Below are 144,179 nucleotides of genomic sequence, written 5' to 3'. Positions count from 1 at the left end.
TTGGGATTATAGGCATGAACCAATGTGCCTGGCCAGGAAACTCCATCTTTAAGATAAATAAATAAAAGCAAAAAGATAAAAATAATCAATTTATGTTCAATGAAATGGAATTATTATTATTATTATTATTATTTTTTTTTTTTTGAGACGGAGTCTTTCTCTGTTCCCCAGGCTGGAGTGCAGTGGCACGATCTCGGCTCACCGCAACCTCCACCTCCTGGGTTCACGCCATTCTCCTGCCTCAGCCTCCCGAGTAGCTGGGAATACAGGCGCCTGCCAACACGCCTGGCTAATTTTTTGTGTTTTTAGTAGAGACAGGGTTTCACCGTGTTAGCCAGGATGGTCTCGATCTCCTGACCTTGTGATCCGCCGGCCTCAGCCTCCCAAAGTGCTGGGATTACAGGCTTGAGCCACCGCGCCCGGCTTATTATTTTTTTTTTTTAGATGGAGTCTCACGCTGTCACACAGGCTGGAGTGCAGTAGTGCGATCTCAACTCACTGCAACCTTTGCCACCTGGGTTCAAGCGATTTTCATGCTTCAGCCTCCCAAGTAGCTGGGATTACAGGGTTGTGCCACTATCCCCAGCTAATTTTTTCTATTTTTAATAGAGACAGGGTTTTACCATGTTGGTCAGGCTGTTCTCGAACTCCTAATTTCAAGTGAACTACCCACCTTGGCCTCCCAAACTGCTGAGATTACAGTCATGAGCCACCGCACGCAGCCTATTTTTTTTTTTTTTTTTTGAGACAGAGTCTTGCTCTGTCGCCCAGGCTGGAGTGCAGTGGTGCAATCTCAGCTCACTGCAAGCTCCGCCTCCTGGGTTCACACCATTCTCCTGCCTCAGCCTCTCCAAGTAGCTGGGACTACAGGCGCCCACCACCACACCCAGCTAATTTTTTGTATTTTTAGTAGAGACGGGGTTTCACTGTGGTCTCAATCTCCTGACCTCGTGATCCGCCCGCCTCAGCCTCCCAAAGTGCTGGGATTACAAGCATGAGCCACCGCGTCCGGCCGCCTATTGTTATTTTTAAATGAATTAATACGTATTTAAAAATCTTTTCACTTAAAATTTGCAGTGTGGTCATTGACAGATATAACCCATATTAACAAAAGCTCTTTGGGGTCTTCAATAATTTTTAAGAGAATAAAGAATTCTGAGCTGGTCGCAGTGGCTCACGCCTGTAATCCCAGCTCTTGGGAGGCTGAGGTGGGCGGATTACAAGGTTAAGAGATCGAGACCATCCTGGCCAACATGGTGAAACCCCGTCTCTACTAAAAATACAAAAATTAGCTGGGTGCGGTGGCGCATGCCTGTAATCCCAGCTACTTAGGAGGCTAAGGCAGGAGAATCACTTGAACCTGGGAGGTGGAAGTTGCAGTGAGGCTCTGTCTCAAAAAAAAAAATTCTGGAGACTCCAAAATTTGAGAACCACTGCCCTGTAGCAGTGTGTCACTGTCTTTTAAATTGATTTTTTTTAATTGAAATATAATTTAGTCTGGGCACGGTGGCTCAGGTCTGTAATCCCAGCACTTTGGGAAGCCAATGTGAGTGGTTCACTTGATATTAGACATTTGAGACCTGCCTGGCCAACATGGCAAAACCCCGTCTATACTTAAAAAATACAAAAAATTAGCCAGGCATGGTGGTGGACTCCTGTAATCCCAGGTACTCAGGAGGTTGAGGCGGGAGAATCACTTGAACCTGGGAGGCAGAGGTTGCAGTGAGCCAAGATCACTCCACTGCACTCCAGCCTGGGCTACAGAGCGAGACTCTGTCTCAAAAAAAAATTATATATTTTACCTGAGTAAGGTGCTCAGACCTTATGGTGTAAAGTTCAGTGAGTTTTTATAAACAGATACTTACATCTCTGTAACCAACACTCCATCCAATCTATAGAACGTGTCCATCACCAGAAGAAGTTCCCTTTTGCACTTTTCCAGTCAATCCTCCACTTCCTTGTCTTGAGAAAAACACTTGTGTTTTCTACCACCATAGCTTAATTTTGCCCATTTTAGTTTTCATATAGATGGAACCACACAGTTTAGATTTTTTTTTTTTTTTTTTTTGAGACGGAGTCTGGCTGTCACCCAGGCTGGAGTGCAGTGGCGCGATCTCGGCTCACTGCAAGCTCCGCCTCCCAGATTCACGCCATTCTCCTGCCTCAGCCTCCCGAGTAGCTGGGACTACAGGCGCCTGCCACCGCGCCCGGCTAATTTTTTTTGTATTTTTAGTAGAGACGGGGTTTCACCGTGGTCTCGATCTCCTGACCTCGTGATCCGCCCGCCTCGGCCTCCCAAAGTGCTGGGATTACAAGCGTGAGCCACCGCGCCCGGCCCAGATTCTTTTATGTCTGGCTTCTTCACTCGTGTGTCAAAGGTAAATACAACTGGACATTACTCAGAGCAGTGAAAACAGGTTTTATTTAGTAACTACTGAGGGAAAAGAGCTGAGCTCCATTCTGATTTGTGTGGAGATAACTGGGCATTTTAAAGGGAGAGGAGTGAGGGGGGCTTAGTAGAGTCAGAGAAGTGAAAAAGTACAAAGAGTTGATCAGCGTAAATGTGATTAGTCTAGCTGTGTCTGATAGCTGACAGTATGGAAATGAGGATTCTTTCCTCCCACAGAGGCTGGGAGACAAAGGCCCCATCCTTCCCGTTGATTGCATTTCAAAGGAATGGCTCTTGGGTTTTTGAGAAAGACACTTCTAAGTAGTAAGAGATAGATATTCACATTTGTAAGCTCTTTTTAGTACCTGCTCTAAGAAAGGAAATTTAGGGGCCTACATAAGGTGTTTGCTAGAACAAACATATTCTCCTGGCCATGATGCTGTTTCTCAGGCAGGCATTTCAATGATGGACAGTGGGTTAGGGTCATCCTAGGGACCTGACCCTCTCCTCCCCCCCGCCCCCTTTTTTTTTGAGTTTTTTGAGTTTTGCTCTTGTTGCCCAGGCTGGAATGCAGTGGCGCGATCTTGGCTCACTGCAACCTCCGCCTCCCGGGTTCAAGCAGTTCTTCTGCCTCAGCCTCCTGAGTAGATGGGTTTACAGGTGCGCGCCACCACGCCCAGCTAATTTTTTGTGTTTTTAGTAGAGACAAGCTTTCATCATGTTGGCCAGGATGGTCTCTATCTCCTGACCTTGTGATCCACCCGCCTCGGCCTCCCGAAGTGCTGGGATTACAGGCGTGAGCAACTGCGCCCAGCCTCAAGTTTTTTCTTATAAGTGTAACTGCCCAGTGGGTTAACTTTGCCTGCTGCCCAGACAAAGCCGATTCATCAAGATGGGGGAATTGCAGTGGAGAAAGAGTAATTTACACAGAGCTGGTTGTGCATGAGACCAGAGTTTTATTACTCAAATCAGTCTCCCTGAGCATTTGGGGATCAGAGTTTTTAAAGACAATTTGGCTGGTAGGGGCTTGGGAAGTGGATACTACTGATTGGTCAGGTTGGAGATGGAATCACAGGGGATTGAAGTGAGTTTTTCTTGCTGTCTTCTCTTCCTGGGTGGGATGGCAAAACGGGTTGAGCCAGATAACCAGTCTGGGTGGTGTCAGCTGAGTGCAGGGTCTGCAAAATATCTCAAGTACTGATCTTAGGTTTTACAATAGTGATGTTATCCACGGGAGCAATTTGGGGAGGTTCAGACTCTTAGAGCTAGAGGCTACATGACCCTTAAACTCTAATTTTTTTTTTTTTTTTTTTTTTTTTTGAGACGGAGTCTTGCTCTGTCGCCCAGGCTGGAGTGCAGTGGCGCAATCTCGGCTCACTGCAAGCTCTGCCTCCCGGGTTCACGCCATTCTCCTGCCTCAGCCTCTCCAGGTAGCTGGGACTACAGGCGCCCGCCACCACGCCCGGCTAATTTTTTGTATTTTTAGTAGAGACGGGGTTTCACCGTGGTCTCGATCTCCTGACCTCGTGATCCGCCCGCCTCGGCCTCCCAAAGTGCTGGGATTACAAGCGTGAGCCACCGCGCCCGGCTTAAACTCTAATTTCTAATCTTGTAGCTAATTTTTTTAGTCCTGGAAAGGCAGACTGGTTGGTCCCCAGGCAAGAAGGGGGTCTTTTCAGGAAAGGGCTGTTATTAATCTTGTTTCAGAGTCTAACCATGAACTGAATTCCTTCCCAAAGTTAGTTGGGCCCACCAGAAATGAACAAGGACAGCTTACAGATTAGAAGTAAGATGGAGTCAGTTAGGTCTGATTTCTTTCACTGTCATAATTTCCTCAGTTATAATTTCGCAAAGGCAGTTCCAAGTGAAGGAATCATACTCATGATCTCCAAGAATTCCTTCCAGCCCTAATATTCTATGATCCTAAGTGGGAAGAACTGATGAAAGTCATGTTGTGGGCGGGGCGCAGTGGCTCACGCCTGTGATCCCAGCACTTTGGGAGGCCTAGGTGGGTGGATCACCTGAGGTCAAGAGTTCAAGAGCAGCGGCCGGGCGCGGTGGCTCACGCTTGTAATCCCAGCACTTTGGGAGGCCGAGGCGGGCGGATCACGAGGTCAGGAGATCGAGACCACGATGAAACTCCGTCTCTACTAAAAATACAAAAAATTAGCCGGGCGTGGTGGCAGGCGCCTGTAGTCCCAGCTACTCGGAGAGGCTGAGGCAGGAGAATGGTGTGAACCCGGGAGGCGGAGCTTGCAGTGAGCTGAGATTGCGCCACTGCACTCCAGCCTGGGCGACAGAGTGAGACTCCGTCTCAAAAAAAAAAAAAAAAAAAGAGTTCAAGAGCAGCCTGGCCAACATGGTGAAAGCCCATCTCTACTAAAAATACAAAAATTAGCCGGGTGTGGTGGCGCTCGCCTGTAATCCCAGCTACTCAGGAGGCTGAGGCAGGAGAATCACTTGAACCCTGGAGGCAGAGGCTGCCGTGAGCCAAGATCGCACCACTGCACTCCAGCCTGGGTGACAGAGCGAGACTCCATCTTAAAAAAAAAAAAAAAAAGAGTCATGATCTGGATGAAGAATGTTGGGAGATCCAGTGGGAGTGGCTGTAGTACCATTTGTTACTTTCTGGTTTTCCTGTGGGAATATCAGGAAAAAGCTCATATATTGTGGAGTTTATTTTCTAAATTGATTTTATCTAGGATTAGGTTCACTGTAAAAGAAAAGGTGAGACAGAAACCTGGAATTTTATTTATTTATTTATTTATTTATTTATTTATTTATTTTTATTTTTTTTTTATTTTTTGAGACGGAGTCTTGCTCTATTGCCCAGGCTGGAGTGCTGGCGCGATCTCGGCTCTCTGTCCCCCTCCCCCCCCAAAAAAAAAGATTCAAACAAAGCAAAGCAATTAGCTTTGTTGAGTAAATACATAGCAAAAGGTGTTGATGGACTGGCCCACGTTTTCTTGCTCCTTAAAGATGATATTCCTAATAATAACGGACTAGAGTTATTTTGTGTGTGTGATTTGAGAGTCAAGTTTAGTGTCTTACAAGTGTTTTTCCCTCTCTCCCTCAGATTTGGATCATACAGCAGATGTCCAGTGAGTATAGCAGGAGTTCTTTCTTTTGAAACCACGTCAATAGGAAGACTGAATGTTTCGATCTTGGTATCCCTATCTTTAATTTTTCTCCTCTCATTTTGGTTCCTTCACAATATGAAAATGATGGTTTAAAAGCACTCAGTTTTGCAGGGTTCAGTGGCTCAGTGAGCCAAGATTGCACCACTGTACTCCAGCCTGGGTGACAGAGAGAGACCCCATCTCAAAAAATAAAAAATAAAAATAAAAATAAGGCTGGGTGCGGTGGCTCACGCCTGTAATCCCAGCGCTTTGGGAGGCTGAGGTGGACGGATCATGAGGTCAGGAGTTCGAGACCAGTCTGACCAACATGGTAAAACCCTGTCTCTACTAAAAATACAAAAATTAGCCAGGCCTGGTGGTGCCCGCCTGTAATCCCAGCTACTTGTGAGGCTGAGGCAGGAGAATTGCTTGAACCCAGGAGGCGGAGGTTGCAGTGACCCGAGATTGCACCACTGCACTCCAGCTTGGGCAACAGAGTGAGACTCAGTCTAAAAAACATAAATAAATAATAAAAATAAAAGCACCTGGTTTCAGTGCCATTACATTGATTGAGGCCTTAAAATTTGTATTTATCATACTGAATTTATTTTGACTTTGCTTGCTATCAAGTTTTCTTTCTCGCAGTGGATTGTATTACACAGAGCATGAATATACTTCTTTAGGTTACACGCATGGGGAGATACTCTGGAGGAAGCATTCGAGCAGTGTGCAATGGCCATGTTTGGTTACATGACAGATACTGGGACAGTGGAGCCCCTCCAAACAGTAGAAGTAGAAACTCAAGGTAAATGATTTATTCACAAGGAAGAAATTGTTATACAGTACTGTATAGAATTGTGCAGTATTCTACATAATCTGAGTATATTTTCACAAAAAGAACCAGAAAATTAAGGATGAGTCTTTTCTTTCTCTTTAAACTGACCTAAGACATTTATTGCACTTTTAAATTCAAGTATGTTTTTAGAGACCAGAATTGTTAAATATACTATTTGATCTTGTGTAGGAGATGACTTACAGTCTCTTCTGTTTCACTTTTTGGATGAATGGCTTTATAAGTTCAGTGCTGATGAATTCTTCATACCCCGGGTAAGCAAACTTTTTTCTTTTTTACTGAGCAAATGGATTCTTAGTTCATATTTTAATATGAGCTAAGATGATTTAAAATAGGACATGTGAAACAAAACCAGTCCATACAAATAAGACGATACTGATTTGCAGAGATTATAATGACCACGGGCACTTCCTGGTTAACCTGCATTTGCCTATGTGTGAACATTTCGTATTTAGATCTCATGTATTTGTCACTAATCAGGATTGTGTGATAAAAATGTACCTACAGTTTTCAGCCACATTTTTTTCTGTTTTTGTTTTTGATAGAGACAGGGTGTTGCTATGTTGTCAAGGCTGGCTTGAACTCCTGGCTTCCGGCAATCCTCCTGCCTCAATTTTGCAAAGTGCTGGGATTACAGGTGTGGGCATTGCATGCAGCCTCATCCACACTTTTTATGTTTCCCAAGTTTGAGCTATATTTATGTCCATCCATTGTTCCTTTTGTTCCATTTGAAATTTAGTAGCCCTGTCACATTGGCCTAAGTTAAACAACTGCAGCTTTTAGTTTTCCTTAACATGAAAAAAGGAAAAGCCAAATGGAGATTGCTTGCTGCTGTCATCCTTTAGAAGGGAACACATCTGCAATGTCATTGTTATTTAACAGAGATGGCACTCTCTGCTTTTATAATTCCTCCATTCTCTGCTTTACCACCTTCACTACTTATACTCATTCTATCAACTGAGTCACTCACCCTACAGAGTTCAAGTGCCTACCAGTATTTTATTAGGCTCAGAGTGATTGAAATCCTATGTCCTCCTCCTCCACCATATATCTGTTTTCCCCCAGCATTAAACAACAGCTTGTATCGAAGTGGCAGTGTACAGCAGCGGCAGAGGTACTGCCCCTGTGTGCCCAGAGTAGTTCTCTACCATGTATCTTGCAGAGAAATTCTTTTGACTCATATTTTTAGATCTTGCATTTTTCTAGAATACCTCCCTTGAATATGTAAGAAAAAACTTATTTCCTTGAAATATATTTAATACATAGCTTGGGCAACATGGCAAAACTCCCTCTCTCAAAAAAAACAAAAAAACAATAATTATCTGGGCGCGGTGGTACATGCCTGTGGTCTCAGCTACTCCAGAGGCTGAGGTGGGAGGATTGCTTGAGCTCGGGAGGTGAAGGTTGCAGTGAGCCAAGATCATGCCATGGCACTCCAGCCTGGACAACAGAGCGAAACCTTGTCTCAAAAAAGAAAAAACTGTATACATAGATATCTCATTTGTTGTCCTATTTTAGCTAACATTTTAATTTTCTTTGCTTCACAGAAGTTGTGTGCTATTGTTTTCTAGAAAAGGTTGTAAAGGCCAGGCGCGGTGGCTCACGCCTGTAATCCCAGCACTTTGGGAAGCTGAGGCAGGTGGATCACCTGAGGTCAAGAGTTCGAGACCAGTCTGACCAATAAGGTGAAACCCCATCTCTACTAAAAATACAAAAAAAATTGATTGGCCGGGCATGGTGGCAGGCGCCTGTAGTCCCAGCTGCGCAGCAGGTTGAGACAGGAAAATTGCTTGAACCTGGGAGGCAGAGGTTGCAGTGAGCTGAGATCACGCCACTGTCCTCCAGCCTGGGCAACGGAGTAAGACTCCATCTCAAAAAAAAAAGGTTTTATGGATTTTTAGTAGATGGTCCAAAAAAACAAAACAAAACAAAAAGATTTTTAGTAGATAGTCTCTTATGAAGTTTTTTTAATTAAAAAATTTTTTTTCCTTTCTAGGAAGTGAAAGTACTTAGCATTGATCAAAGAAATTTCAAATTACGATCAATTGGGTAAGTTTTGAAAGTCTTTTAAATACCGAGTTAAAGTTATATTCTTCCTTGAATTCAATGAGCAGGGAAACAGATGGAAACATAAATCCGAGGGCCACTTGCAGATTGAGTTTTGCGGGATGCCTAAGGGCTTGGAAGGACCAGAAACTTATCAAAATAAAGTTGATTTTAATTGTTAAATCTGATTCCCAATTTGTTGATTTTTTAGGGAGCGAATACATGTAATTGCTAAATGGCACAGCATAAAGCCCAGCTTAGTGGATGGGAAACACTGACACTTTTTTTTCTCATCTGTTCTCACTTCTAGACCTATTTAAATCAATTCCTTCTATTAACAAATTGTACTTTTCTTTTCCTTCCAGAGTTTGCAAACACTTGATTAGGTCACTTTGATTGAACTTGTTTCTCAAGTTTCTTTAGTCACTTAATTATATTTTTTAGGTTTTTTAATTTTTTTTTTTTGAGACAGGGTCTTGTTCTGTCTCCCAGGCCTGGAGTACAGTGGTGTGGTCATGGCTCACTGTAGCTTCAGCCTCCTGGGCTCAAGGGACCCTCCCACCTCAACCTCCTGAATAGCTGGGACCACCAAGTGCGCCACTACACCTGGCTGACTTTTTTGTTTTCTGAAGAGATGGGGTCTCCCCATGTTGCCCAGGCTGGTCTCAAACTCCTGGGCTCAAGCAGTATTCTGGCCTTGGCCTCCCAAAGTGCTGAGGTAATAGGCATGAGCCACTGTGCCTGGCCCTCCTAGGTTGCTTTTACATATAGCTTTTTAATTTTATTTTCATTTATTATTTATTTACTTATTTATTTATTTTTGAGACAGAGTCTCGCTCTGTTGCTCAGGCTGGAGTGTGTGATCTCAGCTCACTGCAACCTCCACCTCCTGGGTTCAAACGATTCTTCTGCCTCAGCCTCCCGAGTAGCTGAGATTATAGGTGTCTGCCACCAGGCCTGGCTAATTTTTTGTATTTTTAGTATAGACGGGGTTTCACTGTGTTGGCCAGGCTGGTCTCAAGCTCCTGACTTCAGGTGATCTGCCCGCATCGGCCCTCCCAAAGTGTTTAGATTACAGGCTTGAGCCACTGTGCCTGGCCTCATTTATTTTTTTAGAAATGGGTTCTCATTCACTATGTTGCCCAGGCATCCTCAAACTCCTGGGCTCAAGCGATCCTCCTGCCTTGGCCTCCTGAGTAGCTGGGACAACAGGTGCATACCACCACTCCCAGCTCCATTTAATTTAATTTATTGATTTATTTGAGACAGGGTCTTGCCTTGTCCCCCAGGCTGGAGTGCAGTGGTGTAATCATGGCTCACTGCAGCTTTGAACTCCTGGGCTCAAGTGATCCCCCTTCCTCAGCCTCCCAAGTAGCTGGGACTACAGGTGCGCACTACCATGCCCAGCTAATTTGTTGTTGTTGTTGAGACAGAGTCTTGCTCTGTTGCCCAGGCTGGAGGGCAGTGGTGCAATCTTGGCTCACTGCAACCTCTGCCTCCAGAGTTCAAGTGATTCTCCTGCCTCAGCCTCCTGAGTAGCTGGGATTACAGGCGCCTGCCACCATGCCTGGCTAATCTCAGCTAATTTTTAATTTTTTTATAGAGATGGGGTCTTGCTGTGTTGCTAGGCTGGTCTCTAACTCCTGTGGCCCCATTTTATATTGAATTTCATTCACTTCTTTTTGTAAAGTGAGATCTTTTATTATCTTCTCTGTGTTTTTGTTTTGTTTTGTTTTTTGTTGTTTTTTAATGAGTAAAGAAACAGGCTTGCTGGGTGCAGTGGCTCACGCCTGTAATCCCAGCACTTTGGGAGGTGAGGCAGGCGGATCACGAGGTCAAGAGAGATTGAGACCATCCTAGCCAACATGGTGGAACCCCATCCCTACTAAAAATACAAAAATTAGCTGGGTGTGGTGGTGGGCACCTGTCATCCAAACTACTCAGGAGGCTGAGGCAGGAGAATCGCTTGAACCCAGGAGGCAGAGGTTGCAGTGAGCCAAGATTGTGCCACTGCACTCCAGCCTGGCAACAGAGTGAGACTCCGGGTCAAAAAAAAAAAAAAAAAAAAGAAACAAGCATGTCCAAAAGTACTAGCTAATATGTGTTTGAACAGAATTTTAAAACTTTGCTCTTTCTACTACACCACGTTGTGATCTTCACTCACATTAGTGTCAAAGACAGAGAGGAGACTGATCCCAAGTTCTAGATTACTTTTCTAGGGCCTTCTATATACAGATCTTGGATATTTTTGGAAAAGTTGTAAAGTGTAAACCAAGTTCGGACTGTATTATAGAGTCCAGTATTTTGCCTTTGTGGTACTCAGACTTGCTTTCTCCGATGGGAGGTATTATTTAGTTTTTTTTTTCTTTTTTGTTTCGTTTTTGTTGTTTTTGTTTTGAGAGAGGGTTTTGCTTTGTCTCTCAGCCTGGAGTGCAGTGGCATGATCATGGCTCACTGCAGCCGTGACCTTTTGGGCTCAAGCAATCCTTCTATCTCAACCTCCCACATAGCTAGGACAGCAGACATATGCCACGATGCCTGGCTAATTTTATTTTATTTTTTAGTCTTTTCTAGAGATAGAGTCTCACTACATTGCTCAGGCTGGTCTCGAACTCCTGAGCTCAAGCTATCATCCTGCCTCAGTCTCCCAAAGTGCTGAGATGACAGGTGTGAGCCACCGCACCCAGCCTACTTAACTAGTTTCATAACTCTGAGGATAGTAAAAATTTTGAATATGTTACTACTCTGTTTTGAAACAATATTTACTAAACAATGTTTATTGAGATTCCACCATAGGTACACTATATTGGGGCACATTTATTTTGAGATCAACTATCAACCTTTTTTAAAGTTTCTAAAATTAATTTTTTTGTTTGTTTGTTTTTTAGACAGTCTCACTCTGTTGACCAGGCTGGGAGTGCAATGGCGTGATCTTGGTTCGCTGCAACGTCCGCCTCCCAGATTCAAACCTTTCTTGTGCCTCAGCCTCCCGAGTAGGTGGGACCACAGGTGCATGCCACCATGCCTGCCTAATTTTTGTATTTTTAGTAGAGACGAGTTCTCACCATGTTCGCCAGGCTGGTCTTGAACTCCTGGATTCACCTACTTCTGCCTCCCAAAGTGCTGGGATTACAGGTGGGAGCCACCGTGCCTGGCCACTAGAATTAATTTTTTTTTTTTTTTTTTTTTTTTGAGACAGAGTCTTGCTCTGTCACCCAGGCTGGAGTGGAGTGGCATGATCTCAGCTAACTGCAATCTCCGCCTCCTGGTTTAAGCAATTCTTCTGCCTCAGCCTCCTGAGTCGTTCAGATTACAGGTGCCCACCACCACGCCTGGCTATTTTTGTATTTTTAGTAGAGACAGAGTTTCACCATGTTGGCCAGGCTGGTCTTGAACTCCTGACCTCAGGTGATCCGCCCACCTTGGCCTCCCAAAGTGCTGGGATTACAGGCATGAGCCACTGCGCCTGACCTTTTTCATTTTGCTCTGTTGCCTAGGCTGGAGTGCAGTGGCGTGATCTCGGCTCACTGCAACCTCCACCTCCTGGGTTCAAGCGATTCTCCTGCCTCTGCCTCCCAAGTAGCTGGGATTACAGACATGCGCCACCACGCCCGGCTAATTTTGTATTTTTAGTAGATACAGGGTTTTTCCATGTTGGTCAGGCTGGTCTCGAACTGCCAACCTTAACTGCTGACCTCAGGTGATCCACCTGCTTCGGCCTCCCAAAGTGCTGGGATTACAGGCATGAGCCACCGTGCCTGGCCTATAATTAAAAATTTTTTTGAAACGGAGTCTTGCCCTGACACCCAGGCTAGAGTGCTGTGGTGCAGTCACAGCTCACTGCAGCCTTGACTTCTGGGCTCAAGCAATCTTCTTGCCCCCTCCTCTTGAGTGGCTAGGACCACAGGCATGTGCCACCACACCCAGCTAATTTTTTTTTTTTTTATTTTGTGTACAGATGAGGTCTCCCTATGTTGCTCAGGCTGTTCTCAAACTCCTGGGCTCAGGCAATCCTCCCTTTGGCCTCCCAAAGTGCCAGGATTATAGGTATGAGCCACCGCACCTGGCCTTAACTGTCAACCTTGAGAGCAGACGATGACACTGCACACACGTCCCTCAACAGCTGTATCTTTTGACAAATGAAAATGAAACTTAACAGCTCCCTGACCCCTCCTGTCTCTTTTGGCTTTCTAGCATGTTAACCACATTTACAAGGCTTATTTTAAAACATATGAAGAGAGAACAAATCTTAATCATGTTTTAATTTGTATTCTCAGGTGGGGAGAAGAATTTTCATTGTCCAAGCACCCTCAGGTATGTTTTAAAATCCAGCCATTAAGAACATGAAAAATTTCCTTACCATAAAGTTCATATATGTGACAATCAACTTCAGTTAGTTCTAACTGGTGTAAAGTGATGTTTTTCTCAAGCTTCTCTGGCCTGTCTGGATATATTTTGTTAAAATACTGTGATTATACACACCTGATTTAGTGGATGAGGCGTCAGCATTGGGTTCTAGGGTCAAGTTTGTTCAGATTATTGTGGAATTTGAAATTCTCTTTGCCTTTTTGACCTTTATTCTCCTATAATAAAGATGTTGGACTTGATGTTCTCTATTGTACCTTCTACTTTCTGTGTGTCTCTAGATTCTGTATTTGCCAACCTGTATGGCCTCACTGTATGGTAGGAAAATCTATTGGAACAGGAGTTGGCAGTTTTTTTCTATAAAATGGACAGATAATAAATGTTTTAAGATTTGTGGGCCAAGAATGACAGAAGAGCAGCTACTCAGTGCTTCTGTTGTAGCACCAAAGTAGCCATAGATAATACTTAAATGAATGAGTTCACTTGTATTCTAGTAAAACTTATTTATGCCCTTTGAAATTTGAATTTCTTATCATTTTCAAATGTAACAAAATATCATTGTTTTGATTTTTTTCCCCAACCATTTAAAAATGTAAAAATCAGGCCAGGCATGGTGGCTCAGACCTGTAATCCCAGCACTTTGGGAGGCCAAGGCAGGCAGATCGCTTTAGGTCAGGAGTTTGAGACCAGCCTGGCCAATATAGCGAAACCTAGCCTCTACTAAAAATACAAAAATTAGCTGGGTGTGGTGGCAGGCGCCTGTAATCCCAGCTACTTGGGAGGCTGAGGCAGGAGAATCGCTTGAACCTGGGAGGCAGAGGTTGCAGTGAGCGGAGATCATGCCATTGCACTCCAGCCTGGGCGACAAGAGCAAAACTCCATCTCAAGAAAAAAAAAAAAAAAGAAACAGTATTATAATCTTCTCAGACCACCATCATATATGCAAAAAAAAAAATAAGAAACAGTATTATAATCTTCTCAGACCACCATCATATATGCAGTTAATCATTGACCAAAATGTTGTTATGCGGCACATAACTGTATTCTAAATTCATATTTGCCATTGGAAGTATTCAGAATGGATTGTGGGCAAATTAATTTCATTTATTCCTAAGAGTTTTTGTTTATATGAGACAGTGCCTTGCTCTGTTGCCCAGGCTGATTCGAAACTCCTAGGCTCAAGCAATCCCCCCACCTCAGTCTCCTGAGTAGCTGAGCTTACAGGTGCACACCACCAATTCCAGCTTGGTACTCCTAACAGTTTTTTGGGGTTTTTTTTGTTTTTTTTTGAGACGGAGTCTCATGCTGTTGCCCAGGCTGGAGTGCAGTGGCACGATCTCAGCTCGCTGCAACCTCTGCCTCCCAGGTTCAAGCAATTCTCCTGCCTCAGCCTCCCAAGTAGCTGTGATTACAGGCACATGACACCATATCTGGCTAATTTTTTGTATTTTTAGTAGAGATGGGGTTTCACCATGTTGGGCAGGCTGATCTCGAACTCCTGACCTCAGGTGATTCACCTACCTCAGCCTCCCAAAGGAGGCGTGAGCCATCGCACCCAGCCAACAGTTTTTATTATTATTATTATTCTTTCTTTTTTTTTGAAACAGTCTCACCCTGTCACCCAGGCTGGAGTGCAGTGACGCGACCTCTGCTCACTGCAACCTTCCCCTCCTGGGTTCAAGCGATTCTCGTGTCTCAGCCTCCTGAGTAGCTGGGATTACAGGCGCATGCAACCACGCCAGGCTAATTTTTGTATTTTAGTAGAGACGTGGTTTCATCACGTTGGCCAGGCTGGTTTCGAACTCCCGACCTCAGGTGATCCACCCACCTTGGCCCCCCAAAGTGCTGGGATTATAGGTGTGAGCCACTGCGCCAGCTACTTCTTATTTTTTGAATGAATGATCAAATAACTCTTTTTTTTTTTTTTTTTGAGATGGAGTCTCACTCTGTTGCCCAGGCTGGAGTGCCGTGGCGTAATCTCACCTCACTGCAACCTCCGCCTCCCAGGTTCAAGCGATTCTCCTGTCTCAGCTTCCTGAGTAGCTGGGATTATAGGTGTATGCCACCACGGCCGGCTAATTTTTGTATTTTTAGTAGAGGTGGGGTTTCACCATGTTGGTCAGGCTGGTCTCAAACTCCTGACTTCAAGTGATCCGCCTGCCTCGGCCTCCCGAAGTTCTGGGATTACAGGCATGAGCCACTGCGCCCAGCCAATCAAACAACTTTTCAAAGCAAAAAGGAATGTTTTACAAATAGCTTATTAAAACATCTGGTTCCTGGAATATTTCTTGGTTTAAAAATACCTTCCTGGTTTTAATATTGTCTTTACTTTCTCTCCATGAATCCATATGCCATCCATCCATGAATTTATGCATGCATTCAGCAAATACTTATCAAGTGCCTCTAGTGTTTCAGACTTTTTTTTATGCACTCGAGGTAGAAATGTAACAGGATAAGCGAAGTCTCTGCCCTTACTGAGTTTAAAATGTAGTGGGAGAAGTGAGCCAGACAAACATGTAAACACATAATTTCAGATAGTGAACAGTGCCATCAGGATGAGGTAAGAGTGGTTGAAGGAGGGGAGGGGTAGTCAGAAAATATATGTTTATTAACCCATTCTCACGCTGCTGATAAAGACATACCCGAGACTGGGTAATTTATAAAGGAAAGGGGCTTAATTGACACAGTTCAGCATGGCTGGGGAGACCTCAGGAAACTTACAATCATGGTGGAAGGGGAAGCAAACTCTTCCTTCTTCACATTGTGGCAGGAAGAGAAGTGAGTGCTGAGCGAAGGGGGAAGCCCCTTAGAAAACCATCAGCTCTCCTGAAAACTCATGCACTTGTCACTAGAACAGCATGGTGGAAACCATCCCCGTGATTCAATGATCTCCACCTGCTCCCTCCCACAACACGTGGGGATAATGAGCACTACAGTTCAAGATGAGATTTGGGTGGGGACACAGCCAAAATATATCAGTATGTTTGAGAAAGTGATATTTGAGCAGAGGCAAGAGAGATGAGAAGTGAGCAGAAATATGGACGAACTCTCCAGGCGAAGAAACAGGTGTAAAGGCCCTGAAATGAGATAAGTTCAGGGAACAGCAAGCTGGAGCTGAGAGTGAAGGTGTAATAGTAGGAAATAAGGTTGTAGAGATAGGGCCACAGCCTCTTTGGTAAAATTTGGTAAGGGGGGTATAGGATCAAGTACGCACGTATAGGAGTTGGCCTTCTGATGGGAGCCAGGGACAAGCCATTCATTGCAATCAGAGAGGCTAAGGTGAGTACAGATACAGCATGATGGTAGATTTGGTGGTAGGAAGATGAGTCAGTTCTTACTGAGTTGCTCTTACTTTTTCTAGGAAGCACAGTTGATTGAGAGAGAGGATGAGGGAGGAATGATCACTAGAGGAGAAGAGAAAGAATTTTCTCAGAGAGTGAAAAAGGGAATTTATTGGTAATTGTAAGATTTTACTGAGAGTACTGAATTCCTGTTTGAGATGTGTGGACATACACTCGGGGTGATACCAGTTAGCATGGTGTGTGCTGCCATAAGCAGACAGTTGAACTTGAATTAGGTTGTGGTTTTGCCAGGTGATTGTGGCAGAGGAGAAAAAGCAGCTGCAGTGCCACTTACATCCTTCTGTGAAATCTTCCTTTTTTTGTGTGGTGTAGAGCTGGCAAATGCCATTTACCTATTGCCTGATACATTTTATGGTGCACAGAATTATTGTAGATTCCTTTTGGAGCTGGAAAGAACCTAAGAGAACATCTAATTCTGTGGTTTTAAACTGGGGCAGGGTTGGGCAGTGTCCTGTATCAGAGACGTGTGGAGAGCTTTTGACCTGGGAAACTATATCTTACTCTTCAGCTAGACTTGGAAAGAGAAGAGTCCCAAGAGGTGAAGTGAGTGTTGTCAACTGAGGAAAAGAGGGTAAGTTGAATTCCTAGGGCCTAGGTCAGAGTATAAGGAGGTGGTTTGGATTTCAGAAGGAGCCCTGAGCCAAATAGTAGAAAAGCTTGTGTTCTGTGATTCAACCCATTTTCTTTTTTTTAATCATCCTCAAAAGTTTTTTACTTTTTTTTCTTTCCAACTTTTATTTTTAGGTTCATGGGGTACCCATACAGGTTTGTTACATGGGTAAATTGCGTGTTGTGGGGGTTTACTGTACAGATAATTTTGTCACTCAGGTAATCAGCATAATACCTGATAGGCAGTTTTTCAATCCTCACCCTCCCCCAACTCTCAGGTAGACCCGGTGTCTCATTTCCCTCTTTGTGTTCATGTGTACTCAATGTTTATATCCCACTTAAATGTATGGAAACATGGTATTTGGTTTTCTGTTCCTGCATGAATTCACTTAGGATAATGGCCTCCAGCTCCATCCACATTGTTGCAAAGGACATGATCTCATTCTTTTTTATGGCTGTGTAGTATTCTATGGTGTATATGTATCACATTTTCTTTATCCATTCTACCATTGATGGGCATGTGGATTGATTCTGTCTTTGCTATTGTGAATAGTGCTGCAGTGAACATACCCATGGATGGGTCTTTATGTGATTTAACCCATTTTATAAACGAAGAACTGATGTCCAGACAGGCCAGACAATTTCTAGACCCAGGTGGAAACAAAGCCAGGACTAGAGTTCCATGTCCCAGCTCCACTGTGCATATGTTGCCTCTCATTTTTCTTGGATCCCTGTGTATTCTCCTAATTTGATAACTAATTGTTTCATGTGAGTTTTTCATTTTCAAAATACTAGAATTTTTACTTTCTGCTGATTGTTGCTAGAGTTAATGATTATTATTTCAACATCCTATTTTCCTTTTTTTTTTCTCTAACCCCAACTTTAGGGAACAGAAGTCAAAGCAATAACATACTCAGCCATGCAGGTCTATAATGAAGAGAAGCCGGAAGTTTTTGTGATCATTGACATTTAAGACACCAAAAAAGAAAAGACTTCTATGAAGAACTGTTTTTTTTCCTCTTCCTTTTGAGAACACGCTATGAATTAAATTCTACAGCATCTTTTGATATATGGAAATTTGTAGAACAGAAATGTTTTAGTTAAAGTGTGACTTTCAGAAAGGGAAAATCAGGGCACAGCCTTGGTCTGTGTTCCCCAAATATTCAGACTTTAAAGAATTCTTCAACCCCCAAGGGCCAGTTATGGTCCTTTGATTCTCTGCTGTGGCAGTAGGTGCCTCATGCCCTTCCAGTGCAATGCAAGCCCTCCAGCCTCACCCCAGCGAGGAGCACTGATGTCAGCAGCAACCTGAGGCTGAATCCAGATTGAAAAAAGAATAACTTGAAAAAATATATTTCCACACACAGAATTTTGTTTTTCTTCCAAGTTGGTTAAGACATATATTTTCTTTCTTTTCTTTTCTTTTTTTTTTTTTTTTTGAGACGGAGTCTCGCTGTGTAGCCCAGGCTGAAGCGCAGTGGTGTGAGCTCGGCTCACTGCAAGCTCTGCCTCCCAGGTTCACACCATTCTCCTGCCTCAGCCTCCCGAGTAGCTGGGACTACAGGCGCCCGCCACCATGCCCAGCTAATTTTTGTATTTTTAGTAGAGATGGGGTTTCACCATGTTAGCTAGGATGGTCTTGATCTCCTGACCTTGTGATCTGCCCACCTTGGCCTCCCAAAGTACTGAGATTACAGGCATGAGCTACCATGCCTGGCTACAAGACATAGATTTTCTATATGTACATCAAGGGAGGTTGTGTTTTAGGTTGCTATAGGACAGAGCTATCCTGTATTCCAGTTGGTTTTTGTAGAGAAACAATTAGACTTCTCTAGATAGAGCCCTGATTTTTCTCTCATGCTTTCACTTTTTTAAAAGCACTGATGGTATTTCCTGTTTTCTCATAAGAAAAAGTCAATACTATGCCTTACAAAGAGACCTTTCCTTCTAATATAGAATTTTATTTGAAAGTGAGTATATGTTTATAACTAGAGAATAAAAGGAGAATTTTTGAAAAATGTCTTTATTGTTGTTGTTGTTTAACTACCTAAGCTATTTGTCCCTTTTTTCGAGACAGGATCTTGCTCTGTCCCCTAGGCTGGAATGCAGTGGTGGAATCATAGCTTACCGTGGCCTCGAACTCCTGGGCTCGAGCAGTCCTTCCAACTCAACCTCCCAAATAGCTGGAACTACAGGAATGCACCACCATACCTGGCTAATTTTTAAATTTTTTTGTAGAGACGAGGTCTCGTTATGTTGTCTTGAACTGGTCTTGAAATCCCAGGCTCAAGTGATCCACCTTGGCCTCCCAAAGTACTGGGATTACAGGTGTGAACCACTGCACCAGGCCTAGTTATTTGTCTTTAAGGAGACAGGAGGCCAGTAAAACAACTTAAAATGATCTGAACTCTTAAAGTACATGACTTTTTAAAAATGAAATTTAGTTTGATTTGCAACTTTTTTCTTGTTTCTATTGATTGAGGTATTCTCTTTTGGGATCAAGAGTTTGCAAAGTTGCTATTTATTCCCAAGAACATAAGAAAAAAATTGCCACTGGGTGGTGCTAAATATCATCATAGTATGGCGAACTTGAACTAAAAGGAACGGATAAGCAATTATTTTTCTATGGGTATTTAACAGAAAATAGGGTTAATGAAAGCCAGGCACAGTGGCTCACACCTGTAATCCCAACACTTTGGGAGGCTGAGGCAGGCGGATCACCTGAGGTCAGGAGTTCAAGCCCAGCCTGGCCAACATAGTGAAACCCTATCTCTACTAAAAATACAAAATATTAGCCTGGCTTGGTGGCAGGCACCCGTAATCCCAGCTACTTGAAAGCCTGAGGCAATGAGAATCGCTTGAACCCAGGAGGTGGAGGTTGCAGTGAGCTGAGATTGTGCCCCTGAACTGCAGCCTAGGTGACAGAGTGAGACTCCGACTCAAAAGAGAAAAAGAAAATAGGATTAATGAATAGGCCAAGAGCCTGTGGTTTGAAAAGCAGCTCTTCAAATGAATATATAGCAGGAACACTGGGTAGTGCTTTTTAACCTTCTTTGTACTCAGGCATGTTTTACAAACTTGAATTGTTACTCTCCAAGCCAAACACATCCCTCAGAATCCTTTTACCTTTTATTAGGATTGATTGCCAGGCTGAGATGGGGCTCTTTTTTTCACAGAACCTTTGCATATCATGGGCTAACTAGGGCTTAATTGTGAAAATAAACAATGGAAGACCATGAAGGCAATGAAGGCCAAATCTAAAGTAAGAAGAGGGTGAGAGTTGGAATATATTAAAACCAAATAGAGCTGGGCACAGTGGCTCATGCCTGTAATCCTAACACTTTGGGAGGCCGAGGTGGGTGGATCACTTGAGCCCAGGAGTTTGAGACCAGCCTGGGCAACATGGTGAAACCCTGTTTCCACAAAAAATATAAAAATTAGCCACATGTGGTGGCATGCAGCGGTAGTCCCAGCTACTTGGGAGGCTGAGGCAGGAGAATCTCTTGAACCCCGGAGGCGGAGGTTGCAGTGAGCCGAGATCGCGCCACTGCACTCCAGCCTGGGCAACAGGAGTAAAACCTTGTCTCCAACAAAACAAAAACTAAGTGAGGCACAGACCTGCCTAGGACAAAAAGCATGTGAGGCAACCATATTGTTACCGGTGAAAGGTCTTGACTATGAGTTGACAGGTTCTTAGCGTTTTGAACAAGTAATTGGACAAAATGCACAAACAAAGCAAAAAAATGAAGCAATGAAAACACACATTTATTGAAACAAAAAGTACACTCCACAGAGTGTGAGCAGGCTCAAGCAAGGGGCTCAAGAGCGCTGGTTACAGGATTTTCTGGGGTTTAAATACCCTCTAGCGGTTTCCCATTGGTTACTTGGTTATACTGTATGTAAATTAAGGAGTGGTACACGACCAGTCTGATTGGTTGTAGGAGGTGACCAATCAGAGGCTGAAGTAAAGTTCTGAATGAAGACTGGGGAGCCAAAGGGAGTACAGTCTGATCCTCTTGATTCAGTTCTAGGAAGTCAGCACAAATCTGCCTTAGGTTCCCTGCCCCAGACCCTATTCTGCCTCAATATTGCTTACTACCAGCACTACATAATGGAGTTAAGTAAAAACAAGTGAGATGTAATTATGCAATACACATTATATTTATAATTTATGATAAACTTATAATCGATTATATTTTAATGTCGATTTCAAATTTTAATATGTGGTTTTGGCCGGGCACAGTGGCTCATGCCTCTAATCCTAGCACTTTGGGAGGCTGAGGTGGGCGGATCACCTCAGGTCGGGAGTTCCAGACCAGCCTGACCAACATGGAGAAACCCCGTCTCTACTAAGAAATACAGAATTAGCCAGACATGGTGACACATGCCTGTAGTCCCAGCTACTTGGGAGGCTGAGGCAGGGGAATCGCTTGAACCTGGGAGGCAGAGGTTGCAGTGAGCAGAGATCACGCTATTGCACTCCAGCCTGGGCAACAAGAGCAAAACTCCGTCTCAAAAAAAAAAAAAGAAAGAAAGAAAAATGTGTGTTAGTTTTTAAATATGCCAAAATGTAATGAATAGAAGGAAATTGAGTATGTCACCCTTTATATAGAAAATTGGCATCTTTAGTCCATCAGCAGCAATGCACAGTTTATTTTTGGTTTATTTATTGAAATGGTTGCACTGGCTGTCACCAGATTCTTCTGCTAATTTCAAATAGGTGTTTTGGCCTAGGGAGCAGATTCTCCCCCACTGCAGAGCTAACTGATTTAAATGGGGGACTGAACCTTATCCTTACATGAAAACTCTGTTCTAGTTATAAATGTCTCAACATTATCTCTCACCTCATGACATACTCACTCATCTTCACTTCTCTGTCCAATTCTCCTTTCTGGGCTGCCTTTATCCTTCCTCCTAAAGTAAGGGAAGCAAACCCACTGCCTAAGGAGCCAGGTGGGTAATGGGATTGGCTATTTGTTGAGCCCAGGGCTTATTGTGTCTGAGAGGTCAGCTGCCTCAGTGATAGCCCTTGTCGGTAGTGGGAATACAAGCTGAGTGTTGTAGTTTCTCATGACACCTCAAAAATTGGGATTTTGATGTCAAAGCTCCCAATCGTTTGGAAAAAACAAAACAAAACACGATGGTCATCACAATGAGGGGCAAACATCCTGCAAGTTCTGCTTTAAAGTCCACATCAGGCCGAGCGCGGTGGCTCACGTCCGTAATCCCAAAACTTTGGGAGGCTGAGGCAGGTGGATCACGAGGTCAGGAGTTCAAGACCAGCCTGGCCAAGATGGTGAAACCTGTCTCTACTAAAAATACAAAAATTAGCCGTGCGTGGTGTTGGGCGCCTGTAATTCCAACTACTCGGGAAGCTGAGGCAGAGAATTGCTTGAACCCGGGAGACAGAGGTTGTAGTCAGCCAAGATTGTGCCACTGCACTCCAGCCTGGGTGACAGAGCGAGGCTCTGTCTCAAAATAAATAAATAAATAAATAAATAAATAAATAAATAAATAAAGTCCACATCAAAGCCTGTCACCAAGAAACCTTGCCAACCATTTCAGCCATCAGTGGTCTTCTCTGAATTGCACCTGTCTAGTTAGTTTTAAAGATTTGCCAGCTTAGTCAATTTTATAATTGTCGAATGTTTGCTAGTTTTGTCTCTGAATAGAAAGCAAGTCCCCATATCACATGATAGATGGTCATTGACTACTTAATGATCAATGGATTAAGCGTTTTAGGGCTACTTAAATCTCTTAGGCAGAGACTGCAGGTCAGCTTCTTGCACAAATCTCAAGAGTTTAAGAATCTCAAGTCAGGCTTGGGAGGCCAACACAGGTGGATCACTTGAGCTTAGGAATTTGAGACCAGCCTGGGCAACATGCTGAAACCCCACCTCTACTAAAAATACAGAAAAATAATCAGGGATGGTAGCACAGGCCTGTAGTCCCAACTTGGGCAGCTGAGGTGGGAGAATCACCTGAGGCCAGGAAGTCTAGGCTGCAGTGAGCCATGATGACGCCACTGCACTCCAGCCTGGGTGAGAGTGAGACCTTGCCTCCAAAAAAAAAAAAAAAAAGGAATCTTAAGTCACAAGTCTTGATTCCTAATCCTTGCTCTACTGATGACCTTGGTCCTTATCTATGTATTATGGGTAACAATAGCAGTATGATTTTTTTTTTTTTGAGATGGAATCTCGCTCTGTCGCCCAGTGTGGAGTGCAGTGGCGTGATCTCGGCTCACTGCAAGCTCCGCCTCCTGGGTTCACGCCATTCTCCTGCCTCAGCCTCCCTTGTAGCTTGGACTACAAGCACCTGCCACCACGCCCGGCTAATTTTTTTTTTTTTTGTATTTTTAGTAGAGACGGGGTTTCACCATGTTAGCCAGAATGGTCTCGATCTCCTGACCGCGTGATCCGCCCACCTTGGCCTCCCAAAGTGGTGGGATTACAGGCATGAGCCATCGCTGTTAGGTAACATGGGGTACCTTAAAATGGTGCCATACCTTAAGATGGGGCCAGTTCCGGGTTCTTCTCCCCTCCTTGACCGGGCACTGTCTGAACCTGCCAAAGGAGAGCCAATCAGAAAGAAGCATCTCCCACCTTCCCTTGGGCCCGCCCCAGCCCAATCCACGTAGGCCCAAGAGATATAAAACCCAGCACACCAGCAGCCCTCTCTCTCTTCTCTTCCTTTCCCTTGCGTGGTGCCGCTCGATACCTCCAATAAAGATCTCTTGGCTGCGACCAGTGTAGTTTGGTCTCCACCCGGCCCCTTTCATTGGTGCCATGACTCGGATTGGGACTCCCCACCCCCCTTGGTGGGACCCTGATCCCTTTCGGGCTCAGTCCAGACCCTGGCCAGTCTTCGCTCATTCTCCTGTTCGCCAAGCTGTTTGCCCAACACTGGCCTTGTCTCGGTAAGTCTTCCCCTCTGGGGTCTACCTCTCTAGGCAGGCAAGAGACCCCTCGCCTCGCCTCAAGCCCCTAAGGCCACGGTAGACCCCAAATAGCAAAACTGGCCCACATATCCCCTAGACAACCAAAGCAAATGGCCCACTTATGGGTCTCTCGATCCTAACATTCTCCAGGATCTCTGCAATTATTGCGAGCGAACAGGAAACTGGGTAGAGATCCCATATATCCATGGCTTCTTTCTCCTACGGAATAGACCTAACCTTTGTCTCCCTTGCAAACCGCAGCAGCTCCTTGCCGCTCTTAAACCGCCAACCTCTCCCTCTGCCCCTGACTTCGACCCATCCGACGAACCCCCCCCCCCCATACCACCACCTTCCGCCGCACCCTCTGGCCGCCACCCAACCAGAAGTCGCCCAGCCTCCCGCTGCCCCCCACCACGCCCTCAACTGCCTATCCCGTCAGCCCCGACCTTCAGCCCCCCCACTCGCTCAAAGTCACACCCCCCCCTTGCCCCCCTTAGAGAGGTGGTAGGAGCTGAAGGTATCGTCTGAGTCCACGTCCCCTTTTCTATGGCCGACTTATCACAAATAGAAAAACGCCTAGGCTCCTACACTTCCAATTCTTTTTTTTTTTTTTTTTTTTTTAGACGGCTGGAGTGCAGTGGCGCAATCTCGGCTCACTGCAAGCTCCGCCTCCCGGGTTCATGCCATTCTCCTGCCTCAGCCTCTCCGTGTAGCTGGGACTACAGGCGCCCGCCACCACGCCCGGCTAATTTTTTGTATTTTTAGTAGAGACGGGGTTTCACCATGGTCTCGATCTCCTGACCTCGTGATCCACCCGCCTCGGCCTCCCAAAGTGCTGGGATTACAAGCGTGAGCCACTGCGCCCGGCCTCCTACACTTCCAATTCTGCTTTATATATCAAAGAATTCCAATACCTCATCCAAGCTTATAGCCTTACCTTTCATGCCAACAATACACCAACATAGATCCCGAAACCCCAGACGGTAGGCAACTCCTCATGTCCCATTTTTTGCTTAGAGTTTTCCTGATATCAAAGGTAAACTAAAAAAACTGGACAAAGGCCCCCTCACCCCTCAAACCAAGATCTTAGCGACGGCATTTAAGGTGTGTCACAATTGAGATGAGAAGGCGAAGAGGCAAAAGTACCAGTTACTGGCACAAGCCCTTCAAGCCTCCCCTCGATCACATGGCCATAAGTTGTCGTCTGCCCATCCATCCCAACGTCAGCCCCCAGGGCCCTGTTTCAAATGTGGAAAGGAAGGGCACTGGGTCCGAGAGTGCCCAAATCCCAGGCCCCCCAACCGGCCATGTCCTAAATGCCACCAATCTGGCCATTGGGGCGTAGACTGCCCTGGCTCCCGAAGGGGGACCAGGCCGGCCACCATCCCAACTCCTGATCTTCTAGGATTGGCCATTCAAGACTGATGGGGCCTTGGGACTTCCTTCCTGACACAAATCATCACCACACAGGAGCCCAGGGTCTCTTTAACAGTGGATGGACGTCCCATCACCTTTCTCCTAGACACCAGAGCTACTTTTCGGTTTTAAGGGAATTTTGGGGTGCCACTTCCCTCTTTGGATCTCCCATAGTCGAGGTCGGAGGCCAAACCATATGTCCAAGAGCCACTCCTCCCCTCTCCTGCACTTTCTCTGGCCACATCTTTTCCCATCGATTCCTAGTCATGCCACAATGCCAACTCCCTTTGTTAAGAAGAGACATTCTCTCTAAATTTAAAACCTCCATCACCTTCGACCCAATCACCCTCCCACAATCTACCTCACTCATTGCCTTGGTGGTGAGTTCCATAGATCAAACTCCTGCTCCTACTCTGCCTTCGCTCCCAGCCAGCATCAACCCCATAGCGTGGGACACCACCACCCCCTCATTAGCACTCTGTCCTCTCATACAAATATTCCTTAAAAACCCACACCACTTCCCCAGCCAACCCCAATATCTTCTCCCCATCTCCAGCCTGAAAGGATTACAACCAATTATTTTAGACCTCTTAAGAAAAGGGTTCCTCAGGCCAACCCACTCTCCATTTAACACCCCTATTCTAGCAGTAAAAAAACCCAATGGTATGTTCCGCCTCATCCAAGACCTCAGCTCTTATCCTCTATTCCTCCTAGTGCCACACATTTCTCAGTTATAGATCTTAAAGATGCCTTTTTCACCATTCCCCTCTCCCCTCAGTCACAAGACCTGTTCGCCTTCACTTGGACTGACCCAGACACTAAACAGTCACAACAGCTCACGTGGACAGTGCTTCCCCAAGGATAGCCCCCATATCTTTGGTCAAATTCTTGCCTCAGACCTACAAAAATTACACTTTCCCCAGTCCACCCTCCTACAATGCGTTAATGACCTCCTCCTATGCAGTCCCTCTCTAACTGTCTCACAAACTGACACCACCTCTCTTCTCAACTTCCTTGCTGACCAAGGCTACCGAGTATCCCCCCAAAAGGTCCAGCTCTCCCTCACTCAAGTCACCTATCTAGGAGTCCTCCTTGCCCATGACTCAAAGGCCATCACCCTAGACCGAAAGTGCTTCATTAGAAGTCTTCCCATCCCAAAAACCAAACAAGAGATACTCTCCTTCTTAGGACTAGCAGGCTACTTTAGAACTTGGATCCCCAAGCACTCTTTATTAGCAAAGCCCCTATATGATCTCTCCCGAGGTACCCCATCCGAGCCTGTAGAGGCCGCAGTCAAGCAGCCCTTCCTGTCACTCCAACAGGCACTACTCAAAGCCCCAGCCCTACATCTTCCAGACTTACAACAACCTTTCATTCTATATGTACATGAGCACAATGGCTTGGCTCTTGGAGTCCTAGGTCAGATGCACGGACCCACCTTTGCGGCAGTTGCATACCTATCCAAACAATTCTGAGAGCGAACTTGGCCCGCAGGGAACTGAGTTTTCTCCTTTCCCTCCTCACTCATCTGGCCTGGGTTTCCTCCCTTCTCTCGCTCAAAAAATCCTGGTACCAGGTAACCCACGGCCCTCGGCCTTACAGAGGTCCATCAGTTCTGTCGTTTCGGTGACGACCGGCTCAAAAGTTCTGACTCGCAACACGGCCATCGGCTAATAGGGGACGCCCTGTTCAGCCAGCCACCGTATGCATATACCCCTTCCTCTCTCACCATGGGAGGCTCTGCATCCCTGCCGGCCGACTAGACCCCACTGTGCGAGGGTGGGCCCCCTGCCTTCGGGCCCTGGCTGCAGCCTACCTACTACTTCAAGAGTCAAAGAAATTAACGTTTAGGGCAGCTGTTGTCATTACCTCCCCCCATCAACTCAAGGAACTCCTGCTACAAACCCTTCCCTCTTGCCGTGTACTCTCTCCTAGTTTCCTTCCTGCACGATTCCTCTGTAACTTTCCAAACATGTGCACCCCTCAATCCCGCCACCCTCCTGCCTGTCTCTCCTTAAACATGAACCCACAAACCCCTCTAAAGCCAGGCACACCTGTACCCCACAACCCTCTCAAAGTTCGCATTTCTAAAACGCCCTCCCTTCCTACTATTCCTAAGGCATAAGCTGCCGCCCTCATGCCTCCTCCGAGCCCGCTCTTCTGGCTCTCCGCCTCTTACATCTTCTTCTACGGACCCTCCTCTGCCAACAGGCCCCCTTCACAACCCTACTACCTGTTCACCCTCAAAGAAACCTACAACGCTAACCGGAGGTCACACACCAATGTCATCAGTTACACCTGATGCTCCATCGACGCATCCTCAGTAAACTTTCCCCTCCCTAAACTCACCATAATAAATAGCAGTTAGGACCCTTATTTCCACAGGTTCCACTTTGCCATTTGCTTTCCATACCAACAATCCCGCAGCGCCTGTAAAACTGAATGGCCCCAAAACTATGGGTGTCCCTGGACCAGCTGTGTTATGAATTAAATCACCAAAAAAAAAACAAACAGACAGACCCCATTCATATATTATGTCACCAAAACAATGCCTCATCTCGAGCAATTCACATCACTGACCCAGCCAATGCAATCTGGGGCCAGGCAGCCACAGGGGGAACATACCCAAGCACTTACCCAGCACAAACTATAACCATCGCCCGTACCCTAAAAACTGACTCCCAACAGGCTCTAGCCAAAATTAACACACATATTTCTCAAGGAGAGACTGAACTACAATCCCAGCTACACCCACAGGCCAACACAACCTCCATACAGGCTTCCTGGCTTCTGTTCCTCAATCAAGGATTACTACTATTAAACACCTCTCAGGTCCCTACTTCCGATTGTTTCTTTGCAAACACCAACAAACCCCCTCTTGCTGCGGTTCCACTCTCTAGCTCCATAAACACAAGCAACTCCTCCCCGCTGACCACCAGCAACTCACCTTGCTCTCCTTCTCTGAAGGCCTTCAAGCCTATCAGTTTAATCACCGTAAACCCAACTCTCCCGAGGACCGTCAGGAAAAAAAGCAATCTTCCTACCTATCATGCTTGGAATCTCTCTAACAACCTCTCTCATAGGTATACGGCGTATCCCAATTTTCAGACGGCCATTGAGGAAATGGCTCAGTCTCTAGCCGCCCTCCAACGACAAATCACATCTCTAACTGGTGTCACCCTTCAAAACCGCCGCGCCATCGACCTACTCACAGCCGAAAAAGGCGGTACTTGCATCTTCTTACAGGAGAACTGTTGTTATTCCCAAGTAATCGAAACTAGCATTAAAACCTACATCAGATAAAACGTAAACTAATGAATGCTAGCACTACTCCCTCCCTTTGGGAAACCCTCAAAACCCCCCTCTTAGCTTGGCTCCTTCCCTTTTTAGGCCCCCTAATGGGTATCCTCGCCTTCTGCGCACTACTCCCCTGCCTCATTAAGTTTCTCTTCCATATCTAACCAAACATTTAACCAGCTTCTCCTCAGAAACTACCAACTTTTAGCCACCAGCGAGGACGGGACAGATTCCACAGACGGGCTCACAACCTGCTACCCCAAGCCAGTCATGACAACCGCCAACCGATTCCACAAATTTCTCAACAATCTCCGTGCCGACAGCTGGCTCATCGCCAACCCATCCCTGCCCCTCAACTGGCTCACGGCACTGGAGGATCTATACCTACAAGGAACATTACCCCATGCACAGCCCTGACAGTTCTCCCTGTGCCCCCTCCCCACAGCGCCCCCACTCAGCAGGAAGCAGCCAGATGAACCACGACGCCCATTTTCCCCCATTTAAGAAAACAAAAAGGGAGGAATGTTAGGTAACATGGGGTACCTTAAAATGGTGCCGTACCTTAAGATGGGGCTGGTTCCGGGTTCTTCTCCCCTCCTTGACCAGGCACTGTCTGAACCCGCCAAAGGAGGGCCAATCAGAAAGAAGCATCTCCCGCCTTCCCTTGGGCCTGCCCCTAGCCCAATCCACGCAGGCCCAAGGGATATAAAACCCAGCACACCAGCAGCCCTCTCTCTCTTCTCTTCCTTCTCCTTGCGTGGTGCCGCTCGATACCTCCAATAAAGATCTCTTGACCGCGACCGGTGTAGTTTGGTCTCCGCCCGGCCCCTTTCAATCACGCCCGGCTGATGATCTTTTTAAACATTTTTATTTTAGAGATGGGATCTTACTATGTTGCCCAGGCTGATCTTGAACTCCTGGGATCAAGAGATCCTCTTGCCATGGCCTTCTAAAGTGCTAGGATAACAGGTGTGAGCCACCACACCAGCTGATCTCTTAACACTGCTACCTCCCATCTAAGATGGCTAAGTGGTTGTATTCACAGCCTCTTTTGCCAGTTCTTTCCAGTTTGGAAGAGAATGTTCAAGGAGAACCATTCATACCCTTCTCAAGATAGGAGAAGTGCCATCATGAACTACTGGGGCTACTCCCTCACCCAATCTGACCTGCAGAAGGCTTGGGGATTACCAGATTCTGCCCAGCAAGAAGCCCTGAATGATCTCAACGACGCTAGCTTTGCAGCAGAGAAACTATGAGACTGAGTGGCTGGGCGCGGTGGCTCACGCCTGTAATCCCAGCACTTTGGGAGGCCGAGGCGGGCGGATCACGAGGTCAGGAGATCGAGACCATCCTGGCTAACATAGTGAAACCCCACCTCTACTAAAAATACAAAAAATTAGCCAGGCGAGATGGCGGGCGCCTGTAGTCCCAGCTACTCGGGAGGCTGAGGCAGGAGAATGGCGTGAACCCTGGGGGGCGGAGCCTGCAGTGAGCTGAGATCGCGCCACTGCACTCCAGCCTGGGCGACAGCAAGACTCTGTCTCAAAAAAAAAAAAAAAAAAAGAAACTATGAGACTGAGAATTTAGTTTCCTCACTTCAGAAACGAGGACATTGGAAAAGATATCCTCCAAAAGCTCTTCCAGAGCAAACTGTCAGAATTTAGTGACTGTATTACTTTATCAGTATGATTTCCTAATGTGCTATGCACATTTTTTTTGTTTAATTACCTATAAGTGGCCTGGCGCGATAGCTCATGCCCGAGACAAGCCTGGCCAATGTGGTGAAACCCCAACTGTACTAAAAATACAAAAATTAGCTGGGCACGGTGGCAGGCACCTGTCATCTCAGCTACTCTGGAGGCTGAGGCAGGAGAATTGCTTGAACCTGGGAGGCGGAGGTTGCAGTGAGCCAAAATCACACCATTGCACTCCAGCCTGGGCAACAAGAGCGAAAATCCTTTTCAAAAAAAAAAAAATTTACCTATAAGTAATTGCTTAATTACTTATAGGTAATTAAATTCTGGACATGCAAGAGTGTGCTTTTAGAATGAACCAACATTATGGCCAGCGGCAGTGGCTCATGCCTGTAATCCCAACACTTTGGGAGGCCGAGGCAGGCGGATCACCTGAGGTCGGGAATTTGAGACTAGCCTGACCAACCTGGAGAAACCCCGTTTCTACTAGAAGTACAAAATTAGCCAGGTGTGGTGGCACATGCCTGTAATCCCAGCTACTAGGGAGGCCAAGGTAGGAGAATCGCTTGAACCTGGGAGGCAGAGGTTGCGGTGAGCTGAGATCTCACCATTGCACTCCAGCCTGGGCAACAAGAGCGAAACTGCATCTCAAAAAAAGAATGAACCAATATTTATTTTGTCATAAACGCATATCCAGGTCTCCACTGTACGAAACATTTTTCTAGGTGCTTCCATCTGGAAAATGTTACCCATTTGTCATACCAGCAATTTTACATGTAGTACATTTATTCTACTTTTTATTAATGAGGAAATTAGTGACAGCTAAGACTATCTGGCTATAAGAGGCAGACTTGGGACTTCAGACTCTAGTCAATGTATTTACCAAGATTCTTTTTTTTTTTTTTTTTTGAGACAGAGTCTCACTGTCGCCAGGCTGGAGTACAGTGGCGCGATCTTGGCTCACTGCAACCTCTGCCTCCTGGGTTTAAGTGATTCCCCTGCCTCAGCCTCCCAAGTAGGTGGGACTACAGGCACCAACCACCATGCCTGGCTAATTTTTTGTATTTTTAGTAGAGATGGGGTTTCACCATGTTGGCCAGGATGGTCTCAATCTCCTGACCTTGTGATCCATCTGCCTTGGACTCCCAAACGGGCATGGTGGCGCACGCCTGTAATCCCAGCTACTGGGGAGGCTGAGGCAGGAGAATCGCTGGAACCCAGGAGGCAGAGGTTGCAGTGAGCGAAGATTGCGCCACTGCCCTCCAGCCTGGGCAACAGAGCGAGACTCCGTCTCAAAAATAAAATAATAAAATAAAATAAAATAAAAAAGTAAAATAAATAAAATAAAAAAATAGGCCGGGCGCGGTGGCTCACGCTTGTAATCCCAGCACTTTGGGAGGCCGAGGCGGGCGGATCACGAGGTCAGGAGACCGAGACCACGGTGAAACCCCGTCTCTACTAAAAATACAAAAAAAAAATTAGCCGGGCGTAGTGGCGGGCGCCTGTAATCCCAGCTACTCGGAGAGGCTGAGGCAGGAGAATGGCGTGAACCCGGGAGGCGGAGCTTGCAGTGAGCCGAGATTGCGCCACTGCACTCCAGCCTGGGTGACAGAGCGAGACTCCGTCTCAAAAAAATAAAAAATAAAAAAAAAATAAATAAATAAATAAAAATAAATAAATAAATAAATAAATAAATAAATAAATAAACTACCTCCCAGTATAAACACTAAAGACATTATAGTCATGGGCTCTGAGGACTAAGCTCTGATTTTTTTTCTTGCCCAAATTCCTATCTAAGAGGTCTGGGGAATCATGCCCTACAAACCATAAATTTTCATCAGATGAGTTTTATTTAACCCTATATATCATGACTTACTTTCCAATCTGACTCTAGCATAACATTTTTTTTTTTTTTGAGACAGTCTTAGTCTGTCACCCAGGCTGGAGTACAGTGGTGCGATCTCGGCTCACTGCAGCCTCCACCTCCTGGGTTTAAATGATTCTCCCACCTCACCTCCCAAGTAGCTGGGACTATGGGCATGCGCCATCGCACCTGGCTAATTTTTGTATTTTTAGTAGAGAGGGGGTTTTGCCATGTTGGCCAGGCTGGTCTGGAACTCCTGGCCTCAGGTGATCCGCCCACCTCGGCCTCCCAAAGTGCTGGAATTACAGGCGTGAGCCACCGTGCCTAGCCTTCTTTTTAGAAAGAAGATCTGGCTCTGTTGCTCAGAGTACAGTGGCATGATCGTAGCCCACTGCAGCCTTAAACTCCTGGGCTCAGGTGATCATCCCGCCTCAGCCTCCTGAGTGGCTGGGACTACAGGCATGTGTCACTATGCCTGACTGCTATTTTTTTTAGGAGACAGTGTAACTACCCAGTGGGTTCACCTTACCTGCTGCCTAGACAGAGGCGATTTATGAAGACAGGGGATTGCAATAGGGAAAGAGTAATTCACGCAGAGCTGGCTCTGCGGGAGACCATTATATTATTACTCAATTAAGTTTGCCCAGCATTTGGGGATGAGAGTTTTTAAGGACAACTCGGTGGGTGGGGGGAAACCAGTGAGCCGGGAGTGCTAATTGGTCAGGTCAGAGATGAAATCATAGGGAGTGGAAGCTGTCTTCTTGCGCTGAGTCAGTTCCTGGGTTGGGGGGGCGGTCACAAGATCAGATGAGCCAGTTTATCGATCTGGATGGTCCCAGCTGATCCATCAAGTGCAGGGTCTGCAAAATATCTCAAGCACTGATCTGAGGAGCAGTTTAGGGAGGGTCAAGATTTTATAATCTCCAGCTGCATGACTCCTAAACCATAATTTCTAATCTTGTGGCTAATTTCTTAGTCCTACAAAGGCAGCCTAGTCCCCAGGCAAGGAGGTTTGTTTTGGGAAAGGGCTGTTATCATCTTTGTTTTAAACTATAAACTATAAGTTTCTCCCGAAGTTAGTTCAGCCTCCGCCCAGGAATGAACAAGGACAGCTTGGAGGTTAGAAGCAAGATGGCGTCGGGTTAGATCTCTTTCCACTGTCTCAGTCATAATTTTGCAAAGCAATATGTTGCCCAGGCTGGTCTCAAACTCCTGGCCTCAAGCGACCCTCCCACTTCCTCCTCCCAACGTGCTGGTATTACAGGCGTCAGCAACTGTGTCCAGCCCCCTCTTTAATTCTAAAAAAGGTCCACAGTGCTTGGTGAAGGGCTGTCATCATTCTAGAGACAACCCTGGGAGGCCGTGCCATCTGCACAAGTGACATGGTAGCTAGAATCTTAGTTTATTAAGCTGGGCAAGCTGAGTCACTCGTTTCTACTTTTCCCTCTCCTTTCTCTTCTCTAGACTTATTTCTCTTCTGCTACTTACCTACTGTGGCTTTTTCCTGTGCTAATCTAGCTTGCTTTCTCCCATATCTTAGTTGAGCATCTATATTCAAAAGCCTGCACTTCAGGCCAGGCGCGGTGGCTCAAGCTTGTAATCCCAGCACTTTGGGAGGCGAGGTGGGTGGATCACATGAGGCCAGGAGTTCAAGACGAGTCTGGCCAACATGGTGAAACCCCGTCTCTAATAAAAATACAAAAAATTAGCCGGGCATGTCGCGCACGCCCGTAATCTCAGATACTGGGGAGGCCGAGGCAGAAGAATCGCTTCGACCCGGGAGGCAGAGGTCACAGTGAGCTGAGATCGAGCCACTGCACCCCAGCCTGGGCGACAGGACGTCAGTGAGATGCCTCTGGCCAAATCCCACGGGAGTGGTTCCCCGGCATGGCGCGTCCAGGCTCCGCCCCGGTCCTTCCCGCGTCTCCCATTGGCTCGGCCGCGGGCTCCTGGGGCGCCGACGCCTCCTACTGGCCGCCGCGGCGAGGTCCGAGAGCAGGGCACTGGCCAGTCCCAGCCGAGTTGAGGGGTGTCGGGGACGCAAGTGACTTCACAGAGCACAATGTCACAACCTTAAGTAACACCACACAACTTTTCCTGAAGTGGGGATGAGATAGGCTCTCTCTCTAGGCTGCAGGCCTTAAGCACCTGCCGCGGCATCTGATCGCGCGGATTCGAGTCCCCGCCGCCCCTGAGTCGTGGCGTGGCTTCCAGGTTAGTCATTCCAGTGCACAACCTCCCAAGTCCAACTGTTTTAAATGAGGACAGTGCTGCATCTAGTCGGTGCCTGGCAAACGTGGGCTTTTTATTTTTATTCTTAAATTTATTTTTATATATTTTTTTCTGAGATGGAGTTTCACTCTTTTTGCCCAGGCTGGAGTGCAATGGCATGATCTCGGCTCACTGCAACCTCTGCCTCCCGGGTTCAAGTGATTCTTCTGCTTCAGCCTCCGGAGTAGCTGGGATTACAGGCACCCACCACCACGCTCGGCTAATTTTGTATTTTTAGTAGGGACGGGGTTTCACGATGTTGGCCAGACTGACCTGATCTCAGGTGATCCGCCAGCCTCGGCCTCCCAAAGTGCTGGGATTACAGGCGTGAGCCACCGCGCCGGGCCAAATGTGGGTTTTTTATAAGGCGTCCACTACATACGACAGAAAAATGTCTATTTCCCCCTACCGCCCCCAGAGTCTAGCTAATCTAGCTTTAGGAGTGTCTGGTAAATCCCAGGCCTCTCTGACGGGGGCGGTTGGGGGAGGGGGGGTCTAGCTGTTAGACTGAATAACTTTCCAGGAAAAGTAGTTGTGAGGAAAAACAGAACTGAAAAGGAAAAGTTTCTACCCCTTAATCTTGCTCACTGGCATAGTCATCCCTGAAAATAATATATAAAGTCATGGTTTATAGAGGGGTCACGTGCTTGAAGGTGATACCCATTGTTTAGGGAGAAGAAATCCAGGCTTTCTTTTTTATTTATTTGTTACTTTTTTAATAGACAGGGTCTCACAATGTGGCCCAGGCTGGAGTGCAGTAGCGCAATCATAGCCCACTGCAGTTTTGAATTCCTGGGCTCAAGCGATCCTCCTGCCCCAGCTTCGCTTCCCAAATAGCTGAGACTACAGGCCTGTGCCACCATGCCAGCCTAATTTTAATTTTTTGGGTTTTTTTGGTGGAGGTAGAATGTCACTGATGCCCAGGCTGGCCTCGAACTCCTGGCCTCAAGTGATTCTCCCACCTCAGCCTCCTAAAGTGCTGGTATTACAGGAGTGAACCAATGTGGCCGTATCTCAAGGCTTTCATTTTTTAACATGTGGTGCTAATACTTTTAGGTGGGGTTTTCAACTCCTGGGTTTTTTGTGGACTTTTTCCTCAGTATACAGAAAAAGTTTAAAATCAATTCAGATAGGCAACAAAAGGCACAGTATCTTTTCTTTTGTTTTTTGAGAAGAAGTTTCACTCTTGTTGCCCAGGCTGGAGTGCAGTGGCACAATCTCAGCTCACTGCAACCTCCGCTTCCTGGGTTCAAGCTGTTCTCCTGCCTCAGCCTCCTGAGTAGCTGGGATCACAGGTGTGCACCAACACGCCAGGCTAATTTTTGTATTTTTGGTAGAGATGGGGTTTCACCATGTTGGCCAGGCTGGTCTTGAACTCCTGACCTCAAGTGATCCCCCTGCCTCGGCTTTCCAAAGTGCTGGAATTACAGGTGTGAGCACCGTGCCTGGACTCAGCATGTAACCTTTTAAAATTATGCAAGAAAATAAAAAGAAAAAAAATTATGGGCCAGTCGTGGTGGCTCACGCCTGTAATCCTAGCACTTTGGGAGGCCGAGGCTGGCGGATCATCTGAGGTCAGGAGTTTGAGACCAGCCCGGCCAATATGGCGAAACCCCGGCTCTACCAAAAATACAAAAATTAGCCGGGTATGGTGGCCCATGCCTATAATCCCAGCTACTTTGAGGCTGAGGCAGGAGAATTGCTTGAACCTGGGAAGCGGAGGTGTGAGCCAATATCACGCCACTGCACTCCAGCCTGGGCGGCAGAGCAAGACTCCGTCTCAAAAAAAAAAAAAGAAAGTACCATTTGGTCATTGGAAGAAATTCTTTTTTTGTTGGAGACTGAAGAGATATACTTGTCATGAATGGATTGCAAACATAACCTTCAAGGCGGGAATGAAAATGGTACTCTATCTAAAAGTTGTGTTTTAAGTTATTTTTAAAAGCTTTTTTTTTAAATGGTAATTCTTGAAGAAATAACGTAAAAGAGAAATTTGCTTTGTTTCCAAATTCGTCTGAAGTCTTCTTTAAATAATACAGTAGTATTTTCCTGCCTCTCTAGTATTCCATTTAACTGGAACTATTAAGAATGACTTAATTCAATTATTTTATGGAATTCTAATGTGTAGCAATTGAGCTTTTACAGAGCTTGGAGTGTTCTGGTTCCTTTCTTTAAAAAGAAAATATTAGCCGGGCGCGGTGGCTCAAGCCTGTAATCCCAGCACTTTGGGAGGCTGAGGCGGGCGGATCACGAGGTCAGGAGATCGAGACCATCCTGGCTAACACGGTGAAACCCCGTCTCTACTAAAAACACAAAAAATTAGCCGGGTGTGTTGGCGGGCGCCTGTATTCCCAGCTACTCGGGAGGCTGAGGCAGGAGAATGGCGTGAACCCAGGAGGTGGAGGTTGCGGTGAGGCGAGATCGCGCCACTGCACTCCAGCCTGGGGGACAGAGAAAGACTCCGTCTCAAAAAAAAAAAAAAAAAAGAAAAGAAAATATTAAAGCTTGTAAAATTTCAGTATGTAGTATTTCAGTCACGTATTCATTACATAGTTCTTTTATTGGTTTGAAATACTGTGTGAATTCCCAGAATGCAATACCCATAATCAAATAAAATGCAAATGCATCCCAAAATAAAAATGGGGTATTTTAAGACTACTCATTATTTTATTAGAGTGTCGATATTACTTGTCTCTATTAAAAACCTTAGATAATGGAACATGCAGTGTGTCTTGAAATTTTACAAAAATAAATATTTTCCTGGACTGGACACCTCTATTTTTAAAATTTTCCTTAATGATACGGTTGAAAACCAGTGGACTGTAAGGTCGAATAGTCCTACTGCGTCTCCTTGGCATCTATATGGGGAGGGCAGAGGGAAACCTTGAATGGGCTCTATTTTGCATGTCACAAACATTGGGAAGCTTTTATTTATTTATTTTTATTTTTAGAGCCAAGATCTTGCTGTATCGTCCAGGCTGAGGTGCACTGGCACCATCATAGCTCACTGCATCCTTCACTCAGTGATCACTCAAGTGATCCTCTCACCTGAGCCTCCTGAGTAGCTGAGACTACAGGCATGTGCCACCACGCCCACCTAATTTCTAAATTTTTGGTAGAGACTGCATCTTGTTATGTTGCCCAGGCTGGTCTCAAACTCCTAGGCTCAAGCAATCCTCCTACCTCAGTCTCCCAAAGTGTTGGGATTACAGGCATGAGCCACTGTATCCAGCCTAGCTTTTTTTTTTTCAGACGGAGTCTTGTTCTGTCGCCAGGCTGGAGTGCAATGGTGCAATCTCAGCTCACTGCAGCCTCCGCCTCCCAGGTTCGAGTGATTCTCCTGCCTCAGCCTCCTGAGTAGCTGGGACTACAGGTGTGCACCACCACACCCAGCTAATTTTTGTATTTTTAGTAGAGATGGGGTTTCACCATGTTGGCCGGGATGGTCTCCATCTCTTGACATCCTGATCCACCCGCCTTGGCCTCCCAACGTGCTGGGATTACAGGCGTCAGCCACCGCGCCCGGCCAGCCTAGCTTGCAGTCACCCAGGCTGGAGTGCAATGGCGCAGTCTCGGCTCACTGCAAGCTCCGCCTCCTGGGTTCACGCCATTCTCCTGCCTCAGCCTCTCCGAGTAGCTGGGACTACAGGCGCCCGCCAACACACCCGGCTAATTTTTTGTATTTTTAGTAGAGACGGGGTTTCACCATGGTCTCGATCTCCTGACCTCCTGATCCACCCGCCTCGGCCTCCCGAAGTGCTGGGATTACAGGTTTGAGCCCCCGCGCCCAGCCAGCCCAGCTTGCAAAAATACTGACACCCAAGCCCCACCTGCCTGAGATTCGGATTTGCCCGGCGGCATCTGTACTTTAAAAGCTCCACAGGTGATTCTAATGTGCGACCAAAGTTGAGGATCTCTGGTCTAGGCAGAAATATTGTTCCCTTTTTCCCCTTATGGGCTGAATAAAAATAAGTTTCTCGGCCGGGCGCGGTGGCTCACGCTTGTAATCCCAGCACTTTGGGAGGCCGAGGCGGGCGGATCACGAGGTCAGAAGATCGAGACCACGGTGAAACCCCATCTCTACTAAAAATACAAAAAAAAAAAAAAAAAATTAGCCGGGCGTGGTGGCGGGCGCCTGTAGTCCCAGCTACTCGGAGAGGCTGAGGCAGGAGAATGGCGTGAACCCGGGAGGCGGAGCTTGCAGTGAGCCGAGATCGCACCACTGCACTCCAGCCTGGGCGACAGAGCGAGACTCCGTCTCAAAAAAAAAAAAAAAAAAGTTTCTCTTTAATAAAGAAAACAAGTAGTTGTAAGTAATATCAACAAGGAAATAAATGATTTTCCCAATGGGAAAATCAAGAAACTATATAATGGAATTGTGTATCTGGAAATCTGAAAGAGCAAGGCAGGCAAAGTATAAAATTCTGCTTGCAAATGATCTAGCTAAGCGCAAAGGTAAAGGTAAAGGGTATTTCCCTGGTCTCTGGTTTCCTTTTTTCTTTTTGAGACAGTCTTGCTCTGTCACCCAGGCTGGAGTGCAGTAGCGTGATCTCAGCTCACTGCAACCTCCATCTCCTAGGTTCAAGCAATTATTGTGCCTCAGCCTCCTGAGTAGCTGGGATTAGGCATGCGGCACCACGCCAGGCTAATTTTTGTATTTTTTATAGAGACGGGGTTTTACCATGTTGGCCAGGCTGGTCTTGAACTCCTGGCCTCAAATGATCCGACCACCTCGGCCTCCCAAAGTTCTGGGATTACAGGTGTGAGCCACCATACCCAGCCTCTGGTTTCCTATTTAAAGGTGAAAAAGTATGCAATGGATTTTGATGGTCTGAAAAAAAAAAAAAAAAAGAGTAGGGAAAAGTGTTATACTATTTCAGTAACTGCAAAATATTTTGACTTCAAGATATTTTGACTTCAACAGTCCCTTTGCTTCTCTTGCTGGGTGTGGTTTATTACTTGTTAACATTATATTTAAATATTTTACTTTTTTGGTGGCATTAATACAGTTCTGTGGGGAGAAGGCTGACGAGAAAATGAAGTTTATAGATTCTCAGTGGATTTCATTTTTCTGGCCTATTCATGGGTCCATTAGCAGGAATAGTTAAGAAACTCCTGTATCAAAATTATATGTTACTTATACTTCACAATATATAAAACAGTTGGCTATATACTACCATTTCTGTGATAACCTGAATTTTATCATTAAAACTCTTGTAACTAAGGGCATCAGTGGCCCGTCTGTAACAGCCGCTGCTGCGATGCCAGCTGCAGTGGGGGAAACGCAGCTGAGGCTCACGGCTCCACGGAGCCCACAGGGGCTGGCTACAGGCAGGAGCCCTGCCCCTACTGAGTTGGCAGGGCTGGAGTCTCACGCTCCTGGGCACAGCTGCAGCCGCCCAGCTGTGGCTCCAGACCTGGGCATCCCTGCACTCTTCAGGGCTTGGGAAGCTCCCAGCGCCCACAGGCTCGGAAGTGCCTGCTCCCATTCCCTGGCCTCTTTCTGCTCCTGGCACCTGCTCTGTTGCACAGCAAAGTTGGGCCAAACCTAGGTGTTGTCGTGACCTGGCCAAGTTGAGCATGCTAGAGGTGGCACTGACACGCCAGCCCCCTGCCACCTCAGCCCCCTCTAAACTTTGGGCACCCATGTGCGTGGGAGGGAGGCCAGTCAGGCGGTTGATGAGGGTGGCTCGGTTCAGGCCTGCAGGCGCCCCTTGGCACAAACAGCCTGGGCATCATGGAGGGCATGTTGATGGCAGGAGGCAGACAGGTTCCTGGGTAGAAAAGGGTGGGTTCCCAGTGAAATCCCACCTTCAAGCCAGGGAATGCCTGAAGCCTGGGGGTTGGTCTGGCAGTTCCTGGTGGAGTCCAGGGCTGGAGTAAGAACTTGTGGTGTTTTCTGGGTTGCCCATGGACACCCATGGACCAAGCAGCATGCACTTCCTCCCTTCTGTGCCCATAAAAACCCCTGGACTCAGCAGACTCAGCCGGCTGTCAGGACTACCAGCTGTGGGAAGGAGCTACCCGCTTTGAGTCTCCTTAAAAGGACCTGCCTGCAGGTCTCCTCTTGGGTGAGAGCTGGTCATCCGGACACTCACCAGGTCGACCTGCCTGCAGGTCTCCTCTTGGGTGAGAGCTGGTCATCCGGACACTCATCAGGTCGACCTGCCTTTGGAAAGGAGCTACCTGCTTCAGGTCTCCTGAGAGCTGTTCTGCTGCTCAGTGAAGCTCCTCTCTGCCTTGCTCACCCTCCAGTTGTCTGCGTACCTCATTCTTCTAGGATGCAGGAAAAGAACTCGGGACCCACCAAATGGTGGAATGAAAGAGCTGTAACATAATCAGGGCTGAAACACGCCCCCTGCTCACCACGTTGGGGGCGACGAGAAGGAGAGAAGAGCCGCAGCCCTTCTGGCAGCCCAGACCTCGGGGCTCCCTGAGCCAGGGCTGTGACATTGTTAACACCCTCTTTGGGGCTCTGCAGTTCCTGGCATCCCTGAGATTTCGGGCGCCACTGCATTCCCCTTGTCCAGATGCTGGTGCCCGCAGCGGAAGCCGCTTTCGGTATGTCTGGTCCCGCTGCAGCCTCGCATGAAGCTGGTGCCTGTGCCAGCGCCTAGAGCTGTCCACCCCGCTGCAGCCAGTGCGCCTGGTTGTATGCAGTGGCCGGACCCCACGCTCGCTTACTCACACACCTGTCACTCCGTGCCTGGCTCACCCTTGGCAGGCATGAGATCCAGGCCGGCACCACCAGTGGAGCACAGCCTGCCAGGCCACATGGGTGGAATGAGCCCAGCAGGCACAAGCAAAACCCAAGCAGAGGAGCCACCGGCCAAGAGGTTTCTGGCTGGTGGCAAAGCAACACCCTAAGGATCCTGTGACATAACTAAAGTCACATCCTTTATGTAACATTTATTCTATATAGAATGTATCCACATACAATGACGTCAGCTTTAAAACAATCCACTGTTACTTGTATAAAATCATCTATAAAATAGAGTGATACACAATACACCTCAGTGAATTAGGCTGATGGTCTAGGATTCAGAAAATGTGATCATTCTATTTCCTATTTTTTGCTACCATTTAACTGGGTTGTCTTAGGTTCTTTTTTTTTTGAGATGAGTCTCGCTCTGTCACCCAGCCTGGAGTGCAGTAGCGTGATCTTGGCTCACTGCAACCTCCGCCTCCTGCAAGCAATTCTCCTGTCTCAGCCCCCTGAGTAGCTGGTATTACAGGTGCCCACCACCATGCTTGGCTAATTTTTGTATTTTTAGTAGAGAAGGGGTTTCACTATATTGCCCAGGCTGGTCTCCAACTCTTGACCTAAAGTGATCCACCCACCTTGGCCTCCCAAAGTGCTGGGATTACAGGTGTGAGCCACCATGCCTGACCCTTAGTTTTTTTACTGTTCCATGCCTCTATTTACCTTTCATGTGGGATAACTGTCCTATCACGCTGGGCGCGGTGGCTCACGCTTGTAATCCCAGCACTTTGGGAGGCCGAGGTGGGCGGATCACGAGGTCAGGAGATCGAGACCACGGTGAAACCCCGTCTCTACTAAAAATACAAAAAAATTAGCCGGGCGTGGTGGCGGGCGCCTGTAGTCCCAGCTACTCAGAGAGGCTGAGGCAGGAGGATGGCGTGAACCCGGGAGGCGGAGCTTGCAGTAAGCCGAGATTGCGCCACTGCACTCCAGCCTGGGCGACAGAAAAAAAAAAAAAAAAAAAAAAAAGTCCTATTCATAATAAAAAAAAATAAAAATTATTAAACACTTTGCAAATATAAAATGCTATATAAATGATACATAGTAATACTGATACACTCATGTAAAATAACATAAAACTTTCTGTTTATAATCTAAAGTTTGGTCCTCCTGTACCTATTATTCTATTATTATCACCCTTCCCAGTTAAACACATTTTTTTTTTTTTTTTTTTTGATGGATCTTCTCTGTCACCCAGTGGATGGCCGAGTCGGCCACTTCAGGCAATTCTCCCGCCTCAGCCTCCCGAGTAGCTGGGATTACAGGCACCCACCATCATGCCCAGCTATTTTTTTGTATTTTTACTAGAGATGGGGTTTCACCCTGTTGGCCAGGATGGTCTCGAACTCCAGGCCTTAAGTGATCCACCCGCCTCGGCCTCCCAAAGTGCTGGGATTACAGGCATGAGCCACCGTGCCCGGCCAGTTAAACACATCTTATCCTACACTGCTTTTAGTGATTTTCCATACTTAATAATTTTAGGACTAAAAAAAAGTTTTAAAAACTAATATGAGTGGAAATTTCAATATACCTTGGCATGACTTGGCAAAATAACTTTAATGAATTGAGTTCTGAGCTCATAAATAATTGAAGCACCAAACTTCTTTCATCCATTAGGCAGTATTTAGCCGTACAGAAAACAGTAACTATGCTTATTTTGATTGCATTACTGAAAATATAATATTGAAAAATTTGTTCCTAAATTTTAAAAAGTCTTAAGATCTGATACCCATAGAAGGAACATCATGTGCTAAGGATGTGATTTGCTTCACTAAGAGACCGTATGGTTACCTACTTATAAGCACGGTGAGTAACAGGAGTAATGAGATGAGGCTGCAAGGCTCAAAGGGAATTCAGGAAGTTGTCTAATTCCATGGTTTTCAACATTGTGCACCTGAGTTCTGCAGAGGTGTCTGGGGAAAGGTTTGTTGGAGGCTTTAACCACAGCAGCTCTGATCTTAGAGTTTATCCCTTAAATTTGAGCATCTTTAGGAAACCATTTGAAGAGTTTCTCAGGTTACAAAATTATTTTAAACTGCACATCTAGTCCATTTTGTTTCTTCCAGACACTAGGCATGACTGCAGTGGTGCTTTCTTTTTGTAATGCTTCATCCTATACCCAGACACTCTTGAGGGTAATGGAGTTAGAAGGGCATTCAGAAGCTGATAAATGGCATTCCTGCAAGAGCAAACTTTGGTCTAACCAAGTCTCGATATTAAAAAAAAATCCTTGGCATAAATAAAGCTTATTTAAACAGATTATACCCCTATGTAACATTTGCCCACATGTAAAAACCAAAGAATTCAATTTTCTCAAATCATCAATAGACAGTTTCACTCTAGAAAAGAACTGGTCTCTAACGTCTTAGATATATGTGCTCTAACTGGAGTCATTATTTACAACTTACAAACATGGCTTAAATGTTCTTCTATGATATTAAAATGATACAACAGATTCTCTGTCTAGTTTGGTGAACTTGATCGTTGTTTTGTGGGGATAGTTTGATGCTTGTTATAAACAATTATGAGAAAGCACTATTTCTGAAAAGGCAATTACAAGTGCTGGTGGCACTGCGTTCAGTGAATGTTGGATATTCATGCTGATGTATGTAAAGTTTGCATGCAGAAGATTATAGCATAAAAGGACATTTAGATCATAGACTAAAGTGCATTAGAGTATACACATGCAAGCACTACTTCATTTATATGAATAAAGTTCAAATCAGCCATTTTTCCTACTGGCTCCAACAACTAAAAAATCATGTTTTAATTTCAAAAGGTGTCAGTATTACTCGGGTAAGACTAGACAATGACAAGCATTTCCTTCCTCATTCAGATACACTTTAATTGTTAAGAATCCTGATTTAGGCCGGGCGCGGTGGCTCACGTCTGTAATCCCAGCATTTGGGGGGCTGAGGCGGGCAGATCACGAGGTCAGGAGTTCGAGACCAGCCTGGCCAACATAGCGACACCCTGTCTCTATTAAAAATACAAAAATTAGCCAGGCATGGTGGCACATGCCTGTAGTCCCGGCTACTCAGGAGGCTGAGGCAGGAGAATCGCTTGAACCCGGGAGGCAGAGGTTGTGGTGAGCCAAGATCACGCCACTGCACTCCAGCTTGGGCAACAGAGTGAGACTCCGTCTCAAAAAAACCAGAATCCTGATTTAGGAACAGCCATGTTGGGAGAACAGAGAACTCAGTGCACATCATCCAGTCTTGAAGCAACTGGAAATGTGCCATCAGGGGAATCTTGAAAAAGTCTCAATTAAGTACCATGAAACAAATGGTTATTCATCTATTTTTAAATTTTTTAAAAGAAAGTAACCAATTTAGCCTAGAAATTGGTATCAAGGACAATAATTAATGAAAGAACAAGAGAAAATAATAACATTAAAAAGTATCATTTTGAGGTATGTCATAGCATTTTAAAATGGCATTTAAAAATACAGTAAAATTGGCCGGGCACGGTGGCTCACGCCTGTAATCTCAGCACTTTGGGAGGCCGAGGTGGGTGGATCACGAGGTCAGGAGATCGAGACCATCCTGGCTAACACGGTGAAACCCCGTCTCTATTAAAAATACAAAAAATTAGCCGGGAGTGGTGGCGGGCGCCTGCAGTCCCAGCTACTCGGGAGGCTGAGGCAGGAGAATGGTGTGAACCTGGGAGGCAGAGCTTGCAGTGAGCCGAGATTGCACCACTGCACTCCAGCCTGGACGACAGAGCGAGACTCCGTCTCAAAAAAAATACAGTAAAATAGATGGAGCCTCTCCATATACAATGAAATTCTATCAGGCTACACTGTGATAACTTGCAGAAGAGATCTTTATGAAGCTCAGTTCTTTACTTTGGATATTTAGATTTTACCTTTAGAACTAAAACAATGCTTCTCTAATTTAGCTGTAATTTTGGAATGTTTCATAATTTATGCAGGGGAGAATTTTTTTGTTTTGTTTTGTTTTGTTTTGAGACGGAGTTTCACTCTTGTTGCCCAGACTGGAGTGCAATGGCGCAACCTCGGCCCACCGCAACCTCTGCCTCCTGGGTTCAAGCAATTCTCCTGCCTCAGCCTTCCAAGTAGCTGGGATTACAGGCATGCACCACCAAGCCCGGCTAATTTTGCATTTTTATTTTTATTTTTTTGAGACGGAGTCTTGCTCTGTCGCCCAGGCTGGAGTGCAGTGGCGCGATCTCGGCTCACTGCAACCTCCGCCTCCCGGGTTCACGCCATTCTCCTGCCTCAGCCTCTCCGAGTAGCTGGGACTACAGGCGCCCGCCACCACGCCCGGCTAATTTTTTGTATTTTTGGTAGAGACGGGGTTTCACCGTGGTCTCGATCTCCTGACCTCGTGATCCGCCCGCCTCGGCCTCCCAAAGTGCTGGGATTACAAGCGTGAGCCACCGCGCCCGGCCTAATTTTGCATTTTTAATAGAGACGGGGTTTCTCCATGTTGGTCAGGCTGGTCTCAAACTCCCGACCTCAGGTGATCCACCCGCCTCAGCCTCCCAAAGTGCTGGGATTACAGGCATGAGCCACCGCACCCAGCCCAAAGGGGAGAAGTTTAAACTTTGTATACTAGGAGAAGAGTTTGTTTTGAAAATATTATATAAACAAGAGAAGCAAAAATGTTCAACGTATTTAAGTGAATAATTTGTTCAAATAGTTTTATACTTTAAATTTACATATAAATAACTTGACATAAAAACATACCAATAGGTACTGTAGGGACATTACTTAGCACTATTTGAAAATCTCTAGATCAAGATATTGTATGTTGTTGAAAATGATTCAAGTCCTCCTTTCATACTTTCTGATTGGCTTATTTTTATAATTACTGCCAACTGGTGAGGTTTGACTTCTATTCTTTGCCATTTCAGGAGACATACACGGAGAGAAGGTTGAAAGAGGATTGTTTAAAATCAGACCCTGTCCAATCATCAGTTTTATCTCGCAGACTTTCTGACCTTAATTTCCTCATTTGTAAATCGGAGATAGTATCCACCTCACTGATTGAGAAAATACGTGACAGAGTACTTTATAAATAATATAGCACTACATAAACATTAGAAATCACTCATATATGGTAAGAACCTCCTAGTTTGTTTTCCTTGAGATGGAGTTTCGCTCTTGTTGCCCAGGCTGGAGTGCAATGGTGTGATCTCAGCTCACTGCAACCTCTGCCTCCCAGGTTTCAAGCGATTCTCCTGCCTCAGCCTCCCAAGTAGCTGGGATTATAGGCACCCACCACCATGCCCGGCTAATTTTGTATTTTTTAGTAGAGACGAGGTTTCACCATGTTGGCCAGGCTGGTTTCAAACTCCTGACCTTGTGATCCGCTTGCCTTGGCCTCCCAAAGTATTGGGATTATAGGCATGAGCCACCGCGCCCAGTCTGTTTTTCTTTAGAGAGACGGATAACCATATTGACAGATCATCTTCACAAACTGCCTTGACTTTTAGGCAACATTAGTTTCCTGCTTTAAGAAAATATCTGTATATAATTTTTGGTCAGCCTCTACTTTTTTTTTTTTTTTTTAACAATACTGAGAGTAATTTTTAACCTAATGATAAAAATTTCAAATATGAATGATTTCAAACATTTTAGTCTTCTTCCATAATCCTTAAATGTTCAGGATATCAGAGTAATGACAGGTTGTTTCAGATCTCAAATTAATAGAAAGACTAATTTGTTTAGTCAGGTGGGTTGCCAGATCCTTAAATATGCTCTTAACTGGTTCCCTGTGAAATTAAACATTGGTAGTGTACGTGTTTTTGAAACACCTTGAAATTGTCTTACATAAAGTTTGGTTGTGGTGAATTTATTTAAAGTATTTTCTTTGAAAAAAGTTTGCTAAGTAGATCCTCCAATATTAAAAGAAAAAGGGTATCTCTGTAATAAAGTAAGAGGATTGTAATGAAAGTAAGAGGATCATTGTTCATTCATCATGCCAACTTCAAGCTAGTTCTTTCTTTCCAGTGCAGCAACTCATTTTAGGGCAACAAAGTTCAGAATGGACACAATGGCCTGTTCAGAAAGCATGCAGGTTATATCAGATCATTTCTTTAAAGTCAGTGTGATAAATTTGTTAACTAGACTCCGACCATAGAAAGAGAGAGATACAGGAAATCAATGTAAATTGCAGACATGCCAGCTCTGTTGGTTCACATTACAGCTACCTAATGTTGGGCTTAATTTCTTTTTCTTCTTCTTCTTCACTATCATCAACCTGTTGGATGACCAGATCAGCAGACCCATCTTCTACAATCTCCACATAGGATCTATTCTCATCTTCACTCAAGTGCCATCTGGAATCCTTATCTCCATCTGATGGGGACATAAGATGTTGTTCAGCTTCCAAGTCAATGGGGAGGCTGTCTATGCCAAATTCTGCAAGACACTCATTACACAGTCTGTAGCGCCTGGTTCCCTCCTGTACCACTTGCCCTGTTAGATCTGTCACATGACGTTTACATTTTCTGCAGATGAGTTTACATGCCTGGTGAATCTGTGTAGAGATTTAAATAGTGATAAAAGTGATTTTTCAAAAGCAGGACAGTTTGATATTTTAGGTACCAGTTCATAAACTTAAGATGTTCAAAGCCATGCATTAAACTCAAATTAACATCTATTATTGGAAAAAGATCAAGGCTTTTAGTGGTAAATTGATGTCACAGAAATATTAAACATCAGTTTTCTCTAAATAGTGGCTATCATGTTTTTTATTATTAATATGACATAATAATTTCACCCATCCCTTAATCCAATAGCATTTGGTATCTGAGGTAACTTCCTATGATAATAATAATTGCAAACACTATGTGCCATGTACTTATTTATTTACTTATTTTTATTATTTATTTATTTATTTATTTATTTATTTATTTTTGAGACAGAGTCTCATGCTGTTGCCCAGGCTGGAGTGCAGTGGTGCGATCTCAGTTCACTGCAACCTCCGCCTCCGGGGTTCGTGCAATTCTCCTGCCTCAGCCTCCTGAGTAGCTGGGATTACACGCACGCGCCACCACGCCCAGCTAATTTTTGTATTTTTAGTAGAGACGGGGTTTCACCATGTTGGTCAGGCTGGTCTCAAACTCCTGACCTCGTGATCTGTCTGCCTCGGCCTCCCAAAGTGCTGGGATTACAGGTGTGAGGCACTGCGCCCAGCATACTTTTTATTTTTAAAATAGGGTCTCGCTCTGTCACCCAGGCTGGGGTGTAGTGGTGACTATGGCTCACTGCAGCCTCAGCCTCCCAGGCTCAAGCAATCCTCCCATCCCAACCCACTGAGGAGCTGGGACTACAGGTGCATGCCACCACACCTGGCTAATTAAAAAAAATGTTTTTGTAGAGAAAGGGTCTCACTATGTTTTCCAGGCTGCATATATCTTAATTTGAGGTGGGGGCAGGGGGTGGAATCTCTCTTGTTTTGTGTATTAATTTTTTATTTTACTAGAGAAAGAAAAATATTGTATAAATTTAAATTTATCAGTATTTTAGATAGAAGGAGAACTTGCCATTTTTATTAATAAAAGATCTGGTGGAAAGAGGACCACAGGGATTGGAAGGCTTGGGGTTCTAGTTATTTACTATCTTCGTCACTTACCATGTATCTTGGAGCAAGTGATTTAAAACATTATATAAACCTGCTTTAGGGTGACAGTTAAAATATTTAACTGGTAAGATATGGGCACCACCCAGACAGATGAGAAGCCTGACTAATTCTACCAGACACTCGTCATAAACAACTACTATGGTGCTGCTTCTACATATCAGCCCAGTATTATCTTTGCTTGCTTCCTATGGCTAATGGAACTATCACTCACAGGGTTAACGTGAGGACCAAATGAGTTAACATGTGTGAAATGCTTTGGTAAACAGTTGTAGTTGAGGAATAATTACGTATTATAATTAGTAATAAACAACTTTGTTCAATAGCTGTCAGAACAGTAGATTATGGGTTCTAATCTAAAAATTATAAAAATTAATCGTATAATGTTGAATCAATGTTTATGGAATATTCATTTAAATAAAGTCAGGACAGTATAGAAGTAGGGCACCAAACGCAGTAAAAAAGTCCAAGAAGCTGGGCACGGTGGCTCATACCTGTAATCCCAGCACTTTGGGAGGCTGAGGTGGGTGGATCACTTGAGGTCAGGAGTTTGAGATCAGCCTGGCCAACATGGTAAAACTCCATTTTTACTAAAAAAACATACAAAACTTAGCTGGGCATGGTGGCACACGCCTGTAATCCCAGCTATGTGGGAGGCTGAGGCAGGAGAATCACTTGAGCCCAGGAGGCAGAGGTTGCAGTGAGCTGAGATTGTGCCACTGCACTCCAGCTTAGATGACAGAGTGAGCCTCCATCTCAAAAAAAAAAAAAAAAAAAAAAAAAAAAATCCAAGAAAGCTAATATAGTCTAGTAAAATATGTAGGAAAATGTATGGAATTACCACTAGTACAGTTACTATCCTGTGCGTAACTGTTGACATATTAACCAGTAAACATTAAAAGTACATGATTTGAATGAATTCTGACTTCTCCTGAGATAGTAATATTATGTGTATTAGGTTGGGCGTAGTAGCTCACATCTGTAATCCCAGCACTTTGGGAAGTAAAGGTGGGTGGATCACTTGAGGCCAGGAGTTCAAGATCAGCCTGGCCAACATGGTGAAACCCCATCTCTACCAAAAAAAAAAAAAAAAATTAGCCGGATACATGCTTGTAATCCCAGCTACTCGGGAGGCCAAGGCAGGAGAATCACTTGAACCCAGCAGGTGGAGGTTGTGGTAAGCTGAGATCGTGCCACTGCAGTCCAGCCTGGATGACAGAGCGAGACTCTGTCTCAAAAAACAAACAAACAAACAAAACTATGGGTATCAAATGTGGTATTGTTTTTGTTACAAGCTCTCATACAGATTCATGTCCATCCCTCCAAAATATGTATCTTCTAACTATCCACTGAAATCGTGTAAAAGAAATGACACCTCCATAACAATGACTGCCCAGACTTTGGGCTCTAATTTCACTTTCCACTAAAGGAAATGGATTGAGAAATGGCTGATTCCAGCTCTGTGGTAGGGAAAGTACAAAGTGAGTCTAGGCCTCTTTTGGAGCCAGAGAACAAGGACACTTTCAAAATTTAATGGAGTTGTGACAAAAAGAGACAAGAGCCAGCATCAAGGTAGAGACTGTTCACTGGATAAAACTAAAAATTGAGTGTCAAAAAGAGTAATAATTGTGGATCCAAACATAATAAACCAATACAATTCCTCAAATTCCTGAGACCATATGATATCTAGAAATGTAAGACTAGCAGGCGTCGTGGCTCACGCCTGTAATCCCAGTACTTTGGGAGGCCGAGGTGGATGGATCACTTGAGGTCAGGAATTCAAGACCAGCCTGGCCAACACGGTGAAACCCCATCTCTACTGAAAATACAAAAACTAGGTGGGCACCTGTAGTCCCAGCTACTCGGGAGGCTGAGTCAGGAGAACTGCTTGAACCTGGGAGGCAGAGGTTGCAGTGGGGCAAGATCACACCATTACACTCCAGCCTGGGCAATAGAGCGAGACTCTGTCTCAAAAAAAAAAAGAAAGCAGGTGTAGTGGAGATCTCCTTTGGTTGGACAGCTGCAACTAGACTGAGAACCTACCAGACAAGGATTCAGTAATCACTGGTAGATGCTGAGTATCTACAGTGGTGATTCTGACCTAGACACTTAAAGCATTTATACAGTTTATATTATCTTTGGCTCTGAACAGACCAGTATATAAAAACATATTAGACTAAGTGAATTAAAATGGAAATATAAAACTGTTTACCATCAAAAGAATATACCCCACTTCAAGGTCTCAAAGGAGAATAAAAATCAATATACATAATTGTGCTTTAGGTGCAAAGTAAAAACACTAAGTTGGAAGAATTTTAAATATGGTAGAGTTGTGTGAAAATATTTCCCTCAGCAAATGAGATGATCCTAAAGCCCATAAATGTACATTTTTTTTTTTTTTGAGACAGGGTCTCGCTCTGTCATCCAGGCTGGAGTGCAGTGGCACAATCTCAGCTCACTGTAACCTCCACTTCCTGGGTTCGGGCAATTCTTGTGCCTCAGCCTCCTGAGCAGCTGGGATTACAGGTGTACGCTACCATGCCGGCTAATTTTTGTATTTTTGGTGGATGGGGTTTCACCATGTTAGCCAGGCTGGTCTTTTTTTTTTTTTTTGAGATGGAGTCTCACTCAGTCGCCCAGGCTGGAGTGCAGTGGCGCAATCTCGGCTCACTGCAAGCTCCGCCTCGCAGGTTCATGCCATTCTCCTGCCTCAGCCTCCCGAGTAGCTGGGATTGCAGGCGCCCGCCACCACGCCTGGCTAATTTTTTTGTATTTTTAGTAGAGACAGGGTTTCACCGTGTTAGCCAGGATGGTCTCAATCTCCTGACCTCGTGATCCGCCTGCCTCGGCCTCCCAAAGTGCTGGGATTGCAGGTGTGAGCCACCGCGCCCAGCCAACCAGGCTGGTCTTGAACTGAACTGGCCTCAAGCAATCTGCCCGCCTTGGCCTCCCGAAGTGCTGGGATTATGTGTGTGAGCCACTGTGCCTGGCCAACTGTACGTATTTCTTAAGAAGTAAAATGATGGGCCAGGTATGGTGGCTTACGCCTGTAACCCCAGCATTTTGGGAGGCTGAGGAAGGTGGATCACTTGACCCCAGGAGTTCAAGACCAGCCTGGGCAACATGATGAAACCCCATCTCTACAAAAAATACAAAAATACAAAAATTAGCCCGGCATGTTGGTGCAGGCCTGTAGTCCCAGATACTCAGGAGGCTGAGGCGGGAGGATAATTTGAGCCTGAGAGGTCGCGGCTGCAGTGAACTGAGATTGCGCCACTGCATTCCAGCTTGGGCGATAGAGAGAGACCCTGTCTCAAAAAAAAACAAAACAAGGCCGGGCGTGGTGGCTCATGCCTGTAATCCCAGCACTTTTGGGAGGCTGAGGCAGGTGAATCACCTGAGGTCGGGTGTTCAAGACCAGCCAGGCCCATGTGGTGAAACCCCATTTCTACTAAAAATACAAAAATTAGCCAGACGTGGTGGCACACACCTGTAATCCCAACTACTCAGGAGGCTGAGGCAGGAGAATTGCTTGAACCCGGGAGGCAGAGGTTGCAGCGAGCTGAGATTACACCATTGTACTCCAGCCTGGGCAACAAGAGTGAAACTCCGTCTCAAAAAAACAAAAACAAACAAAAACCAAAAAAGAATTAGTAAAACGATGAAAAAAAAATCATACATACTGTTCGAAAATGGCTACTTAGATGGTCTAGCCTGCTAAATCTTTTCCCGCAAGCCTGACATGGATAGGGCCTTTCTCCTGTATGACAACGAAGGTGGCGCTTCAAGTCTGCCTTCCGCTTCACCACATGTGTGCAGTACGGGCACTTGAATCGCATCCGAGGCAGGTCATCTGTCAAGAGACGCTTTGATTAAATCACTGGAAAGTTCATAATAACAATTCTAACAACAGAAAGAATCCAATCCAAGCCCATTGGAAACAAGGAAAGAAAAAAATAAACTTAAAAAAAAATGAAATAAAAAGAATTCACAAGCGGTTGGTTAGCCCAAAAAATAAGAGATGAAAGAAGTTTTATTAAGACTAGATTGTCAATGTAATCCTAAGTATAGAAATTTAACTTCAGTATTTGATACATTTAGAAAGTTGGGTAAATTCAGACTGCTATGCTTTTTTTTTTTTTTTTTTTTTTTTTTTTTTTTGAGATGGAGTCTCGCTCTGTTGCCCAGGCTAGAGTGCAATGGCGCGATCTCCACTCACTGCAACCTCTGCCTCCTGGGTTCAAGTGATTCTCCTGCCTCAGGCTCCTGAGTCGCTGGGATTATAGACACGCGCCAGCACTCCCAGCTAATTTTTGTATTTTTAGTAGAGACAAGGTTTCACCATGTTGGTCAGGTTGGTCTCAAACTCCTGACCTCGTGATCCGCCCGCCTCGGCCTCCCAAAGTGCTGGGATTACAGGTGTGAGCCACTGTGCCCGGCCTGCCATTTTTTTTTTTAAATTTAATGCAGTAGGGTTATTAGATTTTAAATGTAAAATAGTACTATATTTTTTAACTGTACACAATTTCAAAGTAAAAGTATTTAATATTTAAGCTTTTTTTTTGGAGGAAAATCACTTGAGGTAAGGAGCTTGAGACCAGCTTGGCCAACATGGTAAAACCCTATCTCTACCAAAAATTAAAAAATTAGCCAGGTGTGGTGGGTGCAGGCCTGTAGTCCCAGCTATTTGAGAGGCTAAAGTGGGAGAATCGCTTGAACCTGGGAGGTGAAAGTTGCAGTGAGCCAAGATTGCGCCACTGCATTCCAGTCTGGGCAACAGTGTGAGACTCTGTCTCAAAAAAAAAAAAAAAAAATTGTTCAATTTAGGTATGATAATAGTATTGTATTTTTTTCTATAATATTTTAAGGACACATTCTGAACTATTTACAGGGGAAAACAAATGATGTCTAAGATTGGTTTAAAAATAATAAAGGGAGGCCGGGCGCGGTGGCTCACGCTTGTAATCCCAGCACTTTGGGAGGCCGAGGCGGGCGGATCACGAGGTCAGGAGATCGAGACCACGGTGAAACCCCGTCTCTACTAAAAAAAAAAAAATACAAAAAATTAGCCGGGCGTGGTGGTGGGCGCCTGTAGTCCCAGCTACTCGGAGAGGCTGAGGCAGGAGAATGGCGTGAACCCGGGAGGCGGAGCTTGCAGTGAGCTGAGATTGCGCCACCGCACTCCAGCCTGGGCGACAGAGCGAGACTCCGTCTCAAAAAAAAAAAAAAAAAAAATGATAATAATAAAGGGAATGGGTTAGGGATAAGGATACAGACATGAGACAGGCCATGAGTTGGAGGTTGTGGGACTAGGTCATGGGTGCATGGAGGTTAATTATACCATTGTCTTTACTTTTGTGTATGTTTGAAATTTTTCTAAAATAAAAATCAGGCTGGACATGGTGGCTCATTCCTGTAATGCCAGCACTTTGGGAGGCTGAGGTGGGAGGATCATTTCAGGCTAGGAGTTCAAGACCAGCCTGGGAAACATAGTGAGAGAACTCCATCTCTACAAAATAGCAAAATAAAATAAAATAAATATATAATCTATATCTTACAACCTTCAGGAGTCTCATTTTAACATAATTTTCCTTTAAATTTACATGGAAACTATTAAGCAAATTTGCTAACTGATTAATTGGGGGGAAAATTGTGATATGCATTTCTTATCCCTATTCTCTACTTCCAAAGTGAGGGAAGATTATTCTGAAACTGTCAACTTACATGGTCTTTCTGCATTTTACCGTTATCATGAAAATGAGATGTCTCATGTTGCATATTGGCCCACGGTAGATTTACAGTATCGGTGTTATGGGTTGTATGTGAGGTGTTTGTTCTTTTTTGGGTGGGAGATGGGGTCTCACTATGTTGCCTATGCTGGTCTTTTAACTCCTGGGCTCAAGTGATGCTCTGCCTTAGCCTCCCCAGTAGCTAGGACTACAGGCAATCCTTAAAAAAAAAATTATGTGCCGGGAGTGGTGGCTCACGCCTGTAATCCCAGTACTTTGAGAGGCCGAGGCGGCTGGATCACCTGAGGTCAGGAGTTGAAGACCAGCCTGGGAAACATGGAAAAACCCCGTCTCTACTAAAAATACAAAAAATTAGCCGGGCATGGTGGCAGATGCCTGTAATCCCAGCTACTCGGGAGGCTGAGGCAGGAGAATTGCTTGAACCCAGGAGGCGGAGGTTGCAGTGAGCCAAGATTGCACATTGCACTCCAGCCTGGGCAACAAGAGCAAAACTCTGTCTCAAAAAAAAAAAAAAAAAAAAGTATCTTTTTTTTTTTTTTTTTGAGACGGAATCTCCCTCTATCACCCAGGCTGGAGTGCAGTGGCGTGATCTCGGCTCGCCACACCCTCCGCCTCCCAGGTTCAAGCAATTTTCCTGCCTCAGCCTCCTGAGTAGCTGGGATTACAGGCATGTGCCACCATGCCCGACTAATTTATTTTGTATTATTAGTAGAGACGGGGTTTCACCATATTGGCCAGGCTGGTCTCGAACTCCTGACCTTGTGATCCACCTGCCTCAGCCTCCCAAAGTGCTGGGATAATAGGCGTGAGCCACTGCGCCCGGCCTGTATTTGTATCTTAATAAGCTAAATACTCCTCTGAGTAAATACACAGGAAGAAAAAAAATTATTTAAAGTGAAAATATGTGTCTTAGGGATTGAACTATTTAGAAAAGAGCTTTAAACATTTAAGAGTAATCTAACCACCCACAGATACAGGTTTGGAAAATCATGGGTTTTGACCCTTAGTATTCTTATTATTTTGATTGTTGTTATATTTATTAAATATTATTTTGAATTAAAAAATTTAAATCCACGTTTTATGAAACGAATTTCTTCTTTTTTTTTTGAGACAGAGTCTCACTCTATCGCCCAGGATGGAGTGCAGTGGCGTAATCTCAGCTCCCTGCAACTTCCGCCTCCCGGGTTCAAGTGATTCTCCTGCCTCAGCCTCCTGAATAGCTGGGATTACAGGCACACATCACCATGCTCGGCTAATTTTTTTGTACTTTTAGTGGAGATGGGGTTTTGCCATGTTGGCCAGGCTGGTCTCGAACTCCTGACCTCAGGTGATCTGCTCACCTCAGCCTCCCAAACTGCTGGAATCACAGGCGTGAGCCACCACGCCTGTCCTTACTAAATAAATTTCATTACAAAAATAGAACTTTTGAAAAAAATCACTTGCTTCAACTGCTTAGAGCACCTGAAACTAAGGGTGTTTTGACAGAAGACTGACTAATATAGCAGTTTGGAGCCTAGATGAGGGGACTTATGCTCTTTTTTGGGTACCTGGAAAACTTTTGGATGTGACATCAGATCCTTGACCGTACTGATAACCAACAGGAGTAGAGTCCATTTCGGCATCCATCTGTGCTTGTTCTTCAGACTGGGAAACATGGCTGGAAGAATCAGATGTTCGCACTTCTCGTTTGCTTGACTTATAATGAGTAACTTCAGAAGGCTGTGACAATCTCAAATGTTTGGTCTTTTTAATGGACTCTTTCCTTGGTTCATGCTTGGTCAAGGGTTGTTGAGTATTCTTCTGGGAGGCTGGATGATAATTATACTTATTCCAAGATTTTCCACTTATTATACCTGTTCCTTGCTCTGGGCTTAGGTGAGAATGTGGAGAACTGCTTCCTTCTTGCCAGCCACCACTATAAAAAGAGGAACGTTCTACACCATTAGAATTGGCATCTTTATCTGAGAGACTGAAATAGCGATCTTTTTCTTTCTCACTAATGTCTAAGGAAGATTTAATAAAAGTCTTACATACACTTATGACGTCAGTCATCTGAAGGAAGCTAGCAGCCGACATCACTTCTATGACATTCTGACCAGTAAGAGACAGTTTGCCAGAATATACGAAGTCCAAGATAACTGTAAAAGTGTCAGGGGAGAAAGCCTGAAATGTGGCTGTGGTTGGCTGACTTGTCTCCTTTGAATTCTGAGAAAGAAGCATTTTAAAGTAGCCGCTACTAGCGAATAATACATTTCGATGTGCTTTGAAGACCTTCCCTTCAACTAGAATACTGCAGTCACAAAATACATCTTGCCTGCGCTGCTCGTTCAGTTGCTGCAGGAGGTGAGACTGATGAGAGGAGATCTCCATTCTGAAGAGGAAAAGACACATGTGGTTACCAAAAACCTACATTACAATTATTTTATTTTGTTTTGAGACAGGATCTTGCTCTGTCACCCAGGCTGCAGTGCAGTGGTGTAATCAAAGCTCACTGTGGCTGGGCACAGTGGCTCACTCCTGTAATCCCAGCACTTTGGGAGGCCAAGGCAGGGAGATCACCTGAGGTCAGGAGTTCGAGGCCAGCCTGGACAACATGGCAAAACTCTGTCTCTACCAAAAATACAAAAATTAGCTGGGCGTGGTGGCGGGTGCCTATAATCCCAGCTACTCGGACGCTGAGGCAGATGAATCGCTTGAATCTGGGAAGTGGAGGTTGCAGTGAGCCAAGATCACACCACTGCACTCCAGCCTGGGCCACAGAGCAAGACTCCATCTCAAAAAACAAACAAACACCCAAAAAACAAACAAACATAAAAAGCTCACTGCAACCTTGAACTCCTGGTTTCAAGTGATCCTCCTACCTCAGCCTCCCAAGTAGCTGGGACTACAGGTGTGCACCACCATGCCTGTTTTTTTTTTTTTTTTAATAGAGATAAGGTCTCGCCACGTACCACAGCTGGTCTCCAACTCCTGGGCTCAAGCAATCCTCCTGCCCCAGCCTCCCAAAATGAACAATCCTTTTCTAAGGTGAATTAACTAAAATAATAATCAGAAGCCTCTTTTATTCCATTAAGAACACTTTCTTGTTGGAGAACATAATCGCCAAGACACAGAAGATAATAGGTTTCAACATATCACTTAATACTAGACTGTTACTGGCCAGGCGTGGTGGCTCACGCCTATAATCCCAGCACTTTGGGAGGCCAAGGCAGGCAGATCACAAGGTCAAGAGATGGAGACCATCCTGGCCAACATGGTGAAATCCCGTCTCTACTAAAAATACAAAAATTAGCTGGGTGTGGTGGTGCGTGCCTGTAGTCCCAGCTGCTTGGGACGCTGAGGCAGGAGAATCGCTTGAACCTGGGAGGTGGAGGTTGCAGTGAGCCGAGATTGCGCCACTGCACTGCACTCCAGCCTGGGTGACAGAGTGAGACTCCATAAATAAATAAATAAATAAATAAAAAGTAAAGAAGAATCAGGGCCGGGTGTGGTGGCTCACGCTTGTAATCCCAGCACTTTGGGAGGCTGAGGCGGGCAGATCATGAGATCAGGAGATCAAGACCACGGTGAAACCCCGTCTCTACTAAAAATACAAAAAATTAGCCGGGCGTGGTGGCGGGCGCCTGTAGTCCTAGCTACTCGGGAGGCTGAGGCAGGAGAATGGCGTGAACCCGGGAGGCGGAGCTTGCAGTGAGCCGAGATCGCGCCACTGCACTCCAGCCTGGGGGACAGAGCAAGACTCCGTCTCAAAAAAAAAAAAAAAAAAAAAAAGATCTTACATATTTTTGTTAGATTTATTCCTACTGCTCATAGATTTTATTGCTATAGTGAATGGGCACTTTTTTTCCTACTGCATTATTATTGGCTTATAGGCATACTATTCATATTTGTATATTAATCTGGTATGTAGCAACCTCTCTTATCAGCTAAAGTCTCTTATTCTAATGGTTTATCCAAAGATTTTCTGAGTCCAGGTGCTATATAGCTCACACCTATAATCCCAGCACTTTGGGAGGCCAAGTTGGGAGAATCGCTTGAGCCCAGGAGTTCAAGAGCAGCCTGGGCAACATAGGGAGACTGTCTCTACAAAAATAAGAAAATGGCACATATCTGTGGTCTTGGTTACTTGGGAGGCCGAGGTAGTAGGACTGCTTGAGCCCAGGAGGTTGAGGTTGCAGTAAGCCATGATGGTGCTACTGTACTCCAGCCTCAGCCTCAGAGCAAGACCCTTCTCAAAAAAAAAAAAAAAAAAGAAATCAGAAACACTCTTTGTAGATAATTATATGTCTGCAAATAAGGAGTTTTATTTCATGTAGTTCCATTTTTCTGTCTCATTTCTTATGTTTGTCCTATTGCATGGGCTAGGATCTCCCATAAAGTGTGGAACAGAGGCCATGACAGCAGGCGTCATTTGCAGAATGGAAACACTGCTAAAATTTAACTATTAATAATGATGTTTAGGCTGGGCATGGTGGCTTACACCTCTAATGCTGGCACTTTGGGAGGCCACGGCGGGCCTCAGGAGTTTGTTCACTTGAGCCCAGGAGTTTGAGACCAGCCTAGGCAATAAAAGTGAGATACTGTCTCTACAAACAAAACAAAACAAAAACAATTAGCTGGGCATGGTGGCATGCACCTGTGGTCCCCGCTACATGGGATGCTGGTGGCAGGATCCCTTGAGCCCAAGAGCTCAAGGCTGCAGTGATCCTTTTTTGCACCACTGCACTCCAGCCTGAGCAACAGTGACAGACTCTATCTCAAAAAAAAAAAAAAAATGATGACGTTTAGTATAGGAGTTTGATTGGTACCCTTTTGTTTTCAATTTGCTAAAACTTAAAAAATCGTAAATTAGTGCTAAATTGTATTGTGTTTATTCTGCATTTATATGTTTTCCCATCTTTGTATATTAGTTTCCTAGGGCTGCCATAACAAAGTACCACAAACTAGGTAACTTAAAAAAATAAAATTTTATTGTCTTGCCATCTGGAGGCTAGAAATCCAAAATTAAATTGTAAACAGGACCACGGTTTTTCTGAAACCTGTAAGGGAGGAATCCTTCTTTATTTCATTCTATCTTCTGGTAGCCCTAGGTGTTCCTTGGTTTGAAGCAGCTTATCCCCAATCTCTGCCTCTGTCTTCATATGACCATCTTCTCCCTGCGTGTGTGTCTCTGTATCTTTACAAAGTATTCTCTCCTCCTTGGTCAGGTGTGGTGGCTCACACCTGTAATCTCAGCACTTTGAGAGGCCGCAGCAGGTGGATCACTTAAGGTCAAGAGTTCAAGACCAACATGGTCACCATGGTAAGATCAACATGGTAAAACCTTGTCTTTACTAAAAATACGAAAATTAGCCAGGCATGGTGGTGGGTGCCTGTAATTCCAGCTACTGGGGAGGTTGAGGGAGGAGAATCGCTTGAACCTGGGTGGCGGAGGTTGCAGTGAGCCGAGATCTTGCCACTGCACTCTAGCCTGGGTGACAGAGTGAGATTCCATTTCAAAAACAAAACAAAACCCAAAGTATTCTCTCCTCACATCTTCACACTGGCTTCTCATAAGGACACCAGTGATACTGGATTAAGGGCCCACCCCACCCTAGTGACCATATCTTAATTTAATTACATCTTCAATGGCCTTATTTTCTTTCTTTTTTTTTTTTTTTTTTGAGGCAGAGTCTCGCTCTGCCGCCCAGGCTGGAGTGCAGTGGCGCGATCTCGGCTCACTGCAAGCTCCGCCTCCCGGGTTCACGCCATTCTCCTGCCTCAGCCTCTCTGAGTAGCTGGGACTACAGGCGCCCGCCACCACGCCCGGCTGATTTTTTTTTTTATATTTTTAGTAGAGACAGGGTTTCACCGTGGTCTCGATCTCCTGACCTCGTGATCCGCCCGCCTCGGCCTCCCAAAGTGCTGGGATTACAAGCGTGAGCCACCGCGCCCAGCCTATTTTCAAATAAAAGACTGCAGATTAGGGCTTAATCATATCATTTTGGGGGAACAAATTTAACCATAACAATCTATTAAAATGGTATATTACATTAATGGATTTCTTGGATGTTGAATGACCTTTGTATTACTGGAATAATCTAATCCAGTCTTTACCTATGAGTGAGACTATATTAACGCCTCACCATCTGAACTCCCACCCAGATTCAGTCACTTAACCTGATTTTTTTTTTTTTTGAGACAGGGTCTCACTCTGTCACCCAGGCTGGAGTGCCACTGGCACAATCTTGGCTCACTATAACCTCTGCTTCCCAGGTTCAAGCAATCCTCCTACCTCAGCCTCTAGAGTAGCTAGGACTACAGGCGTGCACCACCATGCCTGGCTAATTTTCTGTATTTTTAGTAGAGATGGCGTTTCACTATGTTTCCCAGGCTGGTCCCAAACTCCTGGGCTCAAGCAATCCACCTGCCTCAGTCTCCCAAAGTGTTGGGATTACAGGTATGAGCCACTGCACCTGGCCTAAGCAGTTATTTTAAAAATACATTAACTTCTACCCAGTACTCTATGAAAGTTATAAATATGAACATATATAGAGATGAAGACCCTATAATGAATTAGTTCTCAAGGAGTTCTGTCTAGAATGAAGTTTCTTCCATGTTTAATATAGGCCAGGTTCTACTAGTAATGGGCTTCAAAATCCCAAATCTCCCAGAAATTATTAAATAAAAAAGACTGAGTCACTTAGCTAGGGATTGGACATGCTCAGTGCCGAAAGACCCAGCTTTTGCTGAGTCCTCATATGACCTTGTTTCTGGAGACATAATATATGCATGGTTATGTCACACAAGTGCAAAACAAGACATCCGGGAATATTGCTACAGAAGCATTAAATCGATGCCTAATCTTTTACAGGCTGAGTATCCTTTTTTTTTTTTTTGAGACAGAGTTTCACTCTTGTTGCCCAGGCTGGAGTGCAATGGCACGATCTCACTGCAACCTCCGCCTCCCGGGTTCAAGTGATTCTCCTGTCTCAGCCTCCCGAGTAGCTGGGATTACAGGTATGTGCCACCACGCCCAGCTAATTTTTGTATTTTTAGTAGAGACAGGGTTTCTTCATGTTGGTCAGGCTGGTCTCGAACTCCTGACCTCAGGTGATCCGCCCGCCTCGGCCTCCCAAAGTGCTGGGATTACATGTGTGAGCCACCGCGCCCGGCCAGGTTGAGTATCCTTTATCCAAAATGCTTGGGACCAGAAGCACTTTGAATTTCATATTTTTTTGGATTTTGGAATATTTTCATTATACTTAGGTTCAGCATCCCTAACTGGAAAATCCAAAATCCAAAATGCTCCAATGAGCATTTCCTTTGAGCATCAGGTTAGTACTCAAAAAGTTTTAGATTTTGGAGTATTTCAGATTTTGAATTTTCGGGTTAGGGATACTCAACCTGTACTAGCATATCCTCTCAGTTAAAATATAATAATTCCTCTGTTCTCTTTGAAACAAGGTAGTTGGGTCATGACATGTTTTTGATATGATAAATAATGCTTAATATGGTTTGGCTGGGTCCCCACCCAAAATCTCATCTTGAATTGTAATCCTCATGGGTGGCACCAGGTGGAGGTAACTGAATCATAGGTGAAGTTCCCCCCATGCTGTTGTCATTACAGTGAGTGAGTCTCACGAGATTTGATGGTGTTATAAGCATCTGGCATTTCCTCTGCTGGCACTCACTCCATCCTGCCGCCCTGTAAAGATGCCTGCTTCTCCTTCACCTTCTGCCATGATTGTAAGCTTCCGGAGGCCTCCCCAGCAATGCAGAACTGAGTCAATTAAACCTCTTTCTTTTATGAATTACCCAGTCTCGGGTATTTCTTCATAAGCAGTGTGAGAACAGACTAATACAATGCTGCAACAAATACTTTTGCAGGCCGGGCACAGTGGCTCACACCTGTAATCCTAGCACTTTGGGAGGCCGAGGCGGGTGGATCACCTGAGATCAGGAGCTTGAGACCAGCCTAGCCAATGTGGCGAAACCCTGTCTCTACTAAAACTACAAAAATTAGCCAGACATGTTGACGTGCACCTGTAATCCCAGCTACTCAGGAGGCTGAGGCAGAAGAATCGCTTGAACCTGGGGGATGGAGGTTGCAGTGAGCCGAGGTCTTGCCATTGCACTCCAGCCTGGGCAACAAGAGGGAAACTCTATCTCAAAAAAAAAAAATAAATAAATAATATATATATATATATGTTTGCGTATATATCCTTGAGCATTGCTGTGGTTTTAATGTCCCTACAAACTCATGTAACAGTATTAAGAGGTAGATTAAAGAAGTTATTAAGTCGTGTGGGCACCTCATTCATGCATGGGTTAATGCCGTTATCTTGGGAGTGGGTTAGTTAGCATGGGAGTGGGCTCCTGCTAAGAGTTGGGCCCCCTTGTTGTCTCTCTGTGTTGCTCCTGTGCTTCCTTGCCTTGGGATGCCTTCTGCCATCCAATGATCCTTGCCAGATGCTGGCATCAGATCTGTGAGCCAAATAAACTTCTGTTCTTTATAAATTACCCAGTCTGTGGTATTCTGTTATAGCAACAGAAACGGACTAAGACAAGCATTTAGGACATAATTTGATTCCTAGAAGTCCAGTTGTTAAGCGGGTACTGACAAACGTCCTTCCGAAAATACTGTATCAATTTGTATCTCCATCAACACCATAGGACAGTGCCCTTTTCCCCAATATTTTCATTAACCCTGAAAATTCTCTCTCTCTTTTTTTTTTTTCAGACAGAATCTTACTCTGTTGCCCAGGCTGCAGTACAGTGGTGTGATCTTGGTTCACTGCAACCTCTGCCTCCCAGGTTCAAGTGATTCTCGTGCCTCAAGCTTCCCTAGTAGCTGGGACTACAGGCATGTGCCACCATGCCCAGCTAATTTTTTTTTTTTTGAGACGGAGTCTCGCTCTGTCGCCCAGGCTGGAGTGCAGTGGTGCAATCTGGGCTCACTGCAAGCTCCGCCTCCCGGGTTCACGCCATTCTCCTGCCTCAGCCTCTCCGAGTAGCTGGGACTACAGGCGCCCACCACCACGCCCGGCTAATTTTTTTGTATTTTTAGTAGAGACAGGGTTTCACCGTGGTCTCGATCTCCTGACCTCGTGATCTGCCCGCCTCGGCCTCCCAAAGTGCTGGGATTACAAGCATGAGCCACCGTGCCCGGCCAGCTAATTTTTTTGTATTTTTAGTAGAGACGGAGTTTCACCATATTGGCCAGGCTTGTCTTGAACTCCTGGATTCAAGTGATCTGCCTGCCTCAGCCTCCCAAAGTGCTGGGATTATATATAGGCATGAGCCACTGTGCCCAGTCAACGCTCTCTTTAAAAATTTTTTTTGTTGTTGTTGTTGTTTTCAGACAGAGTCTCACTCTGTAGCCCAAGCTAGAATGCAGTGGCGCAATCTTGGCTCACTGCAATGTCCACCTCCTGGGCTCAAGCGATTCTTCAATCCACCCGCCTGAGCTTCCCCAAATTTTGGGATTACAGGTGTGAGCCACCATGCCTGGCCTCCCTTTAAAATGTTGTCCCATCTACCCTTACAGAAAAATAACAGGAAAATATCAACACTATTATTTAACATTGTCCTAGAAGTACTAGCCAATGAATTAGACAAGATAACTAACTACAACGTGTGAATATTAAAAATAATAAGTTATTATTACTGCAGGTGATACTCTATAACTATAAAGTAAAAAATGTAAAATCAGAAAACTATAAAAGTAAAATTCTTTTCCCACGTTGGAGTAACTGGTACTAGACTTGGCCTTCTGCTATAAACAATTAGAAAAACTGAACAAAATGCATGAAAAAAATTGTTTTCAGACAATGAAATCAGGGAGTATGGGACTGTGATCCCTGAGAGAATGGAACCAAGTGAGGTATGTCCTACTATCACTTTGGCTTTCTGGACTGGAATACAGGAAGAGAAAATCACACTGAATGGAGCAGAGATCAGTGTTCAGGAGCATGAGGTGCCTGGAAGTTTGAGGCAAAGCACCAGAGAAGAGGCAAGTATGCAAAGAGATCAATAACTCTTCACAGGAGCCCTGAGTTTCTATGAGCAGAAAAATTCCCAGAGCTCACACACAGAGAGTTGGAAGATATTTAAGTTGTGTTTTTTTTCTTTTTTTTTTGAGATGGAATCTTGCTCTGTTGCCCAGGCTGGAGTGCAATGGCGTGATCTCAGCTCACTGCAACCTCCACCTCCTGGGTTGAAGTGATTCTCCTGCTTCAGCCTCCTGAGTAGCTGAGATTACAGGCGCCTGCCACCACGCCCAGCTAATTTTTGTATTTTTTAGTAGACCATGTTGGTCAGGCTGGTCTTGAACTCCTGACCTCAGGTGATCCACCCGCCTCAGCCTCCCAAAGTGCTGGTATTTTAGGTGTGAGCCAGCACACCTGGCTGATAAGTTTTGACCAGCCAGAGTAAACATTCTTTGCTGAAGCTGAACATCCAGGGCATAAAGTAGAGACCCTGGAAGAGTAATATCTTAGTAGTAGGACTAACCTAACACAGCAGTAAAGATAACTCTAGAACTGCCCCTAAGCTTAAAAACAAGCTTCCAAATCAAGCTGATCCATTAACAAATTAACAAGTAAACCAAAATTCAATTAAAGACAGACAACAAAATTCAGACACTCAAAAATATATATTTATAGTGTCCACCATTCCATAAAAAAAAGATTAGTGCTGGGCACAAGGGCATGAGGCTGTAGTCCCACCTGCTTGAAAAGCTGAGGCAGCAGGATCGCTTGAGTCCAGGAGTTAGAGGCTGTAGCGCGCTATGATCACACCTGTAAATAGCCACTGCACTCCAGCCTGGATAACACAGTGAGAGCCTGTCTCCATAAATAAATAAATAATAAATAAATTTTTTTTTTAAATCAGAAGGAAAATTAGTCAATAGAAACAGATCTAGAAATGAAAGAGATGCTAGAGTTGGCAAAGAAGGATGTAAAAGCATTAACTATACATACACTCAAAGATTTTTTTAAAAATGAACATATTGAAAGATATAAAAATAGTCAAATAACATTTCTAGAAATTAGGGCCGGGCCTGGTGGCTCACGTCTGTAATCTCAGCACTTTGGGAGGCCGAGGCGGGTGGATCACTTGAGGTCAGGAGATGGAGACCAGACTGGCCAACATGATGAAACCGCGTCTCTACTAAAAATACAAAAATTAGGCTGGATGTGGTGGCTCAGGCCTGTAATCCCAGCACTTTGGGGGGCCGAGGCAGGCAGATCACCTGAGGTCAGGAGTTTGAGACCAGCCTGGCCAACATAGTGAGACCCCGTCTCTACTAAAAACACAAAAATTAGCCAGGCATGGTGGTGGGCACCTGTAGTTCCAGCTACTCAGGAGGCTAAGGCAGAAGAATCGCTTGAACCCGGGAGGTGGAGGTTGCAGTGAGCCAAGATTGCACCATTGCACTGCAGCCTGGGCAACAAGAAAGAAACTGTCTCAAAGAAAAAAAAAATGAACAGAGCTTTAGTGAAATGTGGAACAATATCAAATAGTCTAATATATTTGCAACTGAGGTTCCAGAAAAGGTGGGGACAGAAAAAACATTTGAAGAAAAAGGAAAAAACAGAAATTACTGTAAGGTTCTTATATATGAGAAGTTGGCAAACTTTTACTTAAAAGGCCACACAGTAAATACTTTTGGCTTTGCAGGCTATGTGGCCTCCATTGCAACTACTCAACTCTGTCCTTATAGCACAAAATGTGTCATATTTATGTAGACATTTTGGACTTGATGAAAAAATATGTAAATGAATGACCATGGCTATGTTCCCATAACATCTTATTTACAAAAGCAGGTAGGCATTCAGGCTTGGCTTGAAGGCTGTAGTTTGTGAAATCTGCTATATATGAAGCTCTATAATATGTGATGAGTAATAAGTGAAATGCATATTGTAATGAGGCAAAATGCATATTGTAACCCTGAGAGCAACTACTAAAAATAAGACATAGATTAAGTTAATAAGCCAACAGTGGAGATGAAACAGAATACTAAAAAAGTGCTCAATATTCTTTTCGTTTGTTTGTTTCAGGGATAGGGTCTCGGTTTGTTGTCCAGGCTGGAGTTCAGTGGGATGATTATAGATTTACTGTAACCTTGAACTCCTGGCCTCAAGTGATCCTCCCACCTCAGCCCCCTGAGTAGCTGGGACTACAGGAGACCACCGTCATGCCTAATTTTTTTTTTTTAATTTTTTGCAGAGATGGGGGTCCTGCTATGTTGCCCAGGCTGGTCTTGAACTCCCAGCCCGAAGCGATCCTCCCACCACGGACCCTCAAAGTATTGGGATTACAGGCATGAGCCACCTCAATATTCTTTAACTGAGGCAGGATAAAGAAAAGCAAAAGAACAAAAGATGGGCCAGGCGCAGTGGCTCACGCCTGTAATCTCAGCACTTTGGGAGGCTGAGGTGGGTAGATCACGAGGTCAGGAGTTCGAGACCAGCCTGGCTGACATGGTGAAACCCCATCTCTACTAAAAATACAAAAATTAGCCAGGTGTGGTGGCGAGCGCCTGTAATCCCAGCTACTCAGGAGGCTGGAGCAGGAGAATCGCTTGAAACCTGAAGGCAGAGGTTGCAGTGAGCTGACATCGTGCCACTGCACTCCAGCCTGGAGGAAAGAGCGAAACTCTGTCAAAAAAAAAAAAAGAAAAGAAATGAAAAGAAAAAGAACAAAAGACATTAAAAAAAGTTGGCATAAATAGAAAACAAATAGCAAGATAGTACACTTAAATCCAACTATATTGATAATTATATTAAATGTTAATAGTCTGAACTCCATTTTAAAAGGACATTATCAGGCCAGGCATGGTGGCTCATGCCTGTAATGCCAGCACTTTGAGAGGCCAAAGTGGGCAAATTACTTGGGGGAAGCAGTTCAAGACCAGCCTGGACAACACAGAGAGACACCTATCTCTACAAAATAAAAATTAGCTTGGCATGGCGGCATGCACCCGTGGTCCCAGCTACTGATGGGGCTGAGTTGTGAGGATCACTTGTGCTTAGGAGGTCAAGTCTGCAGTGAACCATGTTAGCATCACTGCAACTCTAGCCTGGGTGACAGAGTGAGATCCTGTGTCAAAATAATAAAATAAATAAAACACTTGAGCAATACTATCAACCAACTTGGACAAATTTACATTTACAGCACACTCTACACAACAAGAGCAAAATATACATTCTTTTTAAGTACACAGCAAACATTAATCAAGATAGACCATACCCTGAGCCATAAAACATGTTATAATTTTTTAAAAATTTTTTATTTTTTCATTTTAGAGACAGGGTCTTGCTCTGTCTTTCAGTCTGGAGTGCAGGGCTGCAATCATAGCTCACTATAACCTCAAACTTCTGGGCTCATGAAATCCTCCAGCCTCATCTTCCCAAGTAACTGAGACCACAGGTGCATGCCACCACACCTGGCTAATTTTTAAGTTTTTTATAGAGTCAGGGATCTGCCTACATTGCCCAGGCTGGTCTCAAACTCCTGGCCTCAAGTTATCCTCCTGCCTCAGCCTCAGGGATTACAGGCGTAAGCCACCACACCTGGCCTAAGTTTTTAGTATATTTAAAGGATTAAAATCACACAGAGTATGTTCTCTGACCACATGGAATCAAACTAGAAGTTAATAGCACATGAAAATCCTGAAATACTTGGAAATTAAACATTAAACTTCTAAATAAATAGACATTTATAGAACACTCTACACAAATCAAAATTTGTTGTTTGTAGTTCAAGCAGTTTAGAGGAAAATGTATAGTTCATTTTTTATTTTATTTATTATTTTTTATTTTTTGAGACAGAGTTTTTGCTCTTGTTGCCCAGGCTGAAGTGCAATGGTGCGACCTCAGCTCACTGCAACCTCCGCCTCCCAGGTTAAAGCAATTCTGCTGCCTCAGCCTCCCAAGTAGCTAGGATTACAGGCATGCGCTGCCACACCCAGCTAATTTTTTGGATTTTTAGTAGAGATGGGGTTTCACTATGTTGGTCAGGTTAGTCTCGAACTCCCGACCTCAGGTGATCTGCCCATCTCGGCCTCCCAAAGTGCTGGGATTACAGGCGTGAGCCACTGTGCCCGGCCAGGAAAATGTATAGTTTTAAATTCTTATATTTAAAAAAAAAAAAAAAAAGTTTTAGCTGGGTATGGTGGCTTTTGCCTGTAATCCCAGCACTTTGGGAGGCTGAGATGGGCAGATCACTTGAGCCCAGGAGTTCGAGACCAGCCTGGGCAACATAGTGAAACCCTGTCTCTACAAAAAATACAGAAAATTAGCCAAGTGTGGTGGCTTGCGCCTGTAGTCCCAGTTATTTGGGAGCCTAAGGTGGGAGAATCACCTGAGCCCAGGAAGCTGAGGCTGCAGTGAGCCATGATTACGCCATTGCACATCAGCCTGGGTGATAGGAGTGAGACCTTTCTCAATTAAAAAAAGAAAAAAAAGAAAGTTCTGAAAAAATTAATGAGTTAAGTTTCAACTTAAGAATCTAGAGAAGGGCCGGGCGCAGTGGCTCATGCCTGTAATCCCAGCACTTTGGGAGGCTGAGGCGGGCAGATCACGAGGTCAGGAGTTCGAGACCAGCCTGACCAACATGCTGAAACCCCGTCTCTACTAAAAACAAAAAAAAAATTAGCCGGGCGTGGTGGCACGCACCTGCAATCCCAGCTACTCAGGAGGCTGAGGCAGGAGAATCACTTGAACCCGGGACGGGGAGGTTGCAGTGAGCCGAGATCGTGCTACTGCACTCCAGCCTGGGTGACAGAGGGAGACCCAGTTTCAAAAAATAAAAAAGAATCTAGGGAAAAGGAGATCAAATTAAACCCAATGTATGTAGAAGGAAGGAAATGAACAAAAAGAAACCAAAGAAATGATAGAGAAAAATCAATGAAAACAAAGCTGGTTACCTATATCAATATCAATAAATTAATCATTATCAATAAAGATTGATTAACCTTTAGCTAGATCAACCAAGAAAAAAAAAAGAAGACATAAATTACCAGTATTAGGAATGAAAGAGGGAAGCATCACTACAGATTCTACAAACACTGAAAGAATAAAAAGAAACTATTATGAACTCTATGCTAATACATTCAACAAATTAAATGAAATAGATGAATTCCCTGAGTGATATAAGTGATCAAAATTAGTACAAGAGGCCAGGCATAGTGGCTCACGCCTGTAATCCCAGCACTTTGGGAGGCCAAGGCGGGTGGATTACCCGAGGTCAGGAGTTTTGAGACTAGCCTGGCCAACATGGCGAAACCCCATCTCTACTAAAAATACAAACATTAGCCAGGTGTGGTGGTGTGTGCGTATAATCCTAGCTGCTCAGGAGGCTGAGACATGAGAATCACTTGAACTCAGGAGGTGGAGGTTGCAGTAAGGTGAGATCACGCCACTGTACTCCAGCCTGGGTGACAGAGTGAGACTCTGTCTCAAAAAACAACAACAAAAAAAACCAAAAAAAAACCTAGTACAAGAAAAAAATTAAAAATCTGAATAGCCATATATCAAACTTAAAATTTAAATTATATTAAATCAATTTAAAATATAATTTAAAAACTGCCCACAAAGAAAACTCCAGACCCAAATAGCTTCAGTGTTGAATTCTATCAAACATTTAAGAAAGACATAATACTCATCTATACAAACACTTTCATTAAATAGACAAGGAGAAAAACTTTCAACTCATTTTATGAGGCCAGTATTACTCTGATACCTAAACCAAAGGCATTATAAGCAAATAAAACTATAGACCAATATCCCTTGTAAACATGGACACAAAAATCCTAAATTAGCTGGGCATGGTGGCGTGCACCTGTAGTCCCAGCTACTCAGGAGGCTGAGACAGGAGAATCACTTGAACCTGGGAGGCAGAGGTTGCAGTGAGCCAAGATTGTTCCACTGCACTCTAGCCCAGGTGACAGAGTGAGACTCTGTCTCAAAAAAAAAAAAAAAAAAAAACCCGACTTAATATTATATTTGTGGCCGGGTGCAGTGGTTCACACCTGTAATCCCAGCACTTTGGGAGGCCGAGGCAGGTGGATCACCTGAGGTCAGGAGTTCAAGACCAACCTGGCCAACATAGCAAAACCCTATCTGTACTAAAAGTACAAAAAAATTAGCTGGGCGTGGTGGCGGACGCCTGTAATACCAACTATTTGGGAGGCTGAGGCAGGAGAATTGCTTGAACCCAGGAGGCAGAGGTTGCAGTGAGCCAAGATCGCACCATTGCACTCCAGCCTGGGTGACAGAGCGAGACTTTGTCTCAAAAAAAAAAATTATATTTGTAAATCAAATATATATGAAAGGATAATACCAAGTGAGGTTTATCGCTGGAATACAAGATGTTTAACAGTTGAAAATTAATCAGTACAATCCACTACATTAACAGAATAAAAAAAAAATAGGGCTATCTCAACAGACACAGAACAGACATTTGAAAAATCCAACACTTATTCATAATAAAAACTCTAGTGAAATAGAAATAGAAGGAAACTTCCTCAGCTGCTAAAGGCCATCTACAAAAAGCCAACTGCTAATATCTTATTTAACTATGAAAGATCAAATGCCTTCCCCCTAAGGCAGGGAACAGGGCAAAGATTTGTGCTCTCAACTATTTCTATCCAACATTGTCCTAGAGGTGTTAGTCAGTCCAATAAGAGATGTTGAAGAAATAAAAGGCACAGGCCAGGCGTGGTGGCTCACGCCTGTAATCCCAGCACTTTGGGAGGCCGAGGTGGGTGGATCACCTGAAGTCAGGACTTTGAGACTAGCCTGACCAACATGGTGAAACTCCGTCTCTACTAAAATTACAAAAATAAGCCGGGCGTGGTGGTGGGCACCTGTAATCCCAGCTACTCAGGAGGCTGAGGCAGGAGAATCGCTTGAACTTGGGAGATGGAGGTTGCAGTGAGCCAAGATTGCACCATTGCACTCCAGCCTGGGTGACAGAGCGAGACTCAGTCTCAAAAAAAAGAAAAAAAAGAAATAACAGGTATAAAGAGTAAAAAGGAAAAAGAAAAACTGTTATTGTTTGTAGATGACACAATCATGTACACAGAAAATCCTATAAAGAATCTTCTTGAACAAATAACTGAATTTAACAAGGTCACAGGATATAGGATCAACATATGAAAATCAATTTTATTTCTATATGTTAGCAATGAAGAGTTGGAAAATAAAATTTTTAAACAATGCATTCGTAAAAGCACCAAAAATGCTTAGGGGTCAATATAACTAAATTATTTGCAAACTCTATATATTTAAAACTACAAAACACTTGAGAGAAATATAAACAATCTAAATAAATGGAAAGATAAGCCATGCAGATGAATTAGAAGAAACAGTTAATACGTCAATTCTATTCAAGTGGGACGTACAGGATTAATGTAATCCCAACAAAATCCAAGCAAATTTATCTTTGTAGAAAGTATCAAGCTGCTTCTAAAATTTAAAGGGAATTCGGTGGACCTAAAATAACCAAAACAATTTTGAAAAAGAAGAAAAGGGAACCTACCGTACGTAATTACAAGACTTACTATAACTGTGGTAACCAAGATAGTGTATTATTGGCAGTAAGACAGGCATATAGATCAATGGAATAGAGTCCAGAAATAGACACATGAATATATTATCAATTGATTTTTTAGTCAGGTTCACTTTATCAATTGGCTTTTGACAAAGATATCACAGTCACTCAATGGGGAAAGGTTCACGTTTACAAACAAATGGTGCCAGAACAACTGGTATCCGTTACAGAAGAAAAAATAATCTTGATTCTTACTCTACACAACATACAAATTTTCATTTGACAAGGATCATAGAAAAAGTTTATAAAAAAAGATCATGGTAAAAGCTAAATTTCAGAAGAAAACAAAGGAGAAAGTCTTTGGGACCTTGGGGTAGGCAAAGATTTCTTAAGACACAAAAAGTGTGACGTACACCAAGTGCAGTGGCTCACACCTGTAATCCCAGCACTTTGGGAGGCCGAGGTGGACGGATTGCTCCAGGAGTTCAAGACTAACCTGGGGAACATAGCAAAACCCCATCTCTATTTTTTATAGAAAATAAAGAAATAAAAAGCATGAACTATAAGAAAAAGTTGACAAATGGCTTTATCAAAATTCTGCTCTTTTAAAGATACCATTAAGGAAAGGAAACCCGGCCAGGTGCAGTGGCTCACGCCTGTAATCCCAGCACTTTGGGAGGCTGAGGCGGGCGAATCACGAGGTCAGGAGATCGAGACCATCCTGGCTAACACGGTGAAACCCTGTCTCTACTAAAAATACAAAAATTAGCCGGGCGTGGTGGCGGGCGCCTGTAGTCCCAGCTACTCGGGAGGCTGAGGCAGGAGAATGGCGTGAACCCGGGAGGTGGCAGTGAGCTGAGATCGCATCACTGCACTCCAGCCTGGGCAACAGAGCAAGACTGTCTCAAAAAAAAAAAAGAAAAAGAATAGGCAGAACTAATCTATAATCACGTAGGGGAGATTACAGTTGCCTGAAACTGGGAACGAAACAGGAGGCTCTACTACAAAATGGCATAAGAAAAAAAGGCATGAGGGAAATTGTAGGTGATGAAAATGTTTCATATATTATTTATGGTGATTATTACATATGAACATATGTCAAACATTAAATTGTACATTTACAATGGGGGCATTTTACTGTATGTAAATTATATCTTAATTTTTTCTCTAGATGGAGTCTTGCTCTGTCACCCAGGCTGGAGTGCAGTGGCATGATCTCAGCTCACTACAACCTCTGCCTCCCAGCTCCCAGGTTCAATCAATTCTCCTGCCTCAGCCTCCCTAGTAGCTGGGATTACAAGTGCGTGCCACCACACCTGGCTAATTTTTTTGTATTTTTAGTAGAGACGGGGTTTCACCAGTTAGCCAGGCTGGTCTCAAACTCCTGACCTCATGATCCGCCTGCCTCGGCCTCCCAAAGTGCTGGGATTACAGGCGTGAACCACTGTGCCCAGACTAAATTATATCTTTTTTTTTTTTGAGACAGAGTCTCGCTCTGTCGCCCCTTGTGTCTGAAACATTCCTCACCCAGGAGTGAAGGATCTTCACATAACTTGTTCCCCAACTCTACACAAGTCTTTGCTTAAATGTCACTTCATCAGAGGTTTCCTTAACAAGCCCATCTTTAGTATGGGGAGCTTTAGTTAATCACTATGGCTCAATAGCTATTGTCATAGAAACTATACCATATGAGGTATAGATTAGGAAACATGATAGTTGTCTTCGAATACTGAAAGGCAATTATGTGGAAGAACTAGAATTATTTTGTTTTTGTTATTATGTATTTTTTATTATTTTTGAGACAGAGTCTTGCTCTGTCGCCCAAGCTGGAGTGCAGTGGCACTATCACAGCTCACTGCAGTCTTGACTTCCCAGGCTCAGGTGACCCTCCCACCTTAGCCTCCTGAGTAACTAGGACTAGAGGTATGCACCATCATGCCCAGTAATTTTTTCTTTTTTTTGTAGAGATAGGGTCTCACTATTTTGCCTATGCTGGTCTCAAACCTCTGGGCTCAAGTGATCCACCTACCTTGGCCTCCCAAAGTGCTGGGATTATCTATCGGCATGAGCCACTGCACCTAGCTGTAGAATTCTTTTTTTTTTTTCTTTTTTGAGACGGAGTCTTGCTCTGTCGCTCAGGCTGGAGTGCAGTGGCACGATCTCGGCTCACTGCAAGCTCCGCCTCCCGGGTTCACGCCATTCCAAGTAGCTGGGACTACAGGTGCCCACCACCACACCTGGCTAATTTTTTTGTATTTTGAGTAGAGACAGGGTTTCACCATGTTAGCCAGGATGGTCTCGATCTCCTGACCTCGTGATCCACCCGCCTCAGCCTCCCAAAGTGCTGAGATTACAGGCGTGAGCCACCGTGCCCGGCCAGAATTATTCTCTTAATAGGTCTAGTAGACTAGGCTTCCAGACTAAGCACTAGAATCTAAGCTCCAAAAGGTATGAGTCTCTGTTTTTTCCACCTCAGCATCCCTAGCACAGTGCACAATGTCCAGCATATAGATGCTCAGTCAGTATTTGTTGAATCAATAAATATTCACTAAAAAGCAAATGGACCAAAATATAGGACTAAAGGGAAATGAATTTGAGCTCATAAAGAACAGCTATTTATTTATTTATTTATTTTTAATTAAAAAAAATCTTTTTAAAGACGGTCTCGATCTGTCACCCAGGTTGGACTACAGTAGGTGATCACAGCTTACTGCAGCCTCAGACTCCTGGGCTCAAGAGGTCCTCTCGCCTCAGCCTACTGAGTAGCTGGGGTTACAGGGCACGCCACCACGCCCAGCTAATTTCTTAATTATTTTGTAGAGACACGGTCTTGCTATGTGGCTCAGGTTGGTCTTTAACTCCCAGCCTCAAGCGATCCTCCAGCCTGGACCTCCCAAAGTGCAGGGATTATGGGCAGGCATGACCCCCTGTGCCCAGCCTTAAAGTGGATTTCTTTTTCTTTTTTGGGGGGGGGGGGACAGGGTCTTGCCCTGTCGCCCAGCCTGGAGTGCAATGGCATTATCACGGCTCACTGCAGCCTCAATGTCCTGGGCTCAAGCAATCTTTCAACCTCAGTCTCCTGGCTGGGACTACAGGCACATGCCACTATGCCTGGCTAATTTTTGTGTTTTTTGTAAAGATGGGGTTTTGCCATCTTACCCAGGCAGTCTCGAACTCTGAGCTCAAGCAATCAACTCACCTTGGCTTCCCAAAGTGTTGGGATTACAGGCATGAGCCACTGCACTCAGCCAAAATCTATTTCTTACTGTGGGTTTTGGTAAGAAAAATTTGAGAAACACTGGGCCAAACTGATTAACAACAGAATTAGTCACTTTGCAAAGTAACACTTTCTATGCTACCACTGTAGCAGAGGTGAAATGTCATTGATTTAGGGTGACTGCATTTGGTAGGAGGTGGGACTGTATGATCTCTCAGGATTGTTCCAACTTCAACACTTTTAAACTATTTTGTTGCAGTTAAATGATATACTACATATGTTCCTGTTTGTTACAATGAGATCCTGAAATAAATCAAGTTATACTATAAAATGCCAGCATAAGTTGTTGGGGTTTTTTTTTTAGATACTCTAAAAATGAGAGAAACTATTGGTTCTACTTTGTGTATTAATTGTTTTAGGTATATTTTGCTATTGAACATGTGTGCTTAATTATTTGGTATTTTAGTGAACGATTAGAGACAGAGAGATGAATCCTTTTTCCTGAAGAGGTTATAGGTCAAAGGCTGAGGGTAGAGAATTTATACCCCTAAATTCTAGAGAGGGAATTTCATTCTGCTTTTAAAGAACAATTCTGTTAAAAACAGGCTATTGGCTTCCATTACCCAGACATCTGTGCTACATTTCCACTTACCTAATAAAGCTCCAGACTTTTTTTCAATGTGAAATCATAAAAGCTCCAGACTTAAAGTGGCCCAAAAGTATTATGGTTTTATCACAGCTTATAACGTACAAATTCTAACGTATCAATCACACTAGAGAAACACTGAAGCTTGGCAGTGGGATGGAGTAAAAATGGTAAAATACCAATCATCTCGAGTTCTTAGGGATGAGTTATTCTGGTGCACTATTTTCTAAGGAATGAGAAATAAAGCAGTAATGTCCTTTGAGAAACCCTAAGGTAAAGAAGCCATAGAAATCTGGTGTGTCCCTTTCTGAGTGCTGTCACTTCTCAGCACTCAAATACTGCAATGTCCTCAGGACCAGTGACAGCATGCTGTCTGCTCACCGTGCCCATGGTTTCAAATTAGCTGTTGCAAAACTGAGATAAAATGACCTTGCTGGCATCTCAGTATCAATTTTGCATAATGTCAAAATACAGCTCTGGTATCAATAACATTATTAAGAAGCAAGATATACTCCCCATCCTCTTTAATGTTTTGTCTCAGAGGCCATTCCACCTAAGAGATGACCAGGTTCTATGATGGGGCTTCCTCAACCCCTCTGGCTTGAGAGTAAGGTGACTGGGGAAGAAGAGCCTGTCTAAAATAAATTATCCTTAGGAAGAAGTTGGTCGGGCGTGGTGGCTTATGCCTATGATCCCAGAACTTCGGGAGGCTGAGGTGGGCAGATCACCTGAGGTCAGGAGTTCGAGATCAGCCTGGCCAAGATGATGAAAAAGACACACACACACACACACACAAATTAGCTGGGTGTGGTGGTGGGCGCCTGTAATACCAGCTACTTGGGAGGCTGAGGCAAGAGAATTGCTTGAATCCAGGAGGCGGAGGCTGCAGTGAGCTGAGATCACACCATTGCACGCCAGCCCGGGTGACAAAGTGAGACCTTGTTTCAAAAAAAAGAAAAAAAAGAAAGAAAAAGAAAAAGAAGGTGTCAGCCCTAGGGGGGAAAAGGAGAGAAATCCTGTAGGGTGGGGAATCAGGTCTTACAACTTTTCCTCATTAACTCCCTTTCCTTAGTGTGATCATAGCTCACTGCAACCTCAAACTCCTGGGCCCACGGGGTCCTCCCGCCTTGGCCTCCCAAACTGTTGGGATTACAGGGTGAGCCATCGTGCCTGGTCTTGCTTCTCTTAACGTCTTCCCACTCCCAACCTCATTCTCATATGATTCTATCAGGAGCCTCTGGCAGTAGATAATTTGCCTCTGGGGGAAATGCAAACAACTAATAATCCCTGAAAAAGATAACTAATCTTATAAGAAACAGAAAATAAGAGTTAAAACAATAAAGTACCTTGTAAGGATGTGAAATAATGAATGAGGTACTCAGTATACCTACTTTAAAAATGTACCCTTGTTTGAAATGAAACCTAAATCACAAATGCAGTACATAACTCTGTGGACATGTCTTATAATATAAATGATTTACATTTTATAATACCAAAATAACAGTTTATACATAAAAACATTTCGGTACTTAAAAATAGCTCAAGGCTGGGAGTGGTGGCTCATGCCTGTAATCCTAGCACTTTGGGAAGCTGAGTTGGGTGGATCACTTGAGGTCAGGAGTCTGAAACCAGCCTGGCCAACATGGTGAAACCCCATCTCTACTAAAGTACAAAAAAAATTAGCTGGGTGTGGTGGTGGGCGCCTATAATCTCAGCTACTCGGGAGGCTGAGGCAAGGCAGGAGAATCGCTTGAATCAGGGAGGTGGAGATTGCAGTGAGCTGACATCGCGCCACTGCACTCCAGCCTGGGCGACAGAGAGAGACTCGTCTCACCAAAAAAAAAAAAAAAAAAGCCGGGCGCAGTGGCTCAGGCCTATAATCCCAGCACTTTGGGAGGCCGAGGCAGGTGGATCATCTGAGGTCAGGAGTTTGAGACCAGCCTGACCAACATGGAGAAACCCCATCTCTACTAAAAATACAAAATTAGCCGGGCGTGGTGGCGCATGCTTGTAATCCCAGCTACTCGGGAGGCTGAGGCAGGAGAACTGCTTGAACCCAGGAGGCGGAGGTTGTGGTGAGCTGAGATCGCGCCATGGCACTTCAGCCTGGGCAAGGCAACAAGAGCGAAACTCCATCTCAAAAAATTAAAAAAAAAAAACAAAAACTCAGGGGCTGGGCAGGGTGGCTCATGCCTATACTCCCAACACTTTAGGAGACCGAGGTAGAAGGATTGTTTGAGCCCAGGAGTTCAAGACCAGCCTGAGCAACATAGTGAGACCCCGTTTCTACAAAAAAAAAAAAAAAAAAAAAAAAAAAAATTAAAAAATTAGCTGGGTGTGGTGGCCTCCTATAGTTTGGAGGCTGAGGCAGGAGATTCGTGTGAGCCCAGGAGTTCGAGGCTGCAGTGAGCCACGATCACATCACTACACTCTAGCCTGGATGGCAAACTGAGACTGTGTCTCAAATAAAAATAAATAAAAAATAAAAAAGTGTGTACCACCTCCTTCCACTCTCTCTCTTGCTCCTGCTCCCGCATGGGAGACATGGGATTGTGTCCCCCAAAATTATATGCTGAAGTCTTAAACCTGGTACCTACACCTGAGACCTTAATTTGCAAATAGGGTCTTTGCAGATATAATCAAGTTAAGATGAGGTCACCCTGGATTAGGGTGGTATCATTATAAGTAGAGATCTGGAGAAAGGAGGACACTGAGAAGACACACACAGGGGCTGGGTGAGGTGGCTCACACCTGTAATCCTAGCACTTTGGGAGGCCAAGGAAGGGCAGACTGCTTGAGGCCAGGAGTTCAAGACCAACTTAGGCAACAGGCTGGTCTCAAAAAAACAAAAACAAAAACAAAACCACACACACAGAAGGAAGAGCACCACGTGAAGACAGAAGCAGAGGATGGAATGATGGAGCTACAACAGAAGGAATGCCAAGGATTGCTGGCACCCACCAGAAGCTAGGAAGAGGCAAGGAAGGACTCTGCCCTGCAACCTCCAGAGGGAGCATGGCCGTTTAACACCTTGATTTCAGACTTTAGCCTCCAGAACTGTGGGAGGAGAATCAACATACGTTGCTTCGTAGGTGATGTGATGCTAGGGTAGATGCTTGAAAGGCAAGTATGTTTTCACTCAGAAAAGAAAAAAAAAGAGGAAAAGCATTCTAGGCAGAAGATATAGTTTGAGGCAAGGCACAGACTGGTATAATCAGAAAATAGGAAGTAAGTTGTTCAATATGGCTGGAGCACAGGGTGCAAAAGAGATGGTGAGAGATGGGTGGAGCACCTTATTTGCTTCATTAAAGAGTTCGGATTAGACCCTGTAAGCACTGGGATGGGGGTGGGGGGCATTAAGGGGTTTGATCAAATCAGCAGTAAGAACGTCATTGGCAGTGAGACCAGGCAGGAAGCAGTTGTAATCTAGACAAAATGGTAGGAGTAGAAATGGAAGTGGTTGGGCTGGGCATGGTGGCTCATGCCTGTAATCCCAGCACTTTGGGAGGCCAAGGTGGGCAGATCACTTGAGGTCAGGAGTTTGAGACCAGCCTGGTCAACATGGTGAAACCCCGTCTCTACCAAAAATAGAAAAATTAGCCAGGCATGGTGGCATGTGCCTCCTGTAATCTTAGCTACTCAGGAGGCTGAGGTGGGAGAATTGCTTGAACTTGGTAGGCAGAGGTTGCAATGAACTGAAGTTGCACCACTGAACTTCTCCAGCGTGGGTGACAGAGTGAGACTACATCTCAAAAAAAAAAAAAAAAAAATGTAATATTGTAGGATGGGATGGTAGGATCTGTTTTCTGTTACTTATAAAGGAGGCCAGGCTCACCCTTGTAACTGCGGGCGGATCATGAGGTCAGGAGATCGAGACCACGGTGAAACCCCGTCTCTACTAAAAATACAAAAAATTAGCCGGGCGTGGTGGTGGGCGCCTATAGTCCCAGCTACTCGGGAGGCTGAGGCATGAGAATGGCGTGAACCCGGGAGGCGGAGCTTGCAGTGAGCCGAGATCGTGCCACTGCACTCCAGCCTGGGTGATAGAGCGAGACTCCGTCTCAAAAACAACAACAACAACAACAACAACAACAAAACACTGAAACTGGGTAATTTATAAAGAAAAGGAAAAAAAGCAGAAAAAAAATCATGAAGAAGATAAAGGAAAAGAAGACAAATAAATGAAATGTATGTATTACAGTTCTGAAGGCTGAGACATCCCAGGTCAAGGGTCCACACTTGGCAGGGCTTTCTTGCTGGTGGAGACTCCTTGCAGGGTCCTGGGACAGTGCAGAAGGATCGGTAGTGATATGGTTTGAATCTGTGTCCCTGGCCAAATCTCATGTCGAATTGTAATCCCCAGTGTTGGACGTGGGGCCTAATGTGAGGTGACTGGACCACTGGGGCAGAGTTCTCATGAATGGTGTAGCACCATCCCCCCCTTGATACTGTATAGTGAGTGAGTTCTCATGAGATCTGGTTGTGTGAAAGTGTGTGGCACCTCTCTTCTGCCTACTCCAGCCATGTGAAGATGCCTGCTCCTCCTATGCCTTCCACCATAACTGGAAGCTTCCTGAGGCCTCCCCAGAAGCAGAAGCTACTATGCTTCCTGTACAGCCTGCAGAACTGTGAGCCAATTAAACCTCTATTCTTTATACATTACCCAGTCTCAGGTATTTCTTTATAGCAATGCAAGAACGGGCTAGTACAGGTGGCAAGGGGGCTGAGCGTGCTCATATCTCCCTTCCTCTTCTTATAAAACCACTAGTTCCTCCCATGATAACCCATTAATCCTTCATAATCCAATCACCTCTTAATGGCCCCACCTCTCAGTACTGCCACATTGTGCCACGCATGGTGGCTCATGCTTGTAACCCCAGGACTTTTGAGAGGCCAAGGCAGGCAAATCGCTTGAGCCCTGGAGTTGGAGACCAGCCTGGGCAACATGGCGAAACCCCATTACTACAAAAAATACAAAAATTAGCCAGGCATGGTGGCATGCACCTGTAGTCCCAGGTACTCAGGAGTGTGAGGTAGGAGGATCACCTGAGCTTGGGGAGGTTGAGGCTGCAGTGAGCCGTGATCATGCCACTGCACTCCAGCCTGGGCGACACAGTGAGACTCTGTCTCAAAAAAAAAAATACTGTCACATTGAGGATTAAGTTTCAACATGAGTTTTGAAGGGGGCCAACATTTAAACCACAGTAGTGGTGATGAATATAAGTAGACAAGGCCAAGACAGGTGGCTCACTGGAGGTCAGGAGTTCGAGACCAGCCTGGCCAACTTGGTGAAACCCCATCTCTGCTAAAAATAGAAAAATTAGGCCGGGCGCGGTGGCTCACGCTTGTAATCCCAGCACTTTGGGAGGCTGAGGCAGGTGAATCACGAGGTCAGGAGATCGAGACCACAGTGAAACCCCATCTCTACTAAAAATACAAAAAAAAAAAAAAAAATTAGCCGGGCGTGGTGGCGGGTGCCTGTAGTCCCAGCTACTCGGAGAGGCTGAGGCAGGAGAATGGCGTGAACCCGGGAGGCGGAGCTCGCAGTGAGCTGAGATTGCGCCACTGCACTCCAGCCTGGGCGACAGAGCGAGACTCCGTCTCAAAAAAATAAATAAATAAAAATAAAAATAGAAAAATTAGACAGGCATGGTGGTGGGTGCCTGTAATTCCAGCTACTAGGGAGGCTGAGGCACGAAAAAGGCTTGAACCCGGGAGGCAGAGGTTGCAGTGAGCTGAGATCACGCCATTGCACTCCAGCCTGGGTGACAGAGCCAGATATCGTCTCAAAAAAAGAAAGAAAAGAAGTAGACAGAGATAAGCCAGAGGTAGAATCAGCAGGACTTGGAAGCAGCATAAATAACAGTGGGTAAACACATGGGCTATGCCATCAAAGTGAATCTAAACCCCGGCTCTGCTGTGGTTTACACATCCATTTCCTCACCTATAAATGGGGGTTTATAAGAGTGCAGTACCTACTTCATGGAATTGTAGATTCAACGAGACATTGCAAATGTCAAGAACTCTGCAGATGCCTGGGACATTGTAGCTGCTCAATAATGTTATGAGCTACTGTTATAATTCTTATCATCATTGTTATCAATCACCAGTTAGATACAGAAGATAACCACAAACTTACTGAATTCCAAACTTATTACTGCAGCCTTTTCTTAACCGCTGAAATTTACTCCTTCATCTGTGTCTCCTTTCTTGGGAATTAGTACCACTATTTCCCTCTAGTGCCTAATCCAGGACCCAGGAACCATCCCAGGCCAAACCTTTCCTTTCTCAGCCTCCATATCTATATCCTTCAGACTTGGAGACTAACAAACAAATAAGTAAATGAATGGCACATGTTGAAAGTTCCCTACATGATTTCTTTTCAATGTGTTCTGCTCTCAGGATATCTTCCCACCTCCAGATGTTTGATGAATTTTTTTTTTTTTTTTTGAGACGAGTCTCGCTCTGTCGCCCAGGCTGGAGTGCAGTGGCGCGATCTCGGCTCACTGCAAGCTCCGCCTCCCAGGTTCACGCCATTCTCCTGCCTCAGCCTCCCGAGTAGCTGGGACTACAGGTGCCCGCCACCATGCCCGGCTAATTTTTTGTATTTTTAGTAGAGACGGGGTTTCACCGTGTTAGCCAGGATGGTCTTGATCTCCTGACCTCGTGATCCGCCCGCCTCGGCCTCCCAAAGTGCTGGGATTACAGGCTTGGGCCACCGCGCCCGGCCTTGTTTGATGAATATTTACTTCCATTTGTGTGTGTGTGTGTGTGTGTGTGTGTGTGTATGTTTAATACTTAGCTCTTCTAGAAAGTATTTGGTGTACTGTGTGATGAGAAGATCTAAATTTTTCCCTAAGTAGCTAACTACTGTAGATAGGGAGGGGTGAGAAAGGAAGAAAAAAAGAGAAAATGGCCAGGTGACTAGATGCTAAAATAAATGATTGGTAGCATTTACACTGTTACCTCTTGTTTAAGGTTTGATTTTCAGAAACTGATCAGAAAGGTAATTTTGTTCCACAAAAAGATGATCTGTTTCTTAGAGGCAAATGCCTTCCTACTTCCCTACTTCCCTTTTCCCCCAACCTCTGTCTTTAATCAAGCTCACAGAGTTTGTATATAGGTCTATATATGTTATATAGGTGTATGTGATATGTCAGATATACCATATATACAAGAAAGACACAAGGCCATTTTATAAATTATGATGAAATATGTAAACATCAAAGGGACAGATATTTGTTTTCCACTGACCAACATATTCTCCTTTCCTTATGAGGAAGTGATATGGAAAGTCAGTCATCAAAATGTTGCTCACTGAGCATGAAGTCAGTATATTATGGATGTTTGGATATACACTCAGGAAATCTAGGCTGGAGATAAAGATTTAGAAATCATCAACAGAGGGTGGCATTTGAAAGACTTTAATAACTGATGATAAGAGTTTGGTAAAATGGACCAGGCGGGGTGGCTTACATCTATAATCCCAGCACTTTGGGAGGCTGAAGCAGGTAGATGTTTGAGCTCAGGAGTTTGAGACTAGCCTGGGCAACATGGTGAAACCTCATCTCTACAAAAAAAATATAAAAACTAGCTGGGTATGGTGGCACGCGCCTGTAGTCCCAGCTACTTGGGGGCTGAGGTGGGAGGATCACTTGAGCCCAGGAGTTGGAGGCTGCAGTGAGTTCGGATTATGCCACTGTCCTTTAGCCTCAGGGACAGAGCAAGCAACATTTTATTTAAATTAAATGTTATTTAATGTTTATTTAAATTAAATGTTAATGAGATGGTTTCTATACATTTACATTTAGCATTATTTGCCCTAGAATCCAAGGCAAAACAAACAAACAAAAACAAAATCCCAGAGAAACACAAATTATTTATATAGTTCTCACATCATTTTTTTTGAGATGGAGTCTGGCTCTGTTGCCCAGGCTGGAGTGCAATGGCGTGACCTTGGCTCATTGCAACCTCTGCCTCCCAGGTTCAAGTGACTCTCCTGCCTCAGCTTCCCAAGTAGCTAGGACTACAGACGCACACCACCACGCCTGGTTAATTTTTGTATTTTTAGTAGAGACGGGGTTTCACTATGTTGGCCAGGCTGTTCTCGAACTCCTGACCTCAAGTGATCCACCTGCCTTGGACTCCCAAAGTGATGGGATTACAGGTGTGAGCTACCGCAACTGGTCTTTTCCCTTTCCCTTTCATCCTTGAATGCGTATGATTCAAAAATAAGAAAACACTCTACTGACATGGAAAGTTAAGAAAGTTAAGTTCCCTTGTATTATATGTATTGGTCTATACCTTGCTTTTCCTTTTTCTTTTTTTTTCTTTTTTTTTGAGGCGGAGTCTCTCACTCTGTCACCCAGGCTGGAGTGCAGTGGCACGATCTCGGCTCACTGCAAGCTCTGCCTCCCGGGTTCACGCCATTCGCCTGCCTCAGCCTCTCCGAGTAGCTGGGACTACAGGCGCCCGCCACCACGCCTGGCTAATTTTTTGTATTTTTAGTAGAGACGGGGTTTCACCGTGGTCTCGATCTCCTGACCTCGTGATCCGCCTGCCTCGGCCTCCCAAAGTGCTGGGATTACAAGCATGAGCCACCGTGCCCGGCTGCTTTTTCTTAAATTAAGTTTGAGGCCAGAATGGCAAAATAGATTTTTAAAAATTGGCTGGGCATGATGGTGCAGGCCTGTGGTCCCAGCTACTTGGGAGGCAGAGACAGTGGATTGCTTAGGCCCAGGAGTTGGAGGCTGCAGTGAGCTATGGTAATACCACTGCACGTCAGCCTGGGCAACAGAGCAAGACCCTGTCTCTAAAAAATAAAAAATTGTGGCCGGGCGTGGTAGCTCACACCTGTCATCCTAGCACTTTGGGAGGCCGAGGCAGGTGGATCACGAAGTCAGGAGTTCGAGACCAGCCTGGCCAACATGGTGAAACCCTGTCTCTACTAAAAATATAACGATTAGCCGCAGTGGCGCACGCCTGTAATCCTAGCTACTCAGGAGGCTGAGGCAGGAGAATCGCTTGAACTCGGGAAGTGGAGGTTGCACTGAGCTGAGATCATGTCACTGAACTCCAGCCTGGGGGACAGAGTGAGGCTCTGTCTCAGAAAAAAAAAAATAAATAAAAATAAAAAATTGCATGTGCCTGTAGTCCCAGCTACTTAGGAGGCTGAGGTGGGAGGGTCACTTGCGCCCAGGAGGTTGAGGCTGCAGTGAGCAGTGATTGCACCACTGCACTCCAGCCTGGGCACACAGACACTGTCTCAAAAAAAATTAAATTAAAATTAAAAAATTTTTTTTAACTTGAAACAAGAAATTGGGAAGTCCAGAGTCCAGAGAAATAACTGGTTTAGAAGAAAAGCAACAACTTTGGTTTTATGTATGTTGGATTTGAGAGGAATGGGAAATCAGGTAGATATGGCCAGGAGGCCACTGGAAATGCTGGTCTGAAGTTCACAGGGACACTCAGACTTGAAGATAGAGGAGTAAGAGAATCTGCAAATAGCGATTAGGCTGTTAGCAGAAATGAAGGGGCTCAGAGGAAGCATGGGCTGAGAGGGGAACCTGGAGGATTGCCCATGGTTGTGCAGCAGGATGGGGAAAAGAAGCCAGTGTTACAGACAAGGAATTACAGGGAGAATTCAGAGAGCTTCATGACACATTAGCCAAGGGTGGAGAATTTCAAGAAAGATGCAATGAAGGGGTTAAAGGGCCAACAGGCAGTAATAAAGTAGCTACCTGCATTGTCTCATTTAATCCTCACATGCAACCTATTGAGGAGATGGTATTATTATTATTATTATTTTTGAGATGGAGTCTCGCTCTGTCACCCAGGCTGGAGTGCAGTGGCACCATCTCGGCTCACTGCAAGCTCCGCCTCCCGGGTTCACACCATTCTCCTGCCTCAGCCTCCCGAGTAGCTGGTACTACAGGCGCCTGCCACCACGCCCGGCTAATTTTTTGTATTTTCACTAGAGACAGGGTTTCTCCATGTTGGTCAGGTTGGTCTCGAACTCCCGACCTCAGGTAATCTGTCTGCCTCGGCCTCCCAAAGTGCTGGGATTACAGGCGTGAGAAACTGCGCCCAGCCCCAGAATTCTACTTTTTAATCTATGCATTTAAGTGAGGTAGATGAAGAATTAAAATTTGTCATACCTGGAAATTTATGAATGCTGCTCTTGAATGGAGTAAAAAAGGGAAGATTCTAAGTCAAACAGTCTGTGTTTGGAGGATTGTCCTGTAGAGAGAAAAAACAGATATTTATAATGTACTTTTGTAATAAGAGGCAGAAAGATCTGCTAAGGTACATAATATTTATTTAAATAAATTATATAAGGGCCAGACACAGTAGCTCATGCCTGTAATCTCAACACTTTGGGAGGTCAAGTCGGGCAGATAACCTGAGGTCAGGAGTTTGAGACCAGCCTGGCCAATATGGTGAAACCCCATCTCTACTACGTATACAAAAATTAGCTGGGCATGGTGGCAGGTGCCTGTAATCCCAGCTACTCGGGAGGCTGAGGAGGGAGAATTGCTTGAACCCGGGAGGCAGAGGCTGCAGTGAGCCAAGATTGTGCCACTGCATGCCAGCCTGGGCGACAGAGCAAGACTCCATCTCAAAAAAAAAAAAAAAAATTATATAAGAGCCTCTGTCAGATACCATTCTTAACATGTAAAAATAGATGATCTGGCACAGATTATTAATAATAGTTAATAATAATAGTTAATAGAAAATCATTAATAATAATATATAATATATAACAAATATGTAATATAATATATAATGATATAAAATATAATATACAATATAAATAAATCATTAATATTATTAATAATAGAAAGATAATTTGGCTTCAAATCGGCTTGGAACTCTTTTGAAAGAAATATATACATTTTATATACATATTTTTATGTTTTATATATATAACTTTTTAACCTCACTCTTAATATTAAAGTTTATAAGAAGAGATTTCCAATATTATAATATGTTAAGGCAAATCAAAAGCAATCCTTTTTTTCGTTTTGTTCTGGTGTTTTTGAGATGGAGTCTCACTCTGTCACCCAGGCTGGAGTGCAGTGGCGTAATCTCAGCTCACTGCAACCTCCGCCTCCTGGTTCGAGCAATTCCCCTGCCTCAGCCTCCCGAGTAGCTGGGATTACCGGCGCAGGCCACCACGCCTGGCTAATATTTTGTATTTTTAGTAGAGACGGAGTTTTTCCATGTTGGCCAGACTGGTCTCGAAATCCTGACCAACCTCAGGCAATCCTCCCGTCTGGGCCTCCCAAAGTGCTGGGATTACAGGTGTGAGCCACCGTGCCTGGCCATTTGGTTTATTTTTTGAGACAGTCTCACTTTGTCACTCAGGCTGGAGTGCAGTGGCACAATCACGGCTCACTGTAGCCTTGATCTCCCAGGCTTAAGCGATTCTCCCTCTTCAGTCTACCAAGTAGTTGGGACTACAAGTACCCACCACCAAGCTTGGCTAATTTTTGTATTTTTTAGAAAGATGAGGTTTCGTCATGTTGCCCAGGCTGGTCTCAAACTCTTGGGCTCAAGCAATCCCCCCACTTCAGCCTCCAAAAGTGCTGAAATGATAGGCATGAGCCACTGTCCCCGGCCCCAAACATACTTTTTAACTTTGACAAGAAAATAAACTTAAGACAACACTATTCAAAGGCAGGCCAGCAGCTGATACCAAGATAGTTAAGTCCTATTGCTCTTTTCCTCCAAATGTCATCAATGTGGGATTACAGGTATGCACCACCACACCCGGCTCATTTCGTATTTTTAGTAGAGACGGTATTTCTCCATGTTAGTCAGAACTCCCAACGTCAGGTGATCCGCCTGCCTCAGCCTCCCAAAGTACTGGGATTATAGGGATGAGCCACTGTGCCCAGCCTTTTTTTTTTTTTTTTTTTTGAGACAGTCTCACTCTTGTCACTCAGGCTGGAATGCAGTGGTGTGACCATGGCCCTGACCTCTCAGGCTCAAGTGATCCTCCAGCCTTAGCCTTCTGAGTAGCTGAGACTACAGGTTTACCAGGCTAAATTTTGTATTTTTGTAGAGACAGGTCTACAATGTAGAGACATTGTATTTTTCCATGTTGCCCAGGCTGGTCTTGAAATCCTAGGCTCAAGTGATCTTCCCACCTTGTTGGAATAATAGGCATGAGCCAACTGTGCCTGGCCCAAAATTAATAGTTTTCGAGAACAACTCGTTGCCACACTAAAAGCTCATCTGTCACCTAGCCCTAATGAGTTAGAAGGGCATTCAGAGAATGGCATTTACTTAGAATGCTTCACTGCTTCAACACTGCCGCTTAAGGGCATATTAACTACTGTCCAGTGTACTGGGTGTGTGCAGTGGTAATTTGTGGCTTTTTTTTTTTTTTTTGACAGAGTCTCGCTCCTGTTGCCCCGGCTGGAGTGCAATGGCGCAATCTTGGCTCACTGCAACCTCCGCCTCCCGGGTTCAAGCGATTCTCTTGCCTCAGCCTCCTGAGTAGCTGGGACTGCAGGAGCCTGCCACAATGCCCGGCTAATTTTTGTGTTTTTATTAGAGGCGGGGTTTCACCATATTGGCCAAGCTGGTCTCGAACTCCTGATCTTGTGATCCGCCTGCCTTGGCCTCCCAAAGTGCTGGGATTACAGGCGTGACCCACCGCACCTGGCTTAATTTGTGGCTTTTTAACAGAACTGATTTCTTTTTCCTTTTTCTTTTTGTTTTTGCTGCAGGGTCTCATTCTCACCCAGGCTGGAGTACAGTGGCACGATCTTGGTTCACTGCAACCTCTGCCTCCCAGGTTCAGGGATGCTTGCACATCAGCCTTCCGAGGAGCTGGGACCACAGATGTGTACCACCACACTTGGCTAATTTTTTTGTATTTTTTGTAGAGATGGGGTGTCACCACGTTGCCCAGGGTGGTCTCAAACTCCTGGACTCAAGCAATCCACCCACCACCTTGGCCTCCCAAAGTATTGGGATTACAGGCATGAGCCACTGCACCTGACCAAAAGAACTGATTTCTGAGCATGGTCTGTGCCCTAAACAATTTTTACATGCTGATGGAATGCTATTTTTTCAAATGACCACCAAGTTCCACTCTAGTAGATATTAGAGCAGATCTGTGGATGGACACTCAGGATCCTTTTTTTTAAGGGTCTCGATACATTGCCCAGGCTGGTCTTGAACTCCTGGGCTTAAGAGATCTGCCCACCTCGGCCTCCCAAAGTGCTAAGATTACAGGCATGAGCCACCACGCCTGGCATCAACACCTTTCTAACTTCCTTCTGGAAACTAAAAAGTACATTTCCCAGACTCCTTTACAATTCAGTTTCCCCATGTGTAACGTAGCCTATCAATGAGATGTTCTGTGAGATCCGGAAGGCAGAAATGAGGTGGGAACCATCTTTCTTCTGTTTTGGCTGTTAATGCTGGCAAGCGCATTTATGGAAACATTGTATTTTTTTCTCATAGCAGCATTCTAGTGTCAAAAGCTTCACGATTGTCAAGAGACAAACATGGTAAAGGCAGGAGTCACTGTTTGGTAGGAGTTCAGGGGAAATTCAGGGGTAGCAGGGTTGTTTCCTTTTATTTATTTATTTTCAGAGGCAGGGTCTCACTCTGTCATCCAGGATGAAGTGCTGAAGTGCAGTGGTGCAATCAGCTCACTGTAAACTCGAACTCCGGAGCTCAAGGGTATCCTCCCACTTTGGCCTCTCAAAGTGCTGGATTACACTGCGCACGGCCTGTATCAGTCAGTCGACCCTTAAATTACACTAGCAATGTCACTGGCAGCCTCCTGATTCCCCAACCGGAGGGCCTGTTCGGCAGTCTTTTTTTTTTTTTTTTTTTTTCCTTTGAGATCGAGTTTTACTCGTTGCCCAGGCTGGAGTGCAACGGTGTGATCTCAGCTCACTGCAACCTCCACCTCTCGGGTTCAAGCGATTCTCCTGCCTCAGCCTCCCAAGTAGCTGGGATTACAGGAACGTGCCACCATGCCTGGCTAATTTTTATATTTTTATTAGAGACGGGGTTTCACCACCTTGGCCAGGCTGGTCCCAAACTCCTGACCTCTGGTGATCCGCCCGCCTTGGCCTCCCAAAGTGTTGGGATTACAGGCGTGAGCCACAGCACCCAGCGAGGTGTTTTTTTTGTTGTTGTTGTTTTGTTTTGAGATGGAGTCTCACTCTGTCCTCCAGGCTGGTGTGCAGTGACATGATCTCGGCTCACTGCAACCTCTGCCTCCCGGGTTCAAGCAATTCTGTCTCTGCCTCTGGAGTAGCTGGGACTACAGGCGTGGGCCACCATACCTGGCTAATTTTTGTATTTTCAGTAGAGACGAAGTTTCACCATATTGGCCAGGCTGGTCTCGAACTCCTGACCTCATGATCCGCCTGCCTCGGCCTCCCAAAGTGCTGGGATTACAGGCATGAGCCACGGTGCCTGGCCCTGGCCAGGTGTTTCTTTTTATCAATGTGAGCATGGACTAATACAGGGACAATAATAATACCTATAGCTTATAGAGCTGTGAGATGGAGAAAATTAGAAGATAATCCAAGCAACATGCTTATAACAGTGCCTGGCTTATAACAAGCCCTTGACAAATGTCAGCTATTATTATTATTAATTATCTAAACATTTAAAAACACTGCTTTCAATGAGTACAAAATGTAAACATTTTAGAATTTTATTACCACACATTTTCTTGTCTTAAACAAATGGGGATACAGAAGGCCAGGCACAGTGGCTCATGCCTGTAATCTTAGCACTTTGGGAAGCTGAGGCGTGTTTATCACCTGAGGTCAGGAGTTCAAGACCAGCCTGGCCAACATGGCGAAACCCTGTCTCTACTAAAATACAAAAATTAGCCGGGCATGATCACAGGTGCCTGTAATCCCAGCTACTCGGGAGGCTGAGACGGGAGAATCGTTTGAACCTGGGAGACGGTGGTTGAGTGAGCCGAGATCACAGCACTCCACTCCAGCCTGGGAAGCTGAGTGAGACTCCGTCTCAAAAAAAAAAAAAAAAACACAATGTGGACACAGAAAAAAAAATTTTTTTTGACTGGTTTCATCATATTCGTGTACCTAGAAAGAGTGAGAGCAATCATTTCAAAACTACTTGTGTACCTGGGAATAGCAACCCTCTACTCCAACTAGTCAATTGTAGACCTCACCTTAAGGAAGGATTATTCTTTTTTTTTGTTTGTTTTTTTAATTTGAGACGGAGTCTAGCTCTGTCGCCCAAGCTGGAGTGCAGTGGTGCAATCTCGGCTCACTGCAACCTCTACTTCCCAGGTTCAAGCGATTCTCCTGCCTCAGTCTCTCAAGTAGCTGGGATTACATGTGCCCGCCACCATGCCCAGCTAATTTTTGTATTTTTAGTAGAGACAGGGGTTTCACTGTTTTGGCCAGGCTGGTCTCGAACTCCTGACCTCATGATCCGCCTGCCTCAGCCTCCCAAAGTGCTGGGATTACAAGCATGAGCCACCGTGCCTGGTCTTTTTTTTTTTTTTTCCCGCTTTCGTTTTTTGTTTTAGACAGAATCTTTCTCTGTTGCTCAGGCTGGAGTGCAGTGGTGAGATCACAGCTCACTGCAGCCTTGACCTCCCCAGGCTCAGGTGATCCTCCCACCTCAGCCTTCTGAGTACAAGTGTGTGCCAAATTATTCTTGAGAAACCATTTTTGCCTTTTTTTTTTTTTTTTTTTTGAGATACAGACTTGCTCTGTCGCTCAGGCTGGAGTGCAGTGGTGTGACCTCGGCTTACTGCAACCACCACCTCCTGGGCTCAAGCGATTCTCCTGCTTCAGGCTCCCAAGTAGCTGGGATTACAGGCACGCACCACCACACCCAGCTAATTTTTGTATTTTTAGGAAATACATAGTGTGAATATATATTCATAGTAATACATAGTATTACATACATAGTGATATATTCATAGTAATACATAGTATTACATACATAGTAATACATAGTGTGAATACCTATTCATAGTAAATACATACTAAATACTATGTATTTAGTAAATACGTAGTAAATACATACTAAATACTATGTATTTAGTAAATACGTAGTAAATACATAGTGTATTTTTAGTAAAGACACTATGTTCACTGTGTTGGTCAGGCTGGTCTCAAACTCCTGACCTCAAGTGATCCACCCGCCTCAGCCTCCCAAAGTGCTGGGATTACAGGCATGAGCCACTGCACCTGGCCAATTTTTGCCATTTTTTTCCATTCAATCGTTACCTCATTAATCATGCTCCATCAACCTGGGTGTTTGTTATTCAAACTAAGAAAATGTTACCGGCTGGGCGCGGTGGCTCATGCCTGTAATCCCAGCACTTTGGGAGGACGAGGCGGGTGGATCACAAGGTCAGGAGTTCGAGACCAGCCTGGCCAAGATGGTGAAACCCTGTCTCTACTACAAATAAAAAATTAGCCGGGCGTGGTGGCAGGCGCCTATAGTCCCAGCTACTCGGGAGGCTGAGGCAGGAGAATTCCTTGAACCTGGGAGGCGGAGGTTGCAGTGAGCCGAGATCATGCCACTGCACTCTAGCCTCGGTGACAGAGCGAGACTCCATCTCAAAAAAAAAAAGAAACGAAAATGTTACCACAGAAGCAATTGCCTGAGAATGAGATCTACAACCTAAAATAAGATTTGCAACCTAAAAGTTTATGTTTTAATGTTGCTGAGTACAGTGGCTCGAACCTGTAGTCCCAGCTACTCAGGAAGCTAAGGCAGGAGGGAGGATCCCTTGAGCCCAGGAGTTCGAGGCTGCAGTGAGCAATGATCATGCCACTGCACTCTAGCCAGGGCAAGACTCCATCTCTATTAAAAAAAAAAAAAAAGAAAATTTAAGTGTTTATACTTAGAATACTATTCTAATGTATATATTTAAAAAGTCATGGATAAAATTATGGCTTAGTTTGGTTTGCTGAAGTATCTTCTGGTGATGAAAAATACATTGTAGATTTTGGAATAAAACTTCCCCCAGCCGGGCATGGTAGCTCATATCTATAATCCTAGCACTTTGGAAGGCCCAGGCAGGAGGATCACTTGAGCCCAGGAGTTTGAGACCAGCCTGGGCAACATGGCGAGACCTCGTCTCTAGAAATAATTTAAAAATTAGCCAGGTGTGTGATAGTATATGCCTGTGGTCCCAGCTACTCAGTAGGCTGAGGTGGGAGGATCACTTGAGCCTGAGAGGCTGAGGCTGCAGTGAGCTGTGATTGTGCCACTGCACTCCAGCCTGGGCAACAGGGCGAGACCCTGTCTCAAAAACAAAAACAAAAAACTTCCCCCAGATATTCTGGAACTGTAAGAATTTTATGTTGGACCTAGTGCAACAGTGCTAGGGAGACAGAGGTAACTGAAGGTGATATAAGGCATCCGTTATGCCCTCCGTGTTTCACACGCTGCTGAGAGCCACAGGATTCAAAGCGATGGAGGTTTTCTGAAGGGTCAGAAAAACAGGCGAAAGAAAACAACTTCATCTTTTGATACAATAATTAATTTTACATTGTTCTGAACTCCACAACAGTATATTTTCCTTTTTTAAATTCTTGAGACAAGGTCCCACCAGCCTGGAGTGCAGTGGTACAATCTTGGCTCACTGCAGCCTTGGCCTCCAGGGCTCAAGTGATCCTGCTTGTCTCCCACATAGGTGGGACTATAGCAGTGCACCACCATGTCTGGCTCTTTCTATATTTTAACAGAAAAATCTTTTATTCTTTTTTTTTTTTTTTTGAGACAGAGTCTCACTCTGTTACCCAGGCTGGAGTGCAGCGGCATGATCTTGGCTCACTGCAACCTCCCACTCCTGGGTTCAAGTGATTCTCATGCCTCAGCCTCCTGAGTAGCTGGGATTACAGGCACGCACCACCACACCTGGCTAATTATAATATTCTTAACAGAGACAGGGTTTCGCCATGTTGGCCAGGCTGGTCTCAAACTCCTGGCCTCAAGTGATCTGCCTGCCTTGGCCTCCCAAAGTGCTGGGATTACACGTGTGAGCCACTGTACCTGGCCCTTTTATTCTATTTTTATGAGAAGGGCAGATACTCAAATTGGCAGGTAAAACACATTTATTCAAGACATTTATTGAGCAACTATACTAGACTATACCTGGTCCTGAGAATATAGAGGTGATGAAATGTCAAAGGTCAGTGCTCACTTTCAAGCAGCTCACTGTCTATTAGGAGAGACAGACAAAGAAGAGACAGGAAGAGGAGAGACTTTTAGACAGTGACAATACAACGAAGAAAATACTAATAGTAGAAGGGAACTATAAAACGAAGAAAGCAAATGATTGTACCTGGGAGTATGGAGAAACATTTCCAAAAGGCTCAATGTTTAGGTTGGGTCTTGAAGGATGAAAAGAAGCTTATACATGAGAAAGAGGGCAAAAGGCATTCTAGCCAGAGAGAGCACCAAATGCGAAGGCAAAAACCGCATATTAAACAGTATGGCCGGGCCAGGCGCGGTGGCTCATGCCTGTAATCCCAGCACTTTGGGAGGCCGAGGCGGGTGAATCACGAGGTCAGGAGATGGAGACCACGGTGAAACCCCGCCTCTACTAAAAATACAAAAAATTAGCCGGGCGTGGTGGCGGGCGCCTGTAGTCCCAGCTACTCGGAGAGGCTGAGGCAGGAGAATGGCGGGAACCCGGGAGGCGGAGCTTGCAGTGAGCCGAGATTGCGCCACTGCACTCCAGCCTGGGCGACAGAGCGAGACTCCGTCTCAAAAAAAAAAAAAAAAAACCAGTATGGCCTCCTCGGGGATGGTAAGAAGTTTGCTATAGCTAGTGACTGTGGGCCTATGGAAGGATGGCAGAAGATGAAACTAGAAAAGTATATAAGAGCTAGATCTTGGAAGCCCCTCCAGTTCTGTGGGTTCTGAAGCACTTCTGAAGGATTTTAAAAAGAAGAAACACAGGATTGTAGGTCTACCAATCATTAGCTGTGTGACTTTGTCAAGTTACTTAACTCTAAGCATTGCTTTCCTTTTTGTAAAATGAGGTTATTGACTGTTAAGAAGCTCTAAGGAAGTCTGTTAAGAGGATTAAATAAGATAATCGATAAAATAAATAAGATTAAATAAGACAAACAGAAATAAGCACATGAAGAGATGTTTAGCATCATTAATCATTAGAGAAATGCAAATCAAAATCACAATGAGATACTACCTCACACCCACTAGGATAGTTTGCTACAATAATTTTTTTAAATTTTTTCTTCTTCTTTTTCTATATTTTCTTTTTTTCCATGTTTTTCCAGAGATACAATAATTTTTTTAAAAAGACGAAAATACTAAGTGTTGGCCAGAGTATAGATAAATGAGAACCTTCACACACTGCTGGTGGAAATATAAAATGGTACAGCGACTTTGGAAAACAGTCTGAGAGTTCCTCAAATGATTGAACATGGAGTTATCATATGACCCAGCAACTTCACTCCTAGGTATATATTCAAGAGTAATGAACACATACGTCTACACAGAAACTGATATACGCATGTTTATAGTAGCATTATTTGTAACAGCTAAGAGGTGGAAACAATCCAAATGTCCATCGATGGACAGATGGGTAAACAAAATGTGGTATACCCATACAATGGAGTGTAACTCGGCCATAAAAGGAATGAAGTACTGATATGGTCATGTGCTGCATAACATTTTGGTCAACAACTGACTACATATACGACGGTGGTCCCATAAGATTATAATACCGTATTTTTATTGTACCTTTCCTGTGTTTGTTTATTTATTTATTTTTGGAGACAAAGTCTTGCTGTATCCCCCAGGCTGGAGTGCAGTAGCACCATCTCGGGTCACTGCAACCTTTGCCTCCTGGGTTAAAGCAGTACTCCTGCCTCAGCCTCCTGAGTGGCCGGGATTACAGGCACCCACCGCCATGCCTGGCTAATTTTTGTATTTTTAGTGGAGATGGGGTTTCACCATGTTGGCCAGGCTTCTCTTGAACTCCTGACCTCAGGTGATCCACCCACCTTGGCCTCCCAAAGTGCTGGGATTACAGGCATGAGCCACCGTGCCCAGCTTTCCTGTGTTTAGATATGTTTAGGTACACAAATACTTACCATTGTTTTACAAATGCCTACAGTATTATGCTATACAGGATTGTAGCCTAGGAGCTATAGGCTATACCATACAGCCTAGGCGTGTAGTAGGCTGTATCAGCTAGGTTTGTGTAAGTACATTCTATGTTCACACAACAACAAAAATCACCTAACAACACATTTCTCAGAGCATATCCCCATCATTAAGTGACATATGACTGTATATACCACAACATGGGTGAACCTTGAAAACCTCACGCTGGCCGGGAACAGTGGAGTGAGCTTGTAGTCCCAGCTACTTGGGAGACTGAGGCAGAGGACTGGTTGAGCCCAGGAGGTCAAGGATGTAGTGAGCCAGGATTACGCCACCACAATCCAGTATGGGTGACAGTGAGATCCTATCTCTAAAAAACAAACAAGTCTGGGTGCAGTGGCTCACGCCTGTAATCCCAGCACCTTGGGAGGCCGAGGTGGGCAGATCATGAGGTCAGGAGATCGAGACCATCCTGGCGAACACGATGAAACCCTGTCTCTACTAAAAATACAAAAAATTAGCTGGGCATGGTGGCAGGTGCCTGTAGTCCCAGCTACTCCGGAGGCTGAGGCAGGAGAATGGCGTGAACCCGGGAGGCGGAGCTTGCAGTGAGCCGAGATCCTGCCATTGCACTCCAGCCTGGGTGACAGAGCGAGACTTTGTCTAAAAAAAACAAAAAATCTCATGCTAAGTTACAGAAACTAGTCATAAAAAATACATATTTTATTGATGATTTTATTCACATGAAATGCCCAGGATGGGTAGATCCACATAGGAAGCAGATGAGGGGTTATCAGGAGCTAGGGAGACATGGGAATAGGAGTGACTGTTAACAGGCATGGGGTTTCTTTATGCAAATGATGAAAATGTTCTGGAGTTAAGAGGGTCGTGATGGTTGCACAATTTTGTGACCATATCAAAAAACTGAATTGTACACTTTAAAAGGGGTAAATTTTATGGTGTAAGAGTTATATCTCAGGCCAGGCGCAGTGGCTCACACCTGCAGTCCCAGCACTTTGGGAAGCTGAGGCAGGTGGATCACCTGAGGTCAGGAGTTTGAGACCAGCCTGACCAACATGGTGAAACCCCGTCTCTACTAAAAATACAAAAAATTAGCCGGGCATGGTGGCAGGCGCCTGTAATCTCAGCTACTTGAGAGGCTGAGGTAGAATTGCTTGACCCTGGGAGGCGGAGGTTGCAGTGAGCCAAGATTGCACCATCGCACTCCAGCGTGGGCAACAAGAGTAAAACTCCGTCTCAAAAAAAAAAAAAGAGTTATATCTCAAAAAAAAAAATGGAATTGTCCTATACACTGGAGTCAGTTACAACCTGATATTCACATTGAAAGGATTTTAACATAACATGCATTCATAGTAGTACTCTTGAGTCATCAAGAAAGGTTTAAGTTATTTTCAGAATTATGTGATTAGGTCATGGATATGGGTAATACATTTCAGATTTTCTTCTTTCAGTAGAGTGACTTTATACGTTGAAACAGCAAGTTAGATCAATTTATATGGGACATCCAAAATCCAAATGGAAACATTTTAAACATCTGGAAGAGTTAAATATTATAATAGTCCCAAGAATGTAACAGAATTCAAGATTTCCATCAAGTTCAATGATCTTTAAAAAGGTGGTTGGGAAAGACAATTACACATTTTAGGAACCATTAAGTTCGAAGGTCTTTGGAATAGAAGCAAACGACATGTATTTCTATGAGCAGACTGAAGATTTAAGTAGCGTGTGTAACTTGAACTAAGGTTGTGGTTGAGAAGATCAACTGTCTCTTTTTTTTTTTTTTTGAGATGGAGTCTTGCTCTGTTGCCTAGGCTAGAGTGCAGTGGCGCGATCTCGGTTTACTGCAACCTCTGCCTCCCAGGTTCAAGTGATTCTCCTGCTTCAGCCTCCTGAGTAGCTGTGATTACAGGTGCCTGCCACTGCGCCCTGCTAATTTTTGTATTTTTAGTAAAGATGGGGTTTCACCTTCTTGTCCAGGCTGGTCTCGAACTCCAGACCTCGTGATCCACACCCCGCCCCCCACCCCTGCAGCCTTGGCCTCCCAAAGTGTTGGAATTATAGGTGTGAGCCACCACACCTGGCTGAGAAGAGCAACTCTTTTAAGATATATAGTCATTAATCTAAAATTTAATGTGCCCCACCAGGGTCAGCAAAACTAATCTTGCTAGCCTGCTTGGCAAACGTTCCTGAGACATAAAGAACTTCAGCTAACTAGAGTGGTAATTGTATTCCTTGATGGATAAATGATCCTTTAGCTTTGGAAGATTTAGAATGAAGTACAGATGCTCCTCAACTTAACGATGGGGTTACATCCCAATAAACCTATTTTAAGTTGAAAACATTGTAAGTTTAAAATGCATTTAATACTCCATTAAACCCACTGTAAAGTCAAAAAATCATAAGTCAAGCCATTGCAAGTCAGTGATCGTCTGTATTAAAAACATTTAAGAGCTATGGTTTGAACATTTGTGTCCCCTCCAAAATTCATGTTGAAACTTCATCCCCATTGCAACAGTATCACCTTTAGGAGGTGATTGGGCCACAAAGACTCTGCCTTCATGGATGGAATTAGTGCCCTTATAAAAGGACCTGAGGGAGTGAGTTTGGCCCCTTTTGCCCTTCCATCCCTTCTGCCACGTGAGGACACGGCAGTCCTCCCATCCAGAGGATGCAGCAACACGGTGCCATCTTGGAAGCAAAGAGCAGCCCTCACTGGACACCAAACTGCCTGGACTTCCCAGCCTCCAGAAGTGTGAGAAATAAATTTCTGTTCTTTATAATTACCCAGTCCCAAAGTATTTTTATAGCTGCACAAATGGCCTGAGACAGCAAAGATTTAGAATTAATAAAAACACTTGAGAATCAAAACTATAGTTGGGGAAAGCCTCATTGAGAAGATGGCATTTGGGTAAAGTCCAAAGGAAGTAAGAGTCATGTGGGTGTCTGGGGGAAGAGTATTTCAGGCAAAGGGAACAGCAAGTGCAAAGGCCCTGAGGTGAGCAGGCAAGGAGGCATGGGGAAAGCAATGGGATATGGAGTCAGAAAAGGAAAGCAGATCATAAGAGAAGTGGGACATGGTGAGACCAGGTGCTTGTAAGGCTGCATAGACTATTATGGAGCTTTTGGCTTTTACACTGTGTAAGATGGGGAGCCATTCATCAATTTTGAGCAGAAAAGTGACAAAAGCTTCATTCAAGGGAATCAAGCACATCAAATCCTTTAAATATGATTAACATCTCATTGTGTCACTGAGTTAAGTCTGTTAGACATAGTTTTATCTAAAAATTAGATTTAAATGACATATGATGAATCAATATTACTCTATCTTACAAAGTTTTTGATGGCCCCAAATCATTATCAACAGCAAAGATGGTGATTTCAGGGCTAGGAGATAAGGGTTAGTGGCGTGGCCTCCTTCCTGGAGTCCCTACTCATTATGCCTCCTGCTGACATTTTAGAGCACAATCCACCCAGACACCCATTTGGTCAAGGGCCCTAAGCCAGATTCTCACTTCCCAGTTGCCACTTGTGTGGCCAGAGAGGTTCCCAGGAATAAAGACATCTGATCCCTGCTTATCAGTGAGGGGCTCTTGCTCCAGTCTACAAACGCATCCATACCTGAGGCATGGAGGAGATAAGACTGGAGCAGAAGCTTGCTGAGGATTTTGGAGGCTTTCTTGAAAAAGATCAGTTAAGGTTTTTAGAGCAGGGAAGCGCTAAGACTGGCCCTTCTAAAGACTCCTCTGGAGGTGCCTTAGGAGGGAAGGCAGGGCGGGAACGGGAGGCCCTGGGCGGCTATGGTCACCCTAGCCTAGAGGTGAAACGCCATGCTTCATGCGTGCTCCCTCATCTGCAAAGTGGAATTACCGTCAGCCTGACTAGGTGGTGGTTTTATGTGAAATTAAGTGAAATCATTCATATAGGTGCAAAGCACTCCATTTAAAGTTGTGCAACTATAAAGGTTTATCAAGCATAGAGGTGACACTGACTTGTGTGATTAGAAGCCCACCACGTGTGTGTGAATCTACCGCTTCCAAACGCGTCTTAGAATAATCTGGAGTAGGGCCATTGAACAATCAGCGATAAATAGGCGCATCTGAAGGGGAAGGGAACAAGCCGCTAACTCACAAAAGAGGCGGTCCGCACGGGTAGAGACGAGCACGTAACGTTCCGTCCAGAAACAAATAGTTGAGCTCAACATTGGTTAGGCGCGGCGAGTTCGCCCTCGGTTCTAAGCCCAGATGTCGCATCTTGACATAAAACCAAGGATGGAGGCTGCACCGAGAAACTCGTGCTACTGCCCTGGGAGCCAGGTTCCCCGGCAGCGCCCCTGGCCGCGCCCGCAGAGACTCCGGCCCCGGCCCGGCCCTGCCCTCCCCGCGCGCCCCCGCGGCGACCGCCCGTCTTTGCTCCGCGCAGCCCGAGCCCCTCCGGAGTCCGCGGCGCCCGACGGCTCCAGACACGCCCGGCGCCGTCCCCGCCGCCTTCCTGTCGCCGCCGCCAGGAGGCTCCGTGCGCCTTCCCGCCTTTCCCCGGGCCGGGCCGGGCGGCGAGGCGGGCGCGGGCGGCGACGGCGCGGCCATTGTCCCGCAGCCCCTCCCGGGCGCGCAGGAAGAGGCGGCGGCCGGGGGCGGCGGACTGGTCCCACCAACCCCCCCACCCCGGTTGGCCCCACCCCCCCCCTCTGCGGCCCCCACACCCGGACCGGCCCCCCCCCTCCCACTGCCGGCTGCAAGGCCCTGCTCCCTCGGCCCCCCTTCCGGCCCGGGGACTCTGGGGAGGCCCCGGGGGCCCATCCCACACCCTGCAGGCTCAAACCCCGACACGCGGCGGGTCCCGGGCAGCCCCGACGCCCGCCCGCCCGCCCTCCGCCGGCGCCGCGCGCAGCCACTTACCGCGGGCCGTGGCGCACCGGCCGGTCTCGCGCGCGGGCCGAGGGAAGATTCCTGGTTCTCGGCTGGGGAAGGACCCCCTTTCGAGGCCGTTCCTTTGCGCCCTAAAACAAGTAGCCCCAACGTGAGAGAAACAAAAGGTATTTGCTGACGTGGGCGTTGGACAGAAACGCCCGAGGGCTGGGGACACAATTAAAGGGGCAACGCACAGATTTCAGGCACCAACCAGCAGCTTCGCCCACTCCCCCTGCCCTTGCCCACACCCGCTGCACGCTCCAGAGGCACCGGGGTGCCCAGATTCTCTAGCAGTTGACTGCGGATCATGATTTTAGTCAGGAACTGAAATTTAAAATTGTACTTTACGTTGGGAAAGGCGCCTCCGGAGGGCAGAAGGGCTGGATTTCTAGGATCTGGGGAATTTGGTTTAGGAAAGAGGGAGGGACTTAGGCGTGCCCACAATTACTGTATAAGTACATGTGACATTATTATACTTAAGTTTAGCAACGTCAAATGCAAAAGATTTCCACAGAATTTTCCCTTGTACTGAAGCAGTTATTTTAGTTGAGGATAACCTTTTCTGAACCTGTGCAGGTCAGAAGCATTTCATTTGCAGAGGAAAACCCAGAGGGGCTGAGATAAGAGAACATAATTCTTAGTTAAGTCCAGAGAAATATAAAATTAGTAAAAACAGCAAGTTCCGTCTTTTCCAATGCAAACATTCATCGTACACCAAGCTTCCTCTGACAAATTTACGTCTCTAATATTTAGAGTACAGATATCAGGTTATACATTTGCTAAAATAGTAAATCAATGGATTTTCACTGTTACTATAGAAGCATTAGTTCTATAAATTAGTTTTCTAGTTCCTTATGCTGGGGTCAGGTACTGAAAAGTACTGTGTTATAGTAAAACTGGAGGGAAAATGTTCAAATTATCAAAACTTGCGTTTAGCTTTTAATGGATTCCTCTCCTGTTCAAAATCATTCATATTGGACAGTTTGTAACTTTGATTTCAGGAATAATTAGCTATGCATTTTGAGGATACAAGGTATTCACAATTGTCTCTTAATGTCACTTCTGTGTCACTGCAGAGGTGCTTTGCTATTTAGTTGCATTTCCTCACCTTCTGAACAGGTAAGTAGAAACATTTGAAAACCATTAGGTGTCAGGTGTGTTGGATGTACTCAGATTACTCTGCTAGCGCCCCCATTGAGAATTCCCCCAGAAAGACCTGGACATGGTTATAGCCAAAGGTTTTATTTTAGCCGTAGTTAATTAAAACATGCAAAAGAGTTCCACAAACATATTCCTCAAGAGAGCACATCAGGTTGGTGATAAACTCTTTGTTGAGGCCGGCCGTGGTGGCTCACACCTGTAATCTCAGCACTTTGGGAGGCTGAGGTGGGTGGATCACGAGGTCAGGAGTTCGAGACCAGCCTGGCCAACATGGTGAAACCCCGTCTCTACTAAAAATACAAAAATTAGCTGGGCATGGTGGTGCATGCCTGTAATCCCAGCTACTGGGGCAGCTGAACCAGGAGAATGGCTTGAACCCAGGAGGTGGAGGTTGCAGTGAGCCAAGATCGTGCCACCGCACTCCAGCCTGGGTGACAGAGCAAGACTCCATCTCAGAAAAACAAAAACAAACAACAAACAAACAAACAAAATAACCTCTTTGTTGCAAGGAAGAGGTAATGAGAGTTTTGTCCCTCACCTTCATTCTCCTAGCGTTGGGAGCTCGTTTCTGTATGCTAGAGCTCCACCATTAACCAATGCTAGTCCCTTAAACTCTGTCTCCCACCCCACCCAACCCCCATCCCTGTTTCCACCTATTCAGTTCAAATCTTGAGGAAGATAATCCATTAATCCATTCCAATTTTTTTTTTTTTTTTTGGAGACGGAGTCTTGCTCTGTCACCCAGGCTGGAGTGCATTGATGCGATCTCGGCTCACTGCAGCCTCTGCCTCCCGGGTTCAAGCAATTCTCTGCCACAGCCTCCGGAGTAGCTGGGATTACAGGTGCTTGCCACCACACCCGGCTAATTTTTGTATTTTTAGTAGGGACGGGGTTTCACCAGGTTGCTAGGCTGGTCTTGAACTCCCGACCTCATGATCCGCCCGCATTGGCCTCCCAAAGTGCTGGGATTACAGGCATGAGCTACTGCACCTGGCCCCATTCCAATTTTAACAGCGCCTGCTAAGGGTAAAGTTTTTGCTCTAGGCTCTTGGAATGCAGTGGTGAGCAAAAAATTCAGCAAGTCCCTACTTTTATGGGATTTGCAGTCTAGTGGGGGAGACAGATGGTAATCAAATAAATGTATAATTTGAAAATTGGATAAGTCTGAAGGAAAGGTATGTCGTGTGATGAGAATATTGATGAAGTGGGGACCCGTCTCATGAGGGAGAGGGTTTGTGTAAGGAGGGCTTCCTCAAGGAGGTTATCTTGACTGGAAATCTGCAGTAGGAATTAACAGGCAAGCGTGTGAGTGGTCAGGAGCATTCCAGATAGAAGGGGCAAAATGGTGCTTGGCAGATGGGAATATAGCCCAAAAGGCTGATGAGACTGGAGTGCAGCGTGAGGGGGAGAGACAAGAGATAAGATAGGAGAGGGAGGCAGGGGTCAGACCATCAGGGCCTTATGGGGCCAGGTGAAGAACTTTGGGAGCCATTAATGTGTTTTAAGCTGCATGGGGTGTGTGTGCTATGATGAGGTAAGCATTTTGAAAAGATGACTGTGGAAGATAAATTAGAGGGAAGGAAGAGTGGATCACAGTGGCCCAGCTAAGAGATGGTAGAATCTTGAACCAGAGTGGAGGTAGATAGAAGTGGGGAGATCAAGTGAGGTGGAGAGTTAAATATTAGAGATAATAGGTTGACTCTGGGAAATGAGGGAGAAGGAAGAGTCAAAGACAACTACCAGCCTTTTGGGACTGGACAGATGGTGGTTCTGTTCACTGAGAGAGAAAGGACTAGAAGGCTAGAATTTAAAAAATTTTTAAATTAAAAAAAAAAATTCCTACTTGAACCCAGGAGGTGGAGGTTGCAGAGAGCTGAGATCATGCCACTGTACTCCGGCCTGGGTGATAGAGTGAGACTCCGTCTGAAAAAAAAAAAAAAAATTTTATCATCAAAGTCATATAGGTGGGATGGGAATTAAAACCATGGATGTGGATAGAGAGAGAATATAAAATGAGAAGAAAAGAAGGCTTAGGACCAAACACCGAGCTACTTCCTCATCTAGTGGATGGTTAGAGGAAGGTGAAATTGCAAATGAGTGTGAGAAGACTGGAGCGGAAGGAAGAGACCTGGGATAATGTGGTGGCATAAAAACTAAAAGAAAAGTCCAGACACAGTGGCTCATTCCTGTAATGCCAGCACTTTGGGAGGCTGAGGCAGGAGGTTGGCTTGAGGCCAGGAGTTCCAGACTAGCCTGGGCAACATAACGAGACCTGATCTCTACAAAAAAATAAAATAAATTAGCTGGGCTTGGTTGTTTGTGCCTGTAGTCTTAGCTACTTAGGAGGCTGAGGTGGGAGGATTGCTTGAGTCCAAGAGCTTTAGGCTGCAGTGAGCCATGATGGCATCACCGCACTGCAGCCTGGGTGACAGAGCGAGAACTCAACTATAAAAATAAGGAAAAAAGGAAGAATTGGGCAGTAGTGCTAAATATTGCTAAGAGAATAAATCTGAAAGAAAATGTCCATTACATTTAACAAGTTGTAGATCATTGACTTTAGAGAACATGATTAAGCTTGAAAGATGGGGTGGATATCCAGATTAGAGGAGTAAGTGGAGGATGAAGGAATAGAGATGATGAGAACAGACAGTTCCTCTCAGAAACTGGTTTATAAAGGGGATGTTCCATTATTTTTACTGTGTAATAAACCAAACCAAACTTATTTAGTAGTAGAAAACCGAAGCTATTTTATTGTGCTCCTGGATTCTATGGGTCAGGTCACAGCAGGGGTGGCTTGTTTTTTTTTTCCTGTTGTCTGGAGCCTTAGCTGGGAAGACTTAAATGACTGGGGGTGACTTGAACTACTAGGAACTGGAATCATCTGCAGGTTTCTTCGCTCAAAGGTTTGGCCCCTCGGCTGGGATCACTCGAAAGTTGGCTCAGCTGAGATTGTCATCCAGAGCACCTACCCATGACCTCTCTGTGGGGCTGGGGCTTCCTGCAGCATGGCAGCTGGGTTCTGAGAGAGTGTGTCCAAGACAGGTAGGAGGGAGCTGCATGACTTTTTCTGCCTATCTATGGAAGTTGTCCCAGCCTACTAAGATTCAAGCAGAAGGGGGACATAGTTGCTATGTCTAATGGAAAGAATGTCACAGAGTTTGGGGTTGCTTTAGAATTATTACAGGCAAAGAGACGATGGTAGCTAGAAGGGGATACGTGTAAAGGAATTTTTTGTTTGTTTATTTGTTTGAGATAGCTGTTGCTCAGGCTGGAGTGCAATGGCATGAACATGGCTCACTGCAGCCTTGACCTCCTAGGGTCAAGCAATCTTCCTGCCTCAGCCTCCCAAGTAGCTGGGACTACAGGTGCACACCACCATGCCTAATTTTTTAATTTTATGTAGAGATGGGGATCTCCCTATGTTGCTCAGGCTGGTCCCAAACTCCTAGGCTCAAGCGATCCTCCCACCCCAGCCTCCTGAAGTGCTGGGATTGCAGGTGTGAGCCACCAAGCCCGGCTAGTAATTTATTATACAGCAATAGACCACTTAATACAGATTATGGTACCTAGAAGTGTTGCCATAACAAAAACCTGAAAATGTGACTTTGGAACTAGACAGTGGGTGGAAGGGCTTTGAGGTGTTAGTGAAAGCTTGAAGAATCTAAAAAAATTGACAACTTCTGCCGGGTGCAGTGGCTCATGCCTATAATCCCAGCACTTTGGGAGGCCAAGGTGGGTGGATCACTTGAGGTCAGGAGTTCAAGACCAGCCTGGCCAACATGGTGAAACCCCATCTCTACCAAAAATACAAAAATTAGCCGGGCATGGTGGCAGATGCCTGTAATCCTAGGTACTTGGGAGGCTGAGGCCAGAGAATCACCTGAACCCAGGAGGCGGAGGTTGCAGGGAGCTGAGATTGTGCCATTACACTCCAGCTGTGGTGACAGAGACTCCGTTTAAAAAAAAAAAAAAAAGACAACTTCTAATGGTCTTTGAGGAAGATGCAAGTGAGGGCTTACAGAAAAATCTACAAATCTTATGGAAAACTGGAGGAAAGAGAGTCCTTGATAGGTATTGGTTGGGAGTGGAGGCGGGGGGAAGCAACACAGTTGTCTGCAATAAGGTGAAAAGTAGAAAATATTTGAACTTGGTGATCTAGCTAAGGAAGTTGAACTTGGTGATCTAGCTACAAAGCTTCCTCCCAGAGTGCTGAAGGAAACAGGTGGTTTCTCCTTGTTGCTAGTAGTAAAATGTGAGAGGAGAGAGATAAGCTAAAGGAAGGACTGTTAGACAAAAGGAAGCCAAAGTTTGCTGGCTTGGAAAATTCCCAGGCTCTTAAGGTGGCAAATGATGATACGATTAAGAAATGACTTCTGAGCAAAGTTTAAATTCAGAGTAATGTCCGCAAAACAAGTCTAAAGATGAAGTCAAGGATGTGGCTGTAAGATCCTTCGTTAAGTTTTCAGAAAGATCATAGATGGTACTTTAGAATACCGTTCAGTTAGGCAAAAAGTTCTCTGAAGAATTTAAGGGACTGGGTGTGGTGACTCACACCTGTAATTCCACACTTTGGGAGGCTGAGGTGGGAGGATTGCTTGAGTCTGGGAGTTTGATACCAGCCTAGGCAACATAGTGAGACCTCATCTCCACAAAAAAATTTAAAATTTTAAATAAATAAATAAAAATAAAAATAAAGAATGTAAGCATGTGACTTATAGATCCTCTCAATCAAACAGTAGAACTTCTAAGAAGCTTAAGGGGGCTGGGCACAGTGGCTCACGCCTGCAATCTCAGTACTTTGGGAGGCCGAGGCAGGCAGATTGCTTGAGGCCAGGAGTTCGAGACTAGCCTGAGCAACATGGTGAGGCCCTGTCTTTACAAAAACAAACAAACAAACAAAATTAACGGGACCTGGTGGCTCATGCCTGTAGTCCCAGCTGCTCAGGAGGCTTCAGGCTTGAGCCAGGCAAGCTTAAGGGCTGTTCCTCAGCAGAGGCCCAAGATAGAGAAGAGCTTATCTTGAAGAGATTTTTGGGGGTGTCTTTTGTCTAATGGAGTGAACCCCAAGAAGATTCACAAGACACCTACTATATTTCTTTTCTTTTTTTTTGAGACGGAGTCTCGCTCTGTCGCCCAGGCAGGAGTGCAGTGGTGCAATCTCGGCTCACTGCAACCTCCGCCTCCCGGGTTCACGCCATTCTCCTGCCTCAGCCTCTCCGAGTAGCTGGGACTACAGGTGTCCGCCACCACGCCTGGCTAATTTTTTGTATTTTTAGTAGAGACGGGGTTTCACCGTGGTCTCAATCTCCTGACCTCGTGATCTGCCTGCCTCGACCTCCCAAAGTGCTGGGATTACAAGCGTGAGCCACCGCGCCTGGCCCAACACCTACTATATTTCAAAGAGAATGTTCAGAGCTGGGCACGGTGGCTCGTGCCTGTAATCCCAGCACTTTGGGAGGCCAAGGCAGGAGGATCACTTGAGTCCAAGAGGTCCAGACCAGCCTGAGTAACATAGTGAGACCCCATCTCTACAAAAAATAAAAAATAAAGAACAATTAGCCAGGCATGGTGGCATGCACCTGTGGTCCCAGCTACTCCAGAGGCTGAGGCAGGAGGTCACGGCTGCAGTGAACCGTGATCACACCACTGCATGCCAGCTTGGGTGACAGAGACCCTGTCTCAAACAAACAAACAAATAAATAAATGAAATAACAATAAAGAAAGTGTTCAGACTAGTGTCAGGTTGGACTGAAATGGCCAGAGGCAGTACAAAATGATAGAAAATGGACCCCAAAAATTCTGGCAGGATACAATCTGTGAAAACTGCACAACTGTAAATATGGGCCACCTTTCTTTCTTTTTTTTTTTTTTTAATTTGAGACACAGTTTCCCTCTTGTTGCCCAGGCTGGAGTGCAATGGCGTGATCTCGGCTCATCGCAATCTCTGCCTCCTGGGTTCAAGCTATTCTCCTGCCTCAGCCTCCTGAGTAGCTGGGATTACAGGCACCCGCCACCACGCCCGGTTGTTTTGTATTTTTAGTAGAGATGGAGTTTCTCTATGTTGGTCAGGCTGGTCTCAAACTCCTGCCTCAGGTGATCTAAAATATGGGCCACCTTTCGTGCAAAAGGAAGGGTGATTCAGAGGGCAGAAATAAGAGCTCAGAAGGTAGAACCAAAAGTCAGGAATAATTATTCCCAGGCCCTTGGTTTTTTTTGTTTTTTTTTGTTTGTTTTTTTTTTTAAGACGGAGTTTTACTCTTGTTGCCCAGTCTTCAGTGCAATGGCGTGGGGATTCAAGCGATTGTCCTGCCTCAGCCTCTCGAGTAGCTGGGATTAGCCACCACACCCGGCTAATTTTGTATTTTTGGTAGAGACGGGGTTTCTCCGTGTTGGTCGGGCTGGTCTCAAACTCCCGACCTCAGGTGATCCACCCGCCTTGGCCTCCCAAAGTGCTGGGATTACAGGCGTGAGCCACCGCACCCGGCCCAGGCCCTGGATCGTAATCAAGGATTTCCAACACTTGCCCAGTTGTATTTCAGAATTGCTATGGACCAGTGCTGCTTTTGTGCCTGCGTTTCCCCCCACTTTGAGGATTGATGTCTATTTTATTTTACTTTATTTATTTGAGACAGAGTTTCGCACTTGTTGCCCAGGCTGGAGTGCAATGGCGCGATCTCAGCTCACTGCAACCTCTGCCTCCCAGGTTCAAGTGATTTTCCGGCCTCAGCCTCCCAAGTACCTGGGATTACAGGCACGTGCCACCAAGCCTGGCTAATTTTTGTATTTTTAGTAGAGACAGCGTTTCACCATGTTGGCCAGGCTGGTCTTGAACTCCTGACCTCAGTTGTTCCATCCACCTTTGCCTCCCAAAGTGCTGGGATTACAGGTGTGAGCCAGTCTTGTTTTTTTTTTTTTTTTAATACAGAGGGTCTCACCATGATGCCTAGGCTGATCTTGAACTCCTAGCCTCAAGTGATCCTCCTGCCCTGGCCTCCCAAAGTGCTGGGATTACAGGTGTGAACCATTGTGCCTGGCCTGGATTGTTTTTTATATTTACCTGTTATATATTTTTTATCCTTCTGTTTTCATCTTTTCTATTTCTTTTTGTTTTAAATATATCTTTTGATAAATCATATTGTTGGAATTTTAAAAAATCTGTTCTAAGCTGGGCACAGTGGTTCATGCCTGTAATCCCAACACTCTGGGAGGCTCAAGCAGGAGGATTGCTTGAGCCTAGGAGTTCAAGACCCGCCTGGGCAACATAGGGAGACCCTGTCTCTACAAAAAAATTAAAAAATTAGCTGGGTATGGTGGTGCATGCCTGTGATCCCAGCTACTTGGAAGGCTGAGATTGGAGGATTGCTTGAGCCCAGGAAGTCAAGGCTACAGTGAGCCATGACTACACCACTGCATTCCAGCCTGGGCAACAGAGTGAGCCCCTATCTCAAAAAAAAAAAAAAAATCTGAGAGGCTCTGCTTTTTAGTTGTAAATTTAACCCAATTGTATTATTGTATTTACAATTAATTTTAAATTTACTTCTGACCTGTTCTTTTGTGTTTTTTTGTTTTGTTTTTTGTTTTTTGTTTTTTTGAGACAGAGTCTCGCTCTTTCACCCAGACTGGAGTGTGGTGGTGCTATCTCGGCTCACGGCAAGCTCCGCCTCCCAGGTTCACACCATTCTTCTGCCTCAGCCTCCTGAGTAGCTGGGACTACAGGCGCCCACCACCATACCCGGCTAATTTTTTGTGTTTTTAGTAGTGACGGGGTTTCACCATGTTAGCCAGGATGGTCTCGATCTCCTGACCTCGTGATCTGCCCGCCTCGGCCTCCCAAAGTGCTGGGATTACAGGCGTGAGCCACCGCACCTGGCCTCTTTTGTATTTTCTATTGGTTCAACTTTTATTGCTTTTATGTTGTTCTTCCTTGTAGTCCACTGGCTAGATTTTCTTCTGCTATACGTTTATATTTTGTTCATCGTGGTTGCCTTTGTTACTTATACTCATGGTTTTTGCCTTTCTGGATATAACAAATGCATTGATATTTATTTCTTCCCCTTAGTAAGAATATACTTAAGGCTGTGCACAGTGGTTCACACCTGTAATCCCAGCACTTTGGGAGGCTGAGGCGGGTGGATCACCTGAGGTCAGGAGTTCAAGACCAGCCTGGCTAACACGGTAAAACCCTATCTCTACTAAAAATACAAAAATTAGGCCGGGCGCGGTGGCTCATGCTTGTAATCCCAGCACTTTGGGAGGCCGAGGCAGGCGGATCACGAGGTCAGGAGATTGAGACCATCCTGGCTAACATGGTGAAACCTTGTCTCTACTAAAAATACAAAAAATTAGCCGGGCGTGGTGGCGGGCGCCTGTAGTCCTAGCTACTCGGGAGGCTGAGGCAGGAGAATGGCGTGAACCCAGGAGGCAGAGCTTGTAGTGAGCCGAGATAGTGCCACTACAGTCTGGCCTGGGCGAAAGAGTGAGACTCCGTCTCAAAAACAAACAAACAAAAAAAACAAACATTAGCCAGGTGTGGTGGCTCATGCCTGTAATCTCAGCTACTTGGGAGGCTGAGGCAGGAGAATTGCTTGAATCCGGGAGGTGAAGGTTGCTGTGAGCCAAGATCGCATCATTGCACTCCAGCCTGGGCAACAAAAACGAAACTCCATCTGAAAAAAAAAAAAAAAAAGAATATACTGCATATCTTCATGTCTCTTCTCCATCTCCTCCAATATTAGTATTACTTATTATGAATGTATTTTTCCTTTTTTTTTTTGAGACAGAATCTTGCTCTGTCACCTAGGCTGGAGTGCAGTAGCACAATCTTGGCACACTGCAGCCTCCACCTCCTGGGTTCAGGCGATTCTCCTGCCTCAGCCTCCCGAGTAGATGGGATTACAGGTGCCCGCCACCACACATGGCTAATTTTTGTATTTTTAGTAGAGTTGGGGTTTCACTATATTGGCCAGGCTAGTCTGGAACTCCTGACCTCAGGTGATCTGCTCACCTCAGCATCCCAAAGTGCTGGAATTACAGGTGTGAGCCGTCATGCCTGTCTAAGTATATCATTCTTATTTTAAATTTTTGATCCTTCTATCCTAATAATTCTTAGATTATATATCTATGTATATAATAATAATATACTACACTATACACTGTGTGTATGTGTACATGTAATTTAGCTTACCCTTTTTTTTTTTTTTTTTTTTTTGAGACATGGTCTAGCTCTGTCATCTGGCCTGGAGTGCAGTAGTGAGATTATGGCTCACTGCAGCCTTGACCTCCCAGGCTCAAGCGATCCTACTGCCTCAGCCTCCTGTGTAGCTGGGACCACAGGCATGCACCACCACTCCTGGCTAATTTTTTTTTTTTTTTTTGAGATGGAGTCTCGCTCTGTCACCCCAGCTGGAGTGCAGTGGCGCTATCTCGGCTCACTGTCAGCTCTGCCTCCCAGGTTCACGCCATTCTCCTGCCTCAGCCTCCTGAGTAGCTGGGACTACAGGCGCCCGCCAACACTTGAGATGGAGTCTCGCTCTGTTGCCCAGGCTGGAGTGCAGTGGCGCAATCTCGGCTCACTGCAAGCTCCGCCTCCCAGGTTCACGCCATTCTCCTGCCTCAGCCTCTCCGAGTAGCTGGGACTACAGGTGCCCGCCACCATGCCCGGCTAATTTTTTTGTATTTTTAGTAGAGACGGGGTTTCACCGTGGTCTCGATCTCCTGACCTCGTGATCCGCCCGCCTCGGCCTCCCAAAGTGCTGGGATTACAAGCGTGAGCCACCGCGCCTGGCCAACGTTTTTGTATTTTTAGTAGAGATGGGGTTTCACCATGTTAGCCAGGATGGTCTTGATTTCCTGACCTCGTGATCCGCCCGCCTCGGCCTCCCAAAGTGCTGGGATTACAGGCGTGAGCCACCGCGCCCAGCCTTTTTTTTTAAATAGAGACAAGGTCTCATGTTGTTGCCCAGGCTGCTGTCTAACTCCTGAGCTCAAGCCATCCTCCCGCCTCAGCCTCCCAAAGTGCTGGGATTATAGGCATGAGACACCTTACCTGGCCTATTTTTATTTTTTGTAGAGACAGGGTCTTGTTTTGTTACCCAGGTTGGTCTTGTACTTCTGGCCTCAAGTGATCCCCCACCTCAGCCTCCCAAAATGGTGGGTTTACAAGCGTGAGCCACCGTGCCTGGCCAGCTTACTCTTTTTCTCATGGTGGTTGTATTTTGTCCTGTAAAGTCATGTTCCCTGGAGTATTGGCTACTCTGTCTGCTAATGCGGCGTTTCTGTGGTAAAGAGCCAGATTATTTTTGTTCCCAATCTCTTGTGGGCCTATTTATTGCAGCAATATCAAATTGCTGTAAAACTTTTAATGCTTGCTCTCGTCTTCCGTACTCACCATAGACTAGGTACATCATTCCTTGGACCACACTTTGACTAGTATTGTCCTAATGTGTGTTGGGAGAAGGTGTTATTCAGGATGTTTTACTGTATTAGTCTTATTAGTCTTTCCAAATGTTCCCTCCTTCATCCCAAGAGGATTATACATTTCCACCCATTGCTATGTGACTTTCAATGACTCTCCGTAGGCAGAGTACAATTCCCTGCCCCAGTGTCTGGCTTGGCCTTGGGACCTGCTTGGGCCAATGGAATGTAAGCAGTGACAGCATGCCAGCTCTGGGCAGGAGCTTTAAGAGGCATGATGCATTTTCACCAGCAATCTTGTTCTTCCCCTCTGCTGCAAAACAGTATGACCCAAGTAGGGGCAGCTCTTGCAGCTCAGCCTGGGTCATGGGGTGCGCACGGAAGCTGCCCTGTAGTCACCAACATGTAATGTGAGCAAGAAATAGATGGTTTTTGTAAAGCAAGGGTTGCCAAATTATAGTCCATGGGCTGAACCCAGTCTACTCTGTTTTTGTAAGATCTGCAAGCTAAGAATTTTTTTTTTGTATGTTTGTTTGCTTTTTGTGTATGTGTGAGACAGGGTCTCGCTCCACTGCCCAGGCTGGAGTGCAGTCGTGCAATCACTGCTCACTGCAGCCTCGACCTGCTGGGCTCAAGCGGTCTTCCCACGTCAGCCTCTCAAGTAGCTGAGAATATAGGTGCATGCCGCCATGCCCAGCTAATTTTTAAAATTTTTTTGTAGACACGGGGTTTTGCCATGTTGCCCAGACTAGTCTCAAAGTCCTGAGCTTGAGCAATCCTCCAGCCTAGGCCTCCCAAAATTTTGGATTACAGGCATGAGCCACCACACCTGGCCTTTGTGTTTTTTTGCATTTTTGAAGGGTGGAAAAGTAATCAAAAGAAGAATATTTTGAGATATTAAAACTATATGAAATTCAAATTGTTAGTATTCATAAATAAAGTTTTATTGGAACACAGCCACTCGCATTCATTTATATATCGTCTGTGGCTGCTTTCACGCTATAACTGCAGAGCTGAGTAGTTGCAACAGAGACGATATGTCCATCCCACAGAGCCCAAGATATTTACTGTTTCACCTTTTACAGAAAACATTTGCTGGCCTCTGTTGTAAGCTAAAGAGATTTTGAGGTTGGTTGTTACCTCACCAAAGATGACTAATGTAGTCAAGATGAATTTAAGGAGAGAGAGGGAGTAGCCCCAGAGCAGGGAGCACCAGGCACCACAAAAGCACTCTGGCTCACTCCTGTTTGCCCTCACTGTGGTCAGGTGGCCCTTCTGAGCTTTTACCTTTAAACTCCTCAGAGGAAGTAGCATTGGGATGAGGCAGTCTCTTGGCTTGTAATTCCTTAGCCTTGGGTATTTGGAAGAGAGGCGGACAGTGAATGCCCACCTGCTTACAATTTCCCCATTCTCCCAGCAGGACTCGGTGCTGCCCTGACTTTACTCTGTCAGTGCTGGCAGCCTGGACTTCACTCCCTCTCCCTCTCTAAGTTTAACTGGAGCCTCTTCTTGGCTCTGTTTTTTTCACTTTTATTATTTTTTTATTGATATGTAATAGATGTACATATGATAATTTGATATATTCATGTAATATGTAAAGATTGAATCAGGATAATTGGGATATCCATCCCCTTAAATATGTATCTTTTTTTTTTTTTTTTTTTTAAGACAGAGTTTCGCTCTTGTCACCCAGGCTGGAGTGCAATGGCGCTATCTCGGCTCACTGCAACCTCTGCCTCCTGGGTTCAAGTGATTCTCCTGCCTCAGCCTGCTAAGTAGCTGGGATTACAGGTGCCTGCCACCACACCCGGCCCTAGTATTTTTTTTGTTTTGTTTTTTAAAGAGACAGAGTTGGCTGGGCATGGTAGCTCACGCCTGTAATCCCAGCACTTTGGGAGGCTGAGGCAGGCGGATCACCTGAGGTCAGGAATTCGACACCAGACTGGCCAACCTGTCTCTACTAAAAATACAAAAAAATTAGCTGGGCTTGGTGGTGCATGCCTGTAATCCCGGCTACTCAGGAGGCTGAGGCAGGAGAATCGCTTGAACCTGGGAGGCGGAGGTTGCAGTGAGCCGAGATCGCACCACTGCACTCCAGCCTGGGCAACAGGGAGACCGTCTCACACACACACACACACACACACACACACAGCCGCGTGCGGTAGCTCACACCTGTAATCCTAGCACTTTGGGAGGTCGAGCCGTGTGGGTCACCTGAGGTCAGGAGTTCGAGACCAGCCTGGCCAACATGGCGAAACCCCGTCTCTACTAAAAATACAAAAATTAGGTGCTCATGGTGGCATGCATCTGTAATCCCAGCTACTCGGGAGGTTGAGGCAGGAGAATTGCTTGAACTTGGGAGGCAGAGGTTGCGGTGACCTAAGATCGCGCCACTGCACTCCAGCCTGGGTGACAGAGGGAGACTCCGTCTCAAAACAACAAAAACAAAAAACATGCTATGTCTTATTTTTTCTAACTGTATCTTTCTATGCTTTTTTTTTCTTTTTTTTTTTTTGAGATGGAGTCTCGCTCTGTTGCTCAGGCTGCAGTGCAGTGGCGCGATCTCGGCTCACTGCAACCTTCGCCTCCGAGGTTGAAGCAATTCTTGTGCCTCGGCCTCCTGAGTAGCTGGGATTACAGGCATGTCCCACCACACCTGGCTAATTTTTGGATTTTTAGTAGAGACGGGGTTTACCATGTTGGCCAGGTTGATCTGGAACTCTGGACCTCAGGTGATCCGCCTGCCTCAGAAGCCCAAAGTGCTGGGATTACAGGTGTGAGCCACCGTGCCTGGCCAGGAAAACTCCTATTTTTCCTTCAAGATTCAATTCAGACATCAACTCTCCTGGGAAGCCTTACGGCATCCCTCCACTCTGCTTCTGGAGGGCCCTAAACAAACATCTCCGCTACTGTTCTTATGAAAAATGTTCTTGACTTTTCCTCTGTCCATTTCTTCAACTATGGAGGACAGGCATTTCCTCTTAGTTTGCTGACGTCACTTACATGTATGTGCCCTGTGTCGAGTCCACTGCTGATGTCAGTAGTGTACAGCCCAGAGACATAAACCATGCCACGAATTTGAACATAGAAACCTTAATATAAAGAATTATACTACATTAGCCAGATGTGGTGGTGGACACCTGTAATCCCAACTACTCGGGAGGCTGAGGTGGGATTATCAATTAAACCCAGGAGGTGGGCCGGGCGCGGTGGCTCACACCTGTAATCCCAGCACTTTGGGAGGCCGAGGCGGGCGGATCACGAGGTCAGGAGATCGAGACCATCCTGGCTAACGCAGTGAAACCCCGTCTCTACTAAAAATACAAAAAATTAGCCGGGCGAGATGGCGGGCTCCTGTAGTCCCAGCTACTCGGGAGGCTGAGGCAGGAGAATGGCGTGAACCCGGGAGGCGGAGCCTGCAGTGAGCCGAGATCGCGCCACTGCACTCCAGCCTGGGCGACAGCGATACTGTCTCAAAAAAAAAAAAAAAAACCCAGGAGGTGGTAGTTGCAGTGAGCCAAGATCATGCTACTGCACTCCAGCCTGGGCAACAAGACTCCGTCTCAATAAGAAAGAAAAAAGAAAAAAAGAGGCCAGCTGTGGTGGCTCACGCCTGTAATTCCAGCACTTTGGGAGGCCGAGGCAGGTGGATCACCTGAGAGGTCAGGAGATCAAGACCAGCCTGGCCAACATGGTGAAACCCTGTCTCTACTGAAGATACAAAAATTAGCCAGGTGTGATGGCACATGGCTATAGTCCCAGCTACTTGGGAGGCTGAGACAGAGAATTGCTTGAACCCGGGAGGCGAAGGTTGCAGTGAGCCAAGATCGTGACACTACACTCCAGCCTGGGCGACAGAGTGAGACTCTGTCTCGGGGCAGGGGAAGGGGGGGAATAAAAAAAGAATTATTATTTTTATTTTTTTGAGACGGAGTCTCGCTCAGTCACCAGGCTGGAGTGCAGTGATGCAATCTCAGCTCACTGCAACCTCCGCCTCCCGGGTTCAAGCAATTATCCTGCCTCAGCCTCCCGAGTAGCTGGGACTACAGGTGCACACCACCAAGCCCAGCTAATTTTTGTATTTTTAGTAGAGACGGAGTTTCACCATGTTGGCCAGGATTGTCTCGATCTCTTGACCTCGTGATCTGCCCGCTTCAGCCTCCCAAAGTGCTGGGATTACAGGCGTGAGCCACCATGCCTGGCCTAGAAAAAAAGAATTATTAACTAGTAAAAGATGGGGAGACAGTTTTTTTGTTTGTTTTGTTTTGTTTTTTTGAGACGGAGTTTCACTCTTGTCACCCAGGCTGGAATGCAATGGTGCAATCTTGGCTCACTGCAACCTCCACCTCCCGGGTTCAAGTGATTCTCCTGCCTCAGCCTCCCAAGTAGCTGGGATTACAGATGCCCACCGCCACGTCCAGCTAATTTTTGTATTTTTAGTAGAGACAAGGTTTCACCATGTTGGTCAGGCTGGTCTCGAATTCCTGCTCAGGTGATCTGCCCACGTCTCCTCCCAAAGTGCTGGGATTACAGGCATGAGCCACCACACCCAGCCAACAGAGATTTCTTATAAGGAATTGGCTCATGGGATTATGGAGGCTCACAAATCCAAATCTGCAGTGTGGGCAGGCTGGAGACATAGGAGAGCTGACAGTGCAGTTCCAGTCCACAGAGTCTGCTGGAGAATCCCCTCAGGAAGGTTGCTGTTTGTGTTCTACTTGGGACTTGAGCTGATTGGATGAATCCCACCCATGTTATGGAAGGCAATCTGCTTTACCCAAAGCTCACAGATTTAAATGTTAATCTCATCAAAACACCCTCCAAGTTGACACACAAAATTGACTAGCACAGGTAATTTTCTACTAAAATGGAAACAGGGCTCCAAAGAAAACAGAAATACAGCCAGGCATGTTGGCTCATGCCTGTAATCCCAGCACTCTGGGAGGCCGATGTGGGAGGATCACTTGAGCCCAGGAGTTTGAGACCAGCCTGGCCAACAAATTAGCCAGGCATGGTGGTGCATGCCTATAATTCCAGCTACTCAGGAGGCTGAGGCAGGAGGGTCACCTGAGCCTGGGAGGTTGAGGCTGCCATGAGCTATGATTGCACTACTGCACTCCAGCCTGGGGGACAGAGTGAGACCCTCTCTTAAATAAATAAATAAACAAACAGGAATAGCAAATGTAGCAAATGGCAAAGAAAACAGGACCAGCTATTACCTTTAAGGTTGAACGAGAGTACTCAAGCAAAGAAGAAACTTCCAAGAGGACTTCCTTTCCCATGCCCCACCAAGACTGAGATTTAGACCTCTTCAGAGAGGATACGTCTGCAACCTGCTGGATGGTGAAGTTCACTGAGGTACCACAGGTGTGGGCTGGAAGATCTGTGGCCAACCCACCAGGGTGCCAGCAAACTCACTGCAGGGTGGGCACCATTCCCCATGGAGCTGCACTGTAGGATGAAGAAGAAAGTTGCACTGAAGCCGGGCACGGTGGCTCAAGCCTGTAATCCCCGCACTTTGGGAGGCTGAGGCGGGTGGATTGCCTGAGGTCAGGAGTTCGAGACCAGCCTGGCCAATGTGGTGAAACCCCGCCTGTACTAAAAATACAAAAATTAGCCGGGCCTGGTGGTGGGCTGAGACAGAAGAATTGCTTGAACCCAGGAGGCAGAGGTTGCAGTGAGCTGAGACCACGCTATTGCACTCCAGCCTAGGCAAGGAGAGTGAAACTGTCTCAAAAAAAAAAAAAAAAAAAAAAGTTGGCCGGGCGCGGTGGCTCACACCTGTAATCCCAGCACTTTGGGAGGCGGAGGCGGGCGAATCACATGTCAGGAGATCCAGACCTTCCTGGCTAACACGGTGAAACCCCGTCTCTACTAAAAAAATACAAAAAATTAGCCTGGCATGTTGGCGTGAGAGCTGTAGTCCCAGCTGCTCGGGAGGCTGAGGCAGGAGAATGGTGTGAACCCGGGAGGCGGAGCTTGCAGTGAGCTGAGATCGCGCCACTGCACTCCAGCCCGGGCGACAGAGCGAGACTCCGTCTCTAAAAAAAAAAAAAAAAAAAAAAAGTTAAAAAAGTTAAACTGAAACCACTAAGCCCCGGCCTCCGCTATTGCAGTGTTCCTCTGGCGTCCTCTATTGACAGGGTCTAACATTGCTCTAGCCGGGAAGGAAGAAATGTTTATAGAGTCCAGTTGGTTGCACAAAGCAGAGCAAAAAAGCTTAAGTTTGAAGTTAAGTGATGATAAATTGATAATTTGCATACATTTGAGGAATAAATGAATGTATTCATCACCAAAACTGTAACTAACTAGGAGGATCATTGGTTATCTGAGATATTCAAGTGAGAAAAATATTTAAATTTAATAAAGAAAGATGTGGGACTCTTCATTGGAAGAAAAGGGGAAAACAGGCGGTTGGACAAACCGCTGGTGACCTGGGAGATAAAAGACTAATAGAAAGCAAAGAGGAGGGGCCTGGTGCGATGGTTCGCGCTTGTAATCCCAGCCCTTTGGGAGGCCAAGGCAGGTGATCGCTTGAGCTCAGGAGTTTGAGACCAGCCTGACCAACATGGCAAAACCCTATCTTTACAAAAAATACAAAAAATTAACCGGGCGTGGTGGTACGCACCTGTGGTCCCAGCTACTCGGGAGTACTGCCTGAGCCTGGGAGACAGAGGTTGCAGTGAGCCAAGATCATGGCATTGCACTCCAGCCTGGGCGACAGAGTGAGACCCTTTCCAAAACAAAAAAAAAAGCAAAGAGGAAACAAGAAGCTGGAACAGATACCTGTGAATTTGTACCAGCTCTTTAACAAATGTAATGATCTTACCCTCATCTTACTCATCTCAGAATTAGAAACTTATACTTTATATGTTTATTATTCCAGTGACCATAGTTCCCATACCACAATTCAAAACACATCATCTAACAATAACTGCAGTCATGCACCACATGATGACATTTTGGTCGACAATAGACTGCATATACAAGAGTGGTTCCCTAAGAATATAATGGAGCCGAAAGCTTCCTATTGCTTAGTGATGTCATAGCTGCGGTAGCGTCCTAGCACTGTGGTGACACTGGTGCAAACAAATCTGTGCTGCCAGTCATACAAAATTCTAGAACACATAATTATGTACAGTGCAGAATACTTGATAATAAATGACTATGGGCCAGGCACAGTGGCTCACCCCTGTAATCCCAACACTTTGGGAGGCTGAGGTGGAAGGATCACAAGGTCACGAGTTCGAGATCAGCCTGGCCAACATGGTGAAACCCCGTCTCTACTAAAAATACAAAATTAGCCGGGCATGGTGGCACGCGCCTGTAATCCCAGCTACTCGGGAGGCTGAGGCAGGAGAATCACTTTAACCTGGGAGACAGAAGCTGCAGTGAGCTGAGATCGTGCCACTGCACTCTAGCCTGGGCAACAGAGCGAGACTCCATCTCAAAAAAAACAAAAGTTACTGGTTTGTGTGTTTAAATACTGTACTTTTAATCATTATTTTGGAATGTACTCCTTCTAGTTATATTTTTTAAAGTTTTCTGTAAAACAGCCTCAGGCAGGTCCTTCAGGCGGTATTCCAGAAGAAGATACCGTGATCATAGGAGATGACAGCTCCACGTGTGTTATTGCCCCTGAAGAGCTTCCAGTGGGACAAGATGTATAGATAGAAAACAGTGATATTGGTAATCCTGACCTTGTGTAGGCCTAGTCTAGTCTAGTGTGTGTGTGTGTTGGTGTGTGTGTGTCTTAGTTTTTCACAAAAAAGTTTAAAAAGTAAAATTAGCTGGGTGAGGTGGCTCACGCCTGTAATCCCAGCGACTTTGAGAGGATGAGGTGGGCAAACTGCTTCAGCTCAGGAGTTCAAGACCAGCCTGGGCCACATGGCGAAACTCTGCCTCTACAAAAAGCCCAAAAATTGCCAGTCATGGTGTTTCAAAAAATTTTTTTAAATAGGAAAATGCTTATAGACTAAGGATATAAAGAAAGAAAATATTTTTGTACTGCTATAGAATGTGTGTTTTAAGCTAAGTGTTATTACAAAAGAGTCAAGTGGGTTTTTTTGGTTTTTGTTTTTTATTTTGAGACAAGGTCTCCCTCTGTCATTCAGGCTGGAATGCAGTAGCTTGATCATGGCTCACTGCAGCCTCAAACTCCCAGGCTCAAGTGATCCTCCCCACTCAGCCTCCAGAGTAGCTGGGACTATGGGTGCTACCATGCCCAGCTTATTTTTTATTTTTTGTAGAGATGGGATCTCACTAAGTTGTTTAGGCTGGTCTTAACTCCTAGGCTAATTCAATTCTCCTGCCTCAACCTCCCAAAGTGTTGAAATTACGGGCTTGAGTCACCACCCCTGGCCTAAAAAGTTTTTTGTTTTTTGTTGAGACGGAGTCTTGCTCTGTCGCCCAGGCTGGAGTGCAGTGCGTAATCTCGGCTCACTGCAAGCTCCGCCTCCCAGGTTCACACCATTCTCCTGCCTCAGCCTCCCAAGTAGCTGGGACTACAGGTGCCCGCCACTACGCTTGGCTAATTTTTTTGTATTTTTGGTAGAGACAGGGTTTCACTGTGTTAGCCAGGTTAGTCTTGATCTCCTGACCTCGTGATCCACCTGCCTCAGCCTCCCAAAGTGCTGGGTTTACAGGCATGAGCCACCGCGCCCGGCCGTAAAAGTTTTTTTAAAATTAAAAAGTGTATAAAGTAAAAACGTTAGAGCAAGCTAAAGTTAATTCACTATTGAAGAAAGAAATTTTTAAAAATAAATTTAGCCGGCTGGGCGCGGTGGCTCAGGCCTGTAATCTTAGCACTTTGGGAGGCCAAGGTGGGCAGATCACCTGAGGTCAGGAGTTTGAGACCAGGCTGGCCAACATGGTGAAACCCCGTCTCTGCTAAAAATACAATTAGCTGGGCATGGTAGCACGTGCCTGTAATCCCAGCTACCCAGGAGGCTGAGGCAGAATTGTTGGAAGCCAGAGGCGGAGGTTGCAGTGAGCTGAGATCGTGCCACTGCACTCCATCCTGGGTGACAGAGAGAGACTCTGTCTCAAAATAAATAAATACATTTAGCCTAAGTGTACAGCATTTATAAAGTCTACAGTGGTATATAGTAATGTCCTAGGCCTTCACATTCAGTTACCACTCACTGGCCCTTCTAGAGCAACGTTCAGTCCTGCAAGCTCTGTTGATAGTAAGTGCCATTAGGTGTACCATTATAGGTGGACCATTTTGTTAATTTTTGATACTATTTTTTTTTGTTGTTGGGACGGAGTTTCAGTCTTGTTTCCCAGGCTGGAGTGCAATGGCGCAATCTCTGCTCACTGCAACCTCTGCCCCCCAGGGTCCAAGCGATTCTCCTGCCTCAGCCTCCCGAGTAGCTGGAATTACAGGCTCACGCCACCACGCCTGGTTAATTTTTGTATTTTTAGTAGAGATGAGGTTTCACCATGTTAGCCAGGCTGGTGTCAAACTCCTGACATCAGGTGATCCACCCACCTCAGCCTCCCAAAGTTCTGGGATTACAGGTGTGAACCACCACGCCCAGCCAATACTACATTTTTATTGTACCTTTTCTACGTTTCGATATAGAAATACTATTGTGTTGGCCAGGTGTGGTGGCTCACGACTGTAATCCTAGCACTGTGGGAGGCCGAGGCGGGCGGATCACCTGAGGTCCGGAGTTCAAGACCAGCCTGGCCAAGATGGTGAAACCTCATCTCTACTAAAAATAAAAAAATTAACCAGGCATGGTGGCGGGCACCTGTAATCCCAGGTACTTGGGAGGCTTGAGGCAGAGAACTGCTTGAACCAGGGAGATGGAGGTTGCAGTGAGCCAAGATAGCACCACTGCACTCCAGTCTGAGCAGAGCAAGACTCTGTCAAATAAACACATAGATACATACATACCATTGTGTTACAGTTGCCTACAGTTTTCAATACAGTAACATGCTGCACAAGTTCGTAGTCTAGGATCAACAGGCTATGTAGCAGCGGTCCCCAACCTTTTTGGCACCAGAGACCAGTTTTGTGGAAGACAATTTTTCCATTGAAGGCAGGGATGGAAATGGTTTTGGGATGAAACTGTTCCACCTCAGATAATTGGGCATTAGATTCTCATAAGGAGCACACAACCTAGATCCCTCGCGTGCTCAGTTCACAGTAGGGTTCCCACTCCTGTGAGAATCTAATGCCACCGCCGATCTGACGGGAGGTAGAGCTCAGGCAGGAATACTTGCTCGCCAGCCACTTACCTCCTGCTGTGCAGCCCAGTTCCTAATAGACCAGGGACTGGTACCAGTCTGTGCCCCAGGGGTTGGGGACCCGGGGCTATACCATATAGCCTAGTTGTATAATGGGCTATACTATCTAGGTCTGTGTAAGTACATTCTATGATGTTTATGCAAATATGAAATTACCTAATGATGCATTTCTCAGAATGTATCCCATTGTTAAATTATAAAAGACTGTCTTTTTTTTTTTTTTTTTGGACAGGTTCTTGCTCTATCACCCAGGTTGGAGTGCGGTGGCATGATCATGGCTCACTGCAGCCTCAACCACCTGAGCTCAAGCGATCTTCCCACCTCAGCCTGCAGAGTAGCTGGGGCTAGAGGTGTGTGCCCCCATGCCTGGCTATTTTTTATTTTTTTTTGAGACAGAGTCTCATTCTGTCACCCAGGCTGGAGTACAATGGCATGATCTCCACTCACCCAGGAGCCTCTACCTCATGGGTTCAAGCGATTCTCCTGCTTCAGCCTCCCAAGTAGGTATTTTGTGTATTTTTAGTAGAGATGAGGTTTCACCATGTTGGCCAGGCTGGTCTTGAACTAGTGACCTAAAGTGATCTGCCTGCCTCAGCCTCTGAAAGTGCTGGGATTACAGGTGTGAGCCACTGTGTCTGGCCTTAAACATTTTTTTTTTTGTAGAGATAGGGTCTTACTATGTTGCCAGGGTGGCAGTGAGATCTGTGCTGCCTATAGACTCTGATTCAGAGAGTCGCCTCCAACAAGAACTCCTGGGCTCAAGTGATCCTCCCACCTTGGCCTCCCAAAGTGCTGGGATTATAGGTGTGAGCTACTGTGCCCAGCCTATATTTATTTTCATGAAAACTTTTACAAAGGGAATCACATTAAATGTCAGTTTCATCTAATGTTGTTTTACCTAAAATATCTTGCCCAAAATTATTGGTAATGTAATATTAGGCTAGTGTTTCCACAATTCATTTTATTTATTTCTCTACTATATTGGCTACAAAGTATTACACAACAACTATCATGTTTCTGTTTTATTGTTGTTGTTGTTGTTTTCTTTTTTCTTTTTTTTTCTTTGAGATGCAGTCTTGCTTTGTCACCCAGGCTGGAGTACGATGGCTCAATCGCGGCTCACTACAACCTCCACCTACCAGGTTCGAGCAATTCTCCTGCCTCAGCCTCCCAAGTAGCTGGGATTACAGGTGCCCACCACCACACTCGGCTAATTTTTGTATTTTTAGTAGAGACACGGTTTCACTAAGTTGGGCCAGGCTGGTCTCGAACTCCTGACCTTAGGTGATCTGCCCGCCTCAACCTCCCAAAGTGCTGGGATTACAGGTGTGAGCTTACTAGACTTGCTTTATCTCATATCTGTCTATCACTCTGTCCATTCATCCATTCATTTTCCTTTTTGATACATTTCAAACCAAATTGCGGGCATCAGTATACTTCCCCCTTAAAAAAGGCACATATATAATTAATTAAAGTTCAATGTTTATACATATTTTTTCTTTCAAGGTTAAATTTACATACAATGACATGTACAGATCTTAAGTCAACTTTTGCTGAGTTTTTAAAAATCCATACACCTGTGTAACTAAAACGTCTATAAAGACACAGAACCTTTTATTGATTGATTGAGACAGAGTCTTGCTCTGTTGCCCAGGCTGGAGTGCACATGGAGTACCCATGCCTGGCCCACAGTGACCCTTTAAAGGAAAATTGGAGGGACCTACCTCGGAGGTTGTGCAGAAAATGTTGGCTTCCCCAGCACTAGGTTTAGTTCCCTCCTAGGTCCTCCCACAGCTGTGCTTTGACACTTAGCTGTCTATATTAAAGTACCTCTTTAATTTGTCTGTCATTGCCACCAGATCGCAAGATACTTTGGGGCAGGGCTGTATTTCATTCACCCAGGTATCCCTAGCACCTGTAGGTACTCTGTAAACAGAAGAAAGAACAGTAGGCTGGGCACAGTAGCTCACGCCTGCAATCCTAGCACTATGGGGAGGCCAAGGCAGGTGGATTGCCTGAACTCAGGAGTTTGATACCACCCTGGGCAGCATGGTGAAACCCTGTCTCTACTAAAAACACAAAAATTAGCTGCGCATGGTGGTGTGCATCTGTAGTCCCAGCTACTCAGGAAGCTGAGGCAGGAGAATCACCTGAACCCAGGAGGCAGAGGTTGCAGTGAGCCGAGATTGTGTCACTGCACTCCAGCCTGGGCAACAGAGCAAGACTCCATCTCAAAAAAAAAAAAAAAAAAAAAAAAAAAAAAAAAAAAAAAAAAAAAAAAAAAAAAAAAAAAAAAAAAAAAAAAAAATGTGCAAAGAATAAGACCTAGTTCCTGCCCTACAAAGCAGGGATTTCAGGAAAAGGAAGCCTATTGGGACTTGGGCTCAAAGGAGAAGTAAGTTTTCACCAGGGTGAAGTATGGAGTGAGGAAGAGGTAAGAGGGCAGAAGACAGCTGGGTGCAGTGGCTCACGCCTGTAATCTCAACTTTGGGAGGCTGAGGTGGATCATCTGAGGTCAGGAGTTTGAGACCAGCCTGGCCAACATGGTAAAACCCCATCTCTACTAAAAATACAAAAATCAGCCAGGCGTGGTGGTGGGCACTTGTAATCACAGCTACTCGGGAGGTTGAGGCAGGGGAATTGCTTGAACTCAGGAGGTGGAGGTTGCAGTGAGCCAAGATCATGCCATTCCACTCCAGCCTGGACAACAAGAGTGAAACTATGTATAAAAAAAAAAAAAAAAGGGCAGAAGAAAACAAGAGCAAATGCAACATGAAAGGGAATGGCATTTGCAGGGAGTATTCCAGAAGATGCAAGCAAGAGTGAGGCCGCCTTTGAAGGTTATGCCAGTTTTGGATGCGTTGGCAAGAATATGACTCACTTGAATTAATATTTTTATAACTTTTCCTTATGATTGTTTACAGATTTTTTTTAAGTCTGATAATTTTAAGTAGTATATTCTTGTTTTTTTGTTTGTTTTTTGAGACGGAGTCTTGCTCTTGTCGCCCAGGCTGGAGTGCAGTGGCGAGATCTCAGCTCACCGCAACCTCCGCCTCCTGGGTTCAAGTGATTCTCCTGCCTCAGCCTCCCGAGTAGCTGGGATTACAGGCGCACGCCACCATGCCCAGCTAATTTTTGTATTTTTGGTAGAGATGGGGTTTCATCATGTTGGCCAGGCTGGTCTCAAACTCTTGACCTCAGGTGATCCACCTGCCTTGGCCTCCCAAAGTGCTGCGATTACAGGTATAAGCCACCACACCTGGCTTAAGTAGTGTATTCTACTTGGGAAAAATTTTACTCTATATTTGATGACTGTTGCTCAAGGCTGGAAACACCTTACTTTTTTCCAATGATGATCTAGACGTGTACTGTCCCATATGGTAGTCTCTAGTCACATGTGGCTACTGAACACTTGAAATGTGGCTAGCGCAAATTAAGATGTCCTATAAGCGTAAAATACACACCAAGTTCTCAAGACTTAGTACAAAGAAAAGAATGTAAAACAGCTCATTAGTAATTTCTTATACTGATTACAGTTGAAATGACCGCATTTCAAATACATCAAGTAAAATATACTAAACTATGACATTAATTTTAATATCAACATAGTCTTTTTTTTCTTTTCAAATGTAGCCACTATAAATTTTTATTTTTTATTCCTTATATACAGTAAAATTCATTGTTTGGTGTACAGTTCCGTGAATTTTGACAAAGGCATAGAGTTGTGTAACCACTACCACAATCAAGATACAGAACAGTTCTCTTGCCCACCCCCCAAAAAATACCTCCCTGGTGCTGAACCTTAGTAGTTAGCCTCCTTTACCCTCTCCCATCCCGTGGCAACCATTTTCACCAGCAGCAGATAGTCTTTTGAGTCTGGTTTCTCTCAGTTAACATAATGCACTAAAGATTCATACTGTTGTTGCATGTAACAATATTTTTCCTTTTGTATTGCTGAGTAATATTCCATTGTGTGGATGTTTATTCGCCCGTTGAACATTTTGATTGCTTCTTTTGGGGAATTTATGCAAAAAGCTACTGTAAACATTCATATCTCGATTTTTGTGTAAATGTAAGTTTTCATTTCTCTTGGGTAAATACTTAGGAGTGGAATGTCTGGGTCATATGCTAAGTACGCATTTAAATTTGTAAGAAATGGCCAGTGGTGGCCTATATCTGTAATCCCACCACTTTGGGAGGCTGAGGCAGGAGGATCAGTTGAGCGCAGCAGTTTGAGACCAGCCTGGGCAAACACAGGGAGACCCAACCTCTACAAAAAATAAAAAATTAGCTGGGTGTGGTTGTGCATGCATATAGTCGTAGGTACTCGGGAGGCTGAAGTGGGGAGGATCACTTGAATCCCTGGAAGGTCAAAGCTATAGTGAGCCGTGTTCACACCACTGCTCTCCAGCCTGGGTGGCAGAGTGAGACCTTGTCATTCATTCATGCATTCATTGATTCATTCATAAATAAATAAGAAATTGCCAAACTGTTTCCCAAAGTAACTGTATAATTTTGCATTCCTATCAGCAATCTGTGAGAGTTCCATTGTTTTGAATCCCTGCTAGTGCTTGCTACTGTTGGTTTTTGTTTTTTAGCCTTTCTAGTAGGTATGGTGGTTTGATTTTGCTCTGCTCTTTCAGTTTGCACTTTCCTAATCATTGATGCTATCTTTGTCATCCATATATCTTCTTTGGTGAAGTTCAAATCTTTTGCTCTTTTTTTTTTTTTTTTTTTTTTGAGACAGGGTATCACTGTGTTGCCCATGCATGCTGTGTTATTAGTCTGTTCCCACGCTGCTAATAAAGGCATACCTGAGACACGCCATTCTCCTGCCTCAGCCTCTCCGAGTAGCTGGGACTACAGGCGCCCGCCACCACGCCCGGCTAATTTTTTGTATTTTTGGTAGAGACGGGGTTTCACCGTGGTCTCGATCTCCTGACCTCGTGATCCGCCCGCCTCGGCCTCCCAAAGTGCTGGGATTACAAGCGTGAGCCACCGCGCCCGGCCAGGAAAGAGGTTTAATTGACACACATTTCAGCATGGCTGGGGAGGCCTCAGGAAACTTACAATCATGGCAGAAGGAGAAGCTGACACGTCCTTCACATGACGGCAGGGAGAAGAATAAGGGCCCAGCAAAGGGAGAAGCTCCTTATAAACCATCGGATCTTGTGAGAACTAACTCACTATCACGAGAACAGGATGGAAGAAACTGGCCCCAAGATTCAGTTATCTCCATCTGGTCCCTCCCACGACACATGGGACTACATGACACGACAATGGGAACTACAATTAAAGACAAGATTTGGGTGGGGACACAGCCAAACCATATCACATGCCCAGCTAATTAAAAAAAAATGTTTTTTAGAGGCTAAGTCTCACTATGTTCCTCAGGCTGGTCTTGAACTCCTGAGCTCAAGCAATCTGCCTGCGTTGGCCTCCCACAGTGCTGGAATTACAGGCGTGAGCCACTGTGCCCAGCATCCTCTTGGTTTTAAAGCTCCAGCCCTGAATCAGTTTAGATTACCTAAAAGCTACAAACTTAGACACTTAGACAATATGTTTATGATTTAGTGTTGTGTACTTGGATTTTACTGATGGCCCATATTAGAAACCCCTCTTGTGAATTCTGTAAAAATGCTGATAAAGGAATTGTCACCAGGCGACAAAGTAAGACCCTGTCTCCAAAAAAAAAAAAAAAAGAATTGTCTATTTTCCAACATCCCTGATAGAGGGATACATTCCTTTTAGTTTAGTGTCAGAAAAACTTCCTTTCTCCTGACAGACATCTTTCCTATAAGTATACAATAAGAACTATTACATTTAACAATCTTTTTGCTAGAAAACTCAGAACTATGTTTAATGTTTAATTATACTATCTTTAGCCTTAATTATCCTTCCACTTTCCATGGCTTTTTATTGTTATTTATGTTAGGGTTTTTTTTTTGTGGGGGAGATTACAGACCCCCGGCTAATGTTTGTATTTTTAGTAGAGACGGGGTTTTGCCATGTTGGCCAGGCTGGTTTTGAACCCCTGACCTCAAGTGATCTGCCCACCTTGGCTTCCCAAAGTGCTGGGATGACAGATGTGGCAGGGTCTTATATGAGGCCCTTTATTGAGAGAGTATTGTTCCAGTTACGACTGCTGCTCAGCACCCATCCGAAACACAGTGGCAGAAACCACCGCCACTGTGTAACACTGATTTTGTAGGTCAGGAAATCTGAAAGTGCACAGAGTGTTGGATTTTCTCTGCTCCACCATGTCTGGAGCCTCGTGTGGTGACTAACGTCTAGGAGCTAGAAGTGCTGGGGCTGGAGGAGCCACTCCAAGGTGTTTCTTCACTCACAGGTTGAGCCTGGGCTACGCTTCACTGGGGCTGTATTCAGAGCACCTCTACCTGGCCTCTCCTTGTGGCTGGGTGCCATTGGAGAGCAAACCCAGAGGGAAAGTCCTAAGACCCATAGACTGTATTCCAATAAAACTTAACATAAGTGGACACAAATCTGAAATTTCATGTAATTTTCACATCACAAAATATTATTGCTGGTTAGATTTTGTTTTAGCCATTTACAATTTAAAAACCAATTTTAGTTCACAGGGATACAAAAATAGGCAGTGTGCCAAGTTCGGCCTGTGGGCTATTGCAAAATTGAATGAAAAAAAACCAGGGTACAAAATTGTATTTACAGTATGATGTCATGTAACTCAAAGAAAGAGAACTATATGTAAAGAAAAAGCTGAATGTAAATCTACCAAAATGTTATTTATTTATTTATTTATTTATTTCTAGAGATGGAGTCTCGCTCTGTCGCCCAGGCTGGAGTGCAGTGGCGCGATCTCAGCTCACTACAAGCTCCGCCTCCTGGGTTCACACCATTCTCCTGCCTCAGCCTCCCGAGTAGCTGGGACTACAGGCACCCACCACCACGCCCGGCTAATTTTTTGTATTTTTAGTAGAGACGGGGTTTCACCGTGTTAGCCAGGATGGTCTCGATCTCCTGACCTCATGATCCGCCCGCCTCGGCCTCCCAAAGTGCTGGAATTACAGGCGTGAGCCACCGTGCCCGGCCCCAAAATGTTATTTTTATACTGAGATTATGGTTGATTTTTCTTCCTTTTTGTTTCAAATTTTACTGAAATATCTTACTGTAATGATGGGAATAAACTGTTTTTGAAAGAATAAATGTAGTAGTGTTCACCTTCACAGTAGAATCGACCAAAAATCATGGAGAGGAAGAAAAGAAGAGTGAAGTCTGTGGTGTTGGATTTGGAATTGGAGTTTCACTCTCTCTCAGAAAATGTCCACTGTGAAGGCCTGAAAGCAGCACCACTTCAAACACATTAAAACACCCAGTATCTGGATCTTGGTTTGTAAATAACTGCTCTCCAGTAAACAGAACCAGGGGGCCCTGGAGACGTATCTGATTCCAGGGCTGGGGCCGGGAAAAAGTACAAGATGAGCCTGGAACATCTTGTGCCTGAAGGAAGGAAGTATTCAAACAACAATAGGGACATGTCAAATGGACACACAAGCTGGCTTGAACAGGCTTTCACTGGCCAAACCTGGGACAATTTGAACATTAAAATAAATGACAGCGGCCGGGCACGGTGGCTCACACCTGTAATTCCAGCACTTTGAGAGGCCAAGGCGGATGGATCACCTGAGGTCGGAAGTTCAAGACAAGCCTGGCCAACATGGTGAAACTCCCTCTCTACTAGAAATACAAAAATTAGCTGGGCATGGTGACGCACGTCTGTAATGCCAGCTACTCGGGAGGCTGAGGCAGGAGAACCCCTTGAACCCAGGAGGTGGAGGTTGGAGTGAGCTGAGATCGTGCCACTGCACTCCAGCCTGGGCAACAGAGTGAGACTCCATCTCAAAAAATAAAAATAAAATAAAATAAATGACAGCAACAGATTATAACCTAACAGCCAGGCCCAGCGGCGCGCCTATAATGCCAAGTTATGCCAGAGGCTAAGGTAGCAGCCCAGGAGTTCGAGACCAGCCTGGGCAATATAGTGAGAACTCCCCACCAGCTAAAAAAAAAAAAAAAAGGAAACCATGTGTCTATATGTATGAAAAGAAATAAATGAGCCAGGTACGGTGGCTCACACCAGTAATCCCAGCCCTTTGGGAGGCCAAAGCCGGCGGCACCTGCCTGTAGTCCCAGCTACTCGTGGGACAGAAGTGGGAGGACTGGTTGAATCCGGGAGGTTGAGGCTGCAGTGAACGGTGATCGCACCACTACACTCCAGCCTAGGTGCCAGAGCGAGACCTTATCTCAAAAATAAAAATAAAGTTTAAAAGGTATGATGAGAAATGGGTGATTCATGAAATTTCAAAGTACCACCCTACAAAATACCGTTATTTATTATAACTGCCAAGTGAGTGTGACCTTACAGCGGAGAAGCCTACAGACAGCATCTTAAAGATAAAAGTGAACATCGTCAGTGATGAAACAAATTGACAAGCTGAAATTGTGTGCCACTTGACGTGCTGCGTTGAGAAGACCGCAGCAGCCCTTCTGTGACAGTCCTGTCCAGGATAAAGAACCTGAATCCAGTCGAGATGAGACAGACAAAGCCCAATTGAGGGAAGTTTCGCAAATTCGCTGGCCCGGGCCCTCCTCCGGCGGCTGCTGTCTCTGCGCGGCGCAGACCAAGCCTCCCCGGAGTCCGCGGCGCCGGACGGCTCCAGACTCTCCCGGCGCCGTCCCCGCCCTCCTGCCGCCGCAGCCAGGAGGCTCCGCGCGCCTTCCCGCCTTTCCCCGGGCCGAGCCGGGCGGCGACGGCGACGCGGCCATTGTTCCGCACCGCCTCCCGGGCGCGCAGGAGAGGCCGGCCGGCCGGGAGCCGGTGCCCGCCAACGCCCACCGCCGCCGCCCGCGCCTCCTCCTTGGCCGCTCCCAACCCCTCGGAGCCGGCGCTGCAGCTGCTGCGCCCCAGGCTGCAAATGGCGCCCGCTCGCCTTGGCGCCTCCCGCCTCGCTCCCGGCCGGGAGACGTCTGAGGGCCCCGCGCCCGTGGCCCGCATCCCAACGCCGCCGCCGCCGCCCGCTACCAGGCTGGTTGCAGGCCCGGGGCAGCCCCGACGCCCTCCCGCCCTCTGCCGGCGCCGCGCGCAGCCACAATCATTCCCCCTCCACCTCTCCCGCCAAGGGGACCTACGGGCGTCCCAAGAACAATAATTAGATTATTTTAAAATTGTCAAATACATAACAGTATCATTTAAAAATACAACTTAGGGACATTAAAGATATTCATGGCGTGCAACCATCAGTACTATCTAGTTCCAAAATTTTCTCATCGCCCCAAAGGCACCGGCACCCATGAGCTCTCAGTCATTTCCCATACCCTCCTTCCCTCAGCCTCCAGCAACTGCCTCTGGACTTTTTGTCTCCACGGATTTGCCTATTCAGGATCTTTCACTCTCCCTTCCTCCCTTCCGTTCCTTCCTTCTCTTTTCTTTTCTTTTCTTTTCTTTTTTTTTTTTTGAGACGGAGTCTCGCTCTGTTGCCCAGGCTGGAGTGCAATGGCGCAATCTCGGCTCACTGCAAGCTCCGCCTCCCGGGTTCACGCCATTCTCCTGCCTCAGCCTCCGGAGTAGCTGGGAATACAGGCGCCTGCCACCAGGTCCGGCTAATTTTTTGTATTTTTAGTAGAGACGGGGTTTCACTATTGCTGGCCAGGCTGGTCTCGAACTCCTGACCTTGTGATCCGCCCGCTTCGGCCTCCCAAAGTGCTGGGATTACAGGCGTGAGCCACCGCGCCCAGCCAGGATATTTCATATAAATGGAATCAAACAATATGTGGTCCTTTGTGACTGGCTTCTCTCACCTGAAGCAGTGTTTCAAAGGTTCCTCCATGTTGTAGCAGGCATCAGAACTTCCTTTTAATGGAAGAATAATATTCCACCTGTGTGTGTGCGCACGTATGTGTGTATGTGTGTGACATTTTTGTTTATCCATTCATTAGTTGATGAACATTTGGGTATTTCCACTTTTAGGCTATTGTGAACAGAGCTGCTATGAACCTTTGTATACAAGTTTCTGTTTGAACACCTGTTTTCAAATAACTAATTACACTTTACTCCCCTTCTAATGGAAAACCCTAGCGCCACCTGCAGTTTTTTCCCCCCATTAATTCTGGTAGCTCCTGGAAGTATATCATGTGCATTCCTCTCAAATTTCCTGCCAGCCATGATTTTATTTATGTAGGAGACATGTAGGTCAACTTTCCTGCCCCTCTCCAGGGCCCCTTCTCAGGGGACCTGTCCCCATGACCACCACTCATCCTTAGTCAGAGCCCCCTGCTTCCTGACCCAAGGGGTGCCATGTGATCTGAGGAAACCGATCTTTTACTGGGCAGAAACTGAGGTGTTTTCCTTTGGAAGATTTGGACTGAAGGACAGGACAGTGGTTAGGTCAGGGCTGGGCAGCACTTTTGAGCTGAGGAATGGGCAGGAGAAAGGTGGTCTTCTGAGAGTAGCCGGGGACCCCACATAGGCACAAAGAGAAGTGGACAGGAAACATGTACAAGGCACATGACTGACCAGGAGCAGCCTCAGTCCTGCTTTCTAATTCCAGGTGATCTGCCAATTTCCTTTCCCAGAATAATCATAAAGTCACTCACTTTAATTAGAAACAAATCCTCTTAAAAGTATTCTCGGTCGGGCGCGGTGGCTCACGCCTGTAATCTCAGCAGTTTGTAAGGCCAAAGCAGGTGGGTCGCTTGAGGCCAGGAGTTCGAAACCAGCCTGGCCAACTTGGCAAAACCCTGCCTCTACTAAAAATACAAAAATCAGCCGGGCATGGCAGTGGGCGCCTGTAATTTCAGCTATGCAGGAGGTTGAGGCAGGAGAATCACTTGAACCCAGGAGGCAGAGGTTGCAGTGAGCCAAGATCATGCCACTGCACTCCAGCCTGGGTGACAGAGTGAGATCCTATCTCAAAAAAATAAAATAAAAAATAAAAACTATTCTCAAAACTTTTAATTTTAATTTTAATTTTATTTATTTGTTTTTTATGAGACAGAGTCTCACTCTGTTGTCCAGGCTGGAGTATAATGACGCAATCCCAGCTCACTGCAACCTCCGCCTACCGGGTTCAAGTGATTCTCCTGCCTCAGCCTCCCAAGTACCTGGGATTACAGGCTCCCGCCACCACGCCCAGCTAATTTTTTTGTATTTTTAATAGAGACGGGGTTTCACCAGGTTAGCCAGGCTGGTCTCGAACTCCTGACCTCAGGTGATCCACCTGCCTCAGCCTCCCAAAGTGCTGGGATTACAAGCGTGAGCCACCACTCTCGGCTTTATTTTTAGTTTTTGAGACAAGGTCTCACTTCATTGTCTAGGCTAGAGTATGGTGGTGCAATCATGGCTCACTGCAGCCTTGACTTCTTGGGCTCAAGTGAGCCTCCCACCTCAGCCTCCAGAGTAGCTGTGACTACAGGCACATGCCACCACACCCAGCTAATTTTTGTATTTTTTGTAGGGTGGGGGGGTTCACCATGTTGTCCAGGCTGATCTTGAACTGGTGAGCTCATGCAATCAGCCTGCCTCAGCCTCCCAAAGTGCTGGGATTCAGGCGTGAGCCACTGTGTCCAGCCTATTCTCAAACTTTAGTTTGCATCAGAATCTCCCTGGATGATGCAGATCCTGCTGGTTCTGAGACCACACTTTATGAATCATTGCTTTAAGCTTGTTTGAGTGTCTGTTCCTTGAAGCCAAATGTGCCCTAACCAAGACAGCTTCTCTGGATTCCCTCTGTGAGGTTCGGTGCCGAATTGTAAGTGTCAGGAAAACTGAAATCCTAGCTGCCTCTAGTGTGAACCCTTAGAGCTCATCCAGCAGGACCCAACCTCTCTTGCCCCTGCCTGGGCCACACCTGTACTGAGAACACCCTGACATGCAGTGTTGCGGAAGTGCAGGGCAGTGCCCCTGCCCTCCTGCCTGGCATCAGGTGTTTAAAGCAGTGCAGCAGTATTTAAAAAAAAAAAAAAAAAAAAAGCAGTACAGTTTGAACTCCCAGCATCTCACCAAGATTATAGGTCATGCTCAGTTTCTGCATGTAGCTCTCAAATGGAAGGCTCGGGCATACTTCCTTGGAGCTGAGCCAAGTGACCATCTTTCTCCTGGCCAGATCCTTCTAGTGACTTCTCTAAAAAAACTTCATACAGATCAGCAGTGCCTGCTCCACTGACCTTCATACATACCAGACATGTTTAAATCCTAGTGATGCTCACAGAGTGGTCCAAAGTAGGGACTTACTCTACCTCCATCATGTCTTCGTAAGGAATAAAAGATCTCCTGTCCCACCCAACATCATAGGTAGGCAACTCTCTGTGAAGGGCCAGATAGTAAATATGTTAGGCTTTGTGGATAAAGGTGTCTGTAGCAACCACTCGACTTTGTCATTGATGGCATAAACAATGACAAAAAGGAATGGATGTGCCTGTCTTCCAATATAATTTTATTTACCAAAAAAGCAGGCAGCAAACAGGATTTAGCCTAACCCCTGTTCTACCTAATAGCTTTTTTTCCTATTACTAAATGAAGTTAACATATTTAGTGTTAGTAGTTCTATATTATTATGGGAATCCTTTAAAAATTTATAGGCTATACATGTTTTTCTTAAGAGCAGGCAGCGAGCCCAGCTAATCTTAAATAAACCCAGCCTCAACATTTTAAAAAAATGTAAAATTACATCAATACATTGCTGAAACTAAACCAACTTTCTGTCTTCAAAAGAGAAATATTTGAAACTGTTGTTTAAGCAGAAATAATTTTTAAAATAAAAATATGCACATATGTCTTAAAGATTTATATAAAAAATGGAATGCCAAACAACTGAAAGGAGAAATCAGATTTAGATTATATCCACGAATTTATTCTCTCGTAATTTTAGTTCTTCATGTATAAAAAAGTAAAAACAGCAAAACAATACAACCTGGGCAACACTGACCTATATAAACAGACCTGGTACATTACCACTTAAAAACCAATTCAATTCCAAAAAGCAGAAACTTTCTCACTTCTTAAACAAGGTATCGGTTGCTATTTTTTTAATGGTCAAGATGATTTCCAACTCTGGCTTCTCTTTTTAATAAATATGTTTTGACAAGTGCCTTTGTAATGAACTAATCCATTTGCAAACTTGGCAGGCAAAGATAAAGTCAGTTTCTATTTTTCTTCCGAGAGCTGTTGGACAGTGTGTAACTGTAGAGCTCGGCACATAGAATGGCTGTGCTGCCTGTGATTTTTGTGTTGTCTGCCTTACTTTTTTCATACATTGCATCATCAATTACCCATTCATCAGACAGTAGTCAATCTTCTTTCACAGAATCTAAAATGTCCCAGCTTGGGATAATCTGCCAGAAATTGTCTCGTATTACTAAATTGTTGGTCCTAACACCGTGGGACAAAAAAGTGGGAAAAATGGTTTGATGGAAGTTTCTTCTGTTTAGAGCTCTATCTAATAGTTCTCTTTGTTTTGTGGGGTTATTTTTTTCCTTAACTAAAATCTTGTCCATAAAATTCTCCATTAGAATTTTATATAAAATAATTGCCCTGAGAAAAACAGTTAACTAAACTTAAATTATGAAGGGTTATTAACTCATTAATGTGAGACAATCCTCAATTCCTTATTGCATTCATTCAATTAAAAAAAAAAAACCTTTTTTTTTTGAGACCGGGTCTCATTCTGTTGCCCACGCTGGAGTTTGGTGACATGATCCTAGTTCACCGCAGCTTTGAACTTCTGGGCTCAAGCAGTCCTCCTGCCTCAGCCTTTGGAGTAGCTGGGACTACAGGTGTACACCACCACACCCAGCTAACACACTCATTCTAAAGAAACTGTTTTAACTATTTTAACCTTAGCCATTTTAAATTTACAGATACCAAATTCAGGTCAGCTTCAAATCTGGGAAGGTACAGAAAATAGTTAAATTGTATTTGTTTCTGAGGACAAAATGAGCAACAGAGGAACAAAGGACTTTTTCTTGAACCTAGCTGAGGCCACTGCTATTCTAAACTTGTAACTAGGGTGTTTCAATCTGACTGTATATAAATCAAAACAAAAATTCAGCTTGAGATTATTTCCATTTACTCCCAGTTTCATTTAACCAAATTAAAGATAATTTGCATTTTTGATGGCCTTAAGTTAATTTTAATCCCAAACTAGATAAGTATTTCATTAAAAACCAGGAATACTGCATCTAGGTATTTTTAGATTAAGTGGCTAATCTGTTTTGCTGATAATTCTTATATATAATTGCAGCCCTTTAAATAAAACTAGCTTTTGCAGTAGACTGATTAAAATCCACTGAGTCAAGAAATACCTAAGAATACATTTTTACTCAATACCATCTTATCATGTGGGCTGCTGACTTAAAAATATGTGGTTTTCTGTTTCAAATAAGATTGTTCTTGTTACATTCCCTGAATCACACCCAATTTATATTTCAAAAATCAGTTAGAGGCGGGACATGGTGGCTCACACCTGTAATCTCAGTGCTTTGGAAGGCTGAGGCAGGTGTATCACCTGAGGTTAGGAGTTCGAGACCAGCCTGACCAAAATGGTGAAACCCTGTCTCTTCTAAAAATACAAAAATTAGCCGGGCGTGGTGGCGTACCTCTGTAATCCCAGCTATTCGGGAGGCTGAGGCATGAGAACTCTTTGAACTCTGGAGGCTGAGGTTGCAGTGGGCCGAGATTGCACCACTGCACTCCAGCCTGGGTGACAGAGTGGAACTCTGTCTCAAAAAAGAAAGAAGGAAAAAAAATCAGAGAGGTTGGAAAAAATCACTTCAAGTTAATAATATATATATTTTTACTTTTGAAACTTTTTACAAGTAAAATGAATACATTACAATCAAATACAGAACACATATTAAGTAAGTGGACAATAAATATTTTAATTTGCCTTTTGTGTGTATGTGAGTGTGAGTGTGTTCCATGGTGGTTTATGTTGTTTCAGACATGTGTGGTATTACAGGACAAAGAAATTAACTCCCCCATGCTCAAAATGTGATGTCCCCCTCCCTGTCTAAGCATTGCAAGAATGCAGACCATAATCACACAATGCATACTTTATCATATGAGGCCAAAACAGCATTTTCCTCTCCTGTGCCTCTGGTCTGATGGATACCCAGGGAAACAAATGTTAGCTATGAATGGTCTTTTCTGCCTGCCCAAACATGTCTGTCTATTATCAGCACTGGCCTGGCAGGACCTGGTTTCTGATCCTAACCAGCTGTGTGAGAACTAGAAACATCATTTCATCTGTCACACGGAGTTGGACTAGACTATTTCTCCTGTCCCTTCTAACTTTCAAATCTCTTGATTTAATGGTTCTGTCGTATATGTATCCTGATTTCTTTTTTTTTTTTTTTTTGAGATGGAGTTTCGCTCTCGTTGCCCAGGCTGAAGTGCAGTGGCGTGATCTCGGCTCACTGCAACCTCTGCCTCCCGGGCTCAAGCAATTCTCCTTCCTCAGCTTCCCAAGTAGCTGGAATTACAGGCTAATTTTGTATATTTTTAGTAGAGACGGGGTTTCACCATGTTGGTCAGGCTGGTCTCAAACTCCTGACCTCAAGTGATCCACCCGCCTTAGCCTCCCAAAGTGCTGGGATTACAGGCGTAAGCCCCCGTGCCTGGCATGTATCCTGATTTCTGGGGTATTAATTAGTTCACATGGCCAGCCAAGACCCACTCCAAATGCAGTGGGGCTCCTCCCCATCTGTCACAGTACACTGGATCAACATAATGGGAAGTTATCTGTTGTTGTCATTTCATTTTTACTTGAAAAATAATTTACATATTATTTTTTAAATAGAAAACCATATTATGATTATTTTTTATTTTTTTGAGACAGAGTCTCACTCTGTCGCCCAGGCTGGAGTGCAGTGGCACTATCTCAGCTCACTGCAACCTCTACCTCCCAGGTTCAAGCGATTCTCCTGTTTTGTATTTTTAGTAGAGACAGAGTTTCACCATGTTGGCCAGGCTGGTCTTGAACTCCTGATCTCAGGTGATCCACCCCCCCTCGACCTCCCAAAGTGCTGGGATTACAGGCGTGAGCCACTGCTCTCGGCCAGAAAACCGTATTATTTTTTAAATAAGAAAACCACCCAGTCGGGCACAGTGGCTCACGCCTGTAATCCCAGGACTTTGGGAGGCTGAGGCAGGCAGATCATGAGGTCAGGAGATCAAGACCATCCTGGTCAACATGGTGACATGCCGTCTCTAATAAAATACAAAAAATTAGCTGGGCGTGGTGGCACATGCCTGTAGAGCCAGCTACTCAGGAGGCTGAGGCAGGGGAATCACTTGAACCTGGGAAACGGAGGTTGCAGTGAGCCAAGATCGCACCACTACACTCCAGCCTGGCAGCCGAGCAAGATTCCATCAAAAAAAAAAAAAACAAAAAAACAAACCTGATGCATATTTCCTAAAGACTACGACATTCTGATATTCTATGTATAGTATATATTTTTGCATAACTGAATAAAACAGGTAATTTAAACGCTGTTAGTGACCGAAGCAACCATGTTTGAGAAGAGGCAAGAAATTTCAGCAACTGTTTAAACTGCTTATAAATATAGTATGCCAAAGCTGGAAGTTTACTGGATAGGAAGAGTAGCTTAGACAGAAAGTGTCTCTGAGGCTCTATGACTGGCTAGGTACCCGACCCATGCATTCTCAGAGTACCCTGTGCTTGTCCCTATTGTCACACCCAATATGCTGCGTTATAACTGCTAGTCTCTGTGATTACACACCGCAGGCTCCTTGAGGGCAGGGATTGTGCTGGTTCACTGAAGTACCCTTCGTGCCTGACATACAATAAAGACTCCATAAATAATTTTTTGATAACTATTGAATGAGTAACCAGCCATCTTCACTCATTGATCTGCTGGGAGCAACAGAAGCAGGCAAGAGTAGCACCACATGACACAGGAATAGAAGGCACGGTTTCCAAGAGCAGGCCGGACGCGGTGACTCACGCCTGTAATCCCAGCACTTTGGGAGGCAGAGGCAGGCGGATTGCCTGAGGTCAGGCCGAGATCAGCCTGACCAACATGGTGAAACCCTGTCTGTACTAAAAATACAAAAATTAGCCAGGGGTGGTGGCGGGCCTATAATCCCAGCTACTCAGGAGGCTGAGACAGGAGAATCGCTTCAATCTGGGAGGCGGAGGTTGTGGTGAGCCGAGATTGCATCACTGCACTCTAGCCTGGCAACAAGAACGAAACTCCATCTTTAAAAAAAAAAAAAAAGAGGCACGGTTACCAAGAGCCTGTGTTTGGTGTTTGCCAGGTGGCCAAAGGCTCCCATCAAAATATGACTGATGGAATACTCAGACATGTCTATTCAATAATGTCCCTACAGTATGACATACTATACTCACCTATTATGAGTGACACCAAAGGATACATGATATTTTGGCTGGGATCATTCTGACTGTTAAGCCAACTCTTACACACACCTTACCAAAATTTGCAAACTGTCTATTAATCACAAGCAACTAAGCACCAAGAACACTATTCGAGAAAGGAAAAATGAGTTAGCGTGGGTTATATTTTCCTAGGAAATTCCTCTGGCTATATTCTATAGGAATTAGGTGTAATATCTATTATGCAATTGCTTAGCATAGTGTTTGGCAAAGGATTAACAAAGCCTCTTTCCCTTCTGCATGAGAATTTTACCTTTTGCTAACTTTCTAGCTCTGTTCCCCTGGCAACCTAATAAAAATTCATATGTCAACTGCTAGGCAGTGTCACATATGGTAGACACGATGTCCAATTGGTAAACTGCATCTGGACTGGGAGAACTATAAATGCCTGAGAGGAAGCCCCAGCTCTGGGCTTCCCTAAGTACAGTGACGCTTGGAACAGGCATGTCTTTTATAGGGACCCTGGAGGCCACGTCTATGAAGCTGTTTTAAGAGATACTTGTTCCTGTGGGACAAGGGGCTCTTAAGCCGGGGCAGCTTCCATACTTGCCCCATGTAGATCTGTCTCCTTGTACCTGCACTATGCCACACAGACAGCTGCAGAGACTTCCAGAGAAGAGCAACTGGTTCTGCCTTGCTAGTAAGCAGCGCTTCCCATTCTATATCCTTCTAAGTGACTGTGATGCCAAGTGTGGCAGTTTATAAATTTGAACGTTTCTAAACCTTCAGTTGGGCCTAAGACCCTTGGAGGGCACTGCAGTACTATTTGCATGTTTTTCTGATGGCAGTAGATGCTCCTCAGGGGCTATGGATGGTAAAAGATGTGAAACTGTTTGGTATGCTTTTCTACCTCCAAAAAAATCCTGACCATACCCTTCACTGTGTGCATGACAGATAATCCATATCCATTACATGTCACCAAGACCTGTATATGAAATTGATGCCTTCCTTCAACATCCCCAAGCTTGTTACTACTAAACCTTCCTCATCAAAGCACATAATCCCTGCCCTAACCTCCACTGATTAACTGACAAAGGTCCAGAAATCAAATGATAGATATAAAAACTGCTCCCCCAAAACCACAATTGTCAATGAAGAATTGGCAGTAACAAAATAATCTACCTGGAGGGTCAAGACAGATGCCAAATGTTCTCCTTCAGTTATGAAGTTTCCATATCATCAGATCATGCAGTCATGTGAGTTACTGTCACCTTTTAAAACCAGGATATGTTTAGGCCAGGCACGGTGGCTCACGCCTGTAATCCCAGCACTTTTGGAGGCCGAGGCAGGTGGATCACGAGGTCAGGAGATTGAGACTATCCTGGCTAACATGGTGAAACCCCGTCTCTACTAAAAATACAAAAAATTATCTGGGCGTGGTGGTGGGTGCCTGTAGTCCAGCTACTTGGGAGGCTGAGGCAGGAGAATGGTGTGAACCCAGGAGGCGGAGCTTGCAGTGAGCCGAGATTGCACCACTGCACTCCAGCCTGGGCGACAGAGCGAGACTCTGTCTCAAAAAAAAAACGACGCTCTTCCAAAAAAAAAAAACTAGGACATGTTTAGGAACCAACCAAACTACTACTGACCCCAAAACACTTTTCATTTTTCTCTACAGAAGCGTCATTTGAAGAAAAGAATTCAAATTTCCAGCACTACAATGAAAGGTTTGTGGAACACAGTACTGTTGAGTGGAGAGAACTACAAAAGCAACAGAAATCAATGAAAACAGTACCCATCATATGCACCTGAATAAAGTGCCCCCTTATCAGGTTAGGAGATAGTGTGATCACATCAAAACACGAGGCAAGCTACAAGAGACCAGCACCAACAGGAAGCACAGTGGGAATGCTCCAAACAGAGCATAACAGGAACTTCTCACCCACCCCAACCCTTTGCCCCTCCCTACCCCATTACACTAGACTTCACAGCGATCATTCTCTTAATGCACAAGGGACACACACAAGAAAAATCTAGAGTTCCGAATAAAACAGTCTGAGTTCAGTTAACCAAAGGCCACCCCACTCTTTCCTACGACTCCCAGAATCAGTGCATGCAGCCCCACCTGTTGCCTGTCTCTCCCTGGGGTTTGTCACGACATCAATGAACAATAACAAAAAGACCCATCTCAGTATTCCAAACCACCAGACTACTCAATTTCACAACATGGTGCAGACCACTAGGTCAGCGGCTTCCTTAAGGAATATTCAGGGGCCGGGCGCGGTGGCTCACGCCTGTAATCCCAGCACTTTGAGGGGCCGAGACGGGCGGATCACGAGGTCAGGAGATCGAGACCATCCTGGCTAACACCGTGAAACCCCGTCTCTACTAAAAATACAAAAAATTAGCCAGGCGTGTTGGCGGGCGCCTGTGGTCCCAGCTACCCGGGAGGCTGAGGCAGGAGAATGGCGTGAACCCGGGAGGTCCGGAGCTTGCAGTGAGCCGAGGGCGCGCCACTGCACTCCAGCCTGGGTGACAGAGCGAGACTCCATCTCAAAAAAAAAAAAAAAAAAAAGGAATATTCAAAGTCTGGTGGCCACCAAAATATTTACATCAGAATGGCATCTTTCTGCCAAATGATCAGAATCATGATGCACTATGTCATTTCTTAATTATTATAGGTAAGGCCCTATTTACATTCCTTCTCAACTTTTGAGAAGGGGGTCCTCATCCCCCAAGAGAAATAACTTCCCAAGAATGCCATTTTGGAATTCCATTACAAGTAAGAGTCCTGTTCCCATTCATGCAATACATCTAATATGAGACAAAAATATCCTTTTGTGAAGTTGGGTGGAATGTGCCAGAATAGAATCTAAACCACTAACGGTCTGTGTTGGGCTCAACTGTAAATTTACTTAGTATAAAAATATCACCGCCGGGCGCGGTGGCTCACGCTTGTAATCCCAGCACTTTGGGAGGCCGAGGCGGGCGGATCACGAGGTCAGGAGATCGAGACCACAGTGAAACCCCGTCTCTACTAAAAATACAAAAAATTAGCCGGGCGTGGTGGCGGGCGCCTGTAGTCCCAGCTACTCGGAGAGGCTGAGGCAGGAGAATGGCATGAACCCAGGAGGCAGAGCTTGCAGTGAGCCGAGATCGCGCCACTGCACTCCAGCCTGGGCGACAGAGTGAGACTCCGCCTCAAAAAAAAAAAAAAAAAAATCACCAACCCCACAAATTAAACCTCAAAGACACTGTGGTTATAAATACTGACCACCTAATGTGAACATAAATTTAAAAGACGACCAATTTATGAGCCGATAGTCTAGACAAAGGAAGTATCTCCTTTAAAAGTGATAGAATTCAGTGATCCAGTTATTGCCAGTGCCTATACACAAACTCCAAACAGTCCACCAGAAATGCAACAATCTGAGATATTACGAAAGAAAGAGAATCATTTAAACATTAGGTGTCACATTCTGTTTTCTTCCCAGTGATTCTGCTACTTTAAAAATTAACAAAATGATCAGAACCTAGTAATGATTCTGGGTGTATGAATGAGTCAGAATTTTCTAAGTTTCCATATTATAAACCTAAATCAGATCTCGGGAAAGCCGTGAACCATCTGGCCTCAGTGCTTCATTTTATTAATCCACTATTTTCTAAACTTTGTGAGAGTATAAGGGCCTATTAAATATTATGAAGGTCAGCCAGGCACAGTGGCTCACGCCTGTAATCCCAGCACTTTGGGAGGCTGAGGCAGGCGGATCACTTGAGGTCAGGAGTTCGAGACCAGCCTGGCCAACATGGTGAAACCCCATTTCTACTAAAAATACAAAAATTAGCCAGGCGTGGTGGCGCGTGCCTGTAATCCCAACTACTCAAGAGGCTGAGACAGAAGAATCTCTTGAACCTGGGAGGTGGAGGTTGCAGTGAGCTGAGATCACGCCATTGCACTCCAGCCTGGGTGACAAGGACGAAACTCCATCTCAAAATAAATAAATAAATAAATACATAAAATAAAATTTAAAAAATAAATAAATAAATATTATGCAGGTAAAAGGTAGCTTAAAATAGAACACAAAATTAAGTCCACTCATTAAAGATCCTTTAAAAAATCCTACTTTATCTTACAGCAGAGTTTCTCACCCTTGGTATTACTGACATTT

At 45.2% G+C, this 144,179-nt stretch overlaps 2 protein-coding genes across 18 annotated transcripts in view; one reads left to right on the top strand and one right to left on the bottom strand.

Annotated features, from left to right (window-relative positions):
- ZBTB8OS (zinc finger and BTB domain containing 8 opposite strand) overlaps positions 1 to 19,423 on the top strand; it is a 28,032-nt gene extending 8,609 nt beyond the window's left edge. Inside the window, exons 2-8 of one of the 9 annotated variants that reach the window (XM_058443280.1) lie at positions 5,466 to 5,490; positions 6,192 to 6,313; positions 6,533 to 6,615; positions 8,358 to 8,410; positions 12,685 to 12,721; positions 16,643 to 16,705; positions 17,630 to 17,686. In XM_058443280.1, coding sequence (XP_058299263.1) covers positions 5,466 to 5,490; positions 6,192 to 6,313; positions 6,533 to 6,615; positions 8,358 to 8,410; positions 12,685 to 12,721; positions 16,643 to 16,681 — 359 coding nt within the window. In that variant the 3' untranslated portion in view covers positions 16,682 to 16,705; positions 17,630 to 17,686. Of the gene's footprint in view, positions 1 to 5,465; positions 5,557 to 6,191; positions 6,314 to 6,532; positions 6,616 to 8,357; positions 8,411 to 12,365; positions 12,455 to 12,684; positions 12,722 to 16,642; positions 16,706 to 16,878 lie in introns of those variants that run through there. The other 8 variants (XM_058443285.1, XM_032160097.3, XM_058443281.1 and 5 more) reach the window with 8 other exon arrangements.
- Positions 19,424 to 45,204: 25,781 nt separating this feature from the next.
- On the bottom strand, positions 45,205 to 117,706 carry ZBTB8A (zinc finger and BTB domain containing 8A). 9 transcript variants are annotated; one of them, XM_058443276.1, is made up of 8 exons: positions 117,586 to 117,706; positions 103,797 to 103,876; positions 100,781 to 100,881; positions 93,882 to 93,948; positions 85,907 to 85,988; positions 55,893 to 56,716; positions 52,279 to 52,448; positions 45,205 to 47,491 (listed from the first exon to the last, which is right to left on the bottom strand). In XM_058443276.1, the coding sequence occupies exons 6-8, from the start codon at positions 56,713 to 56,715 to the stop codon at positions 47,159 to 47,161; spliced, it is 1,326 nt and encodes a 441-aa protein (XP_058299259.1). In that variant the 5' UTR covers position 56,716; positions 85,907 to 85,988; positions 93,882 to 93,948; positions 100,781 to 100,881; positions 103,797 to 103,876; positions 117,586 to 117,706; the 3' UTR covers positions 45,205 to 47,158. The 9 variants fall into 9 exon arrangements, with proteins under 9 accessions (XP_058299259.1, XP_058299260.1, XP_058299258.1 ...); XM_058443277.1 differs by lacking the exons at positions 100,781 to 100,881; positions 103,797 to 103,876; positions 117,586 to 117,706 and adding exons at positions 65,055 to 65,171; positions 94,072 to 94,226; XM_058443275.1 differs by lacking the exons at positions 103,797 to 103,876; positions 117,586 to 117,706 and having other exon boundaries at positions 100,781 to 101,008.
- Positions 117,707 to 144,179: the final 26,473 nt, after the last annotated feature.

The sequence above is a fragment of the Hylobates moloch genome, unplaced genomic scaffold, assembly GCF_009828535.3.
Source record: "Hylobates moloch isolate HMO894 unplaced genomic scaffold, HMol_V3 SCAFFOLD_8, whole genome shotgun sequence".
NCBI lineage: Eukaryota > Metazoa > Chordata > Mammalia > Primates > Hylobatidae > Hylobates > Hylobates moloch.
This window is presented reverse-complemented; position numbering and strand designations above follow the sequence as displayed.

Coding starts and splice junctions, on each gene's coding strand:
- ZBTB8A (XM_032160088.2), bottom strand. CDS start 79,968: ATGTCTCAGCCTTCAGAACT. Junction 56,717..79,948: donor ATGTCTCAGCCTTCAGAACT/GTAATACATACA, acceptor TTTCCTCTTCAG/AATGGAGATCTCCTCTCATC. Junction 52,449..55,892: donor CACATCCAAAAGTTTTCCAG/GTACCCAAAAAA, acceptor GTCTCTTGACAG/ATGACCTGCCTCGGATGCGA.